This window comes from Zingiber officinale, chromosome 1B, assembly GCF_018446385.1.
Source record: "Zingiber officinale cultivar Zhangliang chromosome 1B, Zo_v1.1, whole genome shotgun sequence".
Taxonomy (NCBI): Eukaryota; Viridiplantae; Streptophyta; class Magnoliopsida; order Zingiberales; family Zingiberaceae; genus Zingiber; species Zingiber officinale.
The window spans coordinates 32,696,362-32,840,540 of record NC_055986.1 but is presented as its reverse complement, the minus strand read 5'-3'; the positions used below and the strand labels follow the sequence as shown (position 1 = coordinate 32,840,540).

Below are 144,179 nucleotides of genomic sequence, written 5' to 3'. Positions count from 1 at the left end.
TTGTCAAACCTGTCTTGCAAATCAAAAATATTATTTAAAGAATTTTGCAAGTTAGAAATTTTATCGAAAAACTTTTGTAAATTGCAAAACATTTATTCGAAAGAATTATGCAAATTAGAAGTGTTGTCGAAAACTTTCTTCGAATATTTTTTTGAATTACAAATTACTTTCTCGAAAGAGTTTTGCGATTTAGAAATTGAGTCATCGAAAAAGTGTTTCGGATTAAGAAATCTTTTATTAATAAATTCCTGCAAATTAGAATTTTTATCACAAAATATTCTTTCAAACAAATTTTGCACATGGCCGAAAGAATTTTTACAAATTAGATTGTCGAAAAATTTTATCAAGTTTATGCCATTGAAATATTTTTGTGAAGTAGAAATTCAAAAAATTAACATGATACAATTTTTTGCACGTTTAATATTTGTGGCTTTAAATTTGAAAAAGTGTGATTTAAAAAGTTCTAATAAATTGAAATGGAAATTTAAAACTTCTTGATATAAGTATTAAAATAAATAAATGCATAGAAAATTATTTTAATGTTATCAATCTTCCTAAATTTTCTTGCATAAATTTTTGAGCTTAGAAAAAAATTTTTTGGTGAAAACTTAGAATTTTTTTTAAAAGTTATTCTTTGACTTAGAAATCTTTTTCCTTAACTTGGAAATATGCTTTTCTCGGAAAATCATTGAAATAGATTTCTATAATCTTTCTAAGTGTCTAACCCTTAAATTGTTTTTTTTTTTCTCAAACCCCATTTTTATTGTGATCAAAGGGGGAGAAGAGGGAAAGTATAAGTCTAGGGGGAGGTAGAATTCATTTTTTCTATCATGTTGCATGTTATTGAAAATTGAAAATTGAACATTGTTTAATTTTTCATATCTATTTTTGACCCTAGCTTAACTTGGGTTGATCACACCAAAAAGGGGGAGATTGTTGGAACCCCAAGGTTGTTTTGGTGTGAACAACAAGTTAAGTTAGGTCTTGCGTTGTATTTAACATTGTGTCTAAGTGTGCAGGAACTTAGGAGCACAGGTACTCGAGCGGAAGACGCAGCTAGCGAGAAGGACTGCGATCAGGCGAGTCATGCGGAAGAGTACCGGTGGGCGAGAAGGAAGCGTGTGGTGGTTCCGAGGGGCGAAGCCGGAGCGGAAGATTGCTCGGGGAGCAAGAGGCGGACTAGCGAGAAGGTCGGCCAAGAGGTGCGAGGGACTAAGCATGCGGATGAGTACCGGTGGATGAGAAGAAACACGGCGATTAGGCGAAGCCGGGCGGAAGGCTCGCTCGAAGACCGGAAGTTGGGTTCGGGTGAGCCCTATTCCAGGTGGCGAGATCACCCAAGTAAGCGGATCCGGGCGGAAGACCCGGACCGGCGGGGACCTGAAACGGAGCAGAGGTCCCGAGCGGAAAAAGTCAACGAGTTGACTTTTTGCCCGAGGCGCCGAGAACAGTCCGGGCGCCGGAACGCGTGAGTTGACCAACGCATCTTTGCGTTACGGGCGTTGGGATAAAGTTTTATCCCCGGCGCCGCCAGGTGCCCGACCAAGGCTATAAATATAGCCTTGGTCCAGAAGCTTTTCAATGAACTCACTGATTGTAAATCCAATGCTTGCACGCTCTCTTTTAGTCTAAGCTTCTGTTTCCTGCACTACATTGTTGTACGAGGCTTCTCCGCCTGAAGGAGTTTTATTGAGCTTAATCTTCCTTGGATTAACAACCACATCGGTTGTAACCAAGTAAATACTTTTGCCTCGCTTTTTCTTTATGCTTTTAATTTACTGCTTAGTTTATTTATGCAAGTGTTAGCTTAAAGAGTTCGAGGAGGGTTGGTTTCTTTTTGTGTTAGCAGGATATCCAACAACCCCCTCCTAGCCGGCCCAACGGTCCAACAAGGACTAACCGCCGTTGGGGGATCCGAGCTAGCGACTTTATACCGGTCCTTAGTCTCTTTTATTTATTTATTACAAGTGGTATCAGAGCCGAGTACGCCTCAGAAGGACTAACCGCCGTCTGAAGCAACAAAACGATGGCCGGAGCTAGCGACTATCCACCTGCATTCGAGGGGGAGTTTTCCATCTGGAAACAAAACATGGAGGTATACCTTAACTCAGATTCTGATATTTCTTTAATAATGAAATTTGGTTATGAAGAACCAAAGAACACGAACGGAGAAAGACTCGATCTACGCCTCTGGAATGAAAAGCAACGTGAGGAGTCTATGGCAAATGGGCGAGCAAAATATTATCTTCTGAATGTAATACCAAAGGAAGATTTCAAAAAGGTCGCAGATTATGAAAGCGCAAAAGAACTTTGGGAAAAGTTCTTGCAGCTCTACGAAGAACCTCTGAAATCGAGGTAAGTACTACAACAGCCGAAGTACATCCCGAGATCGATGAAGGGGGAGAATCTTCGGAAGAAAGCAACTCGATAGGGGGAGAATCAATTACTGACAAGGTAAGTCAGGTATGGACTCGAACCTCTGATCAATTGAATGATTCAATCGAAGAATTGCCTGAAAATTTTTGCGAATCATCGAAAGAGTTTTTTATATTAGAAAATCAATTGTCAAACTTATCCTGCAAATTTGAAATATTATCGAAAGAGTTCTTCGAATTTCAAAATATCTTAACAAAAGAATTTTGCAAGTTGGAAACTTTTTCGAAAGAATTATGCAACTTAGAAATATTATCGAAAACTTTTTCTGGTCCTAAAAATTTGGAAGTACAAATTACTTTATTGGAAAAGTTTTATGAATTAGAAATTGATTCATCGAAAAATATTTTCGGATTAAGAAACCTATTATTAATAGATTCCTGCAAATTCTTATTGTTAAAAAAATTCTGGCAAATTACAAAATATTCTTTCAAACGAATTTTGCACATTGCCAAAAGATTTTTTAATATTATTGAAGAATTTTATCAAGTTAGAATTTATGCTGTTTGAATATTTTTGTGAACTTGAAATTCAAAAAATAATAGAAATTAACATGATACAAATTGTTGCATGTTTAATATTTTTTGCTTTAAATCTGAAAAAGTGTGACTTAAGAATTTCTGATAAATTAAAATGGAAAATTAAACCTTCTGATTAAAGCATAAACTATATAAATAAATAAATGCATAGAAAATTTCTCTTTATGTTATTAATTCTCTGAAATTTTCTTGCATAAAGCTTTCTGTTTAGAAACTTCTTGATGTCGAATGACTTAGAAATTTGTCTTGACTTAGAAATATTTCCCTGAAAATTATTGAAATATAGTTTCAAAATTTTTTTATGTCAACCCTTAGATTTCGTTTGTACCCCATTTTTATTGTGATCAAAGGGGGAGAAGGGAAAGTATAAGTCTAGGGAGAGAGAAAAATAAAATTTGGAATGTTTGAAATTTAATTTTTCTATCATGTTGCATGTTATTGCAATAAACTGTTTAATTTCATATCTATTGTTGACCTAACTTAACTTGGGTTGATCACAAAAGGGAGATTGTTGAACCCCAAGGTTGTTTTGGTGTGATCAACAAGTTGAGTCCTGCGTGTTCTAACCTTGTGTCTAAGTGTGCGGAGCTTAGGAGCACGGCACAGTGGAAGGCGGCGAGGGACGAGACGCTGCGTCCGAGGGACGAGGTGCTGCGGAAGAGTACACCGGCGGACGAGAAGGAAGTGCGCACGGTGGTTCCGAGGTACGAAAGCCGGAGCGGACAGCGCACTTCCTTCTCGTCCGCCAGTGTACTCTTCCGCAGCACCTCGTCCCTCGGACGCACAGCGTGCCGTCCTTCTCGCTAGCTGCGTCTTCCGCTCGAGTACCTGTGCTCCTAAGCTCCTGCACACTTAGACACAAGGTTAGAAACAACGCAGGACCTAACTTAACTTGTTGATCACACCAAAACAACCTTGGGGTTCCAACAATCTCCCCCTTTTTGGTGTGATCAATCCAAGTTAAGCTAGGGTCAACAATAGATATGAAATTAAACAGTTTATTGCAATAACATGCAACATGATAGAAAAACTTAAATTTCAAACATTCCAAATTTTATTTTTCTACCTCCCCCTAGACTTATACTTTCCCTTCTCCCCCTTTGATCACAATAAAAATGGGGTACAAACGAAATCTAAGGGTTGACATTAAAAAAAATTTTGAAACTATATTTCAATAATTTTCAGGGAAATATTTCTAAGTCAAGACAAATTTCTAAGTCATTCGACATCAAGATTAAGAAGTTTCTAAACAGAAAGCTTTATGCAAGAAAATTTCAGAGAATTAATAACATAAAGAGAAATTTTCTATGCATTTATTTATTTATATAGTTTATGCTTTAATCAGAAGGTTTAATTTTCCATTTTAATTTATCAGAAATTCTTAAGTCACACTTTTTCAGATTTAAAGCAAAAAATATTAAACATGCAACAATTTGTATCATGTTAATTTCTATTATTTTTTGAATTTCACAAAAATATTCAAACAGCATAAATTCTAACTTGATAAAATTCTTCAATAATATTAAAAAATCTTTTGGCAATGTGCAAAATTCGTTTGAAAGAATATTTTGTAATTTGCCAGAATTTTTTTAACAATAAGAATTTGCAGGAATCTATTAATAATAGGTTTCTTAATCCGAAAATATTTTTCGATGAATCAATTTCTAATTCATAAAACTTTTCCAATAAAGTAATTTGTACTTCCAAATTTTTAGGACCAGAAAAAGTTTTCGATAATATTTCTAAGTTGCATAATTCTTTCGAAAAACTTCTTTGTGATTCACAAAAGTTTTTTAGCAAAGTTTCCAACTTGCAAAATTCTTTTGTTAAGATATTTTGAAATTTGAATAACTCTTTCGATAATATTTCAAATTTGCAGGATAAGTTTGACAATTGATTTTCTAATATAAGAAACTCTTTCGATGATTCGCAAAAATTTTCAGGCAATTCTTCGATTGAATCATTCAATTGATCAGGTTCGAGTCCATACCGACTTACCTTGTCGGCAATTGATTCTCCCCATCGAGTTGTTTTCTTCGAAGATTGTAGTACTTACCTTGATTTCGGACTCTTCTGTCGGTGGCTCGGTGTCTATTGAGGTGTCAGCTTCTGAAGGTTCTTCGTAGAGCTGCAAGAACTTTTCCCAAAGTTCTTTTGCGCTTTCATAATCTGCGACCTTTTTGAAATCTTCCTTTGGTATTACATTCAGAAGATAATATTTTGCTCGCCCATTTGCCATAGACTCCTCACGTTGCTTTTCGTTCCAGAGGCGTAGATCGAGTCTTTCTCCGTTCGTGTTCTTTGGTTCTTCATAACCAAATTTCATTATTAAAGAAATATCGAATCTGAGTTAAGGTATACCTCCATGTTTTGTTTCCAGATGGAAAACTCCCTCGAATGCGGTGGATAGTCGCTAGCTCCTAGCGCTTTGTCTCGATCGCGTTAGTCCTTCCGGAGGCATCACCGCGTATGTTGGACCGTTGGGCGGCTAGGAGGGGTTGTTGGATATCCTGCTAACACAAAAGGAAAACAAACCCTCCTCGAACTCTTTAGGCTAACACTTGCATAATTAAGTTAAGCAGATAAATTAAAAGCACAAAAGATTTACTTGGTTACAACCGATGTGGTTGTTAATCCAAGGAAGATTAAGCTCAATAAAACTCCTTCAGGTGGAGAAGCCTCGTACAACGTTGAAGTGCAGAAAATAGAATCTTAGACTAAAAGAGAGTGTGCAAGCACTAGATTTACAATCAGTGAGTTCTGTTTAAGCTTCTGGACCAAGGCTATATTTATAGTCTTGGTCCGGGCGCCTGGAAGGGTCCGGGCGCCCTGGGGGGATAAATTTTATCCCCCAACGGTCGGATCGAGACCAAAAGCGGTATCAGAGCCGAGTACGCCTCAGAAGGACTAACCGCCGTCTGAAGCAACAAAACGATGGCCGGAGCTAGCGACTATCCACCTGCATTCGAGGGGGAGTTTTCCATCTGGAAACAAAACATGGAGGTATACCTTAACTCAGATTCTGATATTTCTTTAATAATGAAATTTGGTTATGAAGAACCAAAGAACACGAACGGAGAAAGACTCGATCTACGCCTCTGAAATTTTCTTGCATAAAGCTTTCTGTTTAGAAACTTCTTAATCTTGATGTCGAATGACTTAGAAATTTGTCTTGACTTAGAAATATTTCCCTGAAAATTATTGAAATATAGTTTCAAAGTTTTTTTTAATTTACCTTAGACTTGTTTATAACCCCAATTTTTATGTGATCAAAGGGGGAGAAGTATGTTAAGTCTAGGGGGAGGAAATATAATTTTTCATTTGAAAAATACTTGGACTTATTTGAATATAAATTGTTGACCCTAGCTTAACTTGGGTTGATCACACCAAAAAGGGGGAGATTGTTGGAACCCCAAGGTTGTTTTGGTGTGATCAACAAGTTAAGTTAGGTCCTGCATTGTTTCTAACCTTGTGTCTAAGTGTGCAGGAGCTTAGGAGCACAGGTACTCGAGCGGAAGACGCAGCTAGCGAGAAGGACGGCACGCTGTGCGTCCGAGGGACGAGGTGCTGCGGAAGAGTACACCGGCGGACGAGAAGGAAGTGCGCGCGGTGGTTCCGAGGTACGAAAGCCGGAGCGGAAGATTGCTCGGGGAGCAAGAGACGCAGCTAGCGCGAAGGTCGGCACGGGTACGACCGAGGGACGAAGTCTCATGGATGAGTACGTGGATGAGAAGGGACACGCGTAATTCCGAGGGACGAGAAGCCGAGGAAGAAGCCGCTGAGGAAAGATGGGTCCGGTGAGCCCTATTCGGATGTCGAGATCACCCAAGCAAGCGGAGCCGGAGCAGAAAGACCCGGACCAGAGACCAACTGTAAAGACCACCCTTCTTACTACTACTACTCTCTAAGAGTGACCGTTATAACTACTAACTCTACTTAACCGGTACTTAACTACGAGGAATCCCTACCAAAAAATTTCGATCTGTACCAGTGACAATAATCATAAGTACATACATATACAAAGCAATAACATCACCACGCAGTTTATATATAACTAAAAATAAACTATCCTAGCAATAGTAAACAAAAGAACTCCAACAATAGGAAATAACTCAACTACAATGCGGAATAAACTTAACTTAGACAAAGGGAAACTACTAAAACAATCTCTATCAATTTAATAACTGAAAGAAAACTCCAAAGAAGGAGTCTTGACAGTTTCCTTAGCAAGCTCATGATCTCTCCATAGTCCAGCCATCACACACCTTCATCACCACCACCTTGTCGCCTTCCTTGCTAAATCTTTTCCTTTCCTTTATCTGCAGTAGGAGGAAGTGCAGTCTATAAGCATAAAGCTTAGTGAGCGCTATCTACTCACAAAAACTCGATATGCATGTATATAAATAAAAACATGCTAAAACTAAATGCTAACATGTAAAATTACTCATGCTCATAAATAGCAAAGGAATCATACTATCTGAAATACTAAACATGTATAGCTAATCATGCTCATAATCCAATGAAGGAATCAAACTAACTGAAATACTAAACATGTATAGCTAATCATGCTCATAATCCAATGAAGGAATCATACTAACTGAAATACTAAACATGTATAGCTAATCATGCTCATAATCCAATGAAGGAATCATACTAACTGAAATACTAAACATGTATAGCTATGCATGTATATAAATAAAAACATGCTAAAACTGAATGCTAACATGTAAAATTACTCATGCTCATAAATAGCAAAGGAATCATACTATCTGAAATACTAAACATGTATAGCTAATCATGCTCATAATCCAATGAAGGAATCAAACTAACTGAAATACTAAACATGTATAGCTAATCATGCTCATAATCCAATGAAGGAATCATACTAACTGAAATACTAAACATGTATAGCTACTCATGCTCAAAATCCAATAAAGGAATCATACTAAACATGTAAAGCTACTAAACATGTAAAGCTACTAAACATGTAAAACTACTAAACATGTAAAGCTAAACATGCTGAATAATCTAGTAGCAAGGAAACAATTGAAACTACTACTGCATGCTTCAAATAACAAGAAACTAAACTTTCTAATTCTAGACATATTTGAAGCTTGTTTCATTTGTTTCAAAACTTATACTTTAATACTTGAAAATAATAATCAACTTCTCTTGGGCCCGGCATTGTACCACTTTGCGCGCATTCTTAATAAGAATCGAGGTAGCTAATCCCGAAACTACTAAGATACTTCTAGGCCTTATGCCTAGGGGCAACTTGGAGCCCATCCCTTGGACCTTGTGTCCGGTACATGCCCTTTAAAAGTAAAATACTTTTTATCTTTAAATACTTCTTATAATAAAATGCCTTGGCATTTATTTAAGCACCTTGTGTGCCAAAATCCCTAAAGTCTTGACTTTAGGATCTTCTTAAGGCCTTGGCCTTTTCTTTCTTTTCTTTAGCTTTCTTATACTTGTTAATACTTCTAAAAGAATACTTCTTTTAAAAGAAACTGAAATGTTTAAGCAAATTCTATCTTTGAAATGCTTAAACCAAAAACCTGCCTACTATGCTAATAAAATTCTGCATATTAAGCTTAATAAAAAAATCTGTTCTAAAACTGAAGTTCTGCATGCAATACTTATCAAAATCTACAAGCAATGCTTGTGAAAATCTGCTTATTAAAAATCTGCATACTATACTTATAAAAATCTGCATGCTATACTTATAAAAATCTGCTTATTAAAGTCTGCATACTATACTTAACAAATCTGCATTTAAGCTATAAGAAATCTACATCCCATACTAAACTAAAGTGCCTAAAAATAACATGGTACAAACACTTAAAACCTCATGATCAAGAAAACCAAGAAGCTAACACTACATACTTAAATAAAGGCTGTTCTTGCCCTTTTTGAGTAGCAAGGTAAATGCTAACTGCATGCTTAAATAACAAAGGTTATTCATGTTCAGAAACATGGAAATCCAAGGCTAAGATACTAAACTTAAAACTAATCATGTGCATGGAATTAGCAAAGATAAACCAAGCTACAATGAGAAATTCTGCATACAAAGAGATACAACTACACTAAAATTCTGCACATGATATTCTAATAGCAAGAAAACTAAATTTCCAATGCTACTAAACAAGACTGATCATGTTTATTAAATAGCAAGAAAGCTAACACCATGTTCCTGGATCTAAGGCTGTTCGTGCCCACTACTTAGCACAAAAGAAGGGTCTAACAGGAATGCTGATTATAGGGTTGTTCTTGCCCAATGCAAAGCACAAAAAGGCCTATACAAACTTATTCACAGCTTAAGTTATTATAGAGTAAAGGAAACCTTTTAGCATGCCTTAAACCAAACTGGAAACAAAGCACACTAGAATCCGGACTGCAACAAGCTCTAAGAGGGGTTGTTCTATGCTCTAGTAAAGCTGTTCGTGATCACAAAAATGCAAATGAAACTGATCATGCTTAATTATTAGCAAATGGAAAACCGAAATGCTCAATATAACAACCGACGAATCTAGGGCTGTTCCTGCTCGGCGAGAAAGCAAAGAAGAACAACGAAATCGCGGAACTACTCCTACTGCAGGTGAGAAGCAACTCACCGTGATTTGCTTGAACTTACAACCGACGGGAGAAGAAAAGCCCTAGGGTTCGGTCAACTCAAATCTTCCGGCTCCTCTTCGTGCGCCTTCGTGTGCTCCTCGTCGAGGGGAGCTCGGCGGTGTGAAGACCGGCCGGAAAAAGCCCTTCGCCGGCGCCGGAGATCAAGCCCTAGGTCCTCCTTTGTTTCCACCCGTGAGTCGGCGCCGTCGCGCACCAGAGAAGAGAAGAAGAAGATTTTTGAGAGAAAATTCCGATTTTTTCCAAAATAAAACTTAAATCTCCTTTCTTATACTAGGGTTTTTATCATCTAACTACTGCTTAAGTATTATTCACTCTTTCCTTAATTAACACCGGCCGCTAGCCCAGTTGGTCAGGCGGGTTTTGCTCGGGTCAAAGGTCTCGGCTTCGAACCCTCAACCGCGCACTTTTAATTCCAATTTATTTCCTAATCCTTAACTATGCTATAAACTTAGTTCTCACCATATAAGGTTAACAAAACCGTGTAGCTCAGCTGGTTGGGCTGGTTTTGCTTGGGTCAGTCTGACCCGAGGTCGTGGGTTCGAATCTCACCTTCAACGTTTTTGTCAAACTTTCTTTCTTTTGTAAACATACTAAATGACCTCCAAAAATTACGTAAAAATACTCTAAAAATTCCTAAAAATCTCTAGAATATTTTAAAAGTATTTCCAAATATTTTTATGGACTTTTAGAACTTGAAATAGGGAAAATTGGGTCGTTACAATTCCCCATACCTTATAAAAAGTTCGTCCTCGAACTTAGAATAGTTCTGGATATTTCTGTCTCATACTGTCCTCCCGCTCCCAAGTGACTTCCTCGTGCTTCTGGTTCTGCCAGACGACCTTCACTAGTGGTACTTCTTTGCTTCTTAGTCTCTTGACTGCTCTGTCCACTATCTGTGTAGGTCTGCTCTCATAGCTAAGATCCTCTTGGATCTGCACTGTCTGAGGCTGAATCACTTGGCTAGGGTCGTGAATACGCTTCTTTAGCATAGAGATATGAAATACATTGTGTATTGCTGACATGTCTTGTGGTAATTCCAGCTTGTAAGCTACTTTCTCAATCCTCTCTATGATCAGGTAAGGTCCTTCGTAGCGAGGACTTAATTTGCCCTTCTTGCCAAATCTCATCACTCCCTTCATAGGAGCGACTTTGAGAAAAAACTGAATCCCCTACTTAGAACTCAAGTGGCCTACGGCGTGCGTCAGCATAACTTTTCTGCCTACTCTGGGTAGTCTCAATCTTCTGTCTGATCTTCTGGATAGCCTGAGTGGTCTCATCTATCATCTCAGTCTAAATGCCCAGCTCTACTTCCATTTCTTTTCTTTCACTCGCTTCTTGCCAACAAATAGGTGATCTGCACTTCCTGTCATACAGTGCCTCGTAAGGTGTCATCTTAATAGTGGTCTGATAACTATTGTTGTAGACAAACTCAGCTAAGCATAGATACTTGCACCAACTCCCCTTGAAATCTAGTGCACAAGCTCTGAGCATATCTTTTAGAATTTGATTTACTCACTCTGTCTGTCCATCAGTCTAAGGATGGAAGGCTGTGCAGAACTTGAGTTTGGTGCCTAGTGCGTTCTGAACACACTCCCAGAAGTGTGAGGTGAAGCGCCCATCTCTTATCAGAACAATAGATTTAGGAACTCCGTGAAGTCTGATCACCTCTTTAACATACAGCTGTGTCAACTGCTCTATGGAGTGGAACACCTTGATGGCTAGAAAATGAGCAGACTTGGTCAATCTGTCCACTACTACCCATATTGCGTCATATCCATTTGTAGTTCTTGGAAGGCCTGTTATAAAGTCCATGGATATATCTTCCCACTTCCACTCTGGTATTGGGAGGGGCTGTAGGACTCCTCCTGGTCTCGTGTGCTTTGACCCTCTGACATGTCAGGCAGGTACTGACATACTTAGCTACATCTCTTTTGAGTCCAGACCACCAGAACCTCTGTTTCACGTCTTGGTACATCTTGGTAGAACCAGGATGCATGGAGTAGGGTGTATTATGAGCTTCTTCTATAATCTTCTTTCTCAACTCTTCGTCATTAGGGACACAAAGGCGATTCCCCTGGTAGAGGATTCCACTATTTGATACTCGAAACTCTGAATTTTCTTCTTCTTGTATCCCTTGCTTGATCTTTTGGATATCTGGATCTTCACTTTGCTTCTTCTGTATATCCTCAAGCAGGGTTGACTCTAGAGTCAATGCAGAGAGTTGCCCATAAATAATTTCAAGTCCGAAATCTGACAACTCCTTCTGTAGTGGCAGAGCTAATGATGACAAGGACATCAAGAATGCACTGGATTTTCTGCTTAGTGCATCTGCCCCTTTATTAGCTTTACCTGGGTGGATCACTTTCTTTCACTTCCAACTGATGATACCCAGAGCACAGGTCTATTTTAAAGAACTCTATTACCCTTTTTTTAGCTGATCATATAGATCATCTATTCTGGAATGAGGGTACTTGTCCCTAACTGCTACTTTGCTCGGCGCTCTAAAATATATGCACATTAGCATAGATCCGTCTTTCTTCTTAACGAACAACTCTGGAGTTTCCCGGGGTGAATGACTAGGGCGGATGAAACCCTTGTCAAGTAACTCCTGAAATTGTTCTTATAACTCTTTTAGCCCTGCTAGAGAAATTTGGTACAGAGCTTTTGAAATTGGCTCCACTTCTCTGTTGGGAGGTAATCCAGGTAGCTCTTCTAGAAATACCTCTGGATATTCACAGGCTACTCGAACGTCTTCCTGCTTGGGTCTTTCTTGTTCTTCTGTACTCCAGTTCTGATCACTTGATTGAGGTCTCTGTTTCCCCACTGTCTTGTCTTCGATCTTGACTGACTTGTGTTGCATTTGTTGTGCCTTGATGCCGTTCAGATAGTGCTCACTAATGCCCTGCTGACCAGCTCTTCACCAATCTATGGTCGGTGAGTTTCACTACTCACATTAGGTGTTATTTCTGGTCTCAGCATTAGGAGCATCAGTCTGACTCGTTCTTTCACTGTACTTACTAACTCTAGGCAAAGGTGAGCTAGCCTATTAAATCTTTTAACCGCTTCTTCTACTAGCATGTCACCTTGTCTGAATTCCATAAGCTCCTCATACTGTTTATTGATGATCCGTTGACGGAAGAATTCTTCGTAAAACTCTATCTCGAAGTCAACCCAGCTCATCTGGTTGACTGCTCTCTTACTCTTAACTCGCTCCCACTACATATAAGCATCTCCAGATAGGCAAAAAGAGGCACACTTAATGGTATCAACCTTCTCGACTTCTAGTCAGTCAAGAAGCTCCATTGTGCTCTCAAATGTCTTGAACCAAGCCTGGGCATCCTAGGGCTCAGTCGTGCCTGAGAAGCTTTCTGGTTTCAGCTTCATCCACTGGATGAGGTATGCTTCTTGTCTTCTAGGTGTTGTGGTGACTTCCAGGGCAACCGATAGAACTTCAGTCACCCTTGGAGTCTCCACATTAATGGTTGGGGGAGTGGGAGGAGCTGGCTTCTGATTGGTCATCTAGTTGACAATCACTTGTTGCTGCTCTACTACTTGTCTCTGGAGTTGGGCAAGAACTTCAGAGAGATTGGGCTCAATTGATCTAAGCTCTTCGTTCACCTGATCTTGGTTCTCAGTACGAACGGTGCGGGGATATCCTCTTCTTAACATCTAGTTATGCAAAGAAAAGGCTTGATATCTTCTCTATCCTTTCTAACTTCTCTATCCTTTCTAAACAAACATATGTATGAATCAAGAAAGGAGAAACAGTAACTTCTATCTTACTTAAGCACTTATAAGCAATCACTCTATACTGCAAATAATAATAAAGGAAAGCAATAAAGAAAGAACTTAAATACTTTCTTACTTGAAGACGGCAAGGATGATGCTGATGTGTGTGTGATGCTGGAGAATGGGAACTGCTCTGATACCAACTGTAACGACCACCCTTCTTACTACTACTACTACTCTCTAAGAGTGACCGTTACTTAACTACTAACTCTACTTAACCGGTACGCTACTTAACTACGAGGAATCCCTACCGAAAAATTTCGGCAGAATCTCCCCTGTACCAGTGACAATAATCATAAGTACATACATATACAAAGCAATAACATCACCACGCAGTTTATATATAACTAAAAATAAACTATCCTAGCAATAGTAAACAAAATAACTCCAACAATAGGAAATAACTCAACTACAATGCGGAATAAACTTAACTTAGACAAAGGGAAACTACTAAAACAATCTCTATCAATTTAATAACTGAAAGAAAACTCCAAAGAAGGAGTCTTGACAGTTTCCTTAGCAAGCTCATGATCTCTCCATAGTCCAGCCATCACACACCTTCATCACCACCACCTTATCGCCTTCCTTGCTAAATCTTTTCCTTTCCTTTATCTGCAGTAGGAGGAAGTGCAGTCTATAAGCATAAAGCTTAGTGAGCGCTATCTACTCACAAAAACTCGATATGCATGTATATAAATAAAAACATGCTAAAACTAAATGCTAACATGTAAAATTACTCATGCTCATAAATAGCAAAGGAATCATACTATCTGAAATACTAAACATGTATAGCTAATCATGCTCATAATCCAATGAAGGAATCAAACTAACTGAAATACTAAACATGTATAGCTAATCATGCTCATAATCCAATGAAGGAATCATACTAACTGAAATACTAAACATGTATAGCTAATCATGCTCATAATCCAATGAAGGAATCATACTAACTGAAATACTAAACATGTATAGCTATGCATGTATATAAATAAAAACATGCTAAAACTGAATGCTAACATGTAAAATTACTCATGCTCATAAATAGCAAAGGAATCATACTATCTGAAATACTAAACATGTATAGCTAATCATGCTCATAATCCAATGAAGGAATCAAACTAACTGAAATACTAAACATGTATAGCTAATCATGCTCATAATCCAATGAAGGAATCATACTAACTGAAATACTAAACATGTATAGCTACTCATGCTCAAAATCCAATAAAGGAATCATACTAAACATGTAAAGCTACTAAACATGTAAAGCTACTAAACATGTAAAACTACTAAACATGTAAAGCTAAACATGCTGAATAATCTAGTAGCAAGGAAACAATTGAAACTACTACTGCATGCTTCAAATAACAAGAAACTAAACTTTCTAATTCTAGATATATTTGAAGCTTGTTTCATTTGTTTCAAAAACTTATACTTTAATACTTGAAAATAATAATCAACTTCTCTTGGGCCCGGCATTGTACCACTTAGCGCGCATTCTTAATAAGAATCGAGGTAGCTAATCCCGAAACTACTAAGATACTTCTAGGCCTTATGCCTAGGGGCAACTTGGAGCCCATCCCTTGGACCTTGTGTCCGGTACATGCCCTTTAAAAGTAAAATACTTTTTATCTTTAAATACTTCTTATAATAAAATGTCTTGGCATTTATTTAAGCACCTTGTGTGCCAAAATCCCTAAAGTCTTGACTTTAGGATCTTCTTAAGGCCTTGGCCTTTTCTTTCTTTTCTTTAGCTTTCTTATACTTGTTAATACTTCTAAAAGAATACTTCTTTTAAAAGAAACTGAAATGTTTAAGCAAATTCTATCTTTGAAATGCTTAAACCAAAAACCTGCCTACTATGCTAATAAAATTCTGCATATTAAGCTTAATAAAAAAATATGTTCTAAAACTGAAGTTCTGCATGCAATACTTATCAAAATCTGCAAGCAATGCTTGTGAAAATCTGCTTATTAAAAATCTGCATACTATACTTATAAAAATCTGCATGTTATACTTATAAAAATCTGCTTATTAAAGTCTGCATACTATACTTAACAAATCTGCATTTAAGCTATAAGAAATCTACATCCCATACTAAACTGAAGTGCCTAAAAATAACATGGTACAAACACTTAAAACCTCATGATCAAGAAAACCAAGAAGCTAACACTACATACTTAAATAAAGGCTGTTCTTGCCCTTTTTGAGTAGCAAGGTAAATGCTAACTGCATGCTTAAATAACAAAGGTTATTCATGTTCAGAAACATGGAAATCCAAGGCTAAGATACTAAACTTAAAACTAATCATGTGCATGGAATTAGCAAAGATAAACCAAGCTACAATGAGAAATTCTGCATACAAAGAGATACAACTACACTAAAATTCTGCACATGATATTCTAATAGCAAGAAAACTAAATTTCCAATGCTACTAAACAAGACTGATCATGTTTATTAAATAGCAAGAAAGCTAACACCATGTTCCTGGATCTAAGGCTGTTCGTGCCCACTACTTAGCACAAAAGAAGGGTCTAACAGGAATGCTGATTATAGGGTTGTTCTTGCCCAATGCAAAGCACAAAAAGGCCTATACAAACTTATTCACAGCTTAAGTTATTATAGAGTAAAGGAAACCTTTTAGCATGCCTTAAACCAAACTGGAAACAAAGCACACTAGAATCCGGACTGCAACAAGCTCTAAGAGGGGTTGTTCTATGCTCTAGTAAAGCTGTTCGTGATCACAAAAATGCAAATGAAACTGATCATGCTTAATTATTAGCAAATGGAAAACCGAAATGCTCAATATAACAACCGACGAATCTAGGGCTGTTCCTGCTCGGCGAGAAAGCAAAGAAGAACAACGAAATCGCGAAACTACTCCTACTGCAGGTGAGAAGCAACTCACCGTGATTTGCTTGAACTTACAACCGACGGGAGAAGAAAAGCCCTAGGGTTCGGTCAACTCAAATCTTCCGGCTCCTCTTCGTGCGCCTTCGTGTGCTCCTCGTCGAGGGGAGCTCGGCGGTGTGAAGACCGGCCGGAAAAAGCCCTTCGCCGGCGCCGGAGATCAAGCCCTAGGTCCTCCTTTGTTTCCACCCGTGAGTCGGCGCCGTCGCGCACCAGAGAAGAGAAGAAGAAGATTTTTGAGAGAAAATTCCGATTTTTTCCAAAATAAAACTTAAATCTCCTTTCTTATACTAGGGTTTTTATCATCTAACTACTGCTTAAGTATTATTCACTCTTTCCTTAATTAACACCGGCCGCTAGCCCAGTTGGTCAGGCGGGTTTTGCTCGGGTCAAAGGTCTCGGCTTCGAACCCTCAACCGCGCACTTTTAATTCCAATTTATTTCCTAATCCTTAACTATGCTATAAACTTAGTTCTCACCATATAAGGTTAACAAAACCGTGTAGCTCAGCTGGTTGGGCTGGTTTTGCTTGGGTCAGTCTGACCCGAGGTCGTGGGTTCGAATCTCACCTTCAACGTTTTTGTCAAACTTTCTTTCTTTTGTAAACATACTAAATGACCTCCAAAAATTACGTAAAAATACTCTAAAAATTTCTAAAAATCTCTAGAATATTTTAAAAGTATTTCCAAATATTTTTATGGACTTTTAGAACTTGAAATAGGGAAAATTGGGTCGTTACAGGACCAAAAGTCAACTGGGTTGACTTTTGGCTCCGGGGCGCCCGGAACTATCCGGGGCGCCCGGAGCTGTCCGGGGCGCCCGGAACCATCCGGGGCGCCCGGAATGGACTTTTCAACAGGATCGAGTTTTGACTCGATCCGACCGTTGGGGGATAAAATTTATCCCCCGAGGGCGCCCGGACCCTTCCAGGCGCCCGGACCAAGACTATAAATATAGCCTTGGTCCAGAAGCTTATACAGAACTCACTGATTGTAAATCTAGAACAAGCTGTAGGCATATAAACATGAACTGTAATAACAAAACAAGGAGCGTAAATAAAGTAGAGGTATTCTTACTTGGAAGCTGTAGGTACAATGTTGACGTGTGTGTAGGAAGTATGGAACACTGCTCTGATACCACTCTGTAACGACCCGCCTTCTACTAGCTGAGCTGTAAGACCGATCGCTACAGTTATGCTATGCTAAACTATTCCCTGACCAGAACTAAAGACATAATGCGGAAACTACGCTAATTAAAATTTTGCTGAACGGCTATCACTTCTTGGTTCTATACATGCTAAGGGAGGTAAACTAACCATTCCTAACATGTTTTACCATCCCATGGCCAAGGAACTGAACTTAGACACTTCCCCACTGATACCAAACCTCCCAATCGATCCACGGATCGATTGGAATAGTCGGATCGATCCAGTGATCGATCCAGCCAGCTACTGTATGCGGGACATAAGTTGGATCGATCCAGTGATCGATCCAGCATGCTACTGTGCCCGGGACGATAATTTGGATCGATCGGCTGATCGATCCAGGCTGGTCAATCGATCCAGTGATCGATCCCAGAACTCTCTGTTCGCGACGGAAATGGCTGGATCGATTAGCTGATCGATCCAGAGGCCTACTGTTCGCGGAACAGATTGCCCAATCGATCAGCTGATCGATTGGAAACCCTCGAATCGATCAGCTGATCGATTCGAGTTACTGATTTCGTGCCAAATGTCTGATTTCAGCACTGTTTCGTGCCCCAATCACATTACCAGTACTAAAATGATTAAGAAACACTCTAATGACAACAACTAACATTCTAACAACATAAAAGAGATGTTCTAAGCATAATAAGGTGCATGTTTAACTAATTCGTAACGATTAACATACTAAAGTGCAAGATGATAAAAAGAAACACTGAAAAGTTCTAATGTTTGAAATAAAGCTTGCTAAGGTTCCCTAAGATCTCTACTCCAAGTTCCTGCCCACACACATCTTCGTAGCATTGCCCTCCAGCCTCCGCTAATCCATCTTTCCTTTACCTTTATCTGCAGTATAAGGAAAAATGGTATCTGTAAGCTTAAAGCTTAATAAGAAACCATCTACCTCACTAAATCATGCATACGATGCAAATATGCTTTTAAATCATGCTGTTTGAAAAACATACTGAATATGCAAGCATGGCATGGCATGGTATCATACAAAGCATGGCATAACATAAGCTGAACATAAAACAAAACTGATGATAACATGTCTAGAACCGTATATGAAGCTGTCATATTTAACAACTGAAATAAGCTGAGCTGATACAAAAGTGAGCTGAGCTAATACTGAATTCCATTATGCTTTAAAACTGATTTGGAAAACTATTATATATATAATAGATAAAAATACTAAACATGCTGCTGTAGGGCTCTGGCAACTGTACTTGCTGTGCGCGCATCCTTAACTAGTCCCGGGATTGCAAGTTCTGAATCTAGTAGGGTTTACTAGGTTAGCTAAACCTAGGGACGACTATTAGAGTCCAACCCAGTGGATATCAAATCCAGTACAGTGCCGCTGCTGAAAGTAAAATACTGAAATACTAATTAGCTGAGTCTAGGTTATCTGAACCTACACTAGGTTGTCTGAACCTAGAGGCGATTGTGGGAGCCCACCCATTGGACATCTAGTCCCATAAAACTGAAATAAAACTGATATGCTGGTTTAAATGCTTCTATGCATTTAACTATGCTGTTAAAACTGTCTAATGTTGCGCTAAACATTTTATCGAACACTTAGTGTGCTCCAACTCTCCTCTCTAATAGGGGGACCACCTCTAGGCACCCAACGATGTCTAAAACCTCTATCTAAATAGGGAAAACGTGTCCGGCCCATCCAGAGACACTCAACTAACCCCTAAATCTGCGAAGAGAATTAAATACACTCCAGATATCGATAACAATCTACATATAACTAAATTATAAGCATGCAATCCAACGAGAGCTACTTATACTGCAGGTGAGGGGTTTCTTACCTCGTACGCTAGTTTCCTTACGGTTCTAGTCGCTAGGTTTCCGGAGAAGACGATCCCTTCGATAGTTCTCTTGCGCCAACACGTTCCTCTCGTGAAGGGGAGTGTCCTGGTGTCAGAGCCGCTGCCGGAAGATGTCCTTGGGGGCCTAGCCTTGGTGCGCCGAGAGAAAGAGGAAGAAGAGAGGGGCGCCGGCGTGAGGGTTTGAGAGGAGAAGAGATTTGCCGAACCAAAGAAATAAAATAAACCAAACCAACTTAAATCTTCTATTTATATTAAGTGGATAATTGAACCCAACTCTAATATAAATATAATTGGTTCCCCTTTCTTTCAGCACGGCCCTGTTAGGTTCACCGGTTACTAAGGCTAACGAATGGTTTAGCGGGCCCGAGAGGTCCCGGGTTCGATTCCCGCTTAAGCCTTTTTATTCTTCTAATTATTTTTGCTACTTCTGCTACTCGGAAAATTCCGGAAAAATATCTAAAATTCCAGAAAAATCATAGAATAATTCTAATGCAAGTTTGAGAATTTTCGGGCGTTACAATCCCCCATACCTTATAAAAAGTTCGTCCTCGAATTTAGAACAATTCTAGATCTCTCTCTTCTGCTGTGTGACCGTGCCAAATGACTTTGACTAATGGTACTTCCTTGTTCCAATTTCTTAATTGCTCGGTCTATTATCCGAATAGGCCGACTATCATAGCCGAGGTCTTTGATCTGCACCAACTAGGGCTCAATCACCGGTGGCATCGGGTATGCTTCTTCAAGATAGAGACATGAAATACGTTGTGGATTTCCTGGGTAGCTCTAGCTCATATGCTACCTTGCCCACTCTTCTGCTGATAAGGTATGGTCCCACATATCTGGGACTAAGCTTGCCCTTCTTCCCAAAACGCATCACTCCCTTCATGGGAGCTACTCTAAGGAACACTGTATCCCCGACTGAAAACCCTAAGGGTCTGCGCCGTGTATCAATCTGCTGTATAGCCGCTGTGGTATCTGCTACTAGATCTGTCTGAAGTTCTAGTTCTTTCTGTTCACCACTCTCATACCAGCAGATTAGAGATCTACACCTCCGCCCATAGAGAGCCTCGTAAGGTGCCATGCCGATAGTGGCCTGATAGCTGTTGTTGTATGCAAATTCTGCTAAGCTCAGATATTTGCACCAACTTCCCTTGAAGTCTAGGGCACACGCTCGGAGCATATCTTCGAGTACCTGGTTTACTCGCTCCGTCTGACCATCTGTCTGAGGATGGAAGGCTGTGTTGAACTTTAACTTAGTGCCCAACACTGACTGTACACACTCCCAGAAGTGTGATGTGAATCTGCTGTCTCTATCTGAAATGATGGTTCGTGGGACTCCATGTAGTCTGACGATCTCCTGAAGATACAACTGGGCTAGCTTCTCCATGGAGTAAGATATCTTGATAGCTAAGAAGTGGGCTGATTTAGTCAACCTGTCGACTATAACCCAGATGGCGTCAAAACCATTCGTGGTTCTGGGTAGTCCCACTATGAAATCCATAGAGATATCCTCCCACTTCCATTCTGGAATCTGTATAGGCTGCAGAACTCCCCCTGGTCGCTGAGGCAGGTGCTAACATATCTGGCGATGTCTCGCTTCATCCCGGGCCACCAAAAATGTTTCTTCAGGTCTTGATACATTTTAGTGGAACCTGTATGCATCGCATAGGGAGTCTTGTGAGCCTCATCTAAAATCTGTCTCCGTAGCTCCTCCTGATCTGGAACACAGAGTCTGTCGCCAAAATACAACACCCCACTATCGGACACTCTGAATTCTCTACTTTCTGATTCTGCTAGTCCTTGCTTGATTTTCTGAGTTTCAGGATCCTGCTCCTGAGCTGTCTGGATGTCACCAAGCAAGGTAGACCCAACTCTAATATAAATATAATTGGTTCCCCTTTCTTTCAGCACGGCCCTGCTGGGTTCACCGGTTACTAAGGCTAACTAAAGGTTTAGCGGACCCGAGAGGTCCCGGGTTCGATTCCCGCTTAAGCCTTTTTATTCTTCTAATTATTTTTGCTACTTCCACTACTCGGAAAATTCCGGAAAAATATCTAAAATTCCAGAAAAATCATAAAATAATTCTAATGCAAGTTTGAGAATTTTCGGGCGTTACACATAAGTTCATCAGTTACCAATGAATCCTACTCAAGTTAATATAACCTAGCCTTAGATGTCAAAGATATAATTGGTTTATTTCCGAAGGTTGTTTTCTCTTAGAAGATATGTTACTAATTTCCATTTGTTGCATCGTGGGAGTTATTGGATTTATAAATTGCCAACCAACGTACCAGAACAGATAACTTCCCTCTTTTTCTTAATAACAACTTTGTTATTAAAAGAAGCAGAATATCAAGTTCTTTGAATAGTTTAAAAACTGAAAACTAGTTCTTTCTAAACTTGGTAAGTAAAGACAATTTCTTAAAATCCATATTTTATCAAAGGATAAACATCTCCCACTGCAACAGCTGCCACTTTTACAGCACTGCCCATGTGGACTGTGTTTTTATTTTCATTTAGTTGTCGGGTTTCCTGGACATGATTAATGGTATCTGTATCTACACTCCAGGTTCTGGTAGATAACACCACTAAACATGTTTCAACTAATAAATTAAATACACCTATATTGTTCTTAGTTCTAAGAAGACAGTCTACCTTAATGTCCAAGTCCAATTTCCAATTATTACAATTGGGACTACTAAGTCTTTTCTATAGTATAACAACTAGGGAATTGATAAATATTTTAAATCCTAAGAATCACAAAAATATTTGGTCAAGATCAATTCCTTAAAATCCCCATGAATTTTGTATGCCACAATAGTGTGGACGTATACAAAAACAAAGAGGAGATTTTATCCATTTAATTTTATTATCTCATCAACTTTACTTTATGACGAATAAAATTAATAGTTGATCTGTCTTTGATCAAATATTTGGTCAAAACTTTTGAATTTAAAATAACATTGATTCCTCAAACAATATTATTTAAATTCACCAACACCTCAAACACCGTAAATTTTGTATGCCACGATAGTGTGGACGTATACAAAATTTAAACATTTGTAAGAGGAGGGTTATACCCATTAATTATCTTGTCAATAAATCTTTATGACAAAATAAAAATTACCTCAAACACCGTGAATTTTGTATGACACGATAGTGTGGACGTATACAAAATCAAACATTTGTAAGAGGAGTTTTTTTAACTTTATTATCTTGTCAACCTATTTATTTGACAAATTAATAGTTGGTTTTCTTCGGTCACACAAATAATAGCAGTGACTCCGATGGGGAGGATACTATTAGACGTGCCTAAGTGTAGACCATTACTTGACACTAAGTCCATTAATAAGATTGTGCCCCTTCCGATGGAGAAGATCACACGCACTTAATTAACTTCCTATAGTCATCCAAAATATAAATTTAATCTAGTGATCCACAAACAAGCTCATCTGATATGGAGGAAGGCACTCAGAGCTAACGCGCAAGCTTGTTGCATCAATTATAAACCAGCAATGGAGACTGTGGAATTTATTTAAAAATAAATCTCTCTCCCACTTAGTTATTTAAAGTGAGGAATTTTGACTATGCTAGCCTACTTAACATGCATACTAACAAGCACACACAGCACAGCATAAAAAGTAATAAATATAAAAACTAATTTTCAACTATTATGGCTTTTATCTATTGCTGTCCTCTGTGTGTCACCAACCCTAACTGCTGCCATCTTTGGCCACTGCCACCGGGTTTAGTTGTCACATCCATCTTGCTCCTTGTTCCGTTGCACCTCTGATCCTCAAAAGGTTCCACGCCTTGCAAGATTCGATCCGTGACATAAATAAAATTTTACATTTTTCGATCCTATATTCCTCGAAGGAATGTACATGTATCTAGATCAAAAAATAAAATCCTATTAAAACTAAATACAGCTTCTGCTGTATTTTATAATACAATCATGCACACACAATAAAATGCCCTTGACATGTCCAAGGGTCCAATCACACACACAATATCTATAAGCCATAATAGTTGGATCCTGCATCCACAAAGTTAGCACATCCTACTATTATACTGCCTAAATTATGTATGACATGTGCATAATTAAACTAATACCAAATACACAGAGGCAAAACCCTAGCTCTGATACCAATTGTTGATTGCTACTCGGAAAAACTAATGGTTCCACTGTACAAAAATTTTGTACAAAGGTCTGAACCTTTTCCTAGCTACTATGTGTTCTTTTAAATTAAACTCAGATCGCCTGCAGAACTTAACACGTTTGATCCTAAGTTTAATTTATTTGTTCTTTTAGGTTTAGACTTGGATCTCCTGCGGAGCTTAACACGTTCGATCCAAATCACCTAGGTTATTAATTCCATTAAATATTAATTTCCAAAATTGGCTTCTAGGTATGCATGGCGAGGCACATGGCCTTCTTGGATATGGGAACAACCACCACTGCCTAAACAAAGCCTTTTAAGGAAAGCTAATATTCAATTTCCTTAAATAACTTTAGGTCAACCAAAAGGAACAATCAAATCACAAGGAAAAGAAAAACAAAAGAACACAACATTGAAAACTAATTTGAAATACTAGAATCGCATGCCTCTTGTATTTGGTATTTTTACAAAGAAATAAAACTAGTATGATGCGGAAATTAAATACTAGTATACCTTTTCTTTTGCAAACAAAAACCTCTAGGTCTTCTACCGTATTCCTCTTCTAATCCCGGATGTTGTGTGGGCAACGATCTTTCGAGACGAGAACCACCAAGGCACCTTCTTCTACCTTCCTTCAAGTTTCGGCCAAGCATATCTTCTAAAGGATGAAGAACCTTTTTCACCAACCAAGCTCCAAGGGATGCAAGCTTTCTCTCCTTCTTCCTCAAGCTAGATCCGGCCACCTCCTCCAAGCTCCAAGAGATAAAGGATTTCGGCCACACAAGAGGAAGAGAGAAAAGGAGAAGGGCTGACCACACCAAGGAAGAAAAGAGGGAGAAAATAGAATAGAGTCGTTAGCCATGAAGCCTCCTCTACCCCCTCTTTTATAATCCTTGGTCTTGGCAAATAAAGAAATTTAATAAAAAACATCCTTAATTCTTTTGCCATGAAAAAAAAAATTATTTAATTAAAAATAATTTTCTTTTCTTAATAACAATGGCCAGCCACCTCAAGCCCCAAATCAAGGAAAGTTTTAATTAAAACAAGAATTAAAACTTCCTAATTTGTTTCCGGAAATTTATAAAAATTTCTCCAATAATTTTAATCCCTTCATGATTGGTTAATAAAAAAGAAATTTTATAAATTAAAATCTTTCTTTTAAATATGTGGATAAAAAGAAAGTTATCTCTAAAAATTAAAATCTCTTTTAATCTACAAATAAGGAAAGATATCAAATCTTTTCTTAATCTCCCGTAGAAACTTATAAAAGAGAATATTTAATTTTTAAACTCTCTTTTAAATCATGAACATGGTTAAAAAGGAAATTTTTCTTAAAATTTAAAATCCAGCTTTTAATCAACAAATAAGGAAAGATTTTAAATTTTAAACTCTCTTTTAAACATGTAGATGATTTACAAATAAGGAAAGTTTTTAACAAAAATTAAAACCTTCCTTTTAATCTACAAATAAGGAAAGAAATTAATCTCTTCTCTTAATCTTTTGTAGAAAGCTATAAAAGGAAATTTTAATTTTTAAACTCTCTTTTATAAACAATGATATCCACATAAGAAATAATTTTAATAAAAATCTTTTTTTAATATTTTAGTGGCCGACCACCTAAGCGTGGGACCCAAGCTTTGGCTGGCCACCAACTTGGCTCATCCATTTGGTCTTGGTCGGCCCTAGCTTGGGTTCCAAGCTAGCTTGGCTGGCCCCATTGGATGGGTAAGAAGGTGGGTATGTGGTGAGTATAAATCTGTATATACAAGAGGCTACGATAGGGAACGAGAGGAGGAATTGGTTTTGGTCTCCTGATGAAATTAAACTTCCCGTGTTCGCCCCGAACACACAACTTAATTTCATCAATAATAATTCATTCCACTAAAGAACTATTATTGAACTACCGCACCAATCCCAAATTACATTTTGGGCTCCTTCTTATTATGAGTGTGTTAGTCTCCCTGTGTTTAAGATGTCGAATGTCCACTAATTAAGTGAGTTACTGACAACTCATTTAATTAATATCTTAGTCCAAGAGTAGTACCACTCAACCTTATCATCATGTCGGACTAAGTCCACCTGCAGGGTTTAACATGATAATCCTTATGAGCTCCTCTTGGGGACATTCTCAACCTAGATCACTAGGACACAGTTTCCTTCTATAATCAACAACACACACTATAAGTGATATCATTTCCTAACTTATCGGGCTTATTAATTTATCGAACTAAATCTCACCCATTGATAAATTAAAGAAATAAATATCAAATATATGTGCTTGTTATTATATTAGGATTAAGAGCACACACTTCCATAATAACTGAGGTCTTTGTTCCTTTATAAAGTCAGTATAAAAGAAACGACCTCTAATGGTCCTACTCAATACACTCTAAGTGTACTAGTGTAATTATATAGTTAAGATAAACTAATACCTAATTACACTACGACCTTCTAATGGTTTGTTCCTTTCCATCTTGGTCGTGAGCTACTGTTTATAATTTATAAGGTACTGATAACATGATCCTCTGTGTGTGACACCACACACCATGTTATCTACAATATAAATTAATTGAACAACTACATTTATCATAAATGTAGACATTTAACCAATGTGATTCTTTATTTCTAGATAAATGTTTATACCAAAAGCTAGGCTTTTAGTATACATCCTAATAGCGGCGACGTTGCTCGGCGCTAGATGGTGGCGTCGAGATCGCTCCGCGCGAGAGGTAGAGGAGAGGCAGGGAACAGAAATGCCCGATCTCCGTTGCCGACGGTTTTGTTCGCAAGGATGAGAAACCGCTCAGCACGAGGTTAGGGCACGAGGGTGGTTCGGCGGGGGTAGAAAGAAAACGAAGGGGAGAAAAAAAAGAAAATGAAAAGAACAAGAGAAAAGGAAATATTTAAAAAAATCAAACATTTCGTCGCTAAAACGGGGTACCTTAAACAGGCCTTCCCGGGGCCCAATATTCATCCCCGTAAACTTGTCATACGAGCTCCGAAAAATTCCCAGAAAATTTCTAAAAATTCTAGAAAATTTCCTTATGTTGATTCGCCCATTTTCGATATTTTATAATATTCCTCTCCTTCTCTTGGACGTCGTGTGAGAAAGGATCTACCAAGATGAAATCTACCCAAGCTCCTTCTTTTCCTCTAGGTGGACATCATGTCAACAGAATTAGAGATTTTTCTAAAAAGAATTATGTTAATTCTTTCTTATAAATTTTCTAAAAAGAATTATTTTAATTCTTTCCTAAGAAATTTTTCTAAAAAGAATTATGTTAATTCTTTTCTAGAAATATTTTCTAAACAAAAATTCTGTTAATATTTATCCTCTTTTATCTGGTGCCGAAGGTTATAAAAAGGGAAGAGGTCATGCCACCAAAACCTAATCTCTCTTGAGTTGTTTTCCCTTGCTTGTGGCCGGCACCTCATCTCTTCTTTTCTCTCTTTTCTTTTCCCCTAGGGTCGGCGCCCACCTCCTCTCTTCCTCCTAGGGCCGGCACCCCACTTTCTTATCTCTTCCTCCCTTTCCTCCCTCTAGGGCCCCTTGGTGGCTGGAGCTTGGAGGAGGAGAAGAAGAAAAAGAGAAGAACCACTCTAGGTGGTAGGCGGTTTGGAGGAGAAGAAGGAGGAGGAGGTACCCTTTTTCTTTGCATCTTTTGGTGGTAGGCGGCTTGGAAACAAAAGAAGGTTCAGGTGGTTTGTCTTGGTAGATCGTCGCCCACACGACGTCCAAGAAGAAGAGAGGAATACAGCAGAAGATCAAGAGGTATTTGTCTATGAAGAAAGGTACAACTAGTTATTTATTCCGCAGCGCAACTAGTTATGTTTTCTTTGTATGGATCCTGAACACCAACACGAGAGGCAAGCGATCTTGTGCTTCGATCATGGTGCGTTTTAGTCAATCAAGGACTTTCTTGATTGATCAAACACATGTTTGATCGAGCATGTAGGTTGCTAGGAAAAGTTCTGTGCCTGTACAAATTTTTGTATAGGAGTTTTACACAGAATGAAATTCCGAGCGCCAACATTTGTTATTCCATGTAGTGGCTGAATTATGATAATGTGTAAATTTTTTCTATTCCATGCAGTGGATGAATTATGATAATATGTCATTTTTTTTCTATTCTATATTGTGGTCATGATAATGTGTAATTTTTTTCTATTCTATGTCGTGGTCTTGTGGATGGATTAAAATTATATATTCTGAATAAATATTAATGCTAATATTTAATATCTTTATAAATTATTATAATTAACATTTAATAGTGTCATTATAGATATGTTAAGATGTCATTTTAAATTGATTTTATAAATTATCATTATTGATAAATTTTATTATCCTTATATAAAAATATAAGACATTTATAATTGTCAATATAAATTAGTTTATGTGACATTTAAATTTATCCTTCTTGCAATAATAATAAGGCATATATAAATATCTTTGAAATATTTTTGTCTAACATTTTCGATCGTCAATATATCTCTAGAATTAAGACACTTCTGAAGTTAGTATAATATTTTATAATGACATTATACAAATATCAGGAATATTAAAAGGCCTAAAATGACATCGCATTATAAAGTGTTTTTCGGTAATGGCATTAAAAGTATGTTATAATGTGTTTATGTGTGCCCTTAAAGAGTATTATTGTAGTCGTGATTCTTTTTTTTTCTCTCTTGCATCCGTGAGTTCTATTCCTGAATCTAGATCTAACTTGAGCACCGGAGTGACCGTATCGGTAGAGCTGACCAACCCTAACATTCCTTACTTTGTAAGCTACTAGACTTTGGCCAAATTGGAGATAGTCACAACATCGCAAGAGGTGTTTGGAGAGGAGCCCGAGCAAACGAAAACCCCACCAAATATAACATTAACATATGCCTAGCTCTTGTTAAAATTAATATGGTGGTTACATGACAACTTGCTAAATAAAATAATTAATTACAACTATACAACTATATATATAAAGGGATGACACTTAGTGTTATTTTAAAAAAAAAAAATTCTTTAACCTAAATATATACCCTAAACCTTAAATACTAAACTATATATATATATATATATATATATATATATATATATATATATATATATATATATTACAAAAATAAAAAATATAATTTTTTTGTTTTCAAAAAAATGACATTTAAATATGATTTATTTGCATTCTAAAATACATATGAAAAATGGTCTTGAATTCATAACATTTTAAATATTTTTTTCAAAGGTTTTCCACTTAATTCTACTAATTAATTATTGCAAGTTCAAAAACTATTTTGCTATATAAAATACTTTTATTTAATTATGTAAAGATGTTAAAAAAAATCTTGTCGCATAAATATAATTGTAAGAATATTTTAATTCTTTATATTTTATTCAAAATAGAGTTAAATAAAATAGCTAAAATTTAAAAGATTTTATTTTAAAATAAAAATTCATCCTTTTTCATTCTCTCTCTCTCTCTCTCTCTCTCTCTCTCTCTCTCTCTCTCTCTCTCTATATATATATATATATATACACGCGCGCTCGATTTAACATTGTTGTAGTTTTGAAATACTAGATAATGCAAATTTGATTAAATGTGAAATGGGAACAAATCAGAGAGCATTTTACCATTCTAGGATCATCATGTAATAGTTTTATTAAAAAATTTGTAATAATTTTGTTAAAAATTATTATGTTATAATATTTTTTGACAAAATTATTAAACCATAAAAAAGAATACTTATTTTTTCAAATATCTCCATCCTGTCCCAAATCAAATTATTAACCAAAAGGTTTTCTTACCTAAATAGAATTATAGAACCTCACTTCTCTTTAATAGATAATATAAAATGGTATTTTAGAGAATAAATTTTATATTGAATATTTCTTACACTTAAGTGATTTTATAAATTTAAAAAATGAAACTCTTTTAATATTTGTTTTTTTAAACGAAGAGGTCATTTTATATATATATATATATTATTTTTTTAGTAGTATATTATTATAATAAGTTTGATTTAATAAAATTTTCCTTCTATAGTTTAGGTTTACTTCTTAGTATTTAAAAATTAAAAATTTTAGATATTTACATGTTGAATAGGAGCTCGAGATGACGGGAGCTTCGTATACCAGATTTTTTTTTGTTTTTAGATATTTATATGATATATTATATGTATTTAAGATTTAAAATTTAAGAATTTAAGAATTGGATGAATAATAAATTTAAGTTAATAAGATTTTTCATTATTCCGGCTTTTTCCTAGTTATAGTGTTAAATTGATTAAAAAAAAAAAATTGAATTAATGAGCCTGATTAAATCCAGGCGCTTGACCATGGTAGCGCGCACGTCCGCCGTTATATATCTACTCTTGGTTTCATCTCGTCCTATATATACCGCCAGAGCAATTCAGCCCTCCTTCCACCTCTTCTCAGTCTGGGAAATTCAGCCCTCCTCAATTTCACCTCTTCTCCGTTGGAGCTGCAAATCCATCGATCTATCACTTCCATTGGTGTCAATTAGGTGCGTCTCTGTCCATTTCTATCTCCCTTTCCGATCGTCTCTGCCTTGTTGATCGTTTCCCCGGTAAGAAAATCCTTCTGTTTTCAATTTTGTAGTATTTTTAACACTAGTATCAGTTTGTTTGAGTCTCATCTTGGTTCCCTTTTACATTTTTCATGTTTTCTTTTTCACATTTTGTCAATCTTTAATCAGATTTCTTTAACGGAAAAGTTAATATACAATCTTTGACACCGAAAGGGAAGGTATGATACTCTTATTACCAGTTCTTTTCGATTCTTATGGCTATCTATCCTTGTTGTTGATATTGAATCACTGCTACAGTTGCTATTCTTATGTCTCTGAATCCAGGAAATTAGAATCGCAGCAGCAACAGTAAGTTCTTGACTTCTCTCATTGCAATTCGAGATTACGTACAATCTTAAAACCCCGTACGACTTAGATGGAATCGCCGGGTGCTGATTGGAGTCCGGAATCCGAGTTAGAGCTTCAGGAGATGTTATTGGGTACTTTATATTCAATCTTAATTAGATCTAGCCTTCGTATCCCATGATTATCCTGACAAAAATGCTTATCTGCAGGTCTTGCATCTTCTGACGAATTCAAGAAGAACACGAGAATAACGAAAGAAATGATCAATGATGTGATCAGCAAAGCAAACAAGCCGCTCAGTAAAGGCGAGGTCTTGTGGCGCTTGATGATGCAGCTCAACCTTGATGTTGGTAGCGACTGTTCTAGGAATCTTGAGCAATCGGGCACTTCTGGTACATCTCAAATCGAGTCACAATTGGACTGGGAAAGTCTCCTGTCTGCAATCAATGAGCAAACTGTAGAGCATTCGAGAGAACCTAGCGTTATCAGCGAGAGCACTCTACAAAATGCTTCGTTGGAGTCGCTGCTTCAAATGAAATGCAGGCTCGAGAAGGAAGTGCAAGAGTGGAACGATTGGGGTACGCAAAAGGTGATGCAGGCCGCAGAGAGGTTGAACAAGGACAAGAAGGAGCTTCACTTAGTAAGACTACAGAAGAAGAATGCCAGTCTGGAGGAACAGCTTAGAAGGCGCTATGCCCGTCAGATGGAAGAAAACATAGCCCTGGCTATGGGTCTTAAAGATAAGGTTCGCACAATGGAAACAATGAATAAAGAACTGAGGTTGGAACTGAAAGATGTAGAACTACACGCTGCAGAAGTGGAAGCGAATTGTGAAAAAGCTTCAAGAAGGATGGAGGAGAACCTCAAAAAGTTACAATCATCTGAAGAAGAAAAGCTCTCGTTTAAAGATGAACTTGCAGCTGAAAAGCGTCGCTTTTATAAATTGCAACAGCAATTGGAGCAAGCCAGGGATCTTCGTGATAATATGAAGGTAAATTTGATTTTATTGTTTCAATATCCTTAATTACATGCTAAAAAATGCCCCTCTCATTCTTCCTGCTAAATGCTAATGCAACTTATTGCAGTCCAATTGGAAGAAAGAAGAGAAGTTGAAGAATGATGCTCTTGAAATGGCCGAGACTGAACGAAAGGAGCTGGAGCAGATCGAGATGTCGGCAAGATTACAAGAAAATGCAATAAAAATTGAAGCGGAAAATAATTTGCAGAGATACAAAAATTATATCCTTCAGCTAAAGAATCAGATTGCACAGCTTAAATTAGTTAAAAGTTCATCATCCAACAATTGTCTTTCTGAGAAGGAATCGAGGTCTGAATTAAAGCGTGAATGGGAATGTGTGATGTGCCTATCTGAAATTGTGTCCGTCGTCTTGCTTCCTTGTGCCCACCAAGTTTTTTGCAGGCAATGCAACGAACTTCATGAGCAAAAGGGCGTGAAAGAGTGCCCTTCTTGTAGGACTCCTATCCAGCGAAGAGTCATTGCTCGATCAGCTGATGATCCTTAGAATTATCTCTTTGTTTGCTTAGCTGAAGTTTCAGAATAAATTGCGCCATACTGCTTTTTGAACCCTGCTCGTTCATCTAATGACTGTTAGCTAGTTGATTGTTAGTATGAGTTTGTTTCCTGAGCAGAAGCTTCAGGACTTTTGTTGTTGGCAATAGAATAAACCAGGACGAACAGGCTTGTGAACGTTTGGGTATTTAAAACAAATCCAGGGAACTTTCTGTATTGACGTTGTGACTTAATGATGTTCTGTTTTTATCCATCTGCTTGTTAGAACTATAATGAATATAATTAATAATTAATTCTAAAATATAAATAAAATATGATTATTAATTTTTTAAAAATATAGATAAAAGGTATTTAATATTTAATAGATTCAAAAGTAGAACAAAGTTCGATTATTCTTAAAATCAAATTCATTAATCATTATATAGTAATTATTTTTTTCAACTTAACTCTCATTCAATATAATATAGATGATTATAAAATCTACTTAAAAATTCTTTTTTTATTTTATTACAAATAGCTATTTTAACATATTTCATAATTAAAAATATTCGTTTTATTATTACCGTAGAAGTAGAAAGAGTTAGAAGGTCAACCTACTAATTAAATAAATATATTAGAATTAATATATAAGTAAACGATATAATTATAATATATAAATTATAATAAATGAGAAAAAAATATCTGCCAATCAAATTATAAGTTTTTGACTTATTTTTTTAATTAATTTTTGACTTAATTTAGAAATAGTCGATAAATTTTGAAATCTTTCACGACTAACAATGTCAATTTATAGTGATCAAATTGCATTCTCCATCAATATGAAAAGACTAATGATATTAGTCTTATAAGTTTTTTCAAGTGATATAAGGCGAGGTTTATATAGTAGTTCAACACTATCCATCTTACCTGCTATCTAAGAAGTGCTAGGTCATTGCTCTAACTTTCATCCATAGATTCCATAAAACTTCAGTTAGAAAATATAAAACTCAAGGAATGTAGACAATTAACTTTCGATCAAGCCAAGGGTATACAAATTAAAAACCTTAAGAGTTGAAGTATCAAGAATTGTGAATAAACGGATAAAATTGAGTAATTGACTATCCTTATATAAAAGTTTATAGAGGATAAAAAGGTAGATTTGACATCATAGTAGTATATGTTAAATAAAAGTATGAGATGTAACCTATATCCGTAAAGCTAGACTTAAGTCGCTCATTGTCTAGCAAGGTAATGGGCTAGTGGCCGCTCACTAAACGATCGCACATGAAGCGGTTACTTGTCACCTAGCGAGACAGTGTCCGCGTCACGAGCAACCACTACTCATTACCTCGCCGACCACCTCTCAAGCGGTCGGTGATGGAATATTTTATTATTGAACAAGAAATAAAAAACTTTATGTTAACTTTGAACAGTGAATTACATGGTGCTACGAACGAGTTTGATAAAAAAATTTAAACAAGTTAGAATTAATATATTTATTAACTTATAAATATAATGCCATTTATAAAATTTGTCAATCTAATTTGATATTTTAATTTTATTTATAATTTTATATTTTAAAATTTGTCTACATGAGAGTAAATTTGTCTATGATTGGGCTAAAAAAACAAAGCTATTATTATTATTATTATTATTATTATTATTATTATTATATTATAAAGTAGGTGGGGCTAGAGCCCACCCTAGCCCAAGGGTGGCTCTACCCTACATTTGATGATCTACGAGATATCTATCGACTCTTAACAGTTCTTAGTTAATATAAAAGTGTAAGATGTAATTTCTAACTATTTCTATTGTCAATTCATAATCAAAGGGTGCATGCTTCACACAACCTCTGCTGATAGTGGCGATTGGCTGAGGTCACCATCAAAGGAACAATTCTTTACCAAAGCCAGCGAAAAAGGATAACTCCTCGAGAGCGATGCATCCCTGATTCCTGGCAGGTTGATAGTGTAGGATCGAATGTACATAAGAGAGGGGGATGAATAACGTGAATTAAAAAAACTCTTCTTTTCTTACTTTTAAAAAACAAAGTGCACAATAGAATAGAATAATGCAAAGACAAAACGCACGAGAAAAAGATAAGACACAGACGGTTACTTGGTTCAGAGCGTTCGGTGACTCCTACTCTATGACCCAAGTTCCTCGGGCCTATCAATGGGCAATCTACTAAATTCTCTTCCGGAACCGCCGGAAGAGTAACCGAATACAATGAAACAAATAGGAAAGTGCAATAACCCTACACTTTCCTTTTGCAAGTATGTAAAGTAAGTACAAATGTAAAGGTCATTACCAACACAAAGATGTAGAAATGAAAGCGCTCGTGCTTTAGTATCAGTCCATCTACAGTAGTAGGGCGTAGTTGTGCCTAGTAAAGCAGCAGCATGAAGTCAGAGCAGCCAAAACGTCAAATGCTTGCATAGAGGAGTTGTATATAAGTTGTTTTTGAATGCTTGGTTGAACTCTCCTTTTATAAGGCATTGGAGGCGCCTCCAGCCTTGAATCTAATCCCCGAAGAAATAGACTCAGTCACTTCCGCCACCTTCAGTTTCTTTCCATACAAGGGCACCTTCCAGGCACTCCAAGGTGCCTCCGAGCAACTCCAAGACGCCTCCAGATCACTCCAGGTTGCCCCCGCACCGCGAGAACTTTATCCTCAAAGTTCATCCATGTGAGGGCACCTCCATTGGATCCAGGGCACCTCCGTACCACTCCAAAGCACTTTCCCATAGCTCCAAAATGCCTCAGGCACTGTTCATCCAAGGTTACTTTTACATTTTCATCCTTACAAAAAGTGTTTGTCCAAGTAACAAACTATACCATACAAAACAGAGTTAGCACAATAAAATATAAGGGATTATTAATTAGACCTCATCCCCCTCTCTTGTTTTTATGGCTCCCAAGGTGAAGGAAGGTGAGGTAGTCAGAGAATGAGTAAAGGAATTACGGTACCAAGGGGTGAGGAAGTGGCCTTGGGGACGATACGCAGTGAAGATCCAAGATCCGATGAAGAAGAGTCATAATTGGCTCGGCACCTTTGACACCGCCAAGGAGGTGGTGCATGCATACGATGCCACCGTGACTCAGTTCTATGGGCCCAAAGCCAAAATCAATTTCCCCTATTCCGCTCTTTTTCTCATTGCTGTCAACCCCATCAATGTCGAGTCCTCCACCCCTTATTTACGCATAGCAGATGCATCCTGCCTAGCGGTGGATCTCAAGCTTGGACAAGTACGTGCCCATGTTGACTCACTATGGTCGTGCTCATCCCTCCTAGCTATTGTAATGCCGAAGTGGACAGAAGGGCACAACTTCGACAATTACCTAGGGGTGGCGCCACCTGTCTGTTGGTGCAGTTAGTACCAACGATCAAACTTAGATTTTGATGAATGATAAATAAATTAAAGTTATATGGTGTGTTACCTAACCTTGTTACCAAGTATATAGGACTTAATGGGTCTAGAGGACCTGACACCAGACTGAAATCCAGCTAGGTCTGTTGAATCTGATAGCTAGTGGAAAGTCCAGATAGATCAAGGAGTGACCCGATATTTGGCTAAAAGTTCAGCTGGGTTTGCCGAACCTGATAGCTGGTTGAAATCCAGTTGGATCTACGGACCTAACAATTGATGGGAAGACCTAATGGGTTAAGAGGTAAGTAAGAGAATGTAAATGTTAAGTGAGATAAGTCGCTAGAGGAGAGTAATTCAGTGAGGACGAGTCCTAGTGGGACTATAGGTGTTGGTTCAGTTTAGGTCTATTTTGGAAATCTAAATTGAGACTATGATTAGATCCTGGTCTTGGAAAGATGATTATATAGAGGGGAAGAGTGGTGATATTATTGGGCGGGATAGCGATTATGTTGGATCATGAACAAGTGAGGGGGAGGGGGAGGAGGGGGAGGGGGAGGAGGAGGAGGTGAATCACGTGATTTTGAAAACTTTATTTTCTTTTATGAATGCCAAGTTTGCAATGGAAATAAAACTAAGAAATGGAAGTAAGAAAAAGAAAGAACAAGCGCTAACACAAGTAATTTTTTACTTGGTTCGGAACTTTCGACGACTCCTACTCTAAGGTCTACACTCGTTGAGTGCTTTAGTTGGCCAATCACTATTGGTTCGAAAGTGAATTACAAAATTTGAGTACACGAATTGTAAAGAGAAAAATTACCGACAACAAGATAGTATGAATCTAATTCCTTGATCATAGGTTGTCGAAGAAGCGTTACAGCATTGTAGGAACTTCTTTGAAGCAGCACGCAGGAATGAAAGTCGTAGCAGATGTTATTCTGAAGCTGTTGATCGAGGTCTTCAAGACTTCCAGGTGCCTAAAGCCCCTCCCGAGCTCTTGGATCATGCTAATGTAGTGAACTCTCATCGAAACTTCATCCCCAAAATTTATCCACCTCCAAGAACCTAGACCCCCTCCGAATGCCTGAACTGTTGCTGTGAGCAAGTCAGTCATCGCGATCCAACTCAGCTTCTAGATAAAATTTTCTACTCTGGGCACTTCGACCAATTCCGAGTGCTTGAACTGCCCGAGTGCCTGGCCAGGCACCCTCTAGGTGATGCTAGTCTTGGCACTCGGACCAACTCTAGATGCCCAGACCAACTTCAGGTGTTTGGACCAACTCCAAGTGCCGAGAGTCCGGGCGCCCGGACAACCTTTTTTCAGCCTTCTATTTTCTATAAAAAGGGGTTAGTTCAAGAAGCTATAATATGTTTATCCTATAAAAAAAAGTTAGCACAACAAAGTAGTAGTATTAAGACCAGGATATAATCAAGGTCTCAGTTTAAAATTTTCAAATGGACCTAAGCTGAACTGACACCTACTGTTCTTTCAACCGGGAATGTGTCCTCACTGGATCTCACCTCCAGTTGCCTACCTCCACTTACCAATTGTAGACTTTAGGTCCCTTAATCCACCAGGACTTCCTACCAAATTTCAACCAATCTAAACTTCCTCTTGCCAGATCTCAACCGATCTAGACTTTGTGCCATCATCAACCTAGCTGGACTTCATTCTGCCAAATCTTGATCAATCTGGACTTCACGCTTATTATCAACCTAGCTAGACTTCAGCTTGATGTTCCGGTCTCTAGACCCAACAAGTCATGCACACTTGGTAAAAAGGTTAGACAAATAACACATCTAACTTTAACCTATTTATCATACATCAAAACCTGATTGTTAGTGTAACGTACACCAACAATTTTCCTTTTTTTGATGTAATGACAACCTAGGTTAAAGTTAGAAAAAAAACATGCAAATAAGCATTAAACATGTAATGTAAAAATTAAGTGAGTTAGATTTTTCTAATCTAACACACCATCCTCCCCCTTTGGCATACATAAAAAATTGATATAACTCATTAAGCACAAATTTCAAATTGTTCAAAAAAGTTGAAAACAAGTATTTTGAAAACAACCATTGCAAGTAATATTTTTAAGTATATAAAGTTTACAAAGGTAAAGTTTTTGTTAAGAAAAACTCAGGTTTATTATAAGGAGTAAATGGAAAAAAATAAATTAATTTGAAAGCAACTTCTCAAAATTTACAAAAGATTTTCAAAATTTTGAAATTTAAATTTTACAAAACGCTAAATTTTGTAAACTATTTTCAAAAGGCATTTTTTTCAAAAAAAAGACTTTTTAGAACAGGTTTGTTAAAATAATAATTTGCAAGACACTTTACATATTTTCAAAGAAACTTTCAAAGTGATTAGGAAAATTTTTGAAGGAATTTTGCAAATGGTCTTCCAATATTTAAAAATTGAAATTTTCAAGAGAAAAATATTTTGCAAAGATAAATTTTACAAGAATTTTATAAAATTTTTCAAAATGTTTTCGAAAACATCTCTCAAAATATTTTTCAAAGTATTTTTAGGAAGTTTTTCATTGTAATTTTTGAGAGAAAAAAATCTAATTTTGAAATATCGATTCAAAACATTTTTCAAAAAAAACTTTAAGTAAGTTTCAAAATTCTTTTGTTTAAATAGCTAGTTTGCAAACAATAGTAAAAAGAAGAAAAAAAATTTGAATGTAGTTTTTTTAAATATTCTCCCTTGAACTTGATATTACTTTAAAAAATAATATTTATCTAAAAATTATCCTTAAATATCTAACTGTTAGTTATTAACTAACTATCAAAAGATAACAGTGTTCACTTGATTAGTTAAGTTAAGTATTAATATCTAGTTAGAAATTTATTGAAAAGGGACTACTTAACTTGATCAATATATTTATTGTATTTATAGCTCAGACTTATTTTGATGTACTGATATAAGCATCTGAAGTCTAAGCAAAAGGCCTACACATCTCATGTTATTCTATGTTTTTGAATACATAATTAAAGTAGACTTAGTGTGTTTGTGAGATGCTCATTCCCTAAATCTATAGGATCATGCTTTCTATGAGCTTAATCTAGACTAAAGCCAAAATAATTTTACAATACTAGAGAAATGAAATTTTTTTAGAAAACATAAGTAAATGATTTTCCTAGAATTTACAAATCACTTGAAAATTTATTTGATAACAAGAGTACTAATCTATCATTCCCAGTTTTATGACATTAAGGTAAAGTTAAGTTCAAAGTAAGTGTATTTAATAGGTTTATGTTTGAATTCAAATTATTTAATTGAGATTCAAGTTAAGTTTAAATTTGATTTTAATTTTAAGTTTAAAGTTAATTTTTAAGTTAAGTTTAAATTTGATTTTAATTTTAAGTTTTAAAACTTTGGTCTAACTAGTTAGGATTAGTAAGGGATAGCTTTGGTTAGTTCCACTAAGCCAAATGCACTAGGTTGAAGTCATATCTTCCTAAACATGCATAGATAGAGCTTTCCTAACTTACTATAATTCAAAACTTCTCTAGTACTATTTGTCAAGTTAAACTTTTATCCTTATTTAACCTAGCCCTAATTACCCAGCCAGGTAAATTATTATTTTAAAGGTGCCAACTAATTTAAAATCTCTCCTAAATTATTGAATTTTGGGTTTAGGTTTGGTTCGTGTTGATTTTCTTTATAGTTATAATAAACTTGATTATAGTTGGTGTTTAGATTAATTTCATATTTATTTGATTTAAGCTTAGTTTTAATTTAATTTTATTTTTTTAGGTTGGTATTTAGTTTAGAAGGTTTTATTTTTGAGATTAACGTTGAGTTAGTTGGTTCATTTTGATTTAGTTTTAGGTAGTATATTTTATGTTTAGGTATATAGTACTGATTGAGTCCTACTTGCTTGGTTATACAAGCTTTTGGAACCCAGACTTTAGTTAGTTTCTTGTTTTGACTGATAAGTGATATAAATATTTTGTTTGTTGAGTTGGACTTGTATCCAAGTCTGGATTTATTATATACAGCTCGTTGAGATCCAAGTATTATATCTAGTTACTTGGATCTAGTTGTGAATTTTTCTAACAATTCTTTTAGATTGGTTACTGCAGTTTTCAATTTAGAATTTTCTTCCTCAAGTCTTTCAACTTGAGTTGGGTTAGTGTTTTCTATTTAGGAATTAAGTTGTTCCTTAAGGTGTTGATTTTCCTTAAAGAGTGTGTTATTTTATTTTTTAGATTTAATTAATTGTTTATTAAGATAAGCAATAGTTTTAAATAATTTTACAATTAAAATAGATGATACATCGTTCAAACTTTCATAAATGAGTGCTGACTCATGGCTTGATTCATGTCCATGCTTGTCATCATGATCTAAGTCGCTTTGTGATTCAGGTCTGGTTGTCATCAACGTGAGGTAGTTGTGATGTTTTTATTCGTCGTTGTTCGATTCTTTCAAAGATGACTCGCCCCAAGTCATTTTTAGTGTCTTCTTTCTTCTGGTTGTCTTGGATTGTTCCTATTTCATTTTTGGACATTCATGCTTGAAATGACCCTTCTTGTTGCATCCGAAGCATGTCATCTTCGTCTTTGCTTTGTTGGATGTTGATTTGATCACCTTTTATAAGTCTTTCTTTGTGAAGTTGTTCTTCCTTCTAGTGAATATTTTTCTGACCATATTCACTAGTTGTTCTTTTTCGTCGCTTTTGAGTCATATTCAGATTCTGCCTCCAGCTTTTTCTTGTTCCTGACTCCTTTTGAGGAACCTACAAGAAGTGCAATATCTTTCTCGAACCTTTTGGAGTTAGTTTGCTCATGGAGTTCAAGTTCACAAAAGAGTTCGTCTAATTTTAATTTAGATAAATTCTTTAAAACCTTGTAGGGATCTACTATAAATGTCCACAATTCATTTCGAGGAAAGGAATTTAAGGTGTACCTGATTATATCCAGGTTTTCTAACTAGTGGCCAATTAAGTGGAGCCCATTTAGGATACTCTTTATTCAGGCATGGAGATGAGTTGTGGTCTTACCATCCTACATTTTAATATTAAATAAATTGTTCAAAAGTAAGTCTCTCTTGGTTACCTTTGAATCGATCGTGCCCTCGTGTAACTAGATGAGTTTATCCCAAAGTTCCTTCGCATTTTTGTGCGGCCCGACACAGTTCAATTCCTCCTTCGTGAGTCACACTGGATCATGTTCAACACCTTGAAGTCAGTTTATGCCTTCTTTTTTATCTCCAGATTCCAGTTTTCTAGGTCCATTGAAATTCTGATGTTGTTGTCAATCGGAGGCTTGTATCCTTTGTAGATGTTGAACCATTGGTCAAAGTCTATCTTAAGGTACACGTCCATCTACTTCTTTCAATATGAGAAGTCATCCCCATTTAAGAGAGGAGATGAACGGTGTTGTATCCCTCATTTTAGGCCATTAATTTCTAAAAGAGAAACTTGAAAATGTTGCCAAGACTTGGTTTTAGGGTAAATAGTGTGGGAGAAAAGACAGACTTGATTGGTGTTGCACCAATTCAAGATAATTCAGAAAGAGACGAGAAGATTTGTCCAAAGAGGTAATTTCACCAATTTAGACTATATCGAAAAGCTCAAAACTGAAAAGAGAAATTAAAAGAAAGTTTGAAAGTCACCTCCTACCTGATTGGTGGTTGCACAAATTCAAAGCCAACTTGGTTATGATACCACTCGTTGGATCATGAACATGTGAATTGGGGTGAATCACATGATTTTGAAAATTTTCTTTTCTTTTAAAGAATGTCAAGTTTGCAGCAGAAATAAAACTAAGAAATAGAAGTGAGAAAAAGAAAGAACAAGTGCTAATACAAGTAATTTTTTTACTTGGTTCGGAGTCCTCGATAACTCTTACTCCAAGGTCCACACTCGTTGAGTACTTTCGTTGGGAAATCATTATAAGTTCAAAAGTGAGTTACAAAATTTGAGTACACGAATTGTACAAAGAAAGATTACCAACAATAAGATAGTGTGAATCGAATTCCTTGATCGTAGGTTGTCGGAAGAGCATTAAAGCGCTGTGGGAGATTTTTTGGAGCAATGCGCAAGAACAAAAGTTGTAGCAGATGTTATTCTGAAACTATTAGTTGAAGTCTCCTTTTCTAGCCCCGTTTGGCCGCCTAAAGCCCCTCCTAAGCGCCTGGATCATGCTGACATGGTGAGTTCTCATCGAAACTTCATCCCCAAAATTTATCCACCTCCGGGTGCCAAGACCCCCTCCGAGCCCCTGAACCGTTGACGTGGGTCAGCTAGTCGTCACACTCCAACTTAGCTTCTAAATGAACTTTTCTGGTCCAAGTACCTGGACCAACTCCGGGCACCCAAACCACCCGGGTGCCTGGCCAGGCACCCTCCGGACGAAGCTGGTCCAGGCACTCGTACCAACTTTGGGCATCCAGACTCCTTCCGAGAGCTAGGACAATCCTTTTTCACTCTTCTATTTCTTACAAAAAAGTGTTAGTTTAGGCAACTATCATATGTTTATCTTACAAAATGAAGTTAGCACAATAAGGTAGTAATATTAATTAGATCCTATCTTCTCAAGACCAGGATCTAGTCAAGGTCTCAACTTAGGTTTTCCAAATAGATCTCAGTTAGACTGACACCTACTATTCCCTCAACTGGAAACACATCCTCATTGGATTTCTCCTTCAATTACTTACCTCCACTTACTAATTACAGACTTTAGGTCCCTTGACCCACCAATACTTTCTACTAGATTTTAACCAATCTGAACTTCATCCTGCCAGATCTCAACCGATCTGGACTTCATGCCAGTTATCAACCTAGCAGGACTTCCTTCTGCCATATCTCAACTAATCTAGACTTCATCGCAACTATCAACCTAGCTAAACTTTATCCTGGTGTTCCGATCCACTAGACCCATCAAGTTCTACACACTTGGTAGAAAGGTTAGACAACAACACATCTAACTTTATCCTATTTATCATGCATCAAAACCTGATTATCAGTGCAACCTACACAAATAGATTATTCTGTGGGCTAACGAGAAGAAGGATTTTAGGAGAAAATAAGAAGAGAAATTGTCATACTCAAGATTTTTTTCAAAAAAGTTATTTAATAACTAAGGATAATCCCTCATACAGCTAAATAAACACTTATATAGACAACCATGACTCATAATAGATAAAACTATCAAAAAGATCCTAAGTATTAACAAAATAGAAATTATCAAAAATAGTAAAATCAATGTTTGGGGCCTTCAAAAAGGTATTAAATGTTATTTTTTGGATCCAAAATTTAAGGGTTATATGGGTTCCACTAGTACCTCGTTTCAAGCCAAATAATACCTTGTTCTAATACCCGAATCAAAATTTATGACCCTTTTGAAGTTTGGGAGGTATTCTTAGTTTGATCCTACATCAGTCATCTTGGATTGAAAAAAAAACTTATACTCGAATTTTGAATAGTGTTATAAGATAACCCATGAGTTAAATCATCTAGCATAAACTCAATAAGAGTGAAGGGAGTGATATTAGGTGATGTTGCTAACTGATTTTGTTGCAATAAGTGAGATTCATATATACAAAAGTTCATCATCAAAAGAATTGAATTACTTTCATAAGAGACTGTGCTATCACAATTCTTCATCATTCTTCAGTGCACAATATTGTCCAACAAGCGAATCTGTTGCTTACAAAAACATCTTCTTTAACATATGTCTTAGGATCAAAAGGCTTTGGTTCAATGGCCATGATGTAAGACACTTTATTGACATTCATCCTAACATGTTGTGCAAGTAGAAATTGCAAAGGAACATCCAAAATTAGTGGGGGCTAATTGTTTTTTCTTTAGGTTTATCTTTAAAATTTTCTTCCTCTATTCCATATTGCATGTCCTTGTCAGACAATATATCTTCTAGCTTTAGATATGCGAACTTTTGACAATCTTGTCATGAAATTTACTATCATCCATCTCATGTCTATCATAATCTGTGTCAGGATAAGAGTTTTGATGAACTTCATTCTCCTCCAAATTATTACTATTTTCATCATCCTCATCTAGAAACCTATATATATTAAGCAGATTAGTAAATTTAACTTTTGGTATTAGAGTGGTTCCTTCCCGTCGTGGTGCAAATACAATCTTCTTTCTCTTGATATGGAGAGTATAATTATTCTTCTATCTATCATGGATAACACTGTTTTCATACCGCTAAGGTCGCCCCAACAGTATATAATATGCATTCATGGTCACCACATCACACCAAGTATTATCAAAATATTTGCTACTAATTGAAAAATACATGAGGCATCACCTGTTTACTGTTATCTCACAATATTTATTCAGTCACGATAGCTTATATAGCTTAGGATGATGATTTATCTTCAACTGTAATTTTTGGACAGCCTCCTCGGATACTATATTCTCACAACAGTCGTTGTTGATCATCATCTTGAGGAATTTATCCGTGATCATGCAAGTAGTGTGAAAAATATTGGTTCTCAACCACTCGTCCTCTAAATCACCCTTGGGGGTCATCAAACTCTTGTAAATGACCAAAGTCTTATGGACATTACCGTAAAGCATGTCGTTAGTGTTGGTGAAAGGTGCATAACATGTAACCTAGGATTTTGATATATGGCTATTATTAAAGTTAGGTTAGTTGTGATCTAACCAGTTGTATCAAGTTTGCAGGTACAAGATACTTGATAGATGTTAAAGTCCTGGTTATGAACCATTCAATAATCAAGTCCTAGTAGATTTAGGTAAGCTAAATATTGGTTGGGACCAAGCAGACAAATTTCTAGTTAGAGGCTAGGTGAATCAAGTTCAAGTATTAAGGCTTGGCGGATAAATTCCTATCTGTAATTTAGGTGAATCAAGTATAAGTGAGTAAGGCTTAGCAGAAAGAAAAATTCTTAGCTGATTGTTAGGTGAATCAAGTACAAGTGATTAAGGCTTGACAGACAAAATTCCTAGTTGGAGGCTAGGTGACTCAAGACTAAGTGTATGGAATCAACTGAAGACTTATTGCTTGGCAAAAATCCTAACTATGTGCAGCTAGAGGCTGATTGCTTGGCACAAGTCCAAGTGTGTGGAATCAACTAGAAGTTGATTGCTTTACAAAACTGAACTAGATGGGTTAATCTAGTCAAGTGAGAGTAACTTTACATTCTATATCATACTCATTAAATGTAACCACAGCAAGAAAGCATGCTCAATAGTTTTAGGCAATCGGATGGTGTCTGGGGGTGATTAGTTGGTGTTAACTCTCGACGAAGAGATTTTGGAGGGTCTAAGCGACTATATGGGGTACATGAGACCGAAGTATATTGGCGACCGGAGCAACTTTCATGCATCCTGGAATATGGAATTATCGGCAACCCAAATGAGTTGGGTCAAGATGAGATTTGACTCCTCTACAAGAGATCGAGAAGGATCTGTTAGGGTCGAAATGTGCTAGAGGGGGGGGGGGGGTGAATAGCTCGTTGTGCGCTCATCGTCTTGTCGTCGCTTGTTTCTTGGTGATGATATGCAGCAGAAAATACAAGAAACACAATTACAACGCTAACACAAGGATTTACTTGGTATCCACCTCAAGAAAAGATGACTAATCTAAGGATCCACACACGACACGTACTCTCCACTAATAAAACACTCCTTCTCGGTCACAGCCGGAGGTGGAGAAACCTCGTTCAAACTCACACAACAACAAGAAGAAAAGAAGAAGCAAAATACAAGTAAACCTTACAAGATTTTACACAGTAAACTCTAGCTAGCTTCCCCTTCTTGTTTGGAATGCCTCTTGACCTTGGAAATGCTAGAACACCTTGCTCTAAGAAGCTTCAAGATTTGGCGGTGAGCTCTGTGGAGAGATCACTGTGTGTCTAAGATGAATCGGGTGAAGGTTTGCTGAAGAAAATGCTCGCAATGACTTTATCTAGCGCCAACGGTCGGAACCCAATCGATTGGATTGCTCCCAATCGATTGGAGAGGCATTGGATCGATCGGTCGATCTATCCAGAGCACCTATATGCTCTCTAGAAATCGCCTGAATCGATTGCTCGATCGATTCAGGGTTCTCGCGCGATTTCCAGTGCTCCAATCGATCTCCCGATCTATTGGAGGCTCCCAATCGATCAGGTGATCGATTGGGAGGCTTTCTGTGCTCGCGCTGATTCTCCCCAATCAATCCACCGATCGATTGGGAGATGTTTTTGTTGCGGCACCTCACCCAATCGATTGGGCATGAGTCAATCGATCGGTTGATCGATTGATCCAACTTGATTTGCCCTACTAAAGTCTCAAGCCCCTAAAACCCAACATCTGGTCAACCATGACCTGTTGGGACATCATGCCTAGCATTCAGTCACCTTCGGCCTGCTAGGACTTCCTCAACAAGTGTCCGGTCAATCCCTTTGACCCACTTGAACTTTTCTCCTCGAGCCAAGTATCCAGTCAACCCTTTGACCTACTTGGACTTCTCAATACCAGGTGTCCGGTCAACCTTGACCCACCTGGATTTCCACGTGCCTGGCTTCACTCACCAGGACTTCCCTTCTGCCTAACTTCACTCGCTCTGTCCGGCTTTACTCACCAGGACTTTCACCTAGCTTCACTTACTAGGGTTTTTATACTGTCTAGCTTCACTCACTAGGTCTTTCACCTGGTTTCACTCACTAGGATTTCTCAACTGCTTGGCTTCACTCACCAGGACTTCTCCTCTGCCTAACTTCACTCACTAGGTCTTTCACTTATCTTCACTTACCAAGATTTTCTAACTGTCTGACTTCACTCACCAGGTCTTCTTAGTCAAGTATCCAGTCAGTTTTGACCTACTTGACTCTTCTTCACATCTAACTATCCAACCTTGACCAGAGGAGAATTGTACCAACAATCTCCCCAAATGAACGATTGCACCTGCAATCTCCATGTATTATCAGTCTTCATATATTGTCAAACATCAAAACCCAAATATCAAGACTTAAGCTTGAGTCATCTCAAGCTTAGTCACTTAGGTCTGTTGGTGCGGGAAGCATTCGACGATCGAACCGTTGTTTTGATAATGGTAAAGGAATTCAAAGTTAAGGTTATGTTGTAATCTAACAAGGTTCATGGAGCTTGCAGGAAAGTCCTAAGTGGTACTTAGGCAAAAGTCCTAGCTGCGGTTAGGCAGGTGAAAAATCCTAGGGGGTGGTAACACTATGTCATAGGGGGTGGTAACCCTATGCGAAAAGTCTTGGTGGGTCAAGGGCTTCAGGCAAAAGTCCTACGGGGTGGTAACCCTAGGTGGAAAGTCCTGGTGTCGCGAACCAGATGGAAGACTGGACAAGCGGAGAAGAGGGAGTCCAGCAGAAAGTCCGGAAGCATCGAGCGTCGAGCAAAAATTCAGTCGATCTGGAGGATCATACTGGCAACAGGTAAAACTCCTGAGTGGAGTAGGTGAGGATGAGTTCCCCACAGAGGGAACAGTAGGCGTCAGGTTGACCTAGGACTTCCGGTCGAAAATCCGAAGTCAGACCCGGACAGTCCGACGATTATCAGAATATTCTATTATTATGATTAATATCTGTGCTAACTTGGTTTTGTAGGATGTGTTTGTATTTGTAGACTAACATGTTTTGAGGGCCAAAAACTAGAGTTTAGCCTCGGATGAATAGTGTTCGAGGCGCCTCCATGGAGCTTGGAGGTGCCTCGGGTGCAAGCCGAAGCCAGCTGTCCAGAGGAGTTGGAGGCGCCTCGGATGAAGCTGGAGGCGCCTTGGACCAAGGCTTGAAGGCGCCTTAAACCAGATAAGGTGCGACCAGGCCTATGTTGATCCACCCGTGCGACTCGGTGGCCTGGAGGCGCCTGGGATAGGCTTGGAGGCGCCTCCAGCACAGTATAAAAGAGGGGTTCGAGGCAGCTCTCAAAATATCTTCGTCCAAGCGATCCTTCTGCGAAAAGCTACTAACGACACGATCCCGAAATGCTGCGACAACCTCCCGACAACCCGGAGCTTCGTTTCTTCATCTCTTGTTGTCGGTATAAGATCATCATTTTAATTTAAGCTGTAATTATTATACTTGTAAACTTTATCGATTCTATAGTTGTTGCCCACCGAAAGCGGTCAACGACCGCGGGCCTTGGAGTAGGAGTCGTCACAGGCTCCGAACCAAGTAAACGACCTGTGTTCGCATTGTGTGCCTTTTATTTCCGTTGCTTTATTACTCTTATTACTCGTTGAGTTTTACGAAGTCGATTCTGAAACGTGAAATAGCCACGAGCGCTATTCACCCCCCCCCCCTCTAGCGCTTCTCGATCCAACAATTGGTATCAGAGCGGGGTCGCGTTGATTTGGTGCAACACCACTCGAGCTCGTGATCTTAAGTTTATTTTCTGCACTGCTAATCCAAGACCTAGTCTTGGGACATCTCTTCTATTTTTTTTATTTTGCATACTATCAATGGCCCAACAAGAGGGTTTCAGCACCGTTCGTCCCCCGCTCTTCACCGGAGAAGATTTCGGTTACTGGAAGGGATGAATGGAAACTTTCCTCAAAATCCAGTTCGAGGCGTGGATGATCGTCAAGACTGGATTGCAACTACCAACCGACAAAGACGGCAAGCCTACACCCTACGAAAACTGGGAACTCACCCTAATCAAGAAGGTGGAAGTCGATGCCAGAGCGACCTGCACCCTCCAATTTGGCCTGACCAAAGAGGAGCTCAACAGAGTTGGTCCGTTTTCAACCGCAAAGGAGTTGTGGGATAAACTGATAGAACTGCACGAGGGCACCTCAGATACCAAAGTAAGTAAACGTGATTTATTACTTAATAAACTATATAATCTAAAGATGCAGGAAGGTGAGACGGCAAGTTCACTCCACGCATGCATTCAAGACATCCTCAACTCCCTCCACGGAATTGGGCAAAAGGTCGAAAATAGGGATATCATAAGGTATGCTCTCAATGTTTTTCCAAGGAGTACATTGTGGGCATCAATGGTAGTTGCTTACAAAGTCTCCAAGGATTTATCTTGTATAAAATTAGATGAATTATTTTCTGAGTTTGAACTACATGAGCAGACTAATGCACAGCCAATTGAGAAAGGTGTTGCTTTACTTGCAGGTACCAGTAGAACTCGCGAACCAAGATCACGACGAAGAACTGAACCAGAGTCGGAAGAAGAACCCGACTCAGGCGATGAAGACGACGAACTGACAATCGAGCTCGTGAACCTCGTGAAAAAGCTCTACAAGAAGAAGAAGGGCTTCAACAAGAGAGACCTAAAGAAGTCAGTACAGTACAAGGAGATTCAACCCAGTCCAAAAGTCAAGTTCGAGGTGATCTGCTACGGGTGCAGCCAGAAGGGGCACATCAAGGCCAACTGCCCTAATCAGAAGGATGCAAAGAAGCGAAGGAAGAAGGCCCTGAAGGCGACATGGGACGAACCGTCCTCAGAAGATACCGACGACGAACTCGATCAGACGAGTCTCCTCGCACTGATGGCCCGGGACAAGATCAATGTGTCTGAGAGCAAAAGCGAGTCGGAAGCAAAATCGAAAAGAAGCCACGGATCCCTATCCGTTTCCGAAGGGCCAGACCCCGCTGTAAGTATTCTTCGACTAAATAATTTAGTTAATTATTTATTACGCAAATTAGCAAAATCGAATATTACGATCAAGTCACTTCTAAAGGAAGCAACAATCCTTTAAGAAGTGACTAACTCCAAAACCTTGTCTGACCCAATTCAGACTGGAAGTTCAACTCAAGTCCAAAAACTTGAGGAAGAAAATTCTAGTCTGAAAACTCAGGTCAAGGATTTGGAGAAAATGTTAGAACGATTTTCTTTGGGCTCCAAGAACGTTGACCTAATTCTTGGGACACAAAGAGCCGTTTACAATAAAACTGGGCTAGGATATAAAACCAAAAAAGAAATATAGATATTATCTATCCTTAGTAAACAAACCAAATAGTAAATCAGTCCAAGCATGGGTACCCAAGTCCAACCTAATCAATCAAACTGTACTTGGTCAATATTGGATCCCCAAGGATCAAATACATTACCTCGATAGACCATATCGAGGCTATGATCCAGGAGGAGCTAGTAGAAAAACTATCTTAATAAAAAAGAATATAATTAAATCAAAAATCAAATTAAATTCAAACTAAAATTTCAGATTAATTCTAAATTTAAATCAAATTAAATTCTTACAAAATCTTAAAAATTCAAGGGAAGACTCCAAAAGAGTTGGCACCTCCAAAACTTAATCTACCCGACAAGGGTAACCAAGAGTAGACTACCCGGCAGGGTAATTAAGGTTAGAATAAAAAGGGCTAGGTTTAACTTGATTCATGGTACTGGTAAAGTATTGGATGATAGTACGTTGGGGAAGCTTAGTCATCGCATATCTAGGAAGATATGGCTTCGACCTGGTGCATTTGGCTAAGTGGAACTGACCGAACCTACCCTTTATGGATCCTAACCAGTTAGATCAAGGTTTTGTACTAAGTTCAATGGGTAGGACTACTTGGAAAACCTCAAAGGCATGGTTACTTTAATGATGTCCAGGTGACTCACCATAGCCCAGAAGTTTATCCAAAGAATGCATATTTGATGAACCCAAAGCTAAACCTGAATCTAACACAAAGTTAAACCAAACCCTAAAATTGAACCTAATTCATCTCACAATATTATAGGATACCTTGATTGAAAATTTAGATCGGGTGAGATGACTAAGGATATTATTAAATTAAAATTAAATTAAATTAAATCTAAATTAAATTAAATTATAAATCAAAATTAAATTAAAATTAAATTAAATCAAAATTTAAATTTAAATTAAATTATAAAATAAAGTTAAAATTAAATTAAAGTTAAAATTAAATTAAATTAAAGTTAAAATTAAATTAAATTAATACTAAATTGAATTAACATTTTGTTAAATTTAAATTAACTTGATGATCTGTAAATTTAATTAACTTAAACACTTTTCAAAACTTTAATTAACTTAATACTTTTTCAAAATTCAATTAAATAATATTCTTTCAAAATTTAATTAACTTAAACACTTTTCAAAATTTTAATTAACTTAATATTTTTTAAAATTTAAACTTAATATTTTCAAAAATTAATTTGAACGTAATATTTTCAAAACTTTAATTAACTTTAACATTTTTCAAAATGAAAAATTACTTAACTATTTTCAAAACGAAAACTATTTTTACCTAATTATTTATTTGAAAAAAAATATATACACGTGGCATCTCTCGGAGGCGTCTCCCATACAAGGGAGGCGCCCTAAATAGAGGCGAGAAAAGTCCCGCCGACTTAACCTAAGGCGCCTCGGATCATCTCCGAGGCGCCTCCAACAGCGTTTATAAGGCACCCTAAAACACATTTAAGGCGCCTTCAACCCGAGATTTTTAACACGAACAGAATCGATTCTGTTCGTTTTTAACCAAAAACTCCCACGAGTTTCCCGTGTTTCTCCAAGCAAATCCAACACCTAAGGCGCCTTCAACCCATCCAAACTCCTTCAATCCTCCTACAATGCCTCCTAGGTATACCTTAAACCATCCTATTGTTCTTATATGTCATTCTTCTGCATTTTCTTTAGTTATATGTTGCATAAATCAGAAAATGCTGACATACTAATCCTACACCAGCTAGGACCCCTTCTACGGATCCTAGATTCCCCTCAGAGCGGCATAGGGTAGACTTTGCTAGATTTACATTTGAATCTATTAAACCTAGGTATGTAGGTAGAACATTTTTTACCCAGTTCTATCACCCCGCAGTTCAGATGATAGAATACTATCAGTTAGGGAAATTAGTTTACTGCAACAATACAGTAAACCAAGATTTGTGTGCACAATTCTATCACAACCTCGAGAAGGTTGATGATAGTACACATTCCACCAGAGTTAGTGGAACAGACCTCCAGTTTACTCCCTCCCTGATTCGTACTAGTTTAGAGTTTAGGGAGTCTACATGTACATTCCTATGCTACCCGGGTAGGGATCTACCATTCGGTGATCCCTATTCCCATATCACATTAGACACCATCTATATACATTTTTTCGGGGAGGAGAGACCATTTGGCCTGACTGAGTTCAGGTCAACTCTTCTTAGGGTCCAGGACTACGTTATGTACAGAGTCCTGACAGCATGCATTTTACTGATCACATCTCGGGACGTCACGAAGATGCGATCCTCTCACTCATTCTTTCTGTACGCCCTGAGTCAGCGTCTAGATATAGATATTGCACTGCATATGTTCCACAACATCATACATGCATCTAGTACAGTCACATCAGGAGTAATCCACATGCCCTACTGCTATATCTTGACTCAGATCTTTTCCTCCCTTAGGATAGACACGGCCGTAGGGACACTTATCCCCCTTACACTATACGATGAGTTAGGACAGCGTAGTCTTCGGTTAGCCAGTATAGATGTCACCACTGAGGGGATTCTAGCATGGAAGGGTCGGCTACAGCCAGTCATTGCTCCTATTGCTCCAGAGGCCGAGGATGCACCGGGCGAGGGAGAGGAGTGGCCCGACTTCTTAGACGAGGAATTTTTCGTAGATCCATTACCTTCCACCTCTGTCGGGCCCTCCACATCAGCCGGACCTTCGACTTTGGCACCACTTTCCGTCGAGGACAGACTCACTCAGCTCGAGATTCAGTCCATTCAGACGCGACGGGTTGTTATAGATAGCCATCGCTTCCTCCGATCCCTACGATCCGAGATAGCTGCAGGATTCGCTTCTCTCCGGGGTGAGATACGTCACCATAGACAGCCTGCACCCGAGCAGCCCCTTGTACCACCTCCAGCTGACGACCCTCTAGCTGAAGATCCTGCTTTTTGACACTATCATTTCATGTACCTTGGATATTACACGGACACTTCCATTTTCTAGTCTGGTTGTACTAGTGCTTAGTAGAACTCAGTTACTCTACTTATTTCTGCTTACCAGTTTTATTTGCTTAATTCTACCAAATAGGAATGTGTTGGGTAGAATACATCTTTACTTTCAAATTTCTTACATCTATTCTAAAAAATGATTTTTTCAGAAATTATTTTAAAAACTAAGGAAAAATAATATTTTCAAAATCCCAGTTTTCTTAGTTTTTTTAATCAGGACTTAGCCTAGGATCCTCCTCCTAAAAATCATGTTCCCTTACCTTCAGCCAGAGCATCTCACAAGTACACTAGGCATAACTTGTTTGTGTTTGCAAAACTTAGAACAGTGTGAGATGCATAGGGTTCAGCCTGGACTCCAGAATACTTATCTCTGTGCATCATAGTGAGTCTAGGCGTTAAAAACCAACTTTACAATAATCAAGTTAAATCATCCAGCCCTAGTCAAATCTAACTGGATCTATTGACTTAACTTGACTAACCAAGTGAAGGCTGTTGTCCTCTAGGCAATCAGCTAGTAGCTAGATGGTTAGACATGTGGCCAAGAACTTAAGTGCTTGATTTTAAATTTTTTTTCATGCTTAGACATTAGGGCTCTGATACCTTACTAAAAGAAATTTATTAATTTGCAATCTCTTTAACTCAGCTCATGCTTGGACATTAAGATTTTAAGCTTATTAATCCTCCTTTTCTTTTAAGTATCTTGGAATTCTTTATTCGGTTAAATATTTTGTTAAATGGCCTTAACCTTTCTTAATTTTCTCTCTTTCCAATTATTGTTCAAAAAGCTTTTTCAAAATTAAGAAAATATTTACCAACAAAACCTTTCGAATTTATTTTGAAAATTTAACTAAGTATTTTTCTAACAAATTTTCAAAATTTAGCTAAGACTTTCAAAGTATTTCAACTTACCTGAAGTATGCTTCAATATGTTTTTCAAATTTTACAACATATTCTTCAAAGAGGTCAACTAAGTTTCAAAAATTGGCTAACGTTATCTTTCAAAGTCAACGTTTTTAAACTCAGTTGAAAGAAAAATATCTCCTTAGACCCTTATTTCACTTAGCTAAGAATTTTACAATTAAATTCAAAAAAGCTAAGTGTTATCTAAGTATATTTATCCCTCTTTAAAGCCTAACGTTTATTTAATTCTCTATTTTTCTAACTATAAAATCTGTTTGAAAAGTTAGAATTATTCAAACTTGCTTATTTTTGATAAATGACAAAGGGGGAGAGTAGGAAAATTCAAAGTAGGAAAATTCAAAAGTAAAATTTATAAAGAGAGCCTTTATTAAGGGGAAGCCTTACAAAGTTTAAGTTAGTTTTAGCTTAACTATGCTTGCATTTTTTTTAACTTAAACTTTGAAAAATATTTATGCATCTATTTTACTTAACTTTGAATTTCAGTTGCCATAATCAAAAAGGGGGAGATTGTTGATGCGGGAAGCATCCGACGATTGAACCGTTGTTTTGATAATGGAAAAGGAATTCAAAGTTAAGGTTATGTTGTTATCTAACAAGGTTCATGGAGCTTGTAGGAAAGTCCTAAGTGGTACTTAGGCAAAAGTCCTAGCTGCGGTTAGGCAGGTGGAAAATCGTAGGGGGTGGTAACCCTAGGTCATAGGGGGTGGTAACCCTATGTGAAAAGTCTTGGTGGGTCGAGGGCTTTAGGCAAAAGTTCTAGGAGGTGGTAACCTTAGGTGAAAAGTCCTGGTGTCGTGAACCAGGTGGAAGACTGGACGAGCCGGGAAACGAGAGTCCAGCAGAAAGTCCGGAAGCATCGAGCGCTAAGCAAAAGTCCAGTCGATCTGGAGGATCGTACTGGCAACAGGTAAAACTCCTAAGTGGAGTAGGTGAGGACGCGTTCGCCGCAGAGGGAATAGTAGGTGTCAGGTCAACCTAGGACTTCCGGTCGGAAATCCGAAGTCAGACCCAGACAGTCCGAAGACTGTCAGAATATTCTATTATCATGATTAATATCCGTGCTAACTTGGTTTTGTAGGATGTGTTTGTATTTGTAGACTAACCTGTTTTGCAGGGCCAAAACTAGAGTCTATTCTCGGATGAACAGTGTTCGAGGCGCCTCCATAGAGCTTGGAGGCGCCTCGGGTGCAAGCCAAAGCCAGCTGTCCAAAGGAGCTGGAGGTGCCTCGGATGAAGCTGGAGGCGCCTTGGACCAAGGCTTGAAGGCGCCTTGAAGAGGCTTGGAGGCGCCTTAAACCAGATAAGGTGCGACCAGGCCTGTGCTGATCCACCCGTGTGACTCGACGGCCTGGAGGCACCTGGGACAGGCTTGGAGGCGCCTCCAGCACAATATAAAAGAGGGGTTCGAGGCAGCACTCAAAATATCTTCGTCCAAGCGATCCTTCTGCGAAAAGCTACTAACGACATGATCCCGAAGTGCTGCGACAACCTCCCGACGACCCGGAGCTTCGTTTCTTCATCTCTTGTTGTCGGTATAAGATCATCATTTTAATTTGTGTTGTAATTGTTATACTTGTAAACTTTATCGATTCTATAGTTGTTGCCCACCGAAAGCGGTCAACGACTGCGGGCCTTGGAGTAGGAGTCGTCACAGGCTCCGAACCAAGTAAATGACCTATGTTCGCACTGTGTACCTTTTATTTCTGCTGCTTTATTACTCTTATTACTCGTCGAGTTTTACGAAGTCGATTCCGAAACGCAAAATAGCCACGAGCGCTATTCACCCCCCCCCCCTCTAGCGCTTCTCGATCCAATAAGGTCAACCTTGACCTAGGGAATATTGCACCAACAATCTCCCCCTTTTTGATGTTTAACAATACCTTTAAGTTAGGCTAATCCCATAGCCTCAACTTCCTTCATGCCAAGGCATGAATGAGGGTTTCCTTCATTCTCCCCCATTCCTAGAGGTCAAACTCCCTCTTTAGGTAATGAAGGCCTAACTTAAACCCTATATTCTCCCCCTATTGGCATACATCAAAAAGAACTCTCCCCTGAACAGTTACTCACCGTTGTTCACAACTTCACTCTCTATTCACAACATCATAATGAAAGGCTCATACCCTTCATTATCTTCAACGCTCATCCTTGAGCGTTAACCAATCCAACAATGAAGGTCTCATACCCTTCACTATATTAACTGCTCACCCTGGAGCAGTACTCCACGTTATGATGCTCATCCTAGAGTATCCATAACCCCTCAATGAAGATATCCACTCTCCATTATTTTTCAATGCTCAACCTTGAGCAATTGTCTTTCTAAACGAAGGTTTAACCACCTTCAATGGTGTCAGAAAATAAATTCCATGTCCTTAAAGAGTAACTCCCCCTAAAGACATACACGTAACTTCTGTCATTGCACCAACAATGACTTGGAATCCCTAAATCTTTAGGAAGCCCAAAATTTAGAAGTTTTGAGGTTCAAAAATTCAATAATGAAATCAAACCTCAACCTAAACTTCTACTTAGTCTTCCTTAACCAATCAAATCTTATTTTCATCATGAAAACTCCCCCTAAATGTAAACAAATGTGTTTTGAGTGGTTAGGAATGGTTACATGGATGAAAAAGGATTTAAACAGCTGAAAACAGGCTTTCCCAGCCAACACCACCGTGTCAATCGATCAATGGATCGATTCATACGGTGTGGATCTATCGGACGATTGATCCAGTTAGTTTCTACTTGCGAGAAAACCCCTCTCAATCGATCGCCCGATCGATTGAGGCACTTCAATCGATCGGGTGATCGATTGAATGCCTGATTTTCTGAAGCTTGATTTCAGTGAACTTCAGAAACTCCCCAAAAATTCTTCAAAATTCTAAAAATCATGAAAATTCGTGTAAACATTACTTAGGGTATACACTATCAAGAGAAAATAGTTTTCTATGAAAATACTTCCTATTTTCAAAGATTGACACAAACTTGAAAACTTGTAAAAATTTTTGTGTTTTCTTCAAATCTGTGCCTAACTTTTCAATGATGATTACTATCAAAAAATAGCCTTCACCAAGGTTTTCTATAAGCATTTTAAAATGTATTTCAAAACCAATATCCAACCATATTCTTTGGGTTCAATGCACATTACTTGTACATTAGCTTTCCCAATGATTGGAAAATACATAACTATATGTTTTGATGAATCTAAAACTCAACTAGATGCACTAAATCAACATCTTGAGTTTCGTTTAACGTCCTAACATCTCACTTGTATCTAATGTGCACTAAAACACATACAAGTCACCTTATAAGTTTTATGAGATGTAAAGTTTGATTTTGCCCTAAACTAGGGATCATGCATTTCTATCTAGGTATTTTAAGAATTTTGAACATCCACCAAGGATGTTACTTGTTAATGAATATCATTTGTCCTTAATTGTAAGGGATTAAAAATAATGCATGATGTGCTATGACATACATCAAAATACATAATTTTCAAAAGAAAATTTCCTATAACTATATGATGTATGTATGACATGACATGGTATTTTTATATTTTTCATCATAAAGCATGAATGCAAAGATGATGTCATGGCATATGATGGGCAAGCAAAGTATGGTAGTTTAGCTTAAACAGAATACCTAGCTTTTCTATCTAAGTGTTCTTAAATCCTTAGATAAACATAAAAATAGTCCTAGACTGCCCCTTATCTACTCATGAAAATGTCAAAATCCAAATTGGCATTTTTTTATCCCATAATTTAATTGTGTCAATTAAAATTAAGTATATTCCTCAATGTTTGGCACATTTTACTCTTTTAAAGAGTAAATGAACATCCACTTCATTTTCAAAGGTTAATAATAACCTTGAAAATGCTCTTCGAGTGTCAACTTCATCAAAGTTGGGTTAACTACCCTTCCAATTAGAGTTGACACTCTCTTACCCATCTAAGGGGTAGAGAAAATGCTCCTAGGAACCCAAAATCTATTGGTGCTCCTTGGATGCTCTAGGTACTCACTAAGGATAACTTCCCTAGATACCTTTCTAATGACCTTCTTAGACTTCTTTGTAGTCTTAGTCACATTTTTTGTTGCAAAGATACTCCTAGGAATAACTTCCCTTGTATCCTTGACTTGACCGCCAGACCTAGGGTTGGTTCCATAGCTATATGGAACCCTATGATAAGAAGGCACATCCTTCTTGATTCTAGGTTTGTATCCCAAACTCCTATGGCCATTGGATGGCTTATGTGCTCCTAGATCTATTTTATGCTCTTTTTACCCTTTTAGGATATCTAACATCCTTTTTAGGGTCTTTTCCATTTTATCAAGATTTGACCTCAAGACTTGATTTTTTTGCCATAAATCCTTAGATTTTGGTCTTTCATTAAATCCTTGAGCATTTTTATTTCTAGGCTTATAACTATGATCCTTAGTTTTCTTGCCTAGATTTTTATCTACCTTCCTAATCCTAGGTGTAGTTGTTTTAGCATGAAGAGCTACATGTTTTTCCTTAATGATATCATGCTTTCTATTTTTTTTGGTAAGCATTAAAATGAAATAAATTAGAGCTAGCATGCTTTTTACTATTATTTAAAGGGGTAAGCTCAATAAATGATACCTTCGGTTTTACCTTAGAAGCTTCCCCTTGACTTGTGCTTCCTCCTTTAGCATTGACCGCTTTCTTCCCCTTAGGGCATTGACTTCGATAATGCCCTTTTTGATTGCATGAAAAGTACACAATGTGCTCCTTGCTCTTTTTTATTGTGGGAGCAGTCTCCTTGGGCTTATCCTTGCCCTTAGGTGGTGCCACTTGACCCTTCTCCTTGGCCAATTTTGGGCACTTGCTCTTATAATGCCCATATTCCCTACACTCAAAGCAAATAATATGATTTTTATTTTTAATTGAAATATTTTTACCTTCACATGTAGGGATGACACTTGATCCTCCATTTGATGTCCTTTGATTTTTGGAGAATACATCATCTTCTTCTCCACTTGACCCGGATGTAGAAGGTTCTCCTTGTTCTTGATCCAGTATCAATGAAGGTCTCTCCCCCTCAATCCTAGAGGTGGAGGCTTTTTCATCTTCATCTTGTACATGGAACAAGGAATATGCTCCTTCTTTGCTCTTTTCATTGCATTCCTTTGAAGATGAGACTTCGTGGACTTCCTCTTCGGAAGTTGAGCATCTCTCAACTTCGGAGTCCTCTTGCTCTTGACCTTGATCCACTGAGTCACCCTCTTTGGATTCTTCTTGATTTGGTATAGTGGAGGGGATCTCAGGAATCTTTGCCAATTTGCTCCAAAGTTCCTTGGCACTCTCCAATTTGAGCCAAAATATTGCTTGGCAATAAATTGACCAATAGCTTGGTCACTTTGTCATTTGCCTCATTCCTTTGAATTTGCTCTTGGCTCCATTTGCTCTTCTTGAGGATCTTGCCTTTTGAATTTCTTAGAGGTTCAAAGCCTTCCATTAGAGCAAACCATTGCTCTATCTCCATCATCAAGAAATGTTCAATTCTTGATTTCCAAGAATCGAAGCTCGTCATAGTGAATGGTAGAGGCACCCTTGTGTCGAATCTGAGTCCATCTCAGAATTTTATCTTGAAGTTGAGCCTTGGATAGAATCTTTTGCTTGATGAAATTTGCTCAAACTTCTTCACCCTCTAGCTTTATTGCCCCTTCCGGCGATGATTCCAGTGAAGAGCGACCTCGCTCTGATACCACTTGTTAGGGACGAAATGTACTAGAGGGGGGGGTGAATAGCTCGTCGTGCACTCATCATCTTGTCGTCGCTTGTTTCTTGGTGATGATATACAGAGAAAAATACAAGAAACATAATTACAACGCTAACACAAGGATTTACTTGGTATCCACCTCAAGAAGAGGTGACTAATCCAAGGATCCACACATGACATGCACTCTCCACTAATAAAACACTCCTTCTCGGTCGTAACCGGAGGTAGAGAAACCTCGTACAAACTCACACAACAACAAGAAGAAAAGAAGAAGTAATCAAGTCCCAAGCCCCTAAAATCCAACATCTGGTCAACCATGACCTGTTGGGACATCATGCCTAGCATCCGGTCACCTTCGACCTACTAGGACTTCCTCACCAAGTGTTTGGTCAATCTCTTTGACCCATTTAAACTTTTCTCCTCGTACCAAGTATCCGGTCAACCCTTTGACCTACCTGGACTTCTCAATACCAAGTGTCCGGTCAACCTTGACCCACCTAGATTTCCACGTGCCTAGCTTCACTCACCATGACTTCCCTTCTACTTAGCTTCACTCACTAGGACTTCCCATCTGGCCAGCTTTACTCACCAGGACTTTCACCTAGCTTCACTCACTAGGGTTTTCATACTGCCTAGCTTCACTCACTAGATCTTTCACCTGGCTTCACTCACCAGGATTCCCCAACTGTCTGGCTTCACTCACTAGGACTTCTCCTCTGCCTAGCTTTACTCACTAGGTCTTTCACCTGTCTTCACTCACCAGGATTTTCCAACTGTCTGACTTCACTCACTAGGTCTTCTCAGTTAAGTATCCAGTCAGTTTTGACCTACTTGACCCTTCTTCACATCTAACTGGCCAACCTTGACCGGAGGAGAATTATACCAACAATCTCCCCAAATGAACGATTGCACCTGCAATCTCCATGTATTATTAGTCCCCATGTATTGTCAAACATCGAAACCCAAATATCAAGACTCAAGCTTGAGTCATCTCAAGCTTAGTCACTTAGGTCAACTTTGACCTAGGGAATATTGCACCAACAGGATCCAATCAAGCAAAAAACCAAAGTTAACATTATTTACTAGATACAAGTTATAGCTACATCAGCACCTACACAAGGGAGACTCCTAGTTGATTAGATTGTCCTATATAAGGAGCTTCAAGGTAGAGCTGGAGATGATAAATATTTATAAAACCTAATCCCCATGAATTTTACAAACTGGAAAGAACTTGAAATAGGAAATACAAACATATGAGCATGGATCTTATTTCATTGAATCATGGCATAACAAAGTAATACATGAACTGAAAGACAAGGAACCTGATTAAAGATCTATTATCCTTGTCCTTTAGCATCGTTTGGTAGATTCTTGAGGAAGAAGAAGAAGGGAAGCAAAGGAAGAAGATAATTCAAAGGTGCTAGGGTTGATGGCACCGAAAAGTTCTAGGTCAATGGAGAACCAAGAGTTCTATCAAGATTACCCTAAACCCTCATGCACCAACCCCTATCTAGAGAGATTCGATCTGTTATTAGCCCATAGATAATAATGGATCGGGCTAAAAGATACCTTAAACTCATATCCAATAATCTAAAAACCAATAAAAATAATTAGATCACTTTAAAGGGTTTGGATTGTATTCACATGAGTAACTTACAAATAAGCTCACCTAATAGGGATAATAATATCTAACATGAGAATCATCCCTTGCTCAATCATCTAGTTTTGTTTTTGTGCTTTGAGTGCTCTTTCACCTTCTATGTTGTGACATGCTGCGACTTGCACTTCATTTTATTTTGGCAACACCTAGAGTAATATTTTCTTTTGTTTTAGTGTTTCCTTAATCTTTTTATTGTGCTTAAATTTTTAGATTCTTTTTCTATAGGGTTTCTTAACTAGGAGAAAGTAGAAATAAGAATCAATTTTTTAAATTACTACGTGTCTATACGTCTAGTCTATACTTTTGGCATGGTTGATCAACCTGTATACTTAAACTGCTAAACTTCATTATTATCTTAGTCTTACTTGGTTAAATCAATCTAAGTTAATTTATTATTATTTTTACTATGCTAACTCTGATTAATTGAGTTTCTATTTACTCATATTCTTTTTGTAAAAATTCTTAATACTATTCTGCTTTGATTTCGATCCTATAGTTAGCTTCATACATTGGTTCGTCAGTTACTAATGTCTCTTCTTCTACATTTTCCTTGACCAATAAATTTTTTTTCCTGATCAACAAGAGCAGGTTTCTTGCATTGGTTTGCCCTACATCCCTATTCAACACAATGAAAACACCTGACAAGGGCCTTAGAATTAACCTGTGGTGACTACTGCTGTGAAGAACGAGAATCCTGAGGATGATCTGGCTGACTATTTTGGTCGCCTCTAACCACTGATTTCCGATTCTGCTATTTTTTAATAGCTAATGCACGCTAGTAGGCCTTGGAAACCATCCACAATGAATGAAGGCCAGGACGTCTTGCAAGGGTTGGCATAACCCCTTAAGTATCATGCTACCATCTGCTCCTTCTTCTCGGATAAGTCATTATTAGCAACCAACTGGTAAAACTCCTCCGAATATTCTTTGATCAATCTCGCGTATATGTCTCAATGCGTAAAGTTGCTGAAACAAAATTTAGGTGTAGCCGAAAGGAAGTATTCCCTTAGCTTTTTCTTCATCTTCTCACAGTCAGTTATTTGGGGTTTGTCTTATCTATCTCATGAGCACCGCAACTACTCCCACCACACTGATGATTGATTCGTGAGTTTGATGAAAATTAGCTTCACCTTCATCTAATCTGGAATTTGTAAGGGATCGGTGGCCGGCTTGAAGGGGGGTTAGATAGACGGCACCCCTAAATTGATAGCTTCCTATACTATTGTTAGCTTGCGCAGCGGAACAGTTTTACAAGCTAAACACTAAAGGAAAGAAACAAGCAAACCGCTACCACGTTCGTTTAACGTGGTTCGGAGATTAGGGCTCCTACTCCACGGCGTGTCCTTGAGGTAGGTTATCCTGATCCGTCGGTGGATTAGCCCCCGGCAAACTCCGGCTATCTCAAGTCGCTCCTTATGGGTGGAGAAACCTCACCACAACACCAACCAAGACTCTTGAAACTAGTAGACTACTAATTAGGGTTTACCACCACTAATTTCGTCAAGGATAACCAAGCTTCCAAGCCTTGGTTATATAGGCCACGGGTTGAAACCCCCACCAACCAGTTGACTGCCAAAACATGCAGTCGACTACCCTTTGTGGAAATTCGACCGTTACATCCCAACGGCTCGATACCAGTCGACTGCTAAAACTAGCAGTCGACTACTCCACACTGACCGAACGAACAGAAGCATTCTGTTCGCTCCCAGTCGACTACACCAGTCGATTGCTAAAACATGCAGTCGACTGCTACAGTAACACTACAGTACTGCTACAGTAACACTATAGTATTGCTATAGTAACGCTCCAGTAAAACCCTAAAACTAGGATTTTACTCTGAGTATAATCTCTCATGCACTCGTACCCTCACCCTTATGACTCACTTGATGCTTCTTTGCAGCCTTGACATTTTGCCTTCAAGCCTACTTTCTTTGGCTCTCGTCCCTCGGATGCATTCAAGCCCGTGGCTCGTCCCCAATGTCATCCTTCACGTATGCTTCGAAGTCGCTTCCCTCGGCCCTTGTCCTCGCTGCCTTGTCCACGGTCCCTCGGATGCTCCATCCTTCACCGAACCCGAAGCCATCAACCTGAGTCACATGTGTATCCTGCATACCTACACACTCACATACACATATCAAATAACAATGGTGAACTTAACTTAAACACTTTGCCCAAACACCAAAACACATGGTCCCACGGACCATTGGGATTGCTCCAACAATCTTCCCCTTTTTGTTATTTTACAATACGTTTAAGTTAGGGAAAACGTAATAACAAATAAACATGCTAAAACAAATGGACTTACATTGTCAAGGCTACACACTTGGACTTACACCGCCGAATGGACTTACGTTGCCAAGGCTACACACTTGGACTTACACTGCCGAATGGACTTACGATGCCAAGGCTACACACTTGGACTTATAACGCCGTATGGACTTACGTTGCCAAGGCTACACACTTGGAGTTACACTGCCGAATCAATGCACCATGCATTGGAACCTATCCAAGGCTCCCCCTGCACCTAAGCTCCCCATTGAGCTAGGATTTTCCGACAGGGCTTTTTAAGAACCTATCACAAGGCTCCCCCTACACCTATGCTCCCCATTGAGCTAGGATTTTCCCACAGGGCTTTTTAAGAACCTATCCCAAGGCTCCCCCTACGCAAAGACATTTTCAGGTTTTCCCAACTAAACCTTACTTCTCCCCCTTTGCCTAACATCCAAAAAGCTTTCCAACAATATCCCAATTGTTGAAAACTTATCATCCAACTGATCCTAAACTCATGTATTCATCCTCCATGGATCTCATACACCTCAACGAGTTGACCCAGTCACAAACCAATGCTGAAAACAAAATCAAACTAGTATTAGTCGACTGCCCCAATCGACTTCCCTTATCGAAACAACACAGAACCATTCTGTGCTCAATTTTCACTGTTACCAGTCGATTGGTACGTTGTTTCAGCCCTTTTCAGCATTCTGAACTCAATTCCAGAAATGCGTCAATAATTCCAAAGACATCCAAAAATTTTAAAATTTTATGGAGAGGTCTATTTTACCCATGTCTACTTGGGAAAAATATATTCAAAAATGTATCTATCACCAATCCCAAGATTGACACAAAACCCAAAATTAGCTAAATGGTTCAATTGAACCTTGACCTAAAGTCCTAGTTTTGACTTGCTCTTGATGTATTTGCCCATACTAACCCATAATGCATCCCTAGCATTGGTTTATATGTCATCTATACATCAAAAATCAATTAACATGCTATATAACTCCAATATCATATTTCTAAGCATGAAACACAACCCATGTGTGCCAAATCCCTAGGTTTGAGACTCAAGTCCGTCTCCAAACCACTTGGCACATTCCATGGCTCCTCTAGACTCCCAAGTACAACCCACCTGAGATCCATTGGTCATGGGTCCCAATTTGACTCTTAGAGCTCCCCCTAGAGCCCTTAACCTTAGCTATCTCCCTAGGTGACTCATCCACAATAGCTAGGCCACATAGGTGCACCTTCGGTGACCCTTGGCCTACGAACCTAACTTTCTTAACCTTGGACACTTTGTCCTTGGTTAATTTCTCCTTACCTTTAAATGGCTTTCTCTTGCCATTTATTGGCTTCTCCTTGCTATAGTCATATGCAACCCTAGCATAAAACTTTCCCTTAGCATTGGAGCCACTAGATCGGTATCCCAAACCCGATCTATCATTGTTGGGTCTTTGGCTACCCAACATCATACCTAAACCCTTAGATCCAACATTGAATCTTCCTAGGGTTTTCTCCAATTTATCAAGCTTTGCCTTCAAAGCTTGATTTTCCCTTTCTAGGTTCCTAACCATTGATTTTCCCTTCCTAAACATTGAATCTAGAATTAACTTGTTCACATTGGCATTCCTAGACCTACCCATTTTTCTAGGCATATGTCTCCCCTTCTTGGAATTAATGTCTTGGGTCTCCTTAGGTCTACCATTTCTAGATTTATCATGTATTGGTCTCCTAGGATTTTGATCAACACTTACCCTATTCCTATCATGATATTTAAATCCAAAATTTTGCATGGGCATATAATGATTAACATTATTTTTCCTAGTATGCAAGGAGGAATGAAAATTTGAATTGCATTTCAAATTAGGGTATATCTCTCTTACCCTTGAAGCTCCCCCTTGACTTGAGCTCTTCTTCTTCTTCTCCCATTTCTTCAATTGTTCCAACTTCTTGAGATCTCCCTTCCTAGGGCATTTTGTGTGGTAGTGTCCCTTCTCCCCACACGTGAAGCATCTAATGCCCATTCTCCTCCTTTGGGCTTCTTCATTCCTACAACCCATGTTAGTATTTAAAATAACTTGATTGAGTTTAGGATTTACCTTCTTCTTACCCATTGGACACCTACTCTTATAGTGCCCCTTCTCATTGCACCCGAAGCAAATGATGTTGTATTTTGACTTTGCTTCGGTGGTGGTGCTCACTAGGTTGACCTCCAAGACCTCTTCTTCGCTTGTCTTGGATTCTTCTTCAACCCTTGAGGATGTGGATAATGTCTCATTTTCCTCATCCACACTTGTGGATGACCTCTCTTCATCCTCCTTCTCCTCGGATGTGACCGAATTCACTTCCTCTTCTTCTTTTGATGTTGAATTGGTCTCCACATCCGATTGGTCCTTCTTCTCCTCTTGGACCACTTCATCCTTTTCTTCGGATTTTTCCTCTTCGTGTGTAGGCATGAGTTCTTCCCATTGAACCTTCTTCACCTTGCTACACAAATCGTGGGTGTTCTTATATTCACCTACACCAATTATCACATTAGACAGCAATATATCTAGTAAGATTGATATTACCTTTAAGTTTGCCTCCGAACGTGAGGTTTGCTCTTCCGTCCAATGTCGTGGTCAGAGTCTTTTTCCCTTCTTGTCTCTTGGGACTTCGAACGGGTCCTTGATCACCATCATGGTGTCCCAATCCGTGTTGAAGAAGACTTCCATCTTTATCATCCAAAATGTGATGTCCCCAAGACTTCCTCCTTCAAACTTTGGAGGTGCTATCAAGTCGGCCATATTCTTGCTTCCTCGACGATTAGTCCGAAAGAGAGTGTCCTAACTCTGATACCACTTGTAAGGGATTGGTGGCCAGCTTGAAGGGGGGTTGGATAGATGACACCCCCAAATCGATAGCTTCCTACACTATTGTTAGCTTGCGCAGCGGAATAATACAAAAACAAACAAACTAAATACTAAAGGAAAGAAATGAGCAAACCGCTAACATGTTCGTTTAACGTGGTTTGGAGATTAGGGCTCCTACTCCACGGCGTGTCCTTGAGGTGGGCTATCCTGATCCGTCGGTGAATTAGCCCCCGACAAACTCTGGCTATCTCAAGTCGCTCCTTGTGGGTGGAGAAACCTCACCACAACACCAACCAAGACTCTTGAGACTAGTAGACTACTAATTAGGGTTTACCACCACTAATTTCGTCAAGGATAACCAAGCTTCCAAACCTTGGTTATATAGGTCACGGGTTAAAACCCCCACCTACCAGTCGACTGCCAAAACATGCAGTCGACTGCCCTTTGTGAAAATTCGACCGTTACATCCCAACGGCTCGATACCAGTCGATTGCTAAAACTAGCAGTCGACTACTCAACACTGACCGAACGAACAGAAGCATTCTGTTCGCTCCCAGTTGACTACATCAGTCGACTGCTACAGTAACGCTACAGTACTGCTATAGTAACGCTCCAGTGAAGCCCTAAAACTATTATTTTACTCCGAGTATAATCTCTCATGCACTCGTACCCTCACCCTTATGACTCACTTGACGCTTCTTTGTAGTCTTGACCTTTTGCCTTCAAGCCTACTTCCTTTGGCTCTCGTCCCTCGGATGTATTCAAGCCCGTGGCTCGCCCCCAATGTCATCCTTCGCGTATGCCTCGAAGTCGCTTCCCTCGGCCCTTGTCCTCGCTGCCTTGTCCACGATCCCTCGGATGCTCCATCCTTCAACGAACCCGAAGCCATCAACCTGAGTCACATGTGTATCCTGCATACCTGCACACTCACATACACATAGCAAATAACAAGGATGAACCTAACTTAAACCCTTTGCCTAAACACTAAAACACATGGTCCCACAGACCATTGGGATTGCTCCAACAGAACTTTCTTATAATTAGAGATTCGCTCCACTTCATTGATCCAGAATTCTGCTTGTTGGTGATACGGGTTCTCAAAGGTAGATTCAGATTCCCAATCTGAGATCTCACAATCTTTAAGATTTGTGTTGCTAAATGTTGGGTTTAATTTGTAACTTATCTTTGTAAATCCTCAATTGTCTGCATGTCATGAACAATACGATCACAATACTGGACTTCCTCAATCAAAACATATCTATTGATCCGATCGTGACCACGACAACCTTTCATTGGAACTAATGTTTGGCTTCCTCAATCGAGATCTATTTGCTATGATACCAACTGACGCCAGGCGGAATAGAGATTATCCTACAAGTTGACGAGAATGAAGATTTGAGAATAAAATAAGAAGAGAAACTGTCGTCCTTAAGGTTTTTTCGAAAAAAGAAATTTTATTTAATAATATAAGATAATCCCTTAAATAGTTAAACAGACACTTATATAGACAACCCTAACTCATATAAGCAAAACTGTTAAAAATATCATAAATATCATATAATAAAAATCATCAAAATTAGTAAAATATATATTTGGAGACTCTAAAAAATACTAATTAAATGTTATTTTTCAAATATAAAATTTAAGGATTATGAATATCATTTGATAACAAATTTAAGTTTTTGAAGAAACTTCATTTCAAACTAAATAACATTTCATTTTGATATATGAGTCAAACACTATTTTTTAAAATTTGGGAGGTTTTGGAGAGATCATTTGATTCGATCTTGTATGGGGTGGGCGGCACGGAGAGTAAAAAACAAAGAGAGCGGCGCAATTAAAGTGACAATTAATGCAGTAGCCAAGGTGTTTGACTGACAGTACAGTCGTCGTCTCTTGATATCTAATCGGAATATTTGATGCATGGTCATGATGCAATCGAGCCGCCTATGACATGGGCGATCAATCTGGTACTTGTTGTCATAAGTAGGTCCTGAACAATTGATTGAACTGACCGAATTGAATATACTAAAACTAAATAAATTAATTTTTTAAAAATTAATTAAACTAATTAATTTTTTCTATAAAAAATAAATTGATCGAACTAATAAAATATCGATAAATTTAGTTTTTGAAGGAATTAATCAAATTAATCAAAATTTTAAGACTTTATCTAGTTTTAATTAAAAAAAATATTTTATTTAATTAATTATTTTTTAATAAAAAAAGTTAAATTAATATTCATATTCGATTTAACCGAATTACAAAATTTAAAATTGAAATGGAATCGAATTAACTGAAACCAAATTGAATTTAAAAAAAAACATAAAAATCGAATTAACTGAATAAAATTTCTAAATATAGTCAGTTTGATTCAATTAATTCAATTTTATCAAATTTTTACTCACCCCAATTATCAGGTCACGAGGGTTTCTCCCGTCTCTTTCACTTCACTTTCTATTGTGTTCGTAATTATGGGGCGAAAGTGGAGAATGGATGAAAATGAAACAATTTCGAGTTTTGACTCGTTTTACAATTTAAATCAACCAATATAATATTGGAATCTTGTAGTGGTACAATCCGAGCAGAGGCAGAATGATGGCATACTACCATTTTAGCGAAGTCGAGGCTAGAGTTCGACTTTAAAGAGATCTCTTTAAGATGAATTTGCCCCGCACACGGTGCTCATGGAACACGACAATAGTCTCCCAAGATATAACGACTTTATCTTGCAATAGCAGCATTGCAAATTGCAAGACCTCCGAACTGAAGAAGCTTCTCGAACTCTCCAATGCAAGTATAGAATGCAATACTTGCTTTACTTGGAAGGAATTGAATGATTTAAATGAGGATGTGAGGGACCTTATTTATACTAAATGAAGGGGTATAAGAACTTCTAGTTCAATTAGATCTCATCCATCCATTTTGAATTGGATGATGTAGATCACATCCTTTCCTAAGAGACACACTACCTCTTCATTAGATGTCACCCTTTAGAAATTAATGAATGAGATTTGGCCATCCAAAGGGCACTTAAATCTTTCAAGTTGAATGAACAAGATTTGTCAATCTTGATCCAACGAACAAGATTTGTCAATCTTGATCCAACGATCTAGATTTAATTTCTTATTTACATTAAATTTCTAACAATCCCCCATATAAATGAAAATTAATGCATGCATATTATCACCTAAGGAGAGTTCAATCAAAAAATTATTGCATTAGGAGAGGTAGCTTGTGGCTTTGAACCTTCCGTAGTAGAGTATCATCGAATTTACTAGGCTACTTAGTGAACATGATGTCTTGAACTACTCAGTCATTCGTGTAAACCAAGACAATGGTACCTACACAATAACTTCTCTCACTTCTTTATAATTCTTACTGTTTTATCCGTTTTGGCTATGGACAACATCTTGAATTCATAAGTATTTCATTGAACCGGCCAATCTTCATACTTATATAAGTGACCTCCTATAAAGAGTATCCTACCATACTCTACTTTTTCAAGTATAGGAGTCATTAAAAGTTTATAACTTAACCTCACTACATATCGTAGGTAGCACTTTTCCATCCTAGGAATAAGAGGGGAACTAGTCCAAGTGGTCACGCGAGCTTGTATAATTTCATTGTCCCATTTAACAAAGATATTGGGATCTCCAATCAATAAGGTTGGGCTACCACTATGAATGTTTTTATTTATAGATTTTTAATCTCATTCCTCTTGATTTGCAGTATATTTGTTCTCTATTCAAACCTTTTGTAAATGTATCCGCCAAGTTATCTTTTAATTTGACATAATCGATAAAGATAACTTCGTTAAAGATCAACTGCCTAATGGTATTGTGTCATCGATGAATATTTCGCGACTTACCATTATACAAGCTATTTTGAGCCCTTTCAATTACTGATTGATTATCATAATATATCATCACGGCAGGCACTGATTTTTCCCAACATGGGATATCTTCTAAGGGGTTACAAAGTCATTCTGCTTCTTTTGCGACTTTATCTAAGGCTATAAACTCGGATTCCATAGTTGATCAAGCTATGCAGGTTTGTTTTGTGGATTTCCATGACATTGCTCCACCACTAATGGTAAATACATATCCACTAGTGAATTTAGAGACTTTTATATCAAATATCCAATTTGTATCATAATAACCTTCTAGTATCGCTAGATATCTCGTAAAATGTAATTCATACTCTAAGATATATCTTAAATATTTAGAAACTCATATTAATGTCTTCCAATGGTCATCATTTGGATCACTTATAAATCTACTTAATTTATTGATTGCATAGGCAATATCCGGACGTGTGTAGTTAGTGATATACATCAAACTACTAATTATCCTTGAATATTCCAACTGGGATACAGGTTCACCATGGTCCTTAGCTAAGTGTAAACTTAAGTCCATCGATATTTTTAAGGGGAAAGATCATATATATTAAATTTCCTTAGTACTGTCTTAATATAATGAGACTGCGAAAGGATAATTCCATCTAATGTCTTATCGATCTTAATCCCAAGTATAATGTCCGCTATACCCATATCTTTCATATCAAAAGTTTTGGTCACCATCTTCTTAGTAGTCATGATTATATCATGATTATATTACTACCCATGATGAGTATATCATTTACATATAAACAGATAATGACAAACGAGTCAGGTGTACCTTTGATATATATGCATTTATCACACTCGTTTATTTTAAATCCATTTGATATTATAGTTTTGTCAAATTTCTCATGTCACTATTTCGGTGCTTGTTTTAACCCATATAGTGATTTCACGAGTCTACATACCTTATTTTCTTATCTTAGAGCCACAAACACTTCAGGTTGCTCTATATATATTTCTTTTTCTAATTCACCATTTAGAAAGGATGTCTTCATATCCATTTAATATATCTCAAAGTTGTATATTGCAATAATAGCAATGAGTACTAGAATGGATGTAATTCTTGTTACTGGTGAATATATATCAAAGAAGTCAAGGCCTTCCTTTTGTTTGAATCTCTTTGCCACTAGTCTTGCCTTGTATTTTTCAATAGTTCCATTAGCCTTATATTTCTTCTTTAGGATCTATTTACATCCTAAAGGCTTGATTCCAGGTGGAATATCCACTAATTCCCAACTAGGTTTTGCATGATAGAATTTATTTCACTATTGATGGCTTATTTTCAAAAGGGAGCCTTGGAACTTGATAAGGCTTCACTTATTATCCTTGGTTCATTTTCCAGCATATAAGTTATGAAATCAGGACCAAATGAAGTTCCTATTCTGGCCCTCTTCCTATGTTTTGGTTCTTCATTATTTCCAAGATTACTCACAGTTTCATAAGTTTTTTTATTTGAACTTCCTCTTTCCTATCTTTTCAAGGAAAGACATTTTCAAAAATACAACATTCCTTGTTTCAATTATTGTTCCAACATGTACATCAAGGACTGTTGATTTGTGCACTAAAAATCAATATGCACTACTATTATTGACATATCCAATAAAAATACAATCAATTTTCATTAGTTCTATTTTGGTTTGCTTTAGCTTAGGCACTTCTACCTTAGCCAAACACCCCCTACACTTTCAAATATTTATAAAAAGGCTTATGCCCCTTCCATAACTCAAGAGGAGTTTTATCTTTCCTTTTGTGAAGGATTTTATTAAGAATACAGTTTGCTGATAAAATAGCTTCCCCCCACAAATTCTGGGGTAAGCTCGAACTTATCAACATAGCATTCATCATTTCCTTAAGAGTTTGATTCTTATACTTGACAATCTCATTTGATTGAGGAGAGTAAGGAGCTATCGTTTGATGAATAAAGCCAGATTCTACACAAAATTTATCAAATAAACCATCATATTCTCCTCCTCAATCACTTCGAATTCTTTTAATTTGTTGACTAATTTGATTCTCAACTTCATTCTTATAATTTTGATGCTTCTAAGGCTTTATCTTTGCCTTTTAATAGATATACATAACAGTATCTAGTGCAATCATCAATGAAAATAACAAAGTACTTTTTGTCTCCTCTAGTTTGCACAAATTTTAAGTCACATATGTCACTGCGAATTAATTCTAGAGGGGTCATACTTCTTTCCACTGAATGGAAAGACAACTTTGTCATTTTAACTTCAACACATATTTTACATTTATATGTTGGATCAACATTAAATATTGGAAATAAATTTAAATTCATAAGTCGTTGCAAAGTGTTATAATTTACATGTTCAAATCTAACATGACATAAATTGGAACACTCTACCAAATAAGAAGAATTTATAATTTTATTGCCATTGAATTCACGATGGACAACCATTACATTCATTTTGAATAAACCATTCTCCATGAACCCTCTGCCTATGAATTGACTATTTTTTGTCAATATATATTTATTTGACTCAAACACTAGCCTGAATCCAGCTTTGACAAGAGCTAGCCCTGATACTAAATTCTTTTGAATGTTGGGAACATAAAGCACATCAATTAGTGTCACTTCTTTACCTGATGTCATCTTTAGTACCACCTTGCCAAAACCAACAATGTTGGAAATTACATAATTACCTATGATTAGTTTGCTCCCATACTGTATAAGTTGAAAATTGGGCTTTGTCGGAGCAAATGTGTTGCTACTAGTATCGACCCACCACTATCTTGGATTATCCACCAAGTTGGGTACAGATATAATGGCAGACGGGTCTAATTCTGATATATCTATTGGCACTGATTTATCTTCATGTGCACTTGAGTGGCTTTCTTTAGGCATCGGTAGTCTTTGTCATTATGATTCGGTTGGCCACAGTTGTGGCATGTTCCTTGGAACTTCTTGGCCCTCCCTTGGCTCTGTCCTTTGCCGGGATACTTTCTTTTCTTACCAGTGTTTGATTCCAACAGATTTACCTTTACAAATATAGGTATTTTTATTGATTCTTATTGCTGGCAATTGTCTTCTTCAATCTGCAGTCTAACAATTAAATCCTCAAGTCCCACCTCCTTTCACTTATGCTTTAGATAATTTTTGAATTCCCTTTACTAAGGTGGAAGTTTCTCGATTATCGTGACAATTTGAAAGGACTCATTCATTGTCATGCCCTCGACATACAAATTATGTAGGATCAACTACTACTCTTGGACTTGCGTTATCACAGTTTTAGAATCAATCAAATTATGTATGATGTTATAACTTGATCCATAATTTCCAAATTTTTTCAATACCCTCGATTTAATTGTCCTGTTTGGTCTCTTTTTTACCTAATCCACTCAACTCAATAATATAGCTTGTCTGCTTGAGCCCTTGAACTTCATTTAAAATTTATTTCATTTTTTTTATAATTTTGAAAAATAAAATATAGAATTTGTTCAGTTCTAAAATGATTTAAAATTTCTTAATGACTTATTATGGTTCGTGCTTTTATTTATATAAAAGTACTGAAGTGAATTGATTTAGAAATATGGTTCAGTTTTTTTTAAAAATTATTAATTATTTCAATTATTAATTATTTATTTATTTTAATAATTATTTTAAAATACATTTTTTAAAAATAATAAAAAACTTTAAAATTAATAATTAAAATCATGATAGTTATATTAAATATTATTAAAATTATTGGACCTTCATTGATATCTAGTATTAATATATTTAAAAAGAAAGAAAAAATCAAAAAAAAAATCAAAATGTAAAAAAATTATTTTCCGATGTTTTCTCTTTATACGTGTCTACATTAACACCGTCTCATCTTCTCGAGAGATTGCGAGACGAGTGACGGAGGTGCGACGGTCTACCCGCGTGGAGAACAAACGCCAGCGCCCATCCAGATTATACTCCGCGGGGCCCGGGAAAGGCAGGAGCCTGTGATCCGGCCGCCGAAGCAGAAAATTTATGACTCCCACTAGCTATCGGACTACCGGCTCTGAAAGAGGAGATTTTGAAGATGTCATCCGGCGCGCTCGCTGGAACACAGGCATGTGGGCTAAGTATGCTTCCCCGGAGGATTCCCAAGGGGACTTCGCTCGTGCTCGATCCATCTGGGAGCGCGTCATCGACGTCGCCTATCCAACCCTACCCCGTATGACTCAAATCCATTGAGATGGAGATGTCAAATAGTTTAATAATCACGTGCGGAATGTCTGGGAACGCGCCGTCGCCTCCTTCCTCGGCAATGTTGTCGGCGCTAGTCAGATATTTGAACGCTAGATGAACTAGCAGGCCGACACTCAGGCGTGGCTTTCGTACATCAATTCGAGCTTCGGTACGATGATGTCGATCGTGGACGTTCTATGTACGAACGGTTTGTTGTTTTCCACCCACGTCCTTCCTCCCTCATCAAGTACGCTAAGTTCGAGGCCCAGCGCAGTGATATTGCTCGTCCCCGTGCGGTGTATGAGCGCGCCGTCGATCTTCTTTATGAATACGAGGAAGCAGGTCAGCTCTTCGTTGCCGATCCGTCTGAAACGAGTAATTTTGTCCGGAAGCTATAGGGTATACGTTGACGAAGAGAGAAACTTTTTGAGCCTAGGGGAGAACATCGTTGATAGTATTTATGACCCTTCAAGCACTACAAATTAAACATCCGGAAGTATTAAAATGAGAATTAGTGAAAAAATTCCATGGAGGTCCTCCGATGTACTTAAGTTAAAACGAGTGAAAAAAAATAAAAAACAGTAAATGTGTACTTAAGTAAGACTGGTGTCTAGAGTATACTTGGCCAACAGAAAGGATTTCCCCTTTTATACTGTCTTTTGTAACTTTCGTAATCATCAGACATCAGAGAATGTTATGTGTCAGGAGATGTCGAGTGAGAGAAAATATATAACGGACTTTCATTAGGTAGAGAAAAGTTTCGCGGTTGGTATGTGATAGAGTATTGGAATATTCCATAATGAATATCTATTACTTTCTGACAAGTTGTTACAATTCCCTGATAGTATTGTCCCTCTGGGAGACCAACCGGCTAAGAGACCAACCGAGATTAGGACTAAGATGGTGTCCAAGCTAAGGAGACTGAGCCCTGGATCCGATCGGCTAAGAGACCGACTAGGATTAAGACTGGGATGGTGCCTAAGTGAAGGAGACCGAGCCATGGGTCTGAACGGCTAAGAGGTCGGCCGAGATTAAGTCTCGGATAGTGCCCAAGCAAAGGAGACTAAGCCCTGAGTTCGACCGGCTATGAGGTCGGCCGAAATTAGGACTGGGATAGTGCCTAGGTGAAGGACACTGGGCCCTAGATCCGATCGGCTAAGAGGCCAGGCGGGATTAGGAGTGGAATAGTGCCCAGGAGAAGGAGACTGAGCCTTAGGTCTGACCGTCTAAGAGGTCAGGCGGGATTAGGACTGGGATGGCGTACAGGAGAAGGAGACTAAGCCCTGGGTCCCACCGGCTAAGAGGCCGACCAAGATTAGGATTGGGATGGTGCCCAGAAGAAGGGGACTAAGCTCTGGATCTGACCAGCTAAGAGGCTAGCCGGGATTAAGACTGGGATGGTGCATAGGAGAAGGGGATTGAGCCCTGGATTCGACCGGCTAAGAGGCCAGCCGGAATTAGGATTGGGATGGTGTCCAGGAAAAGAGGACTGAGCCCTAGGTACGACCGGCTAAGAGGCCGACCGGGATTAGGACTGAGATGGTGCCTAAGAGAAGGAGACTGAGCCTTGGGTCTGACCGACTAAGAGGGCTACCAGGATTAGGACTGTGATGGTGCCTAGGAGAAGGCGGGATTAGGGGAGTGGACTACCTGGACACGTAGTCTTTAACCATGACCGCCACCTCTTCCCGACTTTTGACTGCCACATCATCATGACCAACATTGCAGTCCTAGCAGTGGGGGCATTCACTATTTTCCATATCACAAGTCTCTCCTTCCAATCCAGTTGAAGGAGGCTCATGTTCGACTAACTGAACTATAGTCGGTGTACTGTCTCGTTAGTGACAACATGCTTCTTCGTCCCCAGCTGTGTCCACAACTATCGCTTCTTCCTAATACAGTCAACGTGTAACTTTTTATAAGGATCCACCTACCCTTTAATCCAATGATTTTAGGAGGCTCTTTTCCTAATGAGATCATATGATTTATCCCATGATCATTCTTTAAAAAAGGCGCCCCTCCTTCCTAGTCCTTAACAGTTACCTCTCCTTCACCCTTGCTATGCTTTTTCCTTATTCTTTAGTGAATTCCTCGAAGTAATGGAGTCAAAATCTCATCTTGAGACCCTGATTCAAGAGATCTAATGGCTATAGCTAGAGGCCAAACGATAAACTCAACTACTCACCGAGAAGGAGGGATCCTTAGTGGAGGCATTGCAAGCCCTAAATGTCCAGTACTCGAACCAAAAAGAACTTGAGGTGCATTTGTCTACTGCCCAGTCCAAAGCCCGAGCCGAACTTGCTATGAAGAACAAAGTCTCTATAGACTTAGCACAAAGGACTACAAAATTATATGACCTAAAAATGATGCATGCCTCCGCAATCTCCTGCCTGACTAGGAAGTAAAGGCCAAGGATCTAACAATACTGCAGCAACAGCAGGAACTGGACCTGTGACCGATCAAGCTGAGCTCCCTACTATTGGATCGTGAAAGTCGATAGAGGTGGGGGTGAATATCGATCGAAAACGTTCCTAAAGAGTACACAGCGGAAAATAATAAAAGCAATGCTAACAAGAACCAATTTACTTGATTCGGAGCCTTGGTCGACTCCTACTACAAGGCTCGCACTCGTCGAGTACTTTTGTTGGGAAATCCACTAGCAGTTCGAAAAGATGATTACAAAATTAAAGTACAGGAATGCTAAATAAATGCAATACCGACAACAATTAAGGAAAAAGAAAGCAGCACGTTGTTGGAGAAGTTTCGCAGTGTCGCAGGAGCACAGTGTTGTATAGTAAGCGTTGGAAGACGTAGTTGTTGTTAGGACCTTCGGATAGCGGCTAGAGAGGGGGGTGTGAATAGCCGACCTCAAATTATCTTTTCTTCCTACAATTTAGGTTAACGCAGCGGAAATAAAACAATAGAAACGAAACGAAGATGATCAAACCTTAGACGCAGCGATGTAACGAGGTTCGGAGATGATACTCCTACTCCTCGGCGTGTCCGTAAGGTGGACGAAGCCTATCAATCCGTCGGTGGATGAGAACCCGGATAACCGGCTAAGATGAACTCCTTCTGGGTGGAGAAATCTCGCCACAATCTCTTTGCAACAGCAATAAGGAGTACAACAGTAGAGAAAGCAAACAAGAACAATCGAAATGTAAAACCCTTTGCTTGCCTTCTCGTTGTCGACTGGAATCCTGATGAAGCAGCAACTTCTCGGATCCAACAACAGCAGCTAGAAAACCAGTAGGGAAGCTCACGCGAAGCTTCAGCAATGGAGAGCTCAACAAAGCTCAGATCGCAGGAGCAAGAACCGTTCAGCAAGAAGTAGTTAAGCCTTCACTGTAGTAGCCTTCTTATATGAACCTGCGAAGAAGACAAAGAAGACACAGAAAGGAATCTAGCCGTTGTGTCACAACGGCTAAGCCTGGACCGATCAGGCTCCATCCTGATCGGTCCAGGAGGTCCCTGATCAGTCTGTGGACCGATCAGGCCCTAGGCCGATCGGTCCCCAGACCGATCAGCCAACTCTCTGTGAGAGTTGGCTTCGAGGCCTGATCGGTCTGTGGACCGATCAGGCCCTATTCTGATCGGTCCCCAGACCGATCCCCAAACCTCTTTCTGCCTCCTGAGCGTTTCCTGATCGGTCTGCAGACCGATAAGTTAACCCACAGAAACATTCTGTTGGTTACTGATCGGTCACCAGACCGATCCAATGCCTTAGAGCTTCTCAGCCCTAAACCCTAAAGTCTTCCCGGTCTAGAGAACGAGCTACCGAGCCCTCTCTGACCTAGTCCGGAGAACGAGCTACCGAGCCCTCTCCGACTTCCACGTTCGGTCTAGAGAACGAGCTACCGAGCCCCCTCTGACCTAGTCCGGAGAACGAGCTACCGAGCCCTCTCTGACTTCGTCCAGTCCAGAGAACGAGCTCCCGAGCCCTCTCTGACCTAGTCTGGAGAACGAGCTACCGAGCCCTCTCCGACTTCGTCCGGTCCAGAGAACGAGCTACCGAGCCCTCTCTGACCTAGTCCGGAGAACGAGCTACCGAGCCCTCTCCGACTTCCTCATCCGGTCCAGAGAACGAGCTACCGAGCCCTCTCTGACCTAGTCCGGAGAACGAGCTACCGAGCCCTCTCCGACTCCATCCAGTCCAGAGAACGAGCTCCCGAGCCCTCTCTGACCTAGTCCGGAGAACGAGCTACCGAGCCCTCTCCGACTTCGTCCGGTCCAGAGAACGAGCTCCCGAGCCCTCTCTGACTTCCCATGCCAAGCTTCCATACTTGGACTTCTCCCGTGCCAAGCTTCCTGCTTGGACTTTTCCGTGCCAAGTCTCCATACTTGGACTTTTCCCGTGCCAAGTCTCCATACTTGGACTTTTCCTATGCCAAGCTCCCTGCTTGGACTTTTCACCAGATGTCTGGTCAACCTTGACCTATCTGGATTTCCCTTGCCTGACTTCACTCACCAGGACTTTCCAACTGTCTGGCTTCACTCACCAGGACTTTCCCTTGCCTGGCTTCACTCACCAGGACTTTCACCTGGCTTCACTTAGCAGGATTTCCCGAATCAGGTCGACTCACCTCGGGTCAACCAGGTCAACCTTGACCAAAGATTGCACCCACAATCTCCCAAGTTTGTATTCTGTCAAACATCAGAATACAACTTTTCTATTCTCGTCAAACATCAGAATAGAACTTTTCTCTTCTCGTCAAACATCAAAATACAACTCGAGTCAGGTCAACTCGAGTCAGGTCAACCAGGTCAACCTTGACCTAAGGTTGCACCAACAATCTCTCCCTTTTTGATGTTTGACAAAAGTCATAATCAAGTTAGGTTAACCTGATAACCTAACTTAGGTTTTCCAATAGTTCTCCAATCAATGTTCTTCCTTGAACATTCTCCCCAAACTCCAATGTTCTTCCTTGAACATTCTCTAGACATTCTCCAAACATTCTCCCCCTTTTTGACATACATCAAAAAGAGTGAATCAAGGTCAAGAGTTTCTTCCTAATGAAAGTCTTATACCTTTCATTGAAACCCTTAATTTCCCCTAGTATCAAGACATTATCAACTTAGTGATAATCCCATATCACTAGTAAAGCTCCCCCTAAAGTCAACTCCCCCTTGACCAATAGGTAAAGCTCCCCTTAAATGTCAACTACCCCTTGACCATTGCACCAAACAATGTCTTGAAGAGTCTCAGACCTTTAGAAATCTAAAACCCAACTTCCAATGCTGAAATTTTAGACAATCAGGTTGAAAATCAGCATTTGGCACGCACTGATCGGTCACCAGACCGATCAGGCCTTCACTGGATCGGTCTGGTGACCGATCCAGACTCCCCTGGACCAATCAGGATCCCCTCTGATCGGTCCACAAATCTCTGATAGGGATTTCTGATTTTTCTCCCGAAATTCAGAAACTCCTAGAAAATCACAGAAAATTCCAAAAATTATAAAATTTTGAGGGTACATTCCTCATAACATATATTATCATGGAAAAATAGTTTTCTATGAAAATAACTTCCATTTTTAAATCTTGATACAAAGTTCGAAAGACTTTGAAATAGCTCAAGGTTTCAACAACTTTGTATCAATTTGCTCAATGATGAATGCTATCACTAGAAAAGCTTAATCAAGGTTTTTCAAATCAATTTTGAAATGATTTTAAACCATTCAATTTAGGATCACAATCTTAGGGCTAAATGTACATGACTTGTACACAAGCTTTTCCTATGATCCCCAATTTCGAATTAGGCTCATCTAGGTACAAGAACTATGCACCTTGATCCTAACTCATAATCCTAATATCTCACACTCATCTAAAGTGTATCAAGCACATCCAAGTCAATTTTGATGCGAGATATGGGTTTAGGTCATCTTAATCTAAGTTCTCATGCATTTTCTAAACAACAACTTGATCTCCATATCAAATTGTGTTTTTATCCTTAAATCAATTTAATTGATCATAAATGCAAGAGATGATGACATGGCATAAAATAATATCATAAGTGAACATATGTGCCAATGTCATGATGTCATGGCATAAAGTATGAAACTTAAATAAGGCATGACATATAACTAACCTAAGTATTATCATGACATTTCAAATGACTATAAATTAAATATGATGTCATGACATGGCATATGGCAAATAATACATGGCAAATAACATATAAAGGTATAGAAAATACCTAATTCTAGCCTTAGTTGCCATTTTTGATAGTTTTGATCATTTTGCCATGAATTCTATATTCCTAAGTGTAATAGACCTAAAAATATATACTCAAGATTTTTAGATCACTATGTGCCAATTAAATTGACCCTAGAAAACTCCTCAAATGTGGTTGGCACATCCTAATCACCTTAGGAATAATTTTTAATTTCATTTTCAAGGCTTGATTACACCTTGAAAATTCCTAAAGTGCCACCTTTTGTCATGAATAGATTACCTACCTATTCAATTAAGGTTGGCACACTCTAATCCATCTAGCGTGATGGAATCATGCTCTTAGGAACCCAATACCTATTTGAGCTCATTGGGTTCACTAAATATTCACTAGGGATGACTTCCCTAGCAACCCTCCTAATGACCCTCTTAGGCTTTAAAGCCTTGGCCATTGGGACTCATCAAGATCAACTCTAGGGGTGACTCCCCTTGTGACCTTGGTGATGATCTTCCTAGCCCTAGGTCTTGTTCCATAATCGAATGGAACATTATGATAAGTGGGCTTGACCACTTGAGACTTAGGTTTGTGACTCAAACCTCTCATGTCCTTGGGCTTTTGCTTTTGACCCTTAGGCCCTAAAGATGATTTCTCCAAATTTTTAAGGGTCTTTTCTAAAGTGTCAAGTCTTGACCTCAAGACTTGATTTTCCTTTTCTAATACCTCAAGTTTTAATTTGTCATTTTTCTTTGAGGTATTCCTAGGCATATGTCTAGTTGTTTTGGGATTCCTACCTAGGTTTTCCTTAACCTTAGATGAGTTAATTCTAGAGTTGGTTTTTCTAGTATTGTCCTTATCTAGGCTAACATGTTTAGCACCTAAGCACGTGTATCGGTTACTATAGTTATCATGCTTATTATTATTGACAATAGCAATAAGGCTACTAGCATGCATCCTACTAGAATTGCAAGAATGTGCCTTAGAGATTACCTTAGGGTTTGCCTTAGCTCCCCCTATAGACGTGCTCGGTCTCTTGTCCTTGTGATATTGCCTCCCCCTCGGACATTGGCTCCTATAGTGTCCCCTTTGCTTGCATTGGAAGCACACCACGTGCTCTTTACCCTTGCATATCGGGACTCCGACTTTCTTGACATTTGGCGCCGTTGGAGTCTTCCTAATCCTCCTTGGACATTTACTCTTGTAATGCCCAAATTCCCTACACTCAAAGCACATTATATGTAATTTACAAGAAATTAAATTGCTTGAGTTACCTAGGGTTGAGGATGGTTGTATGCTTTCTTCTTCATCCCTTCCGGAAGTAGAGGCTTCTTCTTCTTGCTCCAATCTTGAAGAAGAACTCTCCTCCTCTTCTTCCTTAGATGTTGAGTAGCCCTCAACTTCTAATTCCTTACCTCCATGAAGTGAGCTACTTGACTCACTTGACTCCTCTTCATGACTTGAATTGGAGCTTCCCTCATGGAACTTGGCCAAGTTATTCCACGATTCCTTGGCATTGTTGTAACCACCTATCTTACACAAGATATCGTTAGGTAATGAGAATTCAAAATTTTTCATTACCTCGTCGTTGATTACGGATTGGTGGATTTGTTCCTTCGTCCACCTCTTTTTCTCAAGAATTTCTCCTTCTTCATCCCTTGGAGGAGCAAAACCTACTTGTACACAATTCCAATTAACTAAGTTAGTCATAAGAAAGTACTTCATTCTTACCTTCCAAAACGCGAAGTCGTCGCGATCGTAGAAGGGTGGAATCGTGACGTCTTCTCCAAGTCGATCCATTCTCTAGCTTGTGCTCCCTCGGGTGTTAATCCGACGAAGAGCAACCTTAGCTCTGATACCACTTGTTAGGACCTTCGGATAGCGGCTAGAGAGGGGGGGTGTGAATAGCCGACCTTAAATTATCGTTTCTTCCTACAATTTAGGTTAGCGCAGCAGAAATAAAACAATAGAAACGAAACGAAGATGATCAAACCTTAGACGCAGCGATGTAACGAGGTTCGGAGATGATACTCCTACTCCTCGGCGTGTCCATAAGGTGGACGAAGCCTATCAATCCGTCGGTGGATGAGACCCCGGATAACCGACTAAGATGAACTCCTTCTGGGTGGAGAAACCTCGCCACAATCTCTTTGCAACAGCAATAAGGAGTACAACAGTAGAGAAAGCAAACAAGAACAATCGAAATGTAAAACCCTTTGCTTGCCTTCTCGTTGTCGACTGGAATCCTGATGAAGCAGCAACTTCTCGGATCCAACAACAGCAGCTAGAAAACCAGCAGGGAAGCTCACGCGAAACTTCAGCAATGGAGAGCTCAACAAAGCTCAGATCGCAGGAGCAAGAATCGTTCAGCAAGAAGTAGTTAAGCCTTCACTGTAGTAGCCTTCTTATATGAACCTGCGAAGAAGACAAAGAAGACACAGAAAGGAATCTAGCCGTTGTGTCACAACGGCTAAGCCTGGACAAATCAAGCTCCATCATGATCGGTCCAGGAGGTCCCTGATCGATCTGTGGACCGATCAGGCCCTAGGCTGATCGGTCCCCAGACCGATCAGCCAACTCTCTGTGAGAGTTGGCTTCGAGGCCTGATCGGTCTGTGGACCGATCAGGCCCTATTCTGATCGGTCCCCAGACCGATCCCCAAACCTCTTTCTGCCTCCTGAGCGTTTCCTGATCGGTCTGCAGACCGATCAGTTAACCCACAGAAACATTCTGTTTGGTTACTGATCGGTCACCAGACCGATCCAATGCCTTAGAGCTTCCCAGCCCTAAACCCTAAAGTCTTCCCGGTCTAGAGAACGAGCTACCGAGCCCTCTCTGACCTAGTCCGGAGAACGAGCTACCGAGCCCTCTCCGACTTCCACGTTCGGTCTAGAGAACGAGCTACCGAGCCCCCTCTGACCTAGTCCGGAGAACGAGCTACCGAGCCCTCTCCGACTTCGTCCAGTCTAGAGAACGAGCTCCCGAGCCCTCTCTGACCTAGTCTGGAGAACGAGCTACCGAACCCTCTCCGACTTCGTCCGGTCCAGAGAACGAGCTACCAAGCCCTCTCTGACTTAGTCCGGAGAACGAGCTACCGAGCCCTCTCCGACTCCATCCAGTCCAGAGAACGAGCTCCCGAGCCCTCTTTGACCTAGTCCGGAGAACGAGCTACCGAGCCCTCTCCGACTTCGTCCGGTCCAGAGAACGAGCTCCCGAGCCCTCTCTGACTTCCCATGCCAAGCTTCCATACTTGGACTTCTCCCGTGCCAAGCTTCCTGCTTGGACTTTTCCGTGCCAAGTCTCCATACTTGGACTTTTCCCGTGCCAAGTCTCCATACTTGGACTTTTCCGTGCCAAGTCTCCATACTTGGACTTTTCCCGTGCCAAGCTCCCTGCTTGGACTTTTCCGTGCCAAGTCTCCATACTTGGACTTTTCCGTGCCAAGTCTCCATACTTGGACTTTTCCCGTGCCAAACTCCCTGCTTGGACTTTTCACCAGATGTCTGGTCAACCTTGACCTATCTGGATTTCCCTTGCCTGACTTCACTCACCAGGACTTTCCAACTGCCTGGCTTCACTCACCAGGACTTTCCCTTGCCTGGCTTCACTCACCAGGACTTTCACCTGGCTTCACTTACCAGGATTTCCCGAATCAGGTCGACTCACCTCGGGTCAACCAGGTCAACCTTGACCAAAGATTGCACCCACAATCTCCCAAGTTTGTATTCTGTCAAACATCAGAATACAACTTTTCTATTCTCGTCAAACATCATAATAGAACTTTTCTATTCTCGTCAAACATCAAAATACAACTCGAGTCAGGTCAACTCGAGTCAGGTCAACCAGGTCAACCTTGACCTAAGGTTGCACCAACAGTTGTGAGTTGCATTTTGTTTTGAGGTGAGACCTCCTTATATAGGAGGCTCCGGGCGCCCGGACCATGATGTAAGTCCGACCAATCAGCACGCTACCCGTGACGACAGGATATAATTTTTGCTTCCGGGTGCTCGGACCACCTTTCTCCAGAATGTCCTTCTCCTGCAAGAAAGAGTTAGTCCGAGGTAAAAATAATAGTTTAAACTGCCCTGCAAAACAGAAGTTACACAATAGAAAGAATAGTAATTAGATTCCGTCTCACTGTGATCGGAATCTAGTCAAGATCTCAACTTAGAGTTCCAAAATGGTTCTAAGTTAGATCGGTGCCTAAGTTCCCTAACCGGGAACACGTCCTCACCAAGTCACTCCCCTCCAGTGACTTACCTTAACTTACCTGTCAGACGTCCGGTCAACCCTTCTACCCGTTTGGACTTCGTGTCAGCTATCAGGTCAACCCGTCGACCTAGCTACACTTCATGCCAGACATTCGGTCAGCACGTCGACCAGTCTGGGCTTCGTGCCAACTATCAGGTCAACCCATTGATCTAGCTGGGCTTCGTACCAAACATCCGGTCAGCCCGTCGACTAGTCTGGGCTTCTCTTGTACACTTAGTTAAAGTGTTAGATTACAATGAAATAACTTAACCTATTTTGTCATTTATCAAAATCTGGGTTAGACCGTTAGTGCTAACCGCACCAACAATCTCTCCATTTTTGATGCAATGACAACCTGGGTTAAGTTAGTGAAAATATATGCAAAAAGTAAGCAATCACTTAAGATGGTTTTTAGGTTAGGGTTTAGGGCTTGATATTTTGTATTTTGTTTGTTAACTAACTTAAACCCACCTAACCCTCACCCTTTGATATTCATCAAAAAAAGAATGGTTAAGTCAGAGAGAAAAAAAAAATGAAATTGCGAATCCGAACTAAAGTCGGATTGACTTGGGGGAGTTTAAAGTAGAAAATATAGAAAATTTGTTCTAAACTTTATCTTTTAGCTTTCAAAAATAGATAAGTTTGAAAAAAAATTAGCTAACTTAGAAAACCAACTTTACAAAATTTAAATTTTTATCTACTAGCCTATTTTTTAAAAAAATTAAAAACAATTTACAAGCATAAATTTTTATAAAGGATAATTTTCAAATATACCTACTTTACAAAAGTAAGATTAACAAAAGCCAAGTTTATAACATTCCAGTTTTAAATCTAATTTTCAAAACTAAGTTTGTAAAATTAAATTTTCAAAACTAAGTTTGTAAAATTGAATTTTCAAAACTAGGTTTGTATATAAGTTTTATATACAAGTCAACTTTTTAAGAAACATAAGATTATAAAATCTAATTTTCAAAGACTTAGTTTTATAAAAACTAGTTTTCAAAAATAGATTTATTAAATTAGATTTATAAGATCATATTTTTAAAAAAAAATTAAGGAAATATTTTTCAAAAATCTTTTCAAAGCGGAGAAAACTAAGTATGAAAATAAGTTGAATTAATTCTGCCCCTAAACCTGACATCAAAATAACTGTCTAACTGATTAGTTACTTGCTAACTATCAGAGGATAGCAGTTTTCACTTGATTAGTCAGATTAAGTTAATTGCAATCAGTTAGTGTTTGACTAAGCTGAAATAACTTAACCTGATTGATGTGTGGTTTGTACTTAACCCCCAGACTTATGTTGATGCACTGAAATAATCATCTTAAGTCTAGGCAATCTGCCTATGCATCTCACCCCTTTCTAAGTTCAAAAATACACAAACAAGTTAGCTCTAGTGTGTTGGTGAGATGCTCAAACCTTATATCTATAGGAGCATGCTTTCTAAGGGTTTGATCTATTATAAGGCTAAAGCTAATTTTCAAAAATTCTAAAAATGGAAAATTTTGAAAATTTTATACTAGAATTTAAAAACATCATTTTTAAAAACAATTTTGAAATTAAAAAATCCTAGTCTATTAAACACATTCCTAATTTCCGACGTAGATTGCTAAACTCACTTTCAGGGAGGGGTTTGGTAAATATGTCAGCTAAATTAGACTTGGACTCAATGTATTTGAGTTCAATATCTCCTTTAGTGACATGATCTCTAATAAAGTGGTGCATAATTCCAATTTAGAGAGATTCTTTGAAATCTTGTACGCATCCACAATGGATGCCCAAAAATGTATTTCAAGGAAATGCGTTTAAGGCGTACCTGATTAAGTCGCGATTCTCCATTTGGTGGCCTATCGCGTGAAGTTCGTTGAGGATGTCTTTGATCCTCGCATGAAGTTGACTTCTCGTTTCTCCTTCCTGCATTTTAATATTAAATAATTTATTTAGAAGGAGATCACTGTAAGACCGTTAGATTCGATAGAGGGGGGGTGAATATCGATTCGAAAAACAACGAGTTAAAACGCAGCGGAAATGTAAAGAAATAAAGAAATGAACACGGTTGATTTTTACTTCGTTCGGAGCCTGAGACGACTCCTACTCGAAGGCCCGTACTCCTTGAGTACTTTCGTTGGGCAATTCACTAGCAATTCGGATAATTACAGTTTACGTACAGATATTGATAATGAAAAGAAAGAGAACAAAGCTAACTGATAAACAATAAATTAAAAGAAGCGCCGGAGTGAGTTGTCGGAGCTTTGTGAACGTTGTTGGAGCGCAGAGCAGCAGAGTGATTGGACTCAGAGTTCTCAGAAGACTGATATGTTGAAGCTCCTGCCTGGGGCTTCTTTTATATGCTGCTCCGGGCGCCTGGAATGTGACGTAACACTCCCAACCAGCATGCTCCAAGTGTCAACGTCGTCCTGGGGATAAAACTTGCCTCCGGGCGCCCGGACCTCCGGGCGCCCGGACCTCCGGGCGCCCGGACCCCTCTTCTCCAGAAAGTCCTTCTCCTGCAAGAAAAGGTTAGTCCGAGACAAATGTACCCTGCAGCAAAGAATGTTAGCACAGTTTTATAGATGAGCAAAGTATGACTTAGATTCCGTCTTTCCGAGACCGGAATCTAGTCACGATCTCGACTTAGATATCCGAAATGGATCTAAGCCGGATCGACGCCTAATGTTCCCTACCCGGGAACGCGTCCTCGCAATCACTCCCCTCCAGTGACTTACCTCACTTACCTGCCAGACGTCCGGTCAGCCCGTCGACCCGTCTGGACTTCTCGCCAAGCGTCCGGTCAGCCCGTCGACCCGCTTGGACTTCTCGCCAGCTATCCGGTCAGCCCGTCGACCTAGCTGGACTTCTCGCCAAGCGTCCGGTCAGCCCGTCGACCCGCTTGGACTTCTCGCCAGCTATCTGGTCAGCCCGTCGACCTAGCTGGGCTTTTCCTGCACACTTGATCAAAGTGTCAGACAACAACACAACTAACTTAACCTGCTTGTCATTCATCAAAACCTGGGTTAGACCGTTAGTGCTACCCGCACCAACAATCTCCCCCTTTTTGATGGAATGACAACCTGGTTAAGTTAGTGAAAACATATGCACAAATTTAAATGTGTGGTTTAAGGTAGTTTGTGTTTTCAATTTGGTTTAGCTAACTTAACCACCTAACCCTTCTCCCCCTTTGACATTCATAAAAAAAAAACAGGGGTAAACAAGCATAGTGCTTGAGTTACCTAAAAAATAACTGAGTTTGGTTCAAGGATATTAGTACAATCTTTAAAACCAAGAAAAAAAACAATTTGATTTTAAGGGACAGTACATTTGTTCTTTAGCTTTTGAAAAAATTGCTAAGTGTAGATTGTCTAATTTTCAATCATAAGTTTCAAACACTAAGTTTGAAAAATATAAATTTCAAAACTGATTTATTTTTCAACACTAAGTTTGCAAAAGATTTAATTTTCAAAATCAAGGAAAATTTTAAATTGTAAAAGATTCAGTTTAATTTAAGTTTTTACTTTCAGTTGAGTAAGATCATATTTTTAGAATGTGTTTATAAAATTTGTTTTTCAAAATCAAATTTTCAAAAAGGTATTAGATTCAAAAACCATGGTTTTAAAATACTTGAAAAGGTCAGTTTTCAAAAAAAATTGTGAGTTAAAACAAGTTGTTTTTTTTTAAACTTTGATTTTTAAAATTAAGTTTAAAATTCAATTTGGAAAACTAAATAGTTATATTTCTCCCCCTGAATTTGATACCTATCTCTAACCAGCTGTCTAACCAATTAGGTACTAACTAACTATCAGAAGACAGTAGCTTTCACTAGGTTAGTCAGATTAAGTTAATTGTAATCAGTCAGTGTTTGACTTGACTGATGAACTTTAATCTGATTAATATTTGAGTTGTATTTAACGTCCAGACTTATGCTGATGCACTGAAATAAGCATCTTAAGTCTAGACAGGTGGCCTATGCATCTCACCCCTTTCTATGTTTGTCAAACACAAGCAAGGTAATCCTAGGGTGTTGGTGAGATGCTCAAAAACTAGTCCTATGGGTACATGCTTTCTAAGGATGTAAAACTAGTCTAAGGCCAAAACTGTTTTTAAAAGTAAAAAAAATGGAAATTTTGAAAACAAACAAGTTTAGCCTATAAGTTGATAAAATCATTTTTTGAAAGGATTTTTGAAATTTCCTAGTCTATCGAGCACATCCCTAATTGTCGACGTAAGTTGCTAAATTCACTTTCAGGGAGTGGTTTTGTAAAGATGTCGGCTAAATTTGATTTAGACTCAATGTACTTGAGTTCAATATCACCTTTAGTAACATGATCCCTGATGAAGTGGTGCCTAATTTCAATATGTTTGGTTCTTGAATGATGCACAGGATTCTTGGTTAAGTTAATTGAACTTATATTGTCAATTAGTACTTTTACATTTGTGATATTTAAGTTGAAATCTTTTAGAGTATGCATCATCCATAATAATTGTGCAACACATTCGCCTATAGCTATGTATTCTGACTCAGTTGTAGATAGTGCAACACAGTGTTGCTTTCTACTAAACCAGCTGACAAGGGATGGACCAAGTAGTTGGCATCCACCACTTGTGCTTTTGCGGTCTAATTTGCATCCGGCATAATCTGAGTCAGAGTATCCTATTAATTCAAAGTTGTTGGTCCTAGGATACCAAATTCCTACATTTGTGGTTCCCTTGAGGTATCTAAAGATTCTTTTGACTTGAGTCAGATGAGATTCTTTAGCACAGATTTGGTATCGAGCACACATACTAACTGCAAATAAAATGTCAGGTCGGCTTGCAGTTAAGTAAAGTAGACTACCTATTGCACTCCGATAATGTTTTAAGTCTACAGATTTCCCATTAGGATCATTATCTAGGATTGTGTTTACGGCCATAGGTGTATGTATTTCTTTAGTATTTTCCATTCCAAATTTTCTAAGTAACTCCTTAGTGTATTTTTGTTGATAAATATAATTTCCTTCATTTGTTTGTTTGACTTGTAACCCTAGAAAATAAGTTAATTTTCCTACCAGACTCATTTCAAATTCGTGTTCCATTAGGTTTGTAAATTTGTTTAAAAATTCTGAGTTCGTTGAACCAAAGATGATATCATCTACATAAATTTGAGCTATAAACATATCTTCTTTTATTGATTTCACAAATAGTGTTGGGTCAACTTGACCTTGGTTGAACCCTTTAGAGATTAAGTAAGAGGTTAGTCTTTCATACTATGCCCTAGGTGCCTGTTTAAGTCCATATAATGTCTTTTTTAATTTGTAGACATAATCAGGGTGTTCTAGACTTTCAAAACCAGGCGGCTGAGCTACATAAACTTCTTCTTTTATTAATCCATTAAGAAAGGCAGACTTGACATCCATTTGGTATAGTTTGAATCCTTTATGGGCTGCATAGCTTAGTAACATTCTAATGGACTCCAGTCTAGCTACCGGGGCATAAGTTTCATCATAGTCAAGTCCTTCAACTTGACTGAACCCTTTGGCAACTAGCCTTGCTTTGTTTCTAGTAATTTCTCCAGTTTCACTTAATTTGTTTCTAAATACCCATTTGGTTTCTATTATTTTCTTATCGTTAGGTGGAGGAACTAGGTCCCAAACTTCATTGCACTCAAATTGAGCTAATTCTTCTTGCATAGCAATGACCCAGTCTGGGTCAAGTAGGGATTCAGCTACAGTTTTGGGTTCAATATTTGAGATTAACGAGATTTGACTTAGGTTTCTGAACGATGACCTGGTTTGGACCCTAAGGTCTGGGTCACCAATTATTTGATCAGTAGGATGGTTTGGGTTGACTCTTATGGTTCTAGGAGGTTGACTTTCTTGCAGTTGTTCTTCTTCTTCATGATTTTGGGTATGGTTTGTTCCTTCAGAATTGATATGTTCATGAACAGGGTCAACTGGTTGAGGTTAGGCTTGTTCTAGGTTTTGATTGGATTCTTTGAATTTTACATTGGTGGTTTCTTCAATTCTTAGGGTAACTTTATTATAAATTCTGTAGCCTCTGCTATTCAGAGAGTACCCTAGGAAAATTCCATTTTCTATTTTGGAAGTGAATTTGCCTAAGTGTTCTCTAGTATTTAGGATAAAGGCTGGGCAACCAAATACCTTAAAATGTTTTACATTAGGTTGTTTGTTGTAAAATATTTCAAAAAATATTTTATTGTGGTTTTTGTTTAGTGTTGTTCGGTTTTGTACATAGCAGGCTGTACTAACAGCTTCTGCCCAAAAGTATTTAGGTAAGTTGTATTCATTTAGCATAGTTCTAAATGCTTCAAGTAAAGTTCTATTTTTCCTTTCTACAATTCCATTTTGTTGGGGAGTCTTAGGGCAAGAGAATTCATGATGGTAGCCATTTTCAAGGCAAAATTTATCAAAATTATGATTTTTAAATTCTCCTCCATTATCACTTCTGATTCTTTTAACTTTTATGCCTTTTTCATTTTCAATTTGTTTGCAGAAATTTGAAAAAATTTCAAAGGTTTCATCTTTATTTTTTAAGAATTTGACCCAAGTGAATCTAGAATAGTCATCTATTATAACTAAACAGTATAGACTTCCATTTATTGATTTAACTCCATGGGAGTCAAATAGGTCTAAGTGTAAAAGTTCTAGGACTGAGTTGGTTTGGGATTCATTAATTGGTTTGTGGGTAGATTTTGTTTGTTTGCCTTGTTGACAAGCATTACATATTGTTGGATCTAAGTTAGGTAATTTTGGTAAGCCTCTAACTAGACCATTTAATTTACTTATGTTTCTGAAATGTGTGTGAGACATTCTTCGATGCCATAGCCAGGTTTCTTCTTTTTGTGTTAGATAACACTTGACTGAAGAAGTGGTTAAGTTAATGGCATAGATATTGTCTTTTCTAAAGCCTTTTAGGCTTATAGTTGGATTATCTAGATGTTTGATCAAACATCCTGTGGATAGAAATTTTACCTTATACCTAGTGTCACATAATTGACTTATGCTCAGAAGATTGTATTTAAAATTTTCAACAAGTAGAACATTTGTAATTATGAAATTTATTTTTAATTCAATATTACCTATACCAATTACCTTGAGTTTACCGTTGTTTCCAAAGGCAACTGTTCCTAGGCTTTTGTAGGTTAATTGAGTGAACTTGGTGTGATCTCCAGTCATATGTTTGGAGCAACCACTGTCCAAAATCCACTTGGTTTCCTACAACAAGTAGGATTTTGATGTTAGTCTTAGTTTATCAATTTTAAATCAACCATTAAGTAACTATGAAATTTTGAAATTAATTTAAGTTTTTAATTTTTGAATTTTGAAAATAACTTGAGTTTAAGAATTTTAAATTAATTTAAGTTTTAAAATTTAAAAAAATTTTAAGTTAAAAAAAATTTTAAGTTAAAATTTTGAAAGTAATTTTTAAGTTTAAAATTTTTAAGTTAAAATTTTGAAAATAATTTTTAAGTATAAAATTAAAAATTTTAAGTTAAAATTTTGAAAGTAATTTTTAAGTTTAAAATTAAAATTTTTAAGTTAAAATTTTGAAAATAATTTTTAAGTTTAAAAACAATTTTAAGTTAAAATTTTGAAAATAATTTTTCAGTGTAAAATTAAAATTTTTAAGTTAAAATTTTGAAAGTAATTTTTAAGTTTAAAATTAAAATTTTTAAGTTAAAATTTTGAAAATAATTTTTAAGTTTAAAAACAATTTTTTAAGTTAAAATTTTGAAAGTAATTTTTAAGTTTAAAATTTAAGTTAAAATTTTGAAAATAGTTTTTAAGTTTAAAAACAAATTTTTAAGTTAAAATTTTGAAAAATAATTTTTAGTCCTTATTCATCTCACCCGATCTATATTATCAATCAGGGAATCCTATGATTTTGCGAGATGAAATTGGTTTGATTACAGACTTTTGGTTTAACTTGTGTTAGATTCAGATTTAGTTTTGGTTTCCACAAATAGGCATTCTTCGGATAAACTTCTAAGCTTGGTGAGTCACAGGGACATCATTAGAAGTAACCAACCTTTCGAAGTTTTCCGAATAGTCCTATCCACGGAACTTAGTACTAAATCTTGGTCTAACTCGTTAGGATTCGTTTAGGGGTAGCTTCGGTCAGTTCCACTTGGCTAAATGCACCAGATCGAAGCCATATCTTTCTAGACATGCGATGCCCAAGCTTCCCTAACGTACTATCATCCAAAAACTTCATCAGTACCATGAGTCAAGTTAACCTCGGTCTCTTTTTAACTAATCCTAATTACCCTGTTGGGTTAGTTTGTTTTGGGTTACCCTGTCGGGTATGTTAGTTTTGGAGGTGCCAGCTATTCTGGAGCCTCCCCCTGAATTATTGGCCATTAATTTAGATTTTGGGTTTGTGTCGATTCTTTTTATAGTTATAATCAATTTGGTGATAGTCTAAATTTTGTTGAGTTTTGAATTTTGATTTCAAGTTAAATTTATTTTTTAGTTTTTGATCTGATTTATTCAAGTTTATATAATGTATTTTATCTTTAGGTATATAGAATTGATTAAGTCCTACTTGCGTGGTTAAGCATGCTTTCGGGACCCAAGCTTGTTTAGTTGCTTTGTGTTGGGTTAATAATGATTTAAAGGTTTTATTTGAATTTGACTTATATCCAAGTCCGGTTTTATTATAGCATGCATTTTGGTTATTTAGAATTAAATCTAAATTTTTAGATCTTGTTGTGAATTTTTCCAACAATTCTTTTAACTTATTAATTTCACTTTTTAATGATAAATTCTCCTCCTCAAGTGTTCGGTCTTGAGTTGGATTCAAATTTTTTAATTGTTCCTTGAGGTTTTGATTTTCCTCAAGAAGCGATTTATTTTCATTTTCCAATTTAACTAATTTTTTATTTAAACACGAGATAATTCTAAAGAATTTACGATTTAAGTTTAGATATACCTCTTCAGAACCTTCGGAAACGAGTGCGGACTCGTGGCTCGATTCGGGTTCGGACCCGTCTTCCGATTCTTCTGATTCGTCTTCGCGAGCCATCAGCGCGAGGTGACTTTGGTGCTTTTGCCTTTCTCCCTCCGATTCGTCTGAGGAGGAATCATCCCATGTTGCATTGAGGGCTTTCTTCTTTGTTGACTTTGGTTTGTCAAGTTTCAATCTTGGGCATTCGTTCTTGTAGTGCCCCTTTTTGTTACATCCGAAACATGTGACATTTCTTGAGTCGACTGGTGAACTGATCTTCTGAAGATCCTGTTTGCTGAAGTTTCTCTTTTTCCTGGTGAACATTTTCCTTACCAGGTTCACCAGGTGTTCTTCGTCTTCAGAGTCTTGATCGGAATCTGCTTCAGATTCTGGTTTGTTCTTCTTTTCTTTAGAGGAACCTGCGAATAAAGCTACACCTTTCTCGACCCCGGCGTTAGTTTGCTCATGAAATTCTAATTCACAGAAGAGTTCATCCAATTTTAATTTAGATAAATTTTTTGAAATTTTGTAGGCATCTACAATTGATGCCCACAAATTATTTCGCGGAAAAGCATTTAACGCGTACCTTATTAAGTCTCGGTTCTCCATTTGGTGGCCTATCGCGTGGAGACCGTTGAGGATATCTTTGACCCTCGCGTGGAGCTGACTTGCCGTTTCTCCTTCCTGCATTTTTATATTAAAAATTTTATTTAACAGCAAATCTCTTTTTGTTACCTTAGCGTTTTCATGCGGTCCGACCCGGTTCAGTTCTTCTCGTGTTAGTCCGCAGTGTAGAGTGTTGATGGCTTTGTTCTCAATTGATTCCTTTTTCTTTAAATCGTTTGTCCATTCTTCAGGGTCTATTATTTTCCCGGAGTTGTCTACTGGAATTTTATAAGCCTTTGTGACGCTCATCCATTGGTCGTAGTCTGTCTTCATGTAGACCTCCATTCTTCTCTTCCAATACGAAAAGTCATCCCCGTTGAATAGGGGAGGACGTACTGTGCTGAAGCCTTCTTGTTGAGACATCTTATCCTGCACACACTAAATTAACTGGAAAAAGAAAATCCCAAGACTTCGTCTTGGATTAGCAGTGCGGAAAAAAATAGAAACTCTAAGTTGGTGTTGTACCGATTTAGATTTTAAGTGCAACAGGAAAAAAAATCTTCCAAAAAGATAATAATATCAGTTTGGGAAAAATAAAATATTTCACCCCCTGTCTGATTGGTGGTTGCACCAAATCAGAGCGGTACCTGCTCTGATACCACTTGTAAGACCGTTAGATTCGATAGAGGGGGGGTGAATATCGATTCGAAAAACAACGAGTTAAAACGCAGCGGAAATGTAAAGAAATAAAGAAATGAACACGGTTGATTTTTACTTCGTTCGGAGCCTGAGACGACTCCTACTCGAAGGCCCGTACTCCTTGAGTACTTTCGTTGGGCAATTCACTAGCAATTCGGATAATTACAGTTTACGTACAGATATTGCTAATGAAAAGAAAGAGAACAAAGCTAACCGATAAACAATAAATTAAAAGAAGCGCCGGAGTGAGTTGTCGGAGCTTTGTGAACGTTGTTGGAGCGCAGAGCAGCAGAGTGATTGGACTCAGAGTTCTCAGAAGACTGATATCTTGAAGCTCCTGCCTGGGGCTTTATTATTCCGGGCGCCTGGATTCCTTCCGGGCGCTGGAATGTGACGTAACACTCCCAACCAGCATGCTCCAAGTGTCAACGTCGTCCTGGGGATAAAACTTGCCTCGGGCGCCTGGACCCCTTCCAGGCGCCCAGGTTAGTCCGAGACAAATGTACCCTGCAGCAAAGAATGTTAGCACAGTTTTATAGATGAGCAAAGTATGACTTAGATTCCGTCTTTCCGAGACCGGAATCTAGTCACGATCTCGACTTAGATATCCGAAATGGATCTAAGCCGGATCGACGCCTAATGTTCCCTACCCGGGAACGCGTCCTCGCAGTCACTCCCCTCCAGTGACTTACCTCACTTACCTGCCGTCGACCTAGCTGGATTTCTCGCCAAGCGTCCGGTCAGCCCGTCGACCCGCTTGGACTTCTCGCCAGCTATCCGGTCAGCCCGTCGACCTAGCTGGACTTCTCGCCAAGCGTCCGGTCAGCCCGTCGACCCGCTTGGACTTCTCGCCAGCTATCTGGTCAGCCCGTCGACCTAGCTGGGCTTTTCCTGCACACTTGATCAAAGTGTCAGACAACAACACAACTAACTTAACCTGCTTGTCATTCATCAAAACCTGGGCTAGACCGTTAGTGCTATCCGCACCAACAATCACGCTTAGTTACCTTGGCGTTGCTCGTTCCTTCGTGTAGTTCGACCAGCTTGTCCCATAATTCCTTCGCATTTTGGTGTGGATCCCACTCAATTTAGCTCTTCCCTCGACAGCTCGCATTGCAGTATATTGAGAGCTTTGAAGTCCATCGAGGCTTTCCTTTTCATATCCAGAGTCCACTGTTCCGGGTCCAGTGGATTTTCAGAGTTATCGATCGACACCTTGTAGCCTCTGGTGATGCTGAACCACTGGTCGAAGTCGGTCTTCAAGTATACTTCCATTCGTTTCTTCCAGTAGAGGAAGTTGTCCTCATTGAATAGAGGAGAACGGACTGTACTGAAACCTTCGATTTGAGACATTTTTACCTTGCATACACAAAAAAAAAAATCTCAAGACTTGGTCTTGAATTAGTAGTGCGGTATTTAAATAAAAAATATCTAAGACTGAATTAATGTTGCACCAATTCAGATAAATTGCTATGAGAAAATTTCCAAAAAGGTAACAATACCAGTTTGGATTATAACGTAAAATCAAAAATCGAAAAAAATTAAAAAAGAATTTCACCCCCTTTTTCGATTGGTGATTGCATCAAATCATAGCAGTACCTGCTCTGATACCACTTGTTGGATCATGAAAGTCGATAGAGGGGGGTGAATATCGATCGAAAATGTTAGTAGAAAGTACGCAGCGGAAAATAATAAAAGCAATGCTAACAAGAACCAATTTACTTGGTTCGGAGCCTTGGTCGACTCCTACTCCAAGGTCCACACTCGTCGAGTGCTTTCATTGGGAAATACACTACCAGTTCGAAAAGATGATTACAAAATTAAAGTACAGGAATGCTAAATAAATGAAATACCGACAACAATTAAAGAAAAAGAAAGCAGGAAGTTGTCGGAGAAGCTTTGTAGTGTCGTAGGAGCACAGCGCTGTATAGAAAGCGTTGGAAGACGTAGTTGTGAGTTGAATTTTGCTTCAGGGTGAGACCTCCTTATATAGGAGGCTCCGGGCGCCCAGATCCCTTCTAGGCGCTCGGACCGTGATGTAGATCCGGCCAATCAGTGCGCTCCCCATGACGACAGGATAGAATTTTTGCTTCCGAACGCCCGGACCGATTCCGGGCACCCGAACCACCTTTCTCCAGAATGTCCTTCTCCTGTAAGAAAGAGTTAGTCCGAGACAAAAATAATATTTTAAACTACCCTGCAAAACAGAAGTTAGCACAATAGAAAAAGAATAGTAATTAGATTCTGTCTCACCGAGACCAGAATCTAGTCAAGATTTCAACTTAGAGTTCCGAAATAATTCTAAGTTGGATCGACGCGTAAGTTCCCTAACTGGGAACCCATCCTCACCAAGTCACTCCCCTCCAGTGACTTACCTTAACTTACCTGCTAGACGTCCGGTCAGCCCGTCGACCAGTCTGGGCTTCTCCTGCACACTTAGTTAAAGTGTTGGATCACAATGAAACTAACTTAACCTACTTTGTCATTCATCAAAATATGGGTTAGACCGTTAGTGCTAACCGCACCAACACCTACATGTTGAATTAAACTGAACCAAATCTGAGCTAGCGTCTTCCTTGCAAGTCTACAAAGGTGGGTCAAATAAACATTTGAGGATGGGGCAAACGGTTGATGTTTGCTTAGGTTGCAGTTCGGCTACTGGTTCGTATCTTGGGTGGGAGGAGCAGTCTGATACCCCTGCGAGGAAGGATGTCTAACAACTAGTTCGTCAGATGAATATTTTGTACTATGAAAGAATTATAAAAGGGAGACCATAAACTACTTTTTCTGGGTTTTGATTAACACATTGTGTTGTGTGCTTATTGATGGCATATTAAAATTAAAATTATTTAATAGATTTATTTTTTGAAAAATATATTTTTTTTGTGATAAAATATTATATTCTCTATAAAAAAATTTCAAATTTTCTGACGGTTATATAATTTTTTTATCAAAATATCAATTTTTAATATTAAAAATTCTCAAAAAGACAATCTTCAAAAATTTAATTTTTCTATAAATATACTTTCTATTTTACCTACTTAAAAAAAAGTTACAAAACTTATTGAGCTCAAAATATTTTTTATTTGAAATACATCTGTTTGGTTAAATTAATTTATTATTTCTTATATAAATCATAGTTATTCATGAAAATTTTATCACTAGTCTAGATTATTGTATTTGATAATGACAAAAACTTGCAGAATTTTTCAAAGAAAAAATCAATTTAAAAATTTTTTTTTTCAAAAACTAGTTTTAAATTTGTAAAAATTTATATTTTTAAAAAATAATTTCCAGAATTTTTTTAAGTGTTAGTCACTATTTATGTAACCCTTAGAATTTTTATCTCTATTTTTAATATGATCAAAGGGGGAGAATAATAAACAAGTTTAGGAAAAGGTTCATTTTTTATGTTTTAATTGTGCATATTTATTAATTACATTGCTTGTTTATTAATTGTAATTATTTTATTGTTATGTTACTATTTTTTTTACTCTAACTTAACTTGAGTTGATGATATCAAAAAGGGAGAGATTATAAGCACCCCGTGTTGATTTTGATGTGATCAATCATGTTAAATTAGGTTCTGTTGTGTTTAATCCTTGTGTCTAAGTGTGCAGGAGCTTAGGATCACAAGAAGTCGAGCGAAAGAAGCAGCATATGAAAAGGATGACACAGGAATTGAGTTGATGAGTTCGATGCATCCAAGGAACCAGAAGTTGTGGAAGAATACATCAGTGGAGTGAGAAGTACTCATGCAGCACTTCCAAGGGACGAGAAGCTGGAGCGGAAAACTGAACGAGGAGAAGGCCGGTGTTGGGTTTGTGTGAGCTTAACTGTGGAAAGTAGGAGAATCACTCAAGTGACCGGAGAAGGAGCCAGCGACCTGAGAAGACATCGGATGGTCAGTCTGAGGCCAAACCACCAAGGCGCCTCACAGGCACCTCGTCGAAGTGTCGTTGTTGTGGATCACCTTCGGGTTCATGTTAGCACCGGTCTCGGTGCCCAGACATGGTATAGGCGCTCGAACATCAAAAAGTTTGTCTTCCAACCGTTGCGCGGAGACGTTGTATAGAGATAAAATTTGTCACCCTAGGAGTGCTCGGAGAGGGTCCAAGAGCCCGAACTGTGCCACGTCAGCAACGGATAAGTTTCACCGAAGCACTATAAATAGAACACTAGTTCAGTCAGTTCAGTACAACACTTTTGTACTTCGAATTCTTTACTCTGCTTTCAATTTTTGTGCTTTCAACGCCTTGTACGAGGCTTTTTCGCCTCCGATTTGTGTCGAAGAAGGAGACTGCTAGTTGAGCTTCATTGCCTTGGACTAGCAACCTCCTCGATTGTAAACCAAGTAGACACTTTTGTCTCGTACTTATTTTTATCCATTTTAGTTTCGTTTATTAAAAGTGTCTGTATTAACTTTAGTCGAATGTTCCGAAAAGGGTGTTTTTTGTAATTACAGGGCAATTTACACCCCCCTCCCCCTCCCTCTTTCCGACGGTACGGGACCTACACTAACGCGGTGAAGGTGGTGAAGCCGAAGTTTGACCTAGAAACTTCCGAGAACACAATAGTCAGTGAAGGATACAATTTGAACTTCAAAGAAGCCAATGAAGATGTTGGTGGAGATGAAGAAGCCAAATATCATGAGGATCGGTGATGTAGAACTTCGTCGGTGAAGCACTAAATGTCGGGAATGAGAAGGCAATGTGGTTCGGGAGGAGGAGTTAGGGTTTTATATTTTTGAAGATGAAGCGAGATTTTATCACTAGTTTTTTATGGGAAAACTAAATGTGGTTCGAGATGTCGTTTTTCCTTACTTCAGACAAGCAGCCAAGGTGGACTATGATGTCGACGATCAGGTGACGTGGATGAGTAAAATCGGTATAGCATGCATGATTTGGTAATTTATAAACTACATTGTGTGATTTGGTAATTACAAAATCTTACCTACACGGTTTGATAAAAAGCGGTTTATATTTTTGCTAAAAATACTTATTTTCTAAAATATCTCTCCATTCATTATTGTCCCAAATCAAATTATTAATCAAAAAATTCTTACACTTAACTGATTTATAAATTTAAAGGGGTATTTTAGAGAATAAGTTTTATTTCGAATATTTCTTACACTTAAGTGATTTTATACATTAAAAAAATGAAACTCTTTTAATATTGTTTAAAAAAACGAAGGGCAGAGCCGTTTTATTTTTCAAATTCCGTACATATTTTTTTTTTTTTTGACAGTTAGTCTTGGTTTCGTCTCGTCCTATATAAACCGCCAGAGCAATTCAGGCCTCCTCCTTCCACCTCTTCTCCGTCTGAGCTGCAAATCCATCGATCTATCACTTCCATCGGTGTCAATTAGGTGCGTCTCTGCCCGTTTCTATCTTCCTTTCCGATCGTCTTTGCCTTCTTGATCGTTTCTCCGGTAAGAAAATCCTTCCGCTTTCAATTGTGTAGTCTTTTTGACGCTAGTATCAGTTTGTTTGTCTCATCTTGGTTCCCCTTTACAGTTTTCATGTTTTCTTTTTCACATTTTGTCAATCTTTAATCAGCTTTCTTTAATAGAGAAGTTAATATACAATCTTTGATACCGAAAGTTTTTTTATGATACTCTTATTACCAGTTCTTTTCGATTCTTATGGCTATCTATGCTTGTTTTTGATATCGAATCACTGCTACAGTTGGTATTCTTATGTCTCTGAATCCAGGAAATTAGAATCGCAGCAGCAACAGGAGTTGATGGAATCGTCGGGTGCTGATTGGAGTCCGGAATCCGAGTTAGAGCTTCAGAAGATGTTATTGGGTACTTTATATTCAATCTTAATTAGAGCAGCAATTAGATCTAGCCTTCGTATCCCATGATTATCCTGACAAAAATGCTTATCCGCAGATCTTACATCTTCTGACGAGTTCAAGAAGAAGAAGATGAGAATCACGAAAGAAATGATCAATGATGTGATCAGCAAGGCAAACAAGCCGCTCAGTAAAGGCGAGGTCTTGTGGCGCTTGATGATGCAGCTCAACCTTGATGTTGGTAGCGACTGTTCTAGGAATCTTGAGCAATCGGGCACTTCTGGTACATCTCAAATCGAGTCACAATTGGACTGGGAAAGTCTCCTGTCTGCAATCAATGAGCAAACTGTAGAGCATTCGAGAGAACCTAGCGTTATCAGCGAGAGCACTCTACAAAATGCTTCGTTGGAGTCGCTGCTTCAAATGAAATGCAGGCTCGAGAAGGAAGTGCAAGAGTGGAACGATTGGGGTACGCAAAAGGTGATGCAGGCGGCCAAGAGGTTGAACAAGGACAGGGACGAGCTTCAATTACTAAGAAAACAACAAAAGAGGAATCGTCAATTAATGGAAGCGCTTAGAATGGTGCATGACGGTGTGATGGAAGAAAATATAGTCCAGGCTAAGGAACTTAAAGATAAGGCTCGTAAAATGGAAACGTTGAATACTCAACTGAGGATGGAACTGAAAGATGTAGAATTGCACGCTGCAGAAGTGGCAGCGAATAGTGAAAATGCTTCAAGAAGGATGGAGGAGTACCTCAAAAAGTTACAATCATCTGAAGAAGAAAAGCTCTCGCTTAAAGATCAACTTGCAGCTGAAAAGCATCGCTTTTTTCAATTGCAACAGCAATTGAAGAAAGCCAAGGATCTTCATGATAATATGAAGGTAAATTTATGAAGTCTATATGAACAGTTCAAGTATTTGATTCTATTGTTTCAATATCCTTAATTACATACTAAATAAATGCTTCTCTCATTCTGCCTGCTAAATGCTAATGCAACTTATTTCAGTCCAAGTGGAAGAAAGAAGAGAAGTTGAAGAATGATGCTCTTGAAATGGCCGAGAATGAACGAAAGGAGCTGGAGCAGATCGAGATGTCGGCAAAATCACAAGAAAATGCATTAAAAATTGAAGCAGAAAATAATTTGGAGAGATACAAAAATGATATCCTTCAGCTAAAGAATCAAATTGCACAGCTAAAATTAGTGGAAAGTTCATCATCCAACATTTATCTTTCTGAGGAGGAATCGAAGTCTGCTTTAGATCGTGAATGGGAATGTGTGATGTGCCTATCTGAAACTGTGTCCGTCGTCCTGCTTCCTTGTGCCCACCAAGTTTTTTGCAGACAATGCAACGAGCTTCATGAGAAAAAGGGCTTGAAAGAGTGCCCTTCCTGTAGGACTCCTATCCAGCGAAGAGTCAGTGTTCGATCAGTTACTGATGATCCTTACCCTGATCCTTACCCTGAACTCCTTATTTACTTGGCTGAAGATTCAGACTACACTGCTCTTGGAAATCCTACTGCTTTTTGAACCCTCCTCATTCATCTAATGACTGTTACCTAGTTGATTGTTAATATGAGTTTGTTTCCAGAGCTGAAACTTCAGGACTTTTGTTGTTGGCAATAGAATAAACCATGCAGGACGAACAGGCTTGTGAACGTGTTTGGGTATTATAAAACATATCCAGTGAACTTTCAGTATTGAAGTCGCGACATGAATGATGATTGATGATGTTCTTTTTGTTATCCATCTGCTCATTAGATGATCCACTAGGTGCCTATCGACTCTTAACAGTCGAATAAATAAAGATTAGTAATGTTAAAGCAAAAATAAATTAGTTTAATATGAAAGTGTAAGATGTAATTTCCGACTATTTGTGTTGTGAGTTTGCTTCACGCAACCTCCGCCGGCGGCTGATTGAGGTCAATGTCCAAGGAGCAGTTCTTCACTAGAGCCAGCGAAAAAGGATGACTCCTCGAGAGCTCGATGCATCCCTGATTCCTGTCAAGTCGACATGTGGCGCCGCCCCAAGGCAAACTGCTGGGAGCCATGTGGATGAGAGAGGGGGATGAGGTAGATTATATCGAGTGGCATACTGGCACGGAGAGAAAAAGAGGAAAGAGTAACAGCGAAATCGATGAGAGAATTGGCATATTGGATGAGGTGAATTGCGCAGCCGTCCTCTGAGGATGTATATGGTTGATGAGTAATTTATATTTAGATGAAAGTTAATATGAGAAATGTCATGGAAAAAAAATCGGTTAAGATTTTTTGTAATAAAATTTTGTTAAAATTTTATATAATAGAATTTTGTTATGTTTTCATAACAAATTATGTTATGTTTTTATCAGGTATGGGGTTTAGCAGTATTTATTGGGATCATTGTAAATTTATTGTATAACAACAAAACACAAGAATCATTAAACGTGATTCTTTTGTATAGAGAGAATTCTAATAAAACTTCGACCTTTTTGTGGAGTAGGCATGTCGCCGAACCACGGTAACTCTTCTTCTTTCTCTTCTTCTTCTTCTTCCATATGTTTGCTCCTTTTGTGCGTCTTTGTCTTGTTGTTCCGTGCGATCTCTTTTCTCTCTTCCTCTTCTTCCGCGATTTAGAGGTTGAGAGGTGGTGTCCCTCTCTTTGCGCAACAATTGGTATCAGAGCCATGGTACGAACTAGATGTCATGTGGGGTGGCCTTGAACGAAGTTGAGGGTGGGCCCGGAGTAGGTCAGGATGACCGGATGTTCGTGGGAGGCCTGGAGTAAGTCAGGGTGATCGGATACTTGTGCGGAAACAAGTAGGTCAAGGAGACCAGATGCTCGCAGGCCCAAAGCAGGTCAGGGTGACCAGATACTCACGGGAGGCCTGGAGCATGTCAGGGAGGCCTGGAGCAGGTCAGTGTGACCAGGTACTTGCGGTGAGGCAAATAGGTCAGGGTGGTTGGATGCTCGCAAGTAGGCCTGAAGTAGGTCAAGGTGACCGAGCGCGGATGCTTGCGGGGAGGCCCAGAGCAGGTCAGGATGACTGGATGCTCGCGGGGAGGCCCGGACTATGAGAGTAATTGCGGTCCTTCGTTTGAGGGGAGGCTTGTTGGGTTTCAATCAAAGTCCCACATTGAAAGATTTGGTAAAAGATCATGGGGTTAAAAGGATACATGATATCTCCATTGGCATGAGGCCTTTTGGGTAGAGCCCAAGAGCAAAGTCATGAGAGCCTAGGCCCAAAGTGGACAATATCATGTCATTGTAGAGATATGTAGACATCCTTTAGGCGCAACAAATGGTATCAGAGCTACAGGTTTTTGGCGGATTTCTTCATCATGTCGGGGATGCCTTCTGCGAAGTTTGATATGGTGAAGTTTGACGGAACCGGAAACTTTGGATTATGGCAGAGAAGGGTCAAGGACTTGTTGGTGCAACAAGGCATTGTGAAGGCGCTAGGAGACAGAAAATCGGAAAGCATGGAGAAATCATATTGGAAAGAACTTCAGGCGAAGGCAGTAGCAACAATCAGGCTTTGTCTTACGGATGACGTGATGTACCATGTCATGGACGAGGAGTCACTGGTGGCAGTTTGGCAAAAGCTGGAAAGCCGGTACATGTCAAAGGCATTGACAAATAAGTTGTATCTCAAGCAGAAATTATTTGGGCTGAAAATGATAGAAGGAACCGATCTGAGCCAGCACATCAACGTATTCAACCAGATTGTAAGTGATTTGAAGCGGATTGATGTGAAGATCGAAGACGAAGACAAGGCGCTGATGTTGTTGAATTCTCTACCTTCATCTCCTACGTACGAGAATTTGGTTACTACGTTAATGTGGGGTAAGGAAACTCTCAAATTGGAGGAGATTACAAGTGCGTTGCTAGGTTTTCACCAAAGGAAGAAAACAAGCGATGAAATTTCTCAAGGAGAAGGACTTATGGTAAATAGCAACCAAGAGTGTGGTAGGAGAAAATCTCGACATGGATATAACAACAACAACAAGACTTGTTCTAAGTCGAGAAGGAAGAAGGTGATCACGTGCTACAAATGTGGAGGCAAAGGTCATATCAAGAGAAATTGTCCAGAGATAAAGAAACATGTTGCAGAGAACAAAAGTAATTTGGCAAAGTCTGCAAACATAGTTGAAGAGGAAAACTCAAAGAGCGGTGATGGAGATATGCTATCAGTTATGTCAAGTTCGGAGCAGCTGACGGATGCATGGATTTTAGACTCTGCATGTTCATATCACATGACTCCAAACAAGGATTGGTTTGACACCTATAGGCAGTGGATTCTGGTTCAGTGTTGATGGGAAACGATGCATCGTGCAAAGTTATTGGCATAGGGAATGTCAGAATCAAGATGTTTGATGGTGTGATCAGAACTTTATGTGATGTCAGATATATATCAGAGCTAAGGAAGAACTTGATCTCACTAGGCACACTGGATGATATTAGTTGTAATTACAAATCAGTGAGCGGGGTAATGAAGGTCAGCAAGGGAGCTCTAAAGGTAATGAAAGGACAAAAGGTAGCAGAAAACATCTACAAGTTGATAGGGACTACAGTTGTAGGTGGAGCCGCATCGGTGGAGTCTGAATCAGACAGTACTGTCTTGTAGCATATACGGCTAGGACATATGGATGAACGTGGGATGCAAGAGCTTCACAAGAGAGATTTGTTGAAGGGTGTCAAAACGTGCAAGCTTGAATTCTGCAAATTCTATGTTCTTGGGAAACAGAGCAAAGTGCAATTCAAGACGGCAACAAACAAGACAGAGAGGATTCTGGACTACGTACATACGGATCTCTGGGGACTGGCCAATGTAGCATCACGTGGAGGGCACTTGTATTTTGTGAGTGATCCGGCGGTAAAAATGGGGGACCCACAGATGGGGTCTCGTCCGAGCGGAACCAGAGATTACCCAGCCAAAGAGTTGGGTCTCCGACGCCAAAGCAGGAGAACCAGAGCCGAGTGGCCGAGCGGAGGTGTCCGCTCGGCCGAGGACAGAATGGCCGAGCGGAGGTGTCTGCTCGGCCGGAATCGTGGCGAGGGAACAGTGGTTAGCCGAGCGGCCTATTCGCTCGGCTCAGGATATGGTATGTCAGCAGAGGCATGATGATTAGACTTGACGCAAGATGGCACTATTAAAGGTCCCACCATCATATCACGGAAAGGTTGATACAGTAGCAGTATGGTCTTATGGATGCCCTTCTGACAGACCCACACCTAGGCATGATCGAAAGCAGGTGATCGCTTCGATTGGTGTGCCCAGGCTCCTTCGAGAGGTCTATATAAGGCCTCCACTTCTTCAACCGGAGGTATGCAAATCTACATTTTCTAAGCCACTTTCTTATTCCTTCGCCTAACTTGAGCGTCGGAGAGCCGTCGCCGGGACACCCCCCCCCCCGGCTCGGTTTTGTTGCAGGATCGCCGGAGCATCGGGCAGTTAGTCGGAGACCCACATCAGCAGCAGGGGAGCGCCACGTGCCCAGCGTCCGTTGGTTCAGCATTCGGACAGGATCAATTTGGCGCCGTCTGTGGGAACGCTCCTGCATCCGAACGGGAACAATGGACGAGGCTGGACGACAACACACAGTGACGCTTTCCACAGAGGAACTCGACGCTCTGGTCGAAATTAGGGCCGCCAAGCTTGTGGAGCAAAAACAGAAAGCAACAGCCGAGCGGCCGGAGCAGCAAGCAACGTCTGCGTCTAGTGGCCGAGCGGAAGCACCGCAGGCCACCGTTGCATTTCATCGGGCTCTATTCCGCACCCCTGAGGCCGTACCAGCTCATAGAGATAGGGGATCTTCTTCGGATGAAATGCCTAGACGAGATGATAGAAAGGGGAAAGCCCCCCGAGCGGACGCATCACCCGAGAGGATTAATCGCCAGTTTTCAGAGGCTATTCTGCGAGATCCTCTGCCGAAGCACTACGTGTCCCCGACGAGCTCCGTCGTTAAAGATCGAGAGCCGCGTCGACCGGCTATAAATATCCGCGCCGACGAGCTCCGTCGTTAAAGATCGAGAGCCGCGCCGACCGGCTATAAATATCCGCGCCGACGAGCTTCGTCGTTAAAGATCGAGAGCCGCGCCGACCGGCTATAAATATCCGCGCCAACGAGCTCCGTCGTTAAAGATCGAGAGCCGCGCCGACCGGCTATAAATATCCGCGCCGACGAGCTCCGTCGTTAAAGATCGAGAGCCGCGCCGACCGGCTATAAACCCTCCGAGCGGAAGACCGTTTAGCGCAGACGTTAAATCGTAGAGACGAGCCGGCGTCTATAAATCCCCGAGCAGAAGACCGACGAGCTCCGTCGTTAAAAATCGAGAGTCGGTCCAGCGACTATAAATACCCCGGGCGGACGAACGAATATCAGAGAATAAGAAACCGCGGAAACCACAAGTATTAAAACATTTAGGCCCGCTCGGGCGTTGGTCCTTCGATACTTGGCGTTTGTTGACTTCACACAGGCTAGATATGTGCAGAGCGAGTAGGCCCTCCCGCTCGGACTTTGTTTAATGGGTTAAGCTGATCGGCCGCGTGACAGAGAACACTTAGAGCATGACTAACTCTAAGCATAAACGTTAAGCAAACAGAAGAATATTATGGATAATGATCAGGAAGACGCAAGCAAAGACATAATTGCATTAAAGGGAAAGCATGTCGAACGGCAAGTACTAAAAGTTGCGCTGGGCGTAAGAAATGCAAAAACAAGATAGAGACGAGGAACACTCTTCACTCGGGGTCTTCGAAGTTGAAGAAAGCGTCCGGGATATCGTCAATCATAGCCGCCAGATCTGAAGAGGGAATGCTCAGGTCAGTAGGAAGGTGCCCCCCCCTTCTTCAAGTATGCCATGGTGACCTTGATCGCCTCGGCGAAAGTTGAGGAGACGTTGCCACCGAATTTTGCGCTGAACCGCTCCGAGCGGAGGTATTCTTGGCACGCTGCTGCTAGGCGACTCGGCTCTCCCTCCTTATATTTTCTGAGCGCCGCCCGGGAGGCAATTAGCGAGTCTTGGAGAACTTTCTGGTCCACCTACGCTTTAGTGCGTTCAGCTGAGCGCCCATCCCGTTCGGCAGTTAGTTGGGCTTCCAGCTCCTTAGATCGCTGATCTAGGGCTCGGACTTCAACTTTCATCTTGTCCATATCAGCGATCGCCCGCTTCTTCCGGCTACTGGCGCGCTTCACGTCTTCGTCGCGCTTCTTCACCAAGCCTTCAAGTCGAGCCACCTCTGTAGCCAGGTCGGTGGACTTCTTCTGTTCGGCCTCGCGGGCTTGTTTCTCCCGCTCGGCCGATGGACCCCCCGAGACTTGGAGTTTTTCCATAAGATCCTCCAGCTCGGCCAGCCGATGGCTAGTGGCGATTTGCTCAGCCCAATGCTGTAAGGGAAATAATAAAATCAGGAACCGAACAGTAGCATGGCACAGGAAGAAAAATGAACCTACCTGAGTGGCCTGCTGCATGTGGTTATCGCCGAGCTGCTTGGGCGTCATGAGGGCCACCCGAATCTGGGCGTCCTCGAAAAGTTTGGCGAGCGGACCCGTCAAGGTTATTTCATGAACGGGGCTTGATGGCCGATCGGCAGACAATAAATATTCCTCCGATGGGAATCGAAGGGTAGTCTTGATGGTCGGGTGGCCAGCCGGCACTTCCTCAGCTGCAGTCGCCTGGCCCGAGGACTCCCCTAGTCGTAAGCGACGACGAGTCCGTGGAGGAGAGCCAGAGGGCTGTGCGGTGGGCGAGGCCACGGGGGTCCTGATCTGCGACGGCGTGCGATCTGGAGAAGCGATCTCGATCGGCGCCTGCGGTTCGCCCTCTGGGGTCGGCGGAAGGCTGGAGTCTCTTCGACGTTTCCGCCGAACTTCCCGTGGTGAATCCCCGGCCTGGGGGACTCCCAGCTCGGCTGGAGCAGAGGAAACAGGATCCGCCTCAACCTCCGTTGAAGCGGGTTGGGTAACTTCTGTTTCAGGGGCGGACTGCGTCCCCCCCTCTCCTGCATCTGCCGGGCGGCTGGGGATAAGACCCCGCTCGGCGAGTTCTTTTTTGGTAGCCGCCTCAATTTCCACGGCCTTCAATTTCAGATGATCGGTAGCCTTGGAGCGCCACATGACTTCAGCTGCAGTGGAAGAAATTAAAATCAGTTAGACAAAAAAGGCGAAGGGAGTAAAGAGTCCTTACCCATGCGGTAGGGGAGATTGGCCCGAACGGGAGATAATCCAAAAATGTACAACACCCCCTTGAGAAGCAACTGGTCGATCTTGTACCGCTGACCGGACAAGCAATTTGCCGCATGAAGGTAGGTCGGATTGCTTCTGAATTTGCCGAGCTCCGGCTGGGTCGGCACAGCGGTCTGCCATTTGGTTCGGAATGCTGGCCGCTCGGGAAGTCGTATATAGAAGAAGAATTCCTTCCAGTGCTTGTTGGAGGTCGGCATGTTCTCAAAAAATTTGAAACCTATTCTACTTTGGAAAATAAAAGTACCCAACTCGGATTGTTTGGGGTAGAAGAAGTAGTGGAATATTTTGGGGTCAAGTGGGATATTGTGCAGCCTAAAGAGGACGACCACCCCGCTCAGTAGCCTAAAGGAATTCGGCACAAGTTGGCCGAGCGGGATGTGGAAATAATTACAAACTTCTAAAATAAATGGATGGGTAGGAAACCTAAGGCCACCCTGGAATTGGTCCAGAAAAAAACAAATGGTACCGATCGGTGGGTTATGGGGCCGGTCGGTCGGGTCGGCTACAACTATTTCATGGTCATTCGGGATCCCGTAGGTCCTAACAACGCGCCGGGCGCGCTCCTCATCGAACCTACTCTCCATACTCGTATACCATGGACCGGGAACATGGGTAGCGGGTTCGGAAGAGCTCGCCATCTCGAAGAGACAAAAGGACAGCAATAAATCGAAGGAATGGGAACGAAAGAGAGGTAAAATGAGTAGGGAAGACCTAATAAGCGAAGAAAGAAGGCTCACTGAGAAGGAGACGGGCGGAAAGGATCACCGATGAGATGGTAGCCGCCGAAAAATAGGAACTGGATCGCCGGAGGCCGCAGCAGCAGAAGAGTCAGGAGGACAAAGCACGAGCAAACGTGCGACAGAGGAGGGGGACTGAGGCTTTATACGGCCGAGGCCAATCGGCCTCCACCGTCCGATCCAGGTCACGAGAAACAAGGACGCCATCGGGTCGTCCATTTCAAACGGTGGCGTCCCATCATAAGTAACGCTGCTGCCACGCAATGGTCGACGCGTGGCACTGAGCGATCCGGCGCATTTAATGTGCACCATACTACGCACGCGCAGCCTTAATGGAATGGATTGCCGCCGTTCCCGAGGGGATTCGGACAGGCGGCAACGACGGCAGGCCGCATGAGTCACATCTGAGCGAGCGCCGAACGGCTGAATTCGGCGCACACGCCGAGCGACCTGTGGAATACTTTTAAAACAAAAGGCGACGAGCACCAGCTCGGACATACAGTCCAGTCAGTCGGACTCACTGCCTCCTTCGACTAGACTTGAAGGGGAGGCAAGTGATCCGGCGGTAAAAATGGGGGACCCACAGATGGGGTCCCGTCCGAGCGGAACCAGAGATTACCCAGCCAAAGAGTTGGGTCTCCGACGCCAAAGCAGGAGAACCAGAGCCGAGTGGCCGAGCGGAGGTGTCTGCTCGGCCGGAATCGTGGCGAGGGAACAGTGGTTAGCCGAGCGGCCTATTCGCTCGGCTCAGGATATGGTATGTCAGCAGAGGCATGATGATTAGACTTGACGCAAGATGGCACTATTAAAGGCCCCACCATCACGTCACGGAAAGGTTGATACAGTAGCAGTATGGTCTTATGGATGCCCTTCTGACAGGCCCACACCTAGGCATGGTCGAAAGCAGGTGATCGCTTCGATTGGTGTGCCCAGGCTCCTTCGAGAGGTCTATATAAGGCCTCCACTTCTTCAACCGAAGGTATGCAAATCTACATTTTCTAAGCCACTTTCTTATTCCTTCGCCTAACTTGAGCGTCGGAGGGTCGTCGCCGGGACACCCCCCCCCCGGCTCGGTTTTGTTGCAGGATCGCCGGAGCATCGGGCAGTTAGTCGGAGACCCACATCAGTAGCAGGGGAGCGCCACGTGCCCAGCGTCCGTTGGTTCAGCATTCGGACAGGATCAGTGAGTTTTACTAATGATTTCTCATGAAAGGTATGGGTATACTTTATGCGTCATAAGTCAAAAACTTCTGCAAAGTTTAAATTATGGAAAACTAAAGTAAAGAACCAGACCGGAAGGAAGATCAAATGCCTTAGGTCAGATAATGGGACTGAGTACACAGATTCAAAGTTTCAGGAATTCTGTGAGCAGCATGGGATAATGAGGCACTTCTCGGTTCGCAGGACATCTCAGCAGAATGGGGTAGCGGAAAGGTTGAACAGGACAATCATTGAGAAGTCAAGATGTCTCAGGCTGAATGCAGGGCTTACAAAGAATTTCTAGGCGGAAGCAGTTAACATGGCATGTTATCTCATTAATAGATCACCAAGGGTAGCACTAGAAGGCAAAGTATCAGAGGAAGTATGGACAATGAATCAAATAGATTACTCTCATTTTCGAGTTTTTGGATGTCCAGCCTATATGCACATATCTAGTGAGGAAAGATCAAAGCTGGATGCAAAGTCAAAGCAATGCATTTTTCTGGGCTATCAGAAAGGAGTTAAAGGCTTCAAGCTTTGAGATCCTAAGGCAAACAAGGTGGTGATCAGCAGAGATGTGGTGTTTGACGAGAAAGCTATATTACAACGTACTCAGGAAGAAGGAAAGGAAACACCACAAAGCAACATAGAGAAAGATATTGTGTAAGTAGAGCTAGAGACTCATGACTCCGATGATTCTAGCTCAGAGCACACGGAGCATCGCACTATAGCTAGTGGTAGAACGAGACGAGTTGTAAAACCACCCACTAGATACAGATTCGAATACTTGGTATCTTATGGACTTATCACTAGTAACGGAGACCCTATATCTTTTCAGGAAGCAATACATAGTTCTGAGAAGGACAGGTGGACGGGTGTTATGACAGAGGAGATGAAGTCGTTGCATAAGAACCAACGTGAGATCTAGTGGAACTTCCTGAAGAAAGAAGCAATGTCAGAGGGAGAAGAAGTGAAGTTCAAGGCTCGGTTAGTAGCAAAGCGGTATTCACAGAGAAAGGGAATTGACTATGAAGAAATTTTCTCTCTAGTGGTGAGACATACGTCAATTAGAGCGGTATTGACTTTGGTGGCACATCACGATTTTTATTTGGAGCAAATGGATGTGAAGACGACATTTCTTCATGGAAATTTGGAGGAGCAGATTTTTATGTCACAACCTGAGGGATTTAGTCAGCCCGGACAAGAGCAGTTGGTTTGTAAGTTGAAGAAACTGTTATATGGACTGAAACAATCTCCTAGGCAATAGTATAAACGTTTTGATTCATACATGATTCAAAACGGATATAGGAGATGCGAGTATGACTGCTGCATATATGTGAAGGGCCTTGAAGATGAATCACTGATTTTCTTACTACTATACGCAGATGACATGTTCATTGTTGCGAAAAAGATGAGAGAGGTTGACAAATTAAAGAAGCTACTGAGCAAGGAATTTGCATTAAAGATTTGGGAGATGCCAAGAAGATTCTTGGGATGGAGATTCACAGGAATAGAGCTGTAGGGAGATTATGGTTGTCTTAACGTAGCTATGTGGAGAAGGTGCTGGATAGGTTCAACATGAAGAATACAAAGTCGGTGAGCACACCCCTGGCACATTACTTCAAGTTATCCAGTACATAGTGTCCAAAGACGGATGACGAGATCCAAGAGATGTCAAAGGTTCCTTATGCCAGTGCAGTGGTTGTCTGATGTATGCCATGGTTTGTACGAGACCAGATTTGGCGCAAGCAGTTAGTATGGTAAGCAAGTTTCTCTCAAATCATGGTCGACCACATTGGGATGCAGTAAATGATTTTTTAGATACTTGAGAAATACAACTGATTATGGCATCATGTTCAGTAGACAACCAGAAGATCCTTTAGTTGCTGGGTACGTAGATGCAGACTATGCAGGAGATTTAGATAACAGGAGGTCTACTACAGGATACGTATTCATTGTGGCAGGAGGACCTATTTGTTGGAAATCTATGATGCAATCTATTGTTGCATTGTCTACTACGGAATCCGAGTACATGGCAGCAGCTGAAGCAGCGAAGGAAGCTTTATGGCTTTTAAGGTTGGTCAGAGAACTGGGCGTTCAGCAAAGTGGAGTCAAGTTATTATGCGATAGTCAGAGTGCTATCTATTTGGTGAAGAATCAGATGTATCATGCGAGAACCAAACACATTGATGTGAGGTTTCACAAGATCAGAGAGTTGATTGCTTCCGGGGAAATTCAACTTGAGAAGGTTCACACTGCAGACAATGTTACAGATATGCTAACAAAGCCAGTGACCACAGAGAAGTTTAAGCATTGCTTAAACTTGATCTATATCTCTAGATGCTAGAGGAAGGAAGCTCAGACCCAGAGATCCAGATATCCAGATGGAGTTTTGTCTAGATATTCATATTCTTCGAAGGGGTGAATATTCGCCAAGGTGGAGATTGTTGACGAGTGGCTCATATTTGGATGAAGGTTAATATGAGTGATGTCATGGAAGAAAAATCTGTTAAGATTTTTCGTAATAAAATTCTATTAAGATTTTATATAACAGAATTTTGTTATGTTTTTCATAACAAATTCTGTTACGTTTTTACAGGGTTTGGGGTTTAACAGTATTTATAGGGATCATTGTAAACCCATTGTATAACAACAAAACACAAGAATCATTAGACGTGATTCTCTTGTGTAGAGAGAATTCTAATAAAGCTTCGGCCTTTTTGTGGAGTAGGCACGTCGCCGAACCACGGTAACTCTTCTTCTTTCTCTTCTTCTTCTTCTTCCACGTGTTTGCTCCTTTTGTGCGTCTTTGTCTTGTTGTTCCGTGCGATCTCTTTTCTCTCTTCCTCATCTTCCGCGATTTAGAGGTTGAGAGGTGTTGCCCTTCTCTTTTCGCAACATATATAATTGGAATATTGGATGCGTGTTAATGGTGCAATCGAGAGTGGTGAATGGCGAGGCTGTAGTCGCCGACGGGGCCGACCGTAGATTCGCAGCGTAAGAAACTGACGAAAGCCAACCATGTAAGTACCACAATATAAATACCTACACGCGGCAACACTGGTTAGAAGTCGGTACACGACGTTCAAGAGGAGGACCATGACCCTGGATAAATCCAAGGGAGTTCACTCAGGGGGCGAGTACAGGGTTGGTTCGTCTATGACCAACACTAGCGATCTAACGGAATAAGGGAGCATACGGACAGGAGCACTCGAAAGCATCAGGCAAACGCCCATCCGGCAAGTAAACACTAGGGACACATACGTCAGGACATGATAGCGTGCAGGGAAGACAAAAGACACAGAACTAAAACATAGTCGACCCAAGGGAAGAAAAGCTCCAATAACCACACATGGCACGAGCAAAGTACTGCACAGGGAAGGCTTTCCAAAGCAATCCCGATATCCTATGAACCAGCGGCCTCACTCCAATTGGAACTAACTCAACAAAGGGAAAGAGAGGGAAATTCCTGAGAGATAAAACTAGTGACGAAAGACGGGACAGATCTTCTGAAACGAAATCACACAAGGGCAACGATTGAACTCCCTTCCCAATCATTGCACCTTGGGAGTGCATAGGGCAATGTCGGTGTTAACCACACTCATGGAGATTAACTCTAAGACATTGGGAGTCAGCCTGCAGGGAAGGTAACCAAGCCACAGAGAGGACTTGCAGGCCTAGCCAACGACCGACCGACAGCCAAACCGCAAAGGGGGGATGACCCATGGGTCTGGGGAACAAGGAAAACTAGAACACAGGAATGAGAACGGCACTACAAGTGCCTCAACAAGGGGAGACAAGGGGACACAACAACAGGGGAATGGAACGGTACGACACAAAAGACGCATCGGCTAGAAACCTAAAGGTTTCTAGAGGGGGAGGAGGAAGGATAGAAACATGAAAAGTTTCTAGAGAGACGGAATGGAACAGTACAAATGTATGGATCGGTCTGCGGCCACGAAGGATGGGACCCTACAGGTCCCACCTTCCACGATAAAAGACGGTCTTATACGCGGCCACGAAGGTAGGACCCTACGGGTCCCCCCTTCCCCGATAAAAGACGGGCTTATACGCGGCCAGGAAGGTGGGACCATACTGGTCCCTCCTTCCCCCGAACCGGCCAGCTTGAATATATGAGAGATGTTTTTTGTAACTCAATTTAACTATTATATGAAAGCTCCTCTTTAATTAGTAAATTGAATTTATTCAACCAAAAACGAAAGCTCGTCCAATTTAATTAGTAAATGAGGGCTGCTTTTCGCACCCCCTCTGACATACCCCTCCGTTCGGCCCCACCTTCTATTTTAATCTTCTTCCATTTATATCCTTTTCATCCATCCTTTTCACTATTATTTCTAATCACTTTATGCGTTTTCACTAATCCCTATACACTTTCTATTTTAGTTTTTGTTTTTTTATTTTTTTTTTTAATTTTTATCAATTTTATTTTTTTAATAATTTTTTATTATATATTTATGATCTTTTGTCTATTTTTAGTTATAAATTTTAAGAGTTATCAGCACTCGAAGCTCGAAGGATGGGTAATTTAAGGGAATGGGAGATTCTGACATATGTCAAGCATTGGAGGAGATAATTTAAAGGGAGAGAGATGTTTTGACATATGTCAAAGTTTGGAGGGTAGGTAATTTAAAAAGAGTGAGGATTTTTGACATATGTCAAGAGTTGGAAGTGAGATAATTTAAAGGGATGAAAGATTTTATTGTGGCAAAAGGTAAATACGCTCGCCTCCAGCGCCCCCGCCAACCCGTCCCAAGGCCAACACGGAGGAGGTAAATCACGGGCGGCTACTAGCCTTTGGAATAGTGACTAGCATATAAGAAGGTATTTGCCTCAGCTTCGCCGAGATTCGAACCTCATACCTCATTGTGGCAACACCTCATGCGCTAGTCACTAGACCCGAGGGGACTGAAAGATTTTTAATATGTATCAAGGGTTGGAAGTAGAGTAATTTAAAGGGAGAAAGATTTTGACATGTGTTAAGGGAGTTGAAGATGCATAATTTAAAGGGAGAGAGTGTTTTGAAAAAATAAAAAAATTATAAAAAAATAATAAATAAAATTGATTAAAAAAATAAATAAAATTTTAAAAAATAATAATTAAAAATAATTAAAAATAAAATTAAATAAAATTAAATAAAATTAAAAAATATATAAATATTGATAAAAAAATAATAAACTAAATTAATTTAAAAATTAAATTAAATTAAAAAATAATAAACAAAATTAATTAAAAAATTAAATTAAATAAAATTAAAAATATATAAATATTGATGAAAAAATAATAAATAAAATTATTTTAAAAAATAAAATTAAAAAAAAATAAAGAAAAAAGAAAGGTTAGAACTGTCATTTGATAGGGAGAGAGAGAGAGGAGGGGAGAGAAGGGAGGAGGGGAGAGGAGTGCGGTGTCACATCAGGTGGGGGAAAAGCAATTTACATAGTAAATTGCATATACATATATAGAAACAAATTCGCAGTGCGACCATGCATTCTTACATGCAGTCAGTCGTATCATGTCTTAGCCAATAAATTAAGAGATGGGCATGCACATAGGTACATCTAAACACCCTATAAATTTCGAAGCCACTGAACCAATAAAATCTCATTCACCACGTTTGTTAGTCAATTGCATCTAGAAACTAATGATTAAGTAATAATTAACGTGCAATCATCTACGCATTAGTTCAGTTCGAGCGACGTTACATGCATGTAATACAATCCACGTCGTCTAAAAATGAATTTATTCGACCAGTAATTAGTAAAAGCTCATCGATCCCCTTGTTCAGTCAAAGCATTAGCTTGAAATGGACAGCGAGAATGGCATGATACAAGCATATAGTACATTACAAAGTCATGCTTTTTTTAAAAAAAAAAAAATTACTTGTATAATTATTAGATCATGTAAATAATGATGGTGTTTCTTTCCCAAAAGAAAAAAAAATCAGTTTGATTTGTCACCTTATCGTCCTTGTCAATGAATCAGCCTATTAGAATATAATAGTCAAATGTGATGATGTTGTTTTAATTACGAACAGACTCGGTTTTTGTTAGGAGAGATAATCTGTGTTACAATATAATCAAGATTAGATATTGATTATTTTATTGGATACTTTTTTGAAAATTATAATATATAACCTAAATTATAAAAGGTAATAAAATTTTATAATTTGTATTACAAGATTAATCATATAATCCGACTATATTACAATATTATCGTTTAACTAAAATTTAAATGTTAAATATATTCCTAGTCTATTTTCGATATTAATTGGCCATCGACGTCGCTTCTGCCACCGTTGCTAGTTGTTAGCCATCGGCCGCCTTCGGTCTTCAGCCACCGGCCACTATTAGTTGTTGCCCGTCGTCGACAGTCGCCTTCGGACACAGCCTTCGATCGTCGTCTCTAAGCGCTACCGCTGCCGACCGCCGCCGGTCGTAGGCCGACTTCAGGCGCTGCCACCGGACGCAGCCTTTGGGCGTCGTCGGACACCACTATCGGTCGTCAGTCATCGCCTCTGGGCGCTGCTGTCTGCCGCCGCCTCTAGGCGCTGTCGAACACCACTATCATCGTAACAGGGTAGTTTTCTTAAGGACTGACCGAGACATATTCAGTAGACAACATCATCCTAACACGACGGTCAGCTTAAGGGCCGACTGAGATATATTCAGCAAACAATATCCTAATAACATGTCATAATAATAACTATATATGTGTCAAAAAATATTCTTCTGGAACCTTCTTCAGGGACCATCGTGTCTCCCATCAGTAGACTAATTATAACAACATATTTCTTCGGTTACTTTAGTGATAACAAAAACTAAAAACTAAAAACGACAAAAGAGGTATACATTTGGACTAGCAAAAGATTCCTTGGTCGACTACGACATATCGCCTAGGTTGTACCCTCTTCTTTACCTAACAACTTCTGACACATTTTGTCATCTCATGATTGTAGAGGTTATGTGAGGTGGTATATAAAAGGGGAGTCATCTCCATGAAGAATGTACGCTCACTGAATATCCGCAACTTACTCTCGTGTGCAAGTTTTTACTGTTCTTTGGCCACTCTTTTGGATTCGTATTGATTTAAGCGTCGGAGGACTTTCACCATAGACGTGTTTATGTGTTTGTTAACTTATCTCCATATGCACAAGATCAAAGAAGCAGAGAAAAACTTCTTTTGATGGAAAAAAATCTTCTATCGATCAATCAATCATTCATCGTGCTTAACGCATTATCTCTATATGTCTCAAACATGATCAATATTAATAAATGATAATTGTAACACTTATGCTACTATAATGTCCTCCTCATTATTTTTTTATTACTTGATTAAAAATTAATTTGGAAATCCACGTCAAAATGTTCAGAATAGATAATCTAGAATAAATTAATCCCCTCCAGTCAATTGGTCGTCGAGCATTAAGTTAACTAGTGTTTAAATTAATCTTATTACCCTGCACTCGTCAAAGCAAAAAAATAATAATATATATATATATATATATATATATAAAGATTAACCTGCACTGTCAAAGCAAAAAAAAAAAATAATAATAAAAAATAATATATATATATATATATATATATATATATATATATATATATATATATATAATTTTGAAATCTAAAATGAATCGTTCCACCGAAACTCTAATCCACTCGCGATGCTCAGGAGGTGTTTAGGGGCTCAGACTCAGTGAGAATTGTCCATGAACGAGGTGTGTAGGGTAACATCTCTATATGAGGGTTGAGGTATCTGTACAACTGGGAAGTTAGGGCACTGGCCGCGAGGGCCTGTCAGATCGACTCCGGTCAATTAGGAGATGAAGGGGAGCAAGCCTGATAGATGTTCGCCCGAGCTGAGGAGTTGGGCCCCTGAGGGCTGGTCCAATCGACTCCAGCTGATCAGGAGATGGAGGGGAGCAGGACCTTGTAGACATTTGGCTGCCGAGGAGCTAGACCCCTGAGGGCTGGTCCCATCAACTCCAACTGATCCGGAGATGTAGGGGAGCAAGGCCTCGTAAATGTCTAGCCGAGCTAGGGAGATGGTCCCCGAGGGATAGTCCTCCGATCAACTCTAGCCGATCGGGAGATGGAGGAGAGCAAGGCCCCGTAGACATCTTGCCGAGCCTGGCAGACGGTCCCTGAGAGTTAGTCTGATCGACTCCAGCCGATCAAGAGATGGTGGGGAGCAAGGCACTGTAGACGTCTGGCCGAGCCGGAGAGCTGAGCTTATGAGAGCTGGTCTAATAGACTCTAGTCAACGGGGAGATGAAAGAGGGCATGACCTCATAAACATCCGACAGAATGAAAGAGCTGGTCCCCTAGGCCTGGTTAATCGGCTCCAGCCGATCAAGAGATGGAGGTCTTGTTCGGCGAAGTGCTCAGTTTTTTACCTATTTTAGATTTTGATTGCCACCTACGCTGCCTCATTGACCCATGGACCGACTTAGGAGTCCTTTCCCATTTACCGCATCAAAAGCAATGTGAAAGGTAAAAAAAAAAACCTCTTGAGCAGACCAACAAATACCACCTCGTTTCAAAGAAGAGTTTATTCATTAGATGGCCGTCGACGTTTGACAGTAGCGATGGGCAAGAAGTATAATTCAAGCCATGAATTCCGGCCGTAGTAGTTACAAGGAAGCAAAATGCATGGCGACGAAGCATAAACCAGATATCACAAGTACTAAAGCACCAAGGAAAAAGCTAAAACACAGGAAACAGAGTATACATAAACGAGCTAATTATTGACTCCCTCCCTCCTTCCCCTGCTTTTCTTCTTCTTCTTCTTCTTCTTCTTCTTCTGCTGATTGATCGTTCGCTGCATTACGTCCCCCAATGGCGAAGAACCAGAGGCAGCGTCGTGACGGGGAGGCAACGGACGCGAAAAGAACGGTGCAACCCACGAAGAGGAGCAGCAGCAAGGGAACCTCACCTCCCCTGCAGCTTGAGGTTGCTGGAGGATTAAGGAGACAGGCGGAGGTGATGAGAATGGTGATGAACCCAACCAATCGTAGGTGCTCGGCGACGTCATCACGACGGCGGCCGTGCATGGTCTGCGCTGTGTTGAATTCAGCACGACACCGGCGGTCCACCATACTTAATTCCGCCTTGGCTCTTGGAGTAGAATTGGAAGAGGGCAGGCAGGTATTTATACACAAACGTTTTTAAAATGCCATTGAGCGTTATTGTTTTTACAAAATGACCATTACAGATAATTAATATTAAAGCTCTCTTCGAAATTTTTATTTTATTATTAAAGGTTCCATCTTTATCAACGAACAACGAATGAAACCACTTGCTCGGTGCCTAGCAGCCTGACCATTTGCCTATCTCCGACGGCCTCTAAGTGGCTTCTGGCCGTCCGTCCTGTCCGAAACTATAACTTGGGAGGACGATAAATCCAAATAGAAATCATAAAATCTGATCATAATTACAAATAGTTCATCCTCTAATCTACTTTTGTGGACCAGGGTATATGGTCTCCTAGTTATCATGCTTGTGAATAAATTAACAAAAAATATATTCTAGATAAGGTCGTCGTATGAGACTATTGGAGGGTAGATATATTCTATGTTTTCAGTACAATTGTGAATAAATTAAGAGATTATCCTGCATATAGCACTCATTCACAAAGTGTAGCCCGTTGTCCGAAAGTCTCGTTAACATAGGATCTGAGGGAATAATCTAATCACATTGAATATATTTGTATACAAGTCTTATCTTATCTCATAGTGTGAGAGATGTTTTTTGCAACTCAATTTAACTATTATATGAAAGCGCCTCTTTAATTAGTAAATTGAATTTATTTAACCAAAAACGAAAGCTCATCCAATTTAATTAGTAAATTGCATATATATATAGAAACAAATTAGCAGTGCGACCATGCATTCGTAACCATGCATGCAGTCGTATCATGCCTAAGCCAATAAATTAAGAGATGGGCATGCACATAGCTACACCTAAACACCCTATAAATTTCGAAGCCCCACTGAACCAATAAAATCTCATTCACCACGTTTAGTTAGTCAATTGCATCTAGAAACTAATGATTAAGTAATAATTAACGTGCAATCATCTACGCATTAGTTCAGTTCGAGCGACTTTACATGCATGTAATACAATCCACATCGTCTAAAAATGAATTTATTCGACCAATAATTAGTAAAAACTCATCCCCTTGTTCAGTCAAAGCATTAGCTTGAAATGGACAGCGAGAATGGCATGATACAAGCATATAGTACATTACAAAGTCATGAATTTTTTTTTAAAAAAATTACTTGTTTTATTATTAGATCATATAATGGACACCGAGAATGGCATATATATATATATATATATATATATATATATATATATATATATATATATATATATATATATATATATATATATATATATATATATACATATAGACATTACAAAGTCATGCTGATTTAATTAATGATTGAGTATGCCTACAAGCGAAGATAATCCTTCTTGAAGTAAAGAATTATATATAGATCTAAACTTCTGAGTCGTTAATTAATTTTTTTTTAAATTTACTTGTTTTTTATTATTAGATCACGTAATTGCGGATGGTTTCAAATTGATTTGTCACGTCCTTTGTTCATAAGTATTAATTATTTTTCCAAAGGGATCCACATTTTTTTTATAGTTGGTATCCATGTGGCTCTTATTGAATTTATAATTATTCAATTTAACATGTGAAAATAAGATTAATTGAAATTTTAAAAGATGGATGAAGTTTAAGGCTGCTAAAAATGAAATAATGCTTTTCAATCTCTCTTTTCCAAACCCACAATCTCTTTGTTTCATGTTGAAGCAAAACCACTTGTGACCGACTTTGTGCGGCGAACCAAGGTCCGCTGTTATTGCTTTAGTGCCAGTAGTAGATGTTGGATATAATTATCCTTATTAGGTGAATTTATTTGTAAATTATATATGTGAATATGATTCGAATCTTTAAAATAATCTAACTTATGCCTAATGGATTTCGAGTAATTGGATGTGAATCTCATATGTGTAGAATCTATAGTCCCACATCTATTATTATCGATGGATTGATAATAGATGTCAACTATATAATGGGTTGGTCCATAGAGAATTAGGATAATCTTGAGACGTCTCTTCATTCCCTATTGACGAAGAGAATTCGGTGTCGTCGACCCTAACTCCTCCGGAAGACCTACCTTTTCCTTTCGCTGTTTTCTTCTTCCATAAGATCTTTTTGACGACGCTAAAAGACAAAGATATAACTCTTCAATCAGGTTCTTTGTCATTATGTTTATGTATTATTTACTTACTTATGTCATGTGCTCGATAAAACAAAGATCCATAGTCATATGTTCTTATTTTTCTATACGAATTCTTATTTTAATTGTCTAGAATTCATGTGTCTTAGGTTTTTACGTGAATCATCAATTGGTATCAGAGCGAGATTTTGTTTCATCGTTTTCATTGATAATAATGTTTAGATTTTTCATCGATTTATTATTTATATGCTAGATCAAGTTTTTTCTAGTTAATACAAATTTTTTATCGATTGATTTGATCGATCAATCAATTACCAAACCTAAAATATCGAATAGAATCGATAAAAATTGATTAAGAATTTTTCTTAATTTATTTCTTGCCTTATAACTCACGGCTAAATTAATTTTAATTGATTGAGTTTTATTTTTCTATCGATTAATTTTTTTTAATCGATTAAAAAAACCTCTTTCTAAATTTATTAAAACTTCAACGGGATATATATATATATATATATATATATATATATATATATATATATATATATATATATATATATATATATATATATATATATATATATATATGCGCGTGGCTGTGCGTGTAGGAGATCACTTTTTTTCTTTTTTTTTTTTTTTTTTTAATATTTTAAATTTAAAAAATTAATTAAAAAAATTAAAATTTCTTTATATAAATTTCTAATACATTAATATATCTCCTCAACATATTACAATACTCAATAAATACTTAAATTTATTTTTTTTTTATTTTTTTTAAAACTAAACACTATAATCTAATTGGGAAGCCTGAACCCTAGAGGTAAAATCTAAAAAAAAAATAATTTAAAAATTATAACCCAAAGTCTGAACCCTAGAAATAAAATTTAAAAAAATATTTTAATTATTTTTTTAATTCAAAAATTAAAAAAAAATTAAAAAAATAAAACGGGTGATATCCTGCGCGTACAGTCACGCACTGTGCAGGCGCGCAGGATATCAAAATCTTTTATATATATATATATATATATATATTATATCATTTTTTACTGTTCACATTGAACTTACCAAAATTTATTTTATATATATATATATAAAAGAAATTAAATAATATTAAATAATTAATACTATTTAATTATAGAACTAAAAAAAAATAGTGTAAGCTCCTTAAGGGAAGGTTCTATATATAATTATGTAATTGCATATAGTAGGTTTTTAAATCGATTGGAACACCCCAATCGATTATCATAAGGTATCAATCGATCAATAGACCTAATTTTATGTTGTTAAGGCTGATTAAGTAATTTTTGTTCGAATTAAGTGCTAATATTTTCTTGGGTCTATGTACACAGCGTGCTACTAAGTTGAACTAATGTGTCGACCCAAAGGAAGACACCTTATGTAGGTTTAGTACATTTTGTGTTGGTAGACGTATATCTATGTTAAAAGTAATCAGCCCAAAAGAATGTTACTTTTATGCCAGATATATGCATAAAGTAGCTTACAACTATAGAACAAAATATTATTTTGTTCAAATCATGCACAAAATATGTCGACTCAAAGGAAGACACATTATATGGCTGATTAAGGTTGTTGTAAGCTATGGACTAAAATATAACTCATATAATGGTTAAAGTCTTTTTGTGGTGAAGCTAAAGTCGAGTTAGCTATAATTTTGTAGGATGCTCTGAGAAGTCAAGAGGGTATAAATTTTATAATCCCTCTAATAGATTCTTCTTCGAAAGGGGAAATGCCAAGTTCATTGAGGACAATGGAAGTGATAAAATCAGGAAAATATCTTTTGAGGAATGTGTTGACAATCCTTTTGTGGTTACTACTAGTGCTATCAGTAGCGATATGGTTACCATACCGCACATTATGGGTATCACACATCCAGTAAGCGTAGTGAACCAAGATATTCCCATGACATCTCCAATGCAATTGGAGGAACCTGTCACTGAAATTGAAGTATATTGTCTCATATTGATGAGCAGTACCTCAACCACCTCAAACACAAGTGCTTTTAAGGTGATCCACAAGGAAACAGAGAAGCACGAATTCTCGTGATTATATTTATCTCCAAGAGCATGATTTTGACATAGGGTTGGAGAGTGATCCTACATCTTTCCAAGAAGTCAAACAATGTTTTGATCCTGAAAGGTGGATTAATGTCATGCAAGAAGAGTTGAAGTCTATGGCGGACAATGACGTTTGGGAACTTGTCGAATTACCTGAAGGAAGAAGCCCGTTAGTTGTAAATGGATATTTAAAACCAAGTGGGATTCAAGGGGTAATATTGAAAAGTATAAGGCTCGTCTTGTTGCCAAGGGATTCACTCAAAAAGAAGACATTGATTACAAGGAGACTTTCTTACCTGTGTCGACGAAAGACTCTCTTAGGGTAATCATGACACTTGTAACTCATTATGATTTGGAGCTACATCAAATGGAGGTAAAGATCGCATTCCTCAATGAAGACATAGAGGAGTCTATATATATGGTGCAACCAGAGGACTTTGAGTGTAAAGACTCAAAGCACCTAGTATGTAGATTAAAGAAGTCCATTTATGGTTTAAAGCAGGTGTCCCATCAGTGGTACCGAAAATTTGATCAAGTGGTTACCTCATTTGGATTTAAAGAGAACTCCGTTGATCAGTGCATATATGTCAAGTTCAGTGGGAGCAAGTTTGTTATACTTGTTTTGTATGTGGATGATATATTGCTTGCGAGAAATAATAAGGATCTGTTGCTTCAAACTAAGTCATTTCTATGTGGTAATTTTGAAATAAAAGATCTTGGAAAAACATCCTTTGTTTTAGACATTCAGATCTATCGTGATCGTTCAAGAGACATTCTTAGACTTTCACAACAGGCCTATATTAAAAAGGTACTTGTAAGGTATGGTATGCAGAACTGTACACCCGATGATACACCTGTATCAAGAGGTGTCAAGTTCAGCTTGCAGCAGTGTCCACGACTTGAACTTGAAATAAAGGTGATGGAGCAATTCCCATATGCATCAGCAGTGGGAAGTCTCATGTATACACAAGTTTGTACTCGACCATATATAACATTTATAGTGGGATGTTAGGCAGATATGTTAGTAACCCAGGACTGCCACACTGGAAAGCTGTAAAGAGAGTGATGCGGTATTTACAAAGAACTAAAGGACATATGCTAACGTATCGGAGATCAGATCACTTGGAGATGATTGAATATTCAGACTTTGATTTTGCTAGATGCCTGGATAGTAGGAGGTCCACTTCGGGCTATATCCTCATGTCTGCTGAAGGGGTTATATCTTGGAAGAGCGTCAAGCAGACGCTAGTAGCTACTTCTACTATAGAGGCAGAGTTGGCATTATGCTATGAAGCATCCAATCACGGGATTTGACTGTGGAACTTCATCACAACATTACAGATTGTTGATGGCATTGACAGGCCACTGAGGATCTACTATGATAATAAAGCCGCAGAACTTTATGCCAAGAACAACCGCAGTTCGTCGAAGTCCAAGCACAACAACATCAAGTTTCTAACGGTTAAAGAAAGAGTTTAGAGTTGTCAGATTATGGTAGAGCACATCAACACAGATTCCATGTTGGCTGATCCACTCACCAAAGGTTTGGTGCCTAAAGTATTTCATGCGCATGTTGTGGATATGAGAGTCCTTCTTATGGAAGAAGAACTCATCTAGTGAGAGTTTGTATTTATCTTATTGCTCTATATTTGATAATAAAGACAAACATTTTGTTTTGATTATTGTATGTACTTAATGTTTAAAACATTAAAGGGAATTTACATGTTTGTTTGACACTCTGATTATGATATCATCATTTACTACTGCTGTTTAGTATTTGGTATTTGTAAATATGATTAAGATTTCTTTTGGAATCATAAAGTTGATCATGATTTGCTATTGCAGTTTAGCATAAAATATTTTGCAAATATGATCTGACTTCTTTTAAGGTCATCTTAGGACCAGTTGGAAATTGATATGTATTGATCACATTTCATGTAATTTCCACTCTACACATCCACATCTTGATCAATGCCATTAATGACATTGGTATTGTGAATACTGTTGGAGCTTGTTATGATCATATAAAATAGTTATGACATCTTTAGTCCTATACCAATGAAGTTAATTGACCAGATTGTTTAGAGGGATATTTTGTACCAATAAAGTTTGATATCAACTAAAATTTACTTGTATTTCGCATACAACTCACATATAGCACAAGTGGGAGACTGTTGAATATAAGTATCCCTATTAGGTGGGCTTCTTTGTAAGTTGTACACATGAATACGATCCAAACCCTTAAAGTGATCTAACTTATGTCTAGTGGGTTTCGAGTAATTGGATGTTAATCTCATATGTGTAGAATCTATAGTCCCGTATCTATTATTATTGATGGGCTGATAATAGATGTTAACTATATAATGGGTTGGTCCCCAGAGGATTAGGGTAATCTTAAGACGTCTCTTCGTTCCCCATTGACAAAGAGAATTTGACGTCGTCAACCCTTTTCCTTCTGCTGTTTCTTCTTCCATAAGATCTTTTTGGCGTCACTAAAGGACAAAGATATGACTCTTTAATCAAGTTCTTTGTTATTATGTTTATGTATTATTTATTTTCTTATATCATGTTCTCGATAAAATGAAGATCCATGATCATATGTTCTTGTTTTTCCTATACGAATTCTTATTTTAATTGTCTAGAATTCATGTGGCTTAGGTTTTTACGAGAACCATCAGTAGATCGCAGTGAACCAAAGGTGATCGACTTTTCACTTTGCAAACCAACCAAAATGTATATATATTCAGAAAGTGCATTCAACTTGTCGATCCCAATCTGTATGAATTGTGAGAGGTTGCGAGTTCCTCTTATTCGGGACTTTTGACTCTTATGAATCATTTTCCCATCGTTGAACTTCAGTTCAGATACTATTTAGGAAGTCTGTCTAAGGTGCAACGAACATTGCCCCGTAAGGTACAACTTGCAAAGAAGGGATCGTGATTATAAACACTTTGTAAAACATCTCGTGGACTTATAGTTGTATGTGAAATCCATCACACAAGAGAAGAATTATGTTTATTATGAACTTGATGTTGGAGCATCTAGCAACACAATCAATTCATGTCTTCCAATATGACTATATTCCGCTTCAAGTTGTGACGAGAAAAAAATGAGGCTAACAGCCTCTCTTTTGGATTTTGAAGAAAGACAATTAAGACTACCGACAAAAAAGATGATCAACCTGTGGCCTCCTGATATGGTTATGCTCTATTCGGAGTTTATACGAGACATCATCATCTTTCTAGTAGTCAGCCCGTGCCCCTAGCATGGATGTGTTAGAACATCCACATCAGTTTCCTTATCCAAAATACATAATTTAGGGTAAAAAAATTATTTTATTAAATTTAGATATCCATTTTTTACTACACTATATATCAACTTTTTTTTTCTCCTCTATAATATTTAGGGAATAGAATTCATTTCCTAAATTTAAAAAAGTACTATTCATAAATGCTAAATTTAAGGAAGGGATAGAATAGTTGATGTAAATTTTTTTTAATTATTCTATCTAAAATTTAAGATAAAATCTTTCGATATGATAACTGCTTTTAATTTTTTCTTTTATTTATTTTAAAATTTTAGAATTAGTTTTCTTTTTTTTAAAAAAAATAATTTAGATTTTATCTTTTTTTTGTAATAGTAGTTTTTTTTTTCTGTTAATTTTTTTCTTATTTTATAGATTATTTAAATAAAGGTTAGGATTCTGATAAAAAATAATAAATTAAGTTTGATTTATATAAAAAATTATTTCCATTTCAACGTTCCTCTTAACCTCCTCTTCCTAAATTTTTTCTTCTGCCACCTGTATTCAAAAGTCGTATCCGAAAATTTCTTGCTGCGTCAGAACTAGAGTGATTCAAAGAGAAATTCTTGTTGCATTTTACTCGGCCATGTTTTCTGTACTGATAATCTTTTAGTCTCAAAAAAATTAAGATCTTTTGACCTAGATTTTCATGGAGTAACATGTGACTCACTCCCACTGCAGGTGATTATGGTGGGGCTGCTCCTTATCAGTGAACCTAGTCTACTTTAATGCGGTATGCAGGAGCATTATAATGAATAAAACCAAAACACAAATAGCACGAAAACAAACCAAAATCAACTAAAAACAAAATTTTAGTTTTTTTGAGAGATTGAGTTAAGCAAGTTTTGCCTCGCCGACGCCGACTCTGAACGTGAGCGGCTGCCCGTGCTTGTAGCTGCTGTCGAACACCTTGCCGTCCTCCAATTTCCTGACGTAATGCGGCTTCGAAGGTTTTGAATCGACACAAGATCCAAACTTTAGGGCAAATCCGCGGTCAAGTAGGCCGAAGAGTGCCAAAAGACGAACGTGCCGATGCCGACGACGCGATTGCAAAAGGCGAACGTGCCGATGCCGACGAACGTTTTGCTTCACCTTGATGAGCTACCCCTTGGTGGTGAACGTGCCGATGCCGACGACGCGATTGCAAAAGGCGAGGCCGAAGGTCGGCGAAGGCTCGTGCAGGGTGATCTACTTGGAGGAGGAAAGAGTGGAAGAGACCGGCCTCTCGCCGGCCAATGGGGCTGAGCACAGGGTACGCGGATGGAGTGGAAGAGCGCTCCACCACCCGCGGCAGCTGGTACGACAATTGCCCCTGGCACCTAGACAATTTCTTCGGTCGCCTGCGACTCCGAGTCGGAGGAGCAGAAGGAATCTTATACGGCTTCGCTGTCAGTCAAACACCCCAACCACTGCGCCATTATTAATTCTCTCGTCTTATGGCTCCCAGGGTGAAGGAAGGCGAGGTAGGCGGAGATCAGGTAAAGGAATTGCACCTTTGACACCGCTGAGGAGGCGGCGCGTGCATACGGCGCCGCGGCGACCCAGTTCCGTTGCCCCAAGGCCAAAATCAATTTCCCCTGCCCTGCCCTGCCCTGCCCTGCCCTCGAGGCTGTTGTGATGCCGAAGCGGGCAGCAGGGCACAGATCCGGCAGTTTGCCTTGGGGCGGCGCCACATGTCGACTTGACAGGAATCAGGGACGCATCGAGCTCTCGAGGTGTCATCCTTTTTCGCTGGCTCTAGTGAATGAACTGCTCCTTGGACATTGACCTCAACCAGTCGCCGGCAGAAGTTGCGTAACATAAATAGTCGGAAATTACGTCTCACACTTTCATATTAAACTAATTTATTTTTGCTTTAACATTACTAATCTTTATTTAGTCGACTGTTAAGAGTCGATAGGCATCTAGTAGATCATCGAATGAGCAGATGGATAACGAAAAGAACATCATCAATCATCATTCAAGTCGCGACTTCAATACTGAAAGTTCACTGGATATGTTTTATAATACCCAAACACGTTCACAAGCCTGTTCGTCCTGCACGGTTTATTCTATTGCCAACAACAAAAGTCCTGAAGCTTCAGCTCAGGAAACAAACTCATATTAACAATCAACTAGGTAACAGTCATTAGATGAATGAGGAGGGTTCAAAAAGCAGTAGGATCTCCAAGAGCAGTGTAGTCTGAATCTTCAGCCAAGTAAATAAGGAGTTCAGGGTAAGGATCAGGGTAAGGATCATCAGTAACTGATCGAACACTGACTCTTCGCTGGATAGGAGTCCTACAGGAAGGGCACTCTTTCAAGCCCTTTTTCTCATGAAGCTCGTTGCATTGTCTGCAAAAAACTTGGTGGGCACAAGGAAGCAGGACGACGGACACAGTTTCAGATAGGCACATCACACATTCCCATTCACGATCTAAAGCAGACTTCGATTCCTCCTCAGAAAGATAAATGTTGGATGATGAACTTTCCACTAATTTTAGCTGTGCAATTTGATTCTCTAGCTGAAGGATATCATTTTTGTATCTCTGCAACTTATTTTCTGCTTCAATTTTTAATGCATTTTCTTGTGATTTTGCCGACATCTCGATCTGCTCCAGCTCCTTTCGTTCATTCTCGGCCATATCAAGAGCATCATTCTTCAACTTCTCTTCTTTCTTCCACAGAGACTGCAATAAGTTGCATTAGCATTTAGCAGGCAGAATGAGAGAAGCATTTTTTTAGTATGTAATTAAGGATATTGAAACAATAGAATCAAATACTTGAATTGTTCATATAGACTTCATAAATTTACCTTCATATTATCATGAAGACCCCTGGCTTGCTCAAATTGCTGTTGCAATTGAAAAAAGCGACGCTTTTCAGCTGCAAGTTCATCTTTAAGCGAGAGCCTTTCTTCTTCAAATGATTTTAACTTTTTGAGGTTCTCCTCCATCCTTCTTGAAGCTTTTTCACTATTAGCTTCCACTTCTGCAGCGTGCAATTCTGCATCTTTCAGTTCCATCCTCAGTTGATCATTCAACGTTTTCATTTTACGAGCCTTATCTTTAATACCCATAACCTGGACTATTTTTTCTTTCATCAGACTGGTATACTTCATTCTAAGCGTTTCCATAAATTGACGCTTCCTCTTTTCTTGTCTTAGTAATTGAAGCTCGTCCCTGTCCTTGTTCAGCCTCTCGGCTGCCTGCATCACCTTTTGCGTACCCCAATCGTTCCACTCTTGCACTTCCTTCTCGAGCCTGCATTTCATCTGAAGCAGCGACTCCAACGAAGCATTTTGTAGAGTGCTCTCGCTGATAACGCTAGGTTCGCTCGAATGCTCTACAGTTTGCTCATTGATTGCAGACAGGAGACTTTCCCAGTCCAATTGTGACTCGATTTGAGAGGTACTAGAAGTGCCCGATTGCTCAAGATTCCTAGAAAAGTCGCGACCAACATCAAGGTCGAGCTGCATCATCAAGCGCCACAAGACCTCGCCTTTACTGAGTGGCTTGTTTGCCTTGCTGATCACATCATTGATCATTTCTTTCGTGATTCTCGTGTTCTTCTTGAATTCGTCAGAAGATGCAAGACCTGCAGATAAGCATTTTTGTCAGGACAATCATGGGATACGAAGGCTAGATCCAATTGCTGCTCTAATTAAGATTGAATATAAATTACCCAATAACATCTCCTGAAGCTCTAACTCGGATTCCGGACTCCAATCAGCACCCGGCGATTCCATCTAAGTCGTATGGGGTTTTAAGATTGTACGTAATCTCGAATTGCAATGAGAGAAGTCAAGAACTTACTGTTGCTGCTGCGATTCTAATTTCCTGGATTCAGAGACATAAGAATAGCAACTGTAGCAGTGATTCAATATCAACAACAAGCATAGATAGCCATAAGAATCGAAAAGAACTGGTAATAAGAGTATCATACCTTCCCTTTCGGTGTCAAAGATTGTATATTAACTTTTCCGTTAAAGAAATCTGATTAAAGATTGACAAAATGTGAAAAAGACAACATGAAAAATGTAAAAGGGAACCAAGATGAGACTCAAACAAACTGATACTAGTGTTAAAAATACTACAAAATTGAAAACAGAAGGATTTTCTTACCGGAGAAACGATCAACAAGGCAGAGACGATCGGAAAGGGAGATAGAAATGGACAGAGACGCACCTAATTGACACCAATGGAAGTGATAGATTGATGGATTTGCAGATCAGACGGAGAAGAGGTGAAATTGAGGAGGGCAGAATTGCTCAGACGGAGAAGAGGTGGAAGGAGGAGGGCGGAATTGCTCGGACGGAGAAGAGGTGGTGGGACGAGACGAAACCAAGAGCAAGGGGAGAAGGTGTATATATAAAAATAAAGTTGTACGGAATTTGGGAAATAAAATGGCGCAGCCCTGCGTTTTTTTTTTAAAAAAAAAAGTATTAAAAGAGTTCCATTTATAAAATCACTTAAGCGTAAGAAATATTCAAAATAAAAGTTATTTTCTAAAATACCCCTTTATATTATCTATTAAAGTTTTAAACCAAGTTATAAGTTATTAATTGAATTTTTTTTACCTGAACTAAAATGAAGGTTTTTTTTTCTTTTTATGGTTTGTCAAGAGAGAAGTGAGGTTCTTCCCATGTAAGTTAATCGTTAAATCATCGTCAGACTAATTAAATTATTCATTGAACCATACCGAGCCCAAACTTGACCTAGACCGATCGATTCAACTCTGCACCGAGGCATTCAGAATGTACAACATCAACTTGGTCCGTGTGGGTTCAATTAAAATTTCACATTAAATATATTTAATAAAAATTATAAATTTAAAAGAATATAAAATATTTCTATTGAAAATAAGATTTTTTGAATAATATCTAAGAGTAAAATCATGAAAACATAGATCCAAAATGAATAATATAATACTATTATAAAAATATATAAATATTCTTCGGACATAATAATTAATATCAAAGTTATAAACCAAGTCAAATATCATATGGAATGACGAAATTCGAAACGGATCAAAAAATGATCGAATACTCGTACAGAATAAACAATATCATATTATTATATATTATTATAGAAATATATAAACGTCTGTTTTTAGGCACAACAGTTCGGATAGACCAGAAAGGCAGAAATGGCTCAGCGAGCCCAGACCACATAGTCTATTCCAACCACCACAACCAGAGTCAACTTCCTCGGCGGTTTAGAAATTAACGGAAACCAAATACAAATACGGGTCGAGGGCAGAGCGTTTGGCGTCACGTGAGAGCGAGTTCGTTTCAGGTGGAAGCAAAACTACCTTTGCTCTGACCGACCTTGTGCGGCAAACACGAGTCAGGTTCGCTATCCGAACGGGGAGCGATGCGAAAGATGAGATCTTGCACTTCCGCGGCCAGCGCGAGATTCTGGGTGGTGGCGCTGGCCTTGATGGCAGCAGCGTCGTCGTCTCTTGCCACCGCGGATGGCGACGGGACGGAGAGGATGAGGACTAGAAGCGGAAGCAAGGGAAAGGAGCAAATCCCTGCTAGGGTTCAAGGAGACGAAGGGGAACGCTTCCTATCGGTGCTCTCCTTCCGGCCCTTGCCTTGCCTGCCAATACTCCCTGAAGGTAATAATTATAGCTCCGTCTCGCCCTTTCTCTGATGCAATTTCTCTCGCTCATATTTGTGAAACAAAAGATTAATGATCTGACTCGATCGATATCTTTCTCGTGAGGATGTCCTATTCTGAATTAGAGAATCATTGTGGCATGAAAATTTCACTAGGATTTGTTTAGATCTCTATTTCTATTACCTCTTAATACATGCACTTCTTTGTTTGCTTCCTCCTCTCATTGTGATTTGTTTTGCTCATACGAATTCCAATTCTTCTGGTTGAATAATGATGACAACTATCACTGCAGTGAAACTGGGTATCGCGTGCCTTACAAATGCACAGAAATAACAAACATGGGAAAGAAAGACTACAAAAATAAAGACAATAAAAGACTCTCCTCTATTCAAGAGAATTCCACCATTGTTGTAAAGGAGAAGTTGTTTGATGTCCACAATTACAAGTGGAGAAAGCTTTTGGATGATTCCTCAAATCTGAACACAGGGAATGTCAGCTACATTACGTATTGGAGCTTTGTGCCTGTTGCGGTCAAAGAGAAGTTGTCTTTTCTTGGATTCAAGGTAAAAAAAAATCACCATTTTTTTTATCGGCTGCATCCTCACAATCCAACTCATATTTCTTGTTTAAATTGTATGACATGTTAATCTCCCAAACAAGGCAGTATTTGGTTTACAGAGTAGGTTAGACATCATAAACAACATTTGATTTTTTTTCATGCATTTTGCTATTAGGTTATATACATCATAGTACCTTATCTACACTTCATTTTCCATTTATTGCATTAGTGCAAGGAGAGGCAGTGAGCCAAAATTAATGAAAATTTCACTTAGCAAACCAACCAAAATGTAGATATTCAGAAATTGCATTCAATTTTGGCTTTCAAATTGACCACAATCTGTATAAATTGTGAGAAGTTGCAACTTCCATTTAGTTGGGTCTTTGACTATATGAATCCTTTTTCATACTGTTGAACTTCAGTTTAGATACTAGTTGGGCAGCCTGACTAAGATGCGATGGGCCCTGTCCCATAAGATACAACTTGCACAGAAGAGATCTTGATCATAAACACTAGGCAAAGCATCTCCTGTGTTCCAAAAAGATCTGAGATGGAGATACCATTTCATTTGTCCATGGTTTCAGTACAAACTTGCAATCTTTTGGCTGCAGAATGAGCCTTTTGACGTAATTTTTCATGTATTAACATGCAACTTACTTCCATTGCAGGTGATCATGGTGGGGTTAGTACTTATAAGTGGACCAATAGTGTACTTTCGGCAAAAATGCCTAGTAGCAATTCCAGGAGCGGATTCATGAGGGTTCCCATAAATGCCCTTAGGTTTTGATGAGTACTAAATGGAAGGCAAAATACTATGTCTGGTGCATGTAGGCACACTTGTTTACTAGCTTATTGCCAAATGCATCTGGACAACTTTCCTATAATGACTGTCGATAGGGTATTATAAAATTGGCATTTCTTTAGCTTCACAGATCAAGAATCTGATGCTTAACTACATGTTTGCATCATTTTTCTTATTCAATTATTATACAAATATCTCGTCTCTGGGTTCCCTTTTGTTAGAAAACTTTGCAAGTCTGTGTCCGATGAATTCTACATTGAACAGAAGAGTCGAATCCAGAGGAATAATGCAAGAACCAGGTCAGTGGAAAGCAATATTAAGTTAATATTTTGACATCAAATATAGTAGTATCATGATGTTCTGTTGGCTGTGTGGCATATCCTGGGATGTTCCTATAAATATTGAAAACAAAAGAAAGCATGGAAAGTCAACCAAAATTTTGATGTTTGCATGTAAAAACCTTTTTTATGTTAGCTAAATTATGGAAAATGCTGCGAACTTTCAGGGAATTCTCAACACAATTCCGTGGGGCAAAACTAGGGATGCAACTCTTGTTCAGCACACGACACTTCAGCATGCGTGGTTGTCAACTGAACCGTGATCGATGCTTTACTTGACGAATGTGCACTGAGCAATGAACTCAAAAATCAGGGAACTATCAATGAATTCAACACCCATTTTCCAATAAGGTTACTCAATTCTCAAAAGTCCCTTTTGTCATTTCAATCAAGATGATGATTTCTTAGAAGTGAAAATACTACAATTGTTACTTTTGACAGCTATATTGTGTTGCAACTTGGCCATTTTACAAACCTCTGGCAACTGCAAGAGGAGAAGAACAAAATCACCACTCTCTTTCACTGGCCTTTGCCTTCTGGTAAGGCAAAGACCCAGCCTCTCCCTCAATTCTTCCCCTCAGATCCACAAGCAAGCACCTGACTGTTTCAATCTCGGCTTCAAGCGCAGTTTGGCCCTGAAGCCTCCTCATAAGCTGTTGGTTGGTCTTTTCTTAGCTTTGTTTGGTGTAGTTATAACTACAGATTGGTATGACGTGCATCAAAGTGCCATTTCTTTTTCAACTTCATGGAAGGATCATTTCTCCAACTACACCCATTTTATTCCATTCATTCATCTCCTTCTACCACCCGTTTCTTTAACTCGATTCTTTATGATAATAACAATAATAATTTAGGAATACATAATTCTTATGGGGCATGTGCAGGTGTTGTTGGGAGTTAGTACGAGATCTAGTAGTGGTTGTTGAACTTTCTATTGAAAAAATGGCAATGAGGAAGCTATTTCTTAAAGAACTTGTGGGTCGATATGAATTGTACAGTTTGCTAATCTTTGCTCATCAAACAATAGATAAACGTGTGTGTATATATATATATATATATTTTGAAAGTCTTATATTGAAAAAATTATAGATTTAAAATGATGTAGGATATTTTTATTGGCATAAAATTTTTTGGGAAGAGCATAAAAGCAAAGGCATGAGGGTCTAGGCTCAAAGTGGATAATATGTGGACATTTTTTTGCACAACAAATGATATCAAAGTCTAATCAAGAGTGATCGAAAGTGGATATTCGCGGGGAGGCCTGGAGCGAGTCAGGGTGATCGGATGTTTACGGGGAAGGTCCGCAGTGGGTTAGTGTGATCGAATGTTCGTGTGGAGGTTCGGAGCGGGTTAGGATAACTAGATGCTCGCGGGAAGACTCGAAGCAGATCAAGAGTGATTGGATGTTCACGGGGAGGCTTTGATCACGAGAGTAATGGTGGTCCTTCGTTTGAAAGAAAGATTGTTGGAGTTCAATTAAAGTCATATATTGGAAAGATTTGGTAAAGATCATGAGTTTAAATGGATGTAGGATATCTCCATTGATATGAGGTCTTTTGAGGAGAGTTCAATAACAAAGTCATAAGGATCTAGGTTCAAAGTGGATAATATCATAATATGATTATGAAAATATGAGGATATATTTTTGCACTTATCTAATTACTATAATCGAATTTAAAACTTCTCTTCATTTTTTTTTTTTATTTTTGTTTTGTTATTTTTTATTTTACAGTTAGATCGGATGTCAAATTTTCTATTAAATTTGATAGAAATTGACACCCCTACCAGCAGGGGCGCTGAGAACACAATCGTGTGTATATATACACACAAAAGAATGAAAAATTTACATCCATCGATATTCCCACAGTAGACTCGACGCCTCAAGTCAACCATCGTTATCTTAATGCAAAGATTCCAACGTGGAACGTAATTAAAAATATAAAGGAGTCAAGGTTTAAAATTTAAATAAGTAATTAGAGATAATGACCTCCCATTTCTTTCCATTGTTTTTTTAAATATAATTTGTTTAGCATAATCACACTAATATTTAATTCAGCCGAGCAATGTTAGCCTACGAATTTTACCCATAAATCTTAAATATTTTTTTATTTAATTCTTAAATTTTAAAAATAAAATCTGATTGATATAATATAACGAAAATTTTAAAAAAATAATAAAAACTAAAAATACACGGACGTAGGCAAAGTCCGTACAGTAACTCTGCAGCATATAATTATTATAATTTAACCATGGTAAGTAAATATAAGATGAACAAACTGATTGATGCAACTGAAGACTTCCAATTAATTAGTCCTCCAAGGCTAATGATAAGTGGTAAGACGTTATACCCATACAATCCTCACGATGGTTCGATTCTCTTAGAGCATATTAAATGTCCGTGGTGTTTGAATGGTTTGTAATGCTAAGCCAACCATTAGCATCATTTATATTTTCTGAATTTATCTGATAACTGTGGTCTTCGAATTACTTGTCTGGTTGAGCCGTCACTATATGTAACTAAAAAAATTTTCAATTAATTAAAATAAAATTTTGATAAATTTAATAATAACAATAATAAATTTATCGGTTTCTTCCAGAATTGTCAATGCCGTAATAAGGGTGGAGGACCGGCAGATTCGTTAAATGACTACAATATACATGTTCTATCTTTTGCAAAAAAAAAAAAGCAAAAAAAAGTTCATCAAATTATTTTTTCTTTTGGAAAAAATATATGCCATTTGATTTTAAAAAAGTCAAGTTGAGATGGCCAATTAGTTGACTTTTTGGCCAATTTTAAAAATCTTCGAAATTCATTTTTTAAAATATATATTTTATGATTTATAGGTGAAAGAAAATCAGACAGGGATATATCCGTAATAAGATCCATGAGAGATTTCTACTGTCGCTTTCATCTGTCTTGGTAGTTGGTTGGTTCCTCGACTCTAATCTTCTCTTTTCTTTCTTCTCTTCGCTTCTTGTGTCATAATCCGGCCTGCGTAAGCTGACACGCCGATCTCTTTCCTTTTCCCCTTTTAAATTGTCGATTTTTCTGTGATCCCCAATAGCGTCATCCAATTAGCTAGATCGGGGGTGGAAGAAAAGGAGGCTGTAAAGAAGTATGGCGACTCTCCGGCTCGCTGCCGCTGTCGCAGCCTTATTGGCGGTGCTGATGAGGCCAGCGTCGGGACGCTTCGTGGTGGAGAAGGAGAGCATCACGGTGATCGCTCCAGAGTCGATCAAGGGGCGGCACGACGCCTCCATCGCCAACTTCGGTGTGCCTAACTATGGCGGCACGTTGACCGGCGTCGTCATCTACCCCGACCGTGAACAGAACGGCTGTATCGCCTTCGACGGCGACCCGTTCAGGTCCAAGTCCAAGCGCCCAGTGATTCTTCTCGTCGATCGCGGAGGTAATCCAATCCATCTTTTTTGTTCCTCTGTTTTCTTTGATTCTTCGGTTCTATCAATTCCAATCCAAGAACCGATCAATTCAGTCTCTAATCTTTTCCCTCGCCACTTTCTCCAGTCTGTTACTTCGCTTTGAAGGCATACAACGGGCAGCAGGCCGGGGCTGCTGCAGTCCTCGTCGCCGACTCGGTAGATGAACCTCTTCTAACCATGGCCGCCCCTGATGAAGACAACGAAAACAGCTACGTCGAAAAGATCAACATCCCCTCCGCCCTCATCACGCTATCCTTCGGCAACAAGCTCAAGGATGCTTTGGCCAAGGGTGGCAGCGAGGAGGTGGTGGTCAAGTTGGACTGGAGAGAGTCGATGCCTCACCCCGACGAGCGGGTCGAGTACGAGTTTTGGACGAACAGCAACGACGAGTGCGGCGATCGATGCGACGAACAGGTGAAGTTCGTTCGCGACTTCAAGGGCAACGCTCAGATTCTCGAGAAGGGAGGGTTCACCCTGTTCACCCCTCACTACATCACTTGGTTCTGCCCTGACGCCTTCAAAACCAGCAGGGAGTGCAAGACACAATGCATTAACAATGGCAGGTACTGCGCCCCGGACCCCGAGCATGACTTCGATGAGGGCTACGATGGCAAAGACATTGTCGTCGAGAACTTGAGGCAGCTCTGCGTTCATCGGGTCGCGAATGAGAGCGGGCGGCCGTGGGTCTGGTGGGACTTCGTGACGGATTACCATGTGAGGTGTTCGATGAAGGAGAAGAAGTTCAGCAAGGAATGTGCCGAGGCTGTTGTCACCTCACTTGGTAAGATTCGATCATTATGATCTAAATCCATGCCGCCCTTAATTTGTTTGCTTCTTCGAGTTGATGTGATTGTTCATCAGGATTGAGTTTGGACAAGGTTTCAAAGTGCATGGGAGATCCTGAAGCCGATGCTGAGAACGAAGTCCTCAGCATCGAGCAAGACCTTCAGGTATGAATTGAATGTTAACTGAGATTCTGATTCCATACAACTTATGATACTGTCTTCAATTTTAAAGGTCGGCAATGGAAGTCGTGGAGATATTACTATCCTGCCTACCTTAATGATAAACAACATCCAGTATCGAGGTGTTCGGATTACAAATCTCTGTTTGTTACACAAAAAAGAAACATACTGACAGAACTTGTTCAAACTCCTTGTTGAGCAGGAAAATTAGAGAGGACTGCTGTGCTGAAAGCAATCTGTGCAGGATTTAAAGAGTCTACCGAGCCTTATGTTTGCTTGAACTCAGGTTAATTTGCATTCTTGTCATGGTTAAAATTACCCAACAATCAATGTTCTTTGGCTTGACTTCACCTTGTTTGAAGATATTGAGACAAATGAGTGCCTCACTTCCAATGGAGGCTGCTGGCAGGACACACAACTGAACATCACTGCTTGCAAAGTACAACTTCATCTACAAGATTTGATTCTTGCCTCTTTCTAGGAAGATATAATCATCATCAGCTAACACACTTTGCATATTTAGGATACTTTTAGAGGCAGAATTTGCCAGTGCCCTGTGGTAAACAATGTTCAATTCAGTGGAAATGGTTATGATTCTTGTACAGGTATTTTAAGTTTAATGTCGTTTCGGAAAAACAGATCTTCACACAAATTCTAATGCATGTTGTGTTTCAGCTGTAGGTCCTGGAAGATGTGCATTTGACAATGGGGGCTGCTGGAATGTTACCAGGGATAACCAGAAATTCTCAGCTTGCTCAGTTCTGTCACAATTTCAATTCGTTTTTCATTTTCGATTCATCCTCTTCAAAAACTTATCGATCCACTTATACATCCAAATTCATGTAGGATTCTCAACTGACTGGCTGCCGCTGTCCAAATGGATTCTCTGGCGATGGCCACAATTGCCAAGGTAATTTCCTTTTGAATCGTGGTATCTAATCTTCTGAACTAGCATAATTAAGTTTCATCTTGTTGTAATTCTCCAGATATAGACGAATGCACGGAGAAGCTTGCTTGTACCTGCCCTGAATGCTCATGCAAGAACACATGGGGAGGATATGACTGCAAGTGCAGAGGCAACCTTGTGTACATAAAGTCCGAGGACACATGCATCGGTAAGAACATTGTCGTATCTTCTCACAATTTTCTTTCAAATAGATTGTGACTTCATATCGTGTGTCTAAATGCAGCCAAGAATGCCTCAAAGTTCACCTTGTTTGTAACACTCTTTGTGCTAGCAATTGTGATCAGTGCTGCAATAGCAGCCTATGTATTCTACAAATACAGGCTCAGGGTCAGTTGCCTAACCTCAAATACTTGGTTATCAAACTTGCTTTTTTCGAACCCGATTATTTCGATTCTGATACAATATCCTTTTCATCTTTTTTCTTTTTGTAGTCTTACATGGATTCTGAGATCATGGCGATCATGTCACAGTACATGCCCCTCGACAACCACCACAATGAGGCCCAACCCTTGAGAGAAGATACAACAATTTAAGAAGGCTAGAGTTTGCATGGTTGTGCCTTAATTCTTCTTGTTTGATCCACAGGATTAGATTCAATGTACATTCACAGGTTAGAAACTATTCTTGATCATACGGTAAACGGTCAAAGGAACTTGGATTGCTTCTGTAATGGAGGAATTGCATAACTTTTACAGGTTTCTCGATATATTGGAGTTATGGAAGGTGAAAGAAAACCAGCGTAGTGACTAAAAGGGATTGTAATTTCAGTTAGAAAAGGTTGGATGATATCCATATATGATACAACGAATAGGATAGAGTCCCCGAAGTGAGAGTCGAAGTCAAGAAGATCAGCTAATGTTGCGGTCAAAGTTAAGGAGCTATCAACACTCGGGGCTAGCACAATCGCATGGCTCGACCGATTGGTCTAGCCAATTGGATTGCGAGTCCCCCCGACTCGATGGAACCATGAGCCGTATTAGTGTGATTTGGAGCCAAGTCCTCTCGGTCCGATTGAATATGATAGATGTATGGCCTGACTAGACTCCTTGGCATAGTCCTCAACGAGATCGAGTCCTCAGGGAGGCTGAGTCCTCAGGGAGGCCAAGTCCTCAGGGAGGACGAATCCTTAGAGAGGTCGAGTCTTCAAAGTGGTCAACATTCCTTAGCCGACCCAACCTCGTCCAAGAACGAGGTCCGACCGGACTCCTTGGCTGAGCGAAGGCCAAGTCCTCAAGGAGGTCGAGTCTTCAAGGTGGTCAACATTCCTTAGCTAACCTGACTCCATCCGAGAGCGAGGTTCGACCGGACGTTAGAGGGGACTCGGTCGATCTACCTGCATCAAAGTGTATTCAGTGCCCACCAACCCAACGACCCAATATTATTTTTTGGCATTTTATATAACGGTTGTCAGAAAATCAAGGGAATATTTCCTATGCAATCTGTATGAAGGAAGATTCTACCCTACAAAGTACAAAAATTATAGGTCTATTTTAGGAAAGTTGTCAAAATGTCAGAATAGTCGGTTCTTTTTTAAAAATGCATCGATATTCATGCATAGAGGAAAACTATCACTATATAAGGGGTATACCCTTAAAGTCGCAGGTGCGCAAGATTAGGCACTCGGATCTCACTTCTCATTGTTATTGTTTGTCGCATTCCATTTTTCTCTCAACCATTTGTCTGACTTTAGCGTCTGAGTGCCTGCACAGGGATCCTTTCCTGGCCTGATTGCTGACGTTTTCTTCCTTCTACATTCTTTTTTGACACGCAGGACCGCTCAACACCATCTTCCTCTAGCCCAATGTCTTTTCACGATTAACGATGAAGCCACCTAGCTTGCTATCTGTCTTTCTTAATTTCAAACGAGATCAAATTTGGTATCATCTGTGGAAACTTTGTATGAATCTGATTAGCCTTCTGCTCGTGCCTGCACCCGCTCAGGATAATCAGAAGGGGAAAACTCCAATGGATAGTAGCTCCTCTGAGCAGATAAGTATGTCATTTTCCCAAGAAATATTGGAAGACAAACTGTCGAGCCATTTCTGACCGAGGATCATGGAGGAGAGACTGTCCCGGAGAACCATCTTCTCAAATTCAAAATGTAGCTATTCTCCACCAATACAAGGATGGCATCAAGTGCCAAGTGTTCTTGACTACCCTCTCCAGCTATGCACAAAAATGGTTTAATTGGCTTCCGACCAACTCCATTTGCTGCTTCAAGGATTTTCTCAAGACGTTCCTCCACTACTTCGCTAGCAGCCGACGGTACCACAAGACCACACTGAGTTTATTTTTTGACAAATAAGGGTCCAAGGAGGCACTAAGTGCGTACATTAAACGATTCAATCAAGTAGACATAGATGCCCCTTCAGTCTCTCCAGAAATTATGGTAAGCGCTTTTTCCCAAGGGCTCACAGATGGGGACTTCTTCCGGTCCTTGATCAAGAAGCCCCCTATGGATTTTGACCATCTACTAGAAAGGGCAACCAAGTACATCAACATGGAGGTGACTCAGTCTGCTTAGAAGAAGGAGGTAGCTATGCCTACTCCTGTCTATGCCTCAGAAAGCTAAGCTCCTCTCCCTCCTCTTCTGCACAAAGAACCCTGATCGGGCCCCTAGCCCCATTTTCACTAGCAGAGGCCAAATGCGATCCAGTATGTGGAGATCGATCAAGTCCCATTAGTCGAGCCCCATCAATAGGTCCTGCCTTTTTGTACTTACCACTAGACTGGAACTCATAGCACTCAGAAGTGTTATAGGTATAATCAGGGGAAGCGCTGAATGACCAACTAAGAGTTTCGATTGCGATCGCGGTCTCCAAACAATATGCTGATAGATCGGATGTGAGCAATAGAGGGGGGTGAATATCGCTTTCTTTAAAAGTTATCTTTTTCTTTTAAAACAGAATTGTGCAGCGGAAAATAAGAAAAGGGGCAAAGTTGTTTACTTCGTTCGGAGCCTAGCTCGACTCCTACTTGAAGGCCCGCAGTCTTTGACCGCTCCGATGGGCAAAACACTATAACCCTTCTTTCCGAAATCCTCGGAAAGAAATGGATTGTACAGATACAAAGATGTAAGATAGTAACACTCCTACTATCTTACATGAAATTAAGTGCAGTACAAAATAAGATATACTGACAATAGTAGTTGAAAGTCGAAGCTCGGTCGGTACTATCGAACGAAGTGGCTTGCAGAGTTGACGAATACTTGTAGCACGAGCAGCTTGCAGAAGAGCACTTGAGTTAATCAGAAGTAGTCAGTGTTCTTCAACCTCAGACTTTGATCCTCCTTTTATAGGTGTACTAGACGTTCGGTCAACCGATCCTCCTTGTTCGGTCGGCTGAACACGCTCCCTTCCTTCCTGGCTGGGGTCTGACGCTGGCTCGATCTCTGGTAATCAATGCTCTTTAAGGGTTTGGTCGACCGAACCCTTTTTCCGATCGACCGAACAACTTCCTTCCCTGTTCGTCGTGATTTGCCGAGATCAACAGGTAATGCGCCTTTAATGCTGATTGGTTCGGTCGACCGATCCATGGGTTCGGTCGACCGATCAGCGTGCTTTCCTTCTGCTTTGATCGTTGCAGTCTGTGCTGAGTCATCTCAGTTCGGTCAACCGATCATAAGATTCGGTCGACCGATCAATATTTGATCAGACTTGGACTCTGTTCTGGTCTGGTTTGAATATGATTTTGCCTTGTTCGGTCGACCGATACAGTGGTTCGGTCGACCGATCCAGTTATACCTACAAAATAGTGTTAAGCAAAAATCTTCTGCAAAACATATGTTAGAACAATAATATTATAATGCAAAAGTAATATGAAAGACAGTAGAACCGTCTTGATCTCAACTTTTAAACATTCCCGGTTTCTTCAGTTGGATCAGCGACCTTAGGTTGTTCCCTTCGGGAACACGACCTCACTGTCGCTTCTCCAGTTTGTTTACCTCAACCTACCTGCCAAACTTTGATCCTCCAGATCTAGTTTGGACTTTTCACTCAGCCTTGATCGGCTCCCCAGGACTTTTCTCTTGATCTTCGGTCCTCCAGACCTCTTGATCACATTGCCAAGATTCGGGTCTCCTCGACCTACTTGGACTTGCACCTGGGTTCCACGATCTGCTAAGATTTCTCCTGCCTAGCCTCCAACTAGGTCTTTCCTGGTTGAGTAAACATCTTGCACACTCAGTCAACTTGTTAGATCATAACAAGACTTAATTCACCTTTGACAACATCAAAACTTAGGTTTGATTCTGGTGCAACTTGCATCAACAATCTCCCCATTTTTGATGTTTGGCAACCAATGTTCAAAGTTAAGTTAAAATATGCAATAATTGAATAAACAAGCAATTTTAAATTTTAACTCTCCCCCTGAGTTAAACAACTCCCCCTTTGACACACATCAAAAATAGGGAAAGACTCAAAAACCAAGTATAAGTAAGATTTGTTGGTTAGTCCTAGGAAGATCGTACCGGTTCCACTGTACAAAAATTTTGTACAAGTGTCGAACCTTTCCTAAATAACCTATTGTGTTCTTTAGAAGT

The 144,179-nt window shown here is 39.2% G+C and overlaps 4 protein-coding genes and 1 long non-coding RNA gene across 5 annotated transcripts; 4 read left to right on the top strand and 1 right to left on the bottom strand.

Annotated features, from left to right (window-relative positions):
* Window positions 1–30,457: 30,457 nt before the first annotated feature.
* Window positions 30,458–31,910, top strand: LOC122036983 (putative E3 ubiquitin-protein ligase RF298). Its single transcript, XM_042596459.1, has 3 exons — window positions 30,458–30,521; window positions 30,597–31,378; window positions 31,473–31,910. Exons 1-3 carry the CDS (start codon window positions 30,458–30,460, stop codon window positions 31,908–31,910), a joined length of 1,284 nt encoding a protein of 427 aa, XP_042452393.1.
* A 3,014-nt stretch (window positions 31,911–34,924) lies between these two features.
* On the top strand, window positions 34,925–101,677 carry LOC122036885 (kinesin-like protein KIN-7K, chloroplastic). The gene is made up of 7 exons (XM_042596353.1): window positions 34,925–35,149; window positions 98,812–99,005; window positions 99,175–99,233; window positions 99,594–99,714; window positions 100,034–100,155; window positions 100,243–101,030; window positions 101,156–101,677. The coding sequence occupies exons 1-7, from the start codon at window positions 34,925–34,927 to the stop codon at window positions 101,675–101,677; spliced, it is 2,031 nt and encodes a 676-aa protein (XP_042452287.1).
* A 27,434-nt stretch (window positions 101,678–129,111) lies between these two features.
* Window positions 129,112–130,691, bottom strand: LOC122036794 (putative E3 ubiquitin-protein ligase RF298). The gene is made up of 3 exons (XM_042596246.1): window positions 130,628–130,691; window positions 129,759–130,540; window positions 129,112–129,633 (listed from the first exon to the last, which is right to left on the bottom strand). Exons 1-3 carry the CDS (start codon window positions 130,689–130,691, stop codon window positions 129,112–129,114), a joined length of 1,368 nt encoding a protein of 455 aa, XP_042452180.1.
* A 1,504-nt stretch (window positions 130,692–132,195) lies between these two features.
* Window positions 132,196–135,235, top strand: LOC122054553. The gene is made up of 5 exons (XR_006132834.1): window positions 132,196–132,565; window positions 132,860–133,130; window positions 133,795–134,227; window positions 134,434–134,617; window positions 134,708–135,235. It is a non-coding gene; the product is annotated as an uncharacterized LOC122054553 (long non-coding RNA).
* A 1,986-nt stretch (window positions 135,236–137,221) lies between these two features.
* LOC122054537 (vacuolar-sorting receptor 6-like) lies at window positions 137,222–140,302 on the top strand. Its single transcript, XM_042616080.1, has 12 exons — window positions 137,222–137,676; window positions 137,793–138,488; window positions 138,569–138,657; window positions 138,725–138,794; window positions 138,875–138,958; window positions 139,035–139,111; window positions 139,196–139,277; window positions 139,348–139,430; window positions 139,519–139,582; window positions 139,659–139,787; window positions 139,863–139,966; window positions 140,071–140,302. The coding sequence occupies exons 1-12, from the start codon at window positions 137,385–137,387 to the stop codon at window positions 140,170–140,172; spliced, it is 1,872 nt and encodes a 623-aa protein (XP_042472014.1). The 5' UTR covers window positions 137,222–137,384; the 3' UTR covers window positions 140,173–140,302.
* The last annotated feature ends 3,877 nt before the right edge of the window (window positions 140,303–144,179 follow it).

Excerpts from the sequence above, each read along its gene's own strand:
- LOC122036794 (XM_042596246.1), bottom strand. The coding sequence starts at position 130,691 with ATGGAATCGCCGGGTGCTGATTGGAGTCCGGAATCCGAGTTAGAGCTT. Across the intron at positions 130,541-130,627 it reads GCTTCAGGAGATGTTATTGG|GTCTTGCATCTTCTGACGAA; the intron begins GTAATTTATATT and ends GCTTATCTGCAG. Across the intron at positions 129,634-129,758 it reads GTCTTCATGATAATATGAAG|TCTCTGTGGAAGAAAGAAGA; the intron begins GTAAATTTATGA and ends AACTTATTGCAG.
- LOC122036983 (XM_042596459.1), top strand. The coding sequence starts at position 30,458 with ATGGAATCGCCGGGTGCTGATTGGAGTCCGGAATCCGAGTTAGAGCTT. Across the intron at positions 30,522-30,596 it reads GCTTCAGGAGATGTTATTGG|GTCTTGCATCTTCTGACGAA; the intron begins GTACTTTATATT and ends GCTTATCTGCAG. Across the intron at positions 31,379-31,472 it reads ATCTTCGTGATAATATGAAG|TCCAATTGGAAGAAAGAAGA; the intron begins GTAAATTTGATT and ends AACTTATTGCAG.
- LOC122036885 (XM_042596353.1), top strand. The coding sequence starts at position 34,925 with ATGAAGAAGAGTCATAATTGGCTCGGCACCTTTGACACCGCCAAGGAG. Across the intron at positions 99,006-99,174 it reads GCCAAATATCATGAGGATCG|ACAAGCAGCCAAGGTGGACT; the intron begins GTGATGTAGAAC and ends TCCTTACTTCAG. Across the intron at positions 99,234-99,593 it reads GACGTGGATGAGTAAAATCG|TTAGTCTTGGTTTCGTCTCG; the intron begins GTATAGCATGCA and ends TTTTTTTGACAG.
- LOC122054537 (XM_042616080.1), top strand. The coding sequence starts at position 137,385 with ATGGCGACTCTCCGGCTCGCTGCCGCTGTCGCAGCCTTATTGGCGGTG. Across the intron at positions 137,677-137,792 it reads TCTTCTCGTCGATCGCGGAG|TCTGTTACTTCGCTTTGAAG; the intron begins GTAATCCAATCC and ends CACTTTCTCCAG. Across the intron at positions 139,278-139,347 it reads TGGTTATGATTCTTGTACAG|CTGTAGGTCCTGGAAGATGT; the intron begins GTATTTTAAGTT and ends GTTGTGTTTCAG.